The sequence below is a fragment of the Cornus florida genome, unplaced genomic scaffold (assembly GCF_030987335.1).
Source record: "Cornus florida cultivar Cherokee Brave unplaced genomic scaffold, ASM3098733v1 CherokeeBrave_3.0.0_Hap2_Chr03, whole genome shotgun sequence".
In the NCBI taxonomy this organism is placed as follows: domain Eukaryota; kingdom Viridiplantae; phylum Streptophyta; class Magnoliopsida; order Cornales; family Cornaceae; genus Cornus; species Cornus florida.
Window position 1 is genome coordinate 56,322,110 of NW_026775573.1, and position 144,179 is coordinate 56,466,288.

At 39.9% G+C, this 144,179-nt stretch overlaps 1 protein-coding gene across 3 annotated transcripts; it reads left to right on the plus strand.

The window, feature by feature from the left end:
• The first annotated feature begins 20,212 nt into the window (after positions 1-20,212).
• LOC132300582 (uncharacterized) lies at positions 20,213-115,009 on the plus strand. 3 transcript variants are annotated; one of them, XM_059797737.1, is made up of 31 exons: positions 20,213-20,397; positions 20,538-20,617; positions 21,479-21,639; positions 21,816-22,125; positions 22,388-22,548; positions 23,861-23,926; positions 31,343-31,460; positions 31,589-31,698; positions 31,873-31,968; positions 51,180-51,303; positions 54,341-54,408; positions 64,229-64,315; positions 64,511-64,663; positions 64,761-64,856; positions 65,015-65,074; positions 65,183-65,301; positions 65,411-65,498; positions 67,924-68,028; positions 68,107-68,211; positions 68,293-68,345; positions 68,466-68,529; positions 68,759-68,893; positions 69,486-69,598; positions 69,685-69,778; positions 73,494-73,713; positions 75,438-75,568; positions 82,545-82,691; positions 98,092-98,220; positions 108,353-108,451; positions 111,775-111,813; positions 114,344-115,009. In XM_059797737.1, exons 4-31 carry the CDS (start codon positions 21,885-21,887, stop codon positions 114,479-114,481), a joined length of 3,159 nt encoding a protein of 1,052 aa, XP_059653720.1. In that variant the 5' UTR covers positions 20,213-20,397; positions 20,538-20,617; positions 21,479-21,639; positions 21,816-21,884; the 3' UTR covers positions 114,482-115,009. The 3 variants fall into 3 exon arrangements, with proteins under 3 accessions (XP_059653720.1, XP_059653723.1, XP_059653722.1); XM_059797740.1 differs by having other exon boundaries at positions 68,110-68,211; XM_059797739.1 differs by having other exon boundaries at positions 21,479-21,530.
• Positions 115,010-144,179: the final 29,170 nt, after the last annotated feature.

The following is a 144,179-nucleotide window of genomic DNA, read 5'->3' on the forward strand; positions in this document are numbered from 1 at the left end:
TAGATTAAAACGCTAATTCCTACCCATTCATACATACGGAATGGATAAACTAAAACAGTTAAATCCTATATGGTTTCATGTCCTATCAACTAAAACAGTTGAACGACATATTAGATGGTTGTTTATATTTCTGTATTGGAATGGATAGGGATTTAATTAAAACATTTAAATCCTAATTATATGTTGTGTTTTAGTGATGAATAGTTGATCGGCATAACTGTCATGACCCGGAAATTTTCCTTCACTTCTTTATCCTGAAATTTTACGAATGAATTTTTTTCGTTTAATTTCCTTTTCTGAGTTCAGTTTCTCATCGCTTAGTGTCATCTCGAGTGTTCATGCATGGTTTCTGAGACACTTTTCCATAGATTGACAACTTCCTTTGAGGACCGAGTCATTTCCATATTTTTTCATTTTTCGACACTATGCACTATTTCGTCCTTTTCCCTATTCTGTCTTATCCCCGTTTGTCAGTTTTTGGCACAACCTCACTTTTCATGTTCAGAGTTAGTTTTTGACTTCACATATCTCGGTCCTGAGTGGTTTCCATGAAATACGTATCTTTACTTTTGCAAGAAAGTACTCTGGTTACTCCCGGTGTCCATATGGGTATGAATGCACAACTCTTTGGAATCTTTTTCTTTTCTTGGGGTGCTTTTCATAAATATCTTTTGAAGATATTTTATGTCAGAGATATCTAAGAAAATATCTTTTGGAAGATATTTTCATTCTGGGGCAGTTTTACAGTTAACCCTTTTTGTAGGGGCCATTGTGCAATTAACGAAGGTTATTACAAAATACCTTGTCTGGAGCCTGGATCCTCGGACAGGATTCATTTTCACATTTAGTCGAGTCATGTACTCATAGAATTCCGTTCTGGTCGTTTTTCTCCAGTTTCAGAGTTTCTGGACACGGTTGCCGCCAAACTTGTTCGGAGCATATCTCCCAGCTTGAGACTCAGTTTTTGACGCCATTTCTTTCGTTGTTCATATTTTCTCATTGTGAATCTATTTCATTCATGGAGTTTTGCCATTTGAGCGGATTTGCTCAAATTTTACTTTTCCAGACCCGACGAAGCCCTTTGGGGGCACTTTTTGTTTTTTTCTATAAATAGGAGGCCTTAAGAGAAAAAGTCAGATTTTTCTCTCTCTCGCCTCTCTTCTGGCCGGAAACCACGGCATCCATGGCTACCATCTTCTCTCTCCTCTTTTGGTTCACTTTTCTTCGATGAAAAGTCTTCGGCCTTAACGTTTAATGCTTGTCTTGACGCCGCGCATCTTATGCCCTTATTAGAATCCATTTCCGATAATTTTTTAAGTTCGGGTTTGGAGTCAAGTTGAAATTTAAATGGGGCTTCTTGCGGATTCTTGTTCTTGGTGTAGTCCCCGACAAAACCCTTCGGTATCGTCAGATTCGGAGCACTTTTTTTTCGGTGAGCCTTTGAGGTTTTCATCTCAAATTGAGGTAGGGGATGTTTTACGTTTAATTCTTGTTATGTAGTATGATATTGATGCTTATACGACTTGATTACATGCTTAAATATGAAATTTAGAGATTTTATTATTTAATTTTCTTGTATTGGATTTGATTTTCCCGGTTGCTCATAACTTGTTTTGAACATGTAGCATGGTATTATATTACTCCATAATATGGTCATTGACATATATTAAATTGAGAGTATTTGAATAAGTAATAAAGATTTTATTTAATATTTATCTTGAATGAAAGATTAATTCACATGACCTTAACTAGCTTGAAATCAATGTGTATTAGCATATTATGTTAGGCTTTAATATACTCTTCAACATAGGTGAATTTGAGAGTAATTGGAGACGTTTTAAAATCTAGTATTTATTAATTAATTTGCTCCGGGTGTACTATTCACCCCATTGGAATTCTGACTTGACATTCTTGATATGCATGCTATATATTTTCACATATATTAAATCTAGAATATTTGATTAGGTTTTGAAACATTTCATTTATTTATTTTCTAGTATTAAAGTTTAATACTCGTTATCTTCTCTTGCATGGAATTCACTTGTGTCGTGTTTTTAAAACAAGTCTCGACATGTTGTATAACATACATTAAATTGAAGTCACTTGGATGACTTTTAAAATCTAGAGATTTTAATTAAATGAGTTAATTAAAATCCATTCAGTGGTTCCATGAGCTAGATTAAGTTTCTAACCTTGTATTCATGATTTCCTTGACAAGTTTTTTCACGTGTATCAAATCAAGAATAATCGGATAAGTTTTGAAACTTATATTTAATTAATTCCTTTGTATGGAACTTAATTCACATGGTTGCATCTTGTATGAAATGAACTTGTAACTTGACGTGGAACTTGGCCTTGACATGATCCTTGACATGCCTTGTTGTAGAACATTTGAACTTACCTTGTAATCTTGATAACTTGATCCCTTGAGTAGATTAAGTTCCCTTTTTATGCTCCCATCGATATAATCATGACTCCTTGGATCTAGGTTTCATTAACGTATTTAATGAACATGTACTTGTCTTGAAATGGTTTAATTACACATGTGTTACTTAGAAGGTAATTGAATCATATATCTTATACTTGTGGTATATTTTCTTCAATGAATTCCGAGCACTATATATCATGGTTGTTGTCTATATAGTTGCATACTATGATTTCTTGACATTTCACATGCCATCATATTGAGTACTTAGGGCATGACTTGTATGTTCCAAAATCTTGGTTGTGCATGAAATGTGGCTAATGCATTTCTTGTATTTTGATACAATCTTGACTTGTACAACTTGTTAATTTTGGGACTTGGGATATCAATTAAGAATTGACATGGTTAGGACTTGGTTTTAGTACGGGGAAATGTCCTCCTACACTATAGTGCACACTAGGGGAAAGGTACCCATGGGTTAGTAGCCCTAAAGTGATCTCAAGAGTACGGTTTTAATCCGGGCGATATCCGAGTTTCCACATTGGTTGATTTCACTCCTTAAATTTCAAGTTGTCATTCCTTGAAGATTTAAACTTGTTATGTTATGTGAAATGCTCCAATCTTGTTTCATTGCATAGATATTATGCCTCATTCGTGATTTCTAGTATACTCTTTGTCATGTTAATTGCATTGATAATGTAATTCTTGCTAACTTATATTCGAGTATACTTATCGTCGTGTTATATGGAATGTTCCATCCTTGTATACTTGCATAGATATTATGTCTTGTTCTTGATCTCGTGTATAATTCCCGTCGTGTTAATTGGTTTAATTCCAATCATGTTAATTGCATCGATAACGTAATTCTCGTTAATTTATATCTGAGCATTATTCTTGTCGTGCTTTATGAAATATCCCTACCTTGCTGCATTGCATAGATTTTATGCATTATCCTTGACTTCGTGTATTCTTCTTTTTGTGTTAAATCGGTATGTCCCAATCATGTAAATTGAATAGACAATGTGATTCATGGTAAATTATAAACTTGTCGTGTTAATTGGATTATTCCAAATCTTGCTTAGTTGCATTGGAAATGTAATTCTTGTTGACTTGTATTCCCATACCCTGCGTGTTGTGTTCTTTGGATTATTCCAACCTTGACTCGTTTCATATATGTATATATATCATGATTCTTGTTGAAATTACTTTAGGGTAGCTTAGGATGCTCCCTAAGTCTCACTATGACATAGTCGTTAGGCGACATAAGCCATTTAACATGTTTCACTTTAAAGTGATATAAATTGTAAAATGCTAGGTCGACGCATGCTCATCTCCTACGAGTAGCTTTATCTTGCTCACCCCTACGTTACTGGGGCATATTTCAGGTACAGGGCTCAAGACTTTAAGATTTCATTGCCTTAGATGATTAGTAGCTTCTTATGACAAAACTTGTATTCTTTGATTCTATGTATGTAAAGTGTACATAAGTACACTCTTTTCAATGTATTTGATATGTATGACATGAGGCCAAGGGCCACAAACCTTTTTGTTCAAGTGTATGTATTTAAACTTCAAGTTTTGTTTTGAAATATAAATTTTTCCCACTTTGAGGTTTAACATGTGAAATTTTGTAAATGGAGTGTAATGAGACCATAAGCCATTGTAACATGTTTAATTATCCATGTTACACTTGCGTGCATATTCACATCATCACACACTTGCATATTATGTGAATTGAACATGCCATAGGGGATTCCATATAGACTTTCAGCCTTGAGTGCATAACATGAAATTTTTGCATTTTCTCGAGTCATTTCGGTCAACCGAAATGGAATTTCAGTTGACCGAAGCCTTTTGGTTTTTGATTGAACTTCAAAACATGCATTTCCAATAGCCATTTTCACTGTTCAGGGCCATTTCAGTCGGCCGATGGCTTATTTCGGTCGACCGATGGTTTATTTCGGTCTACCGATACAACCAAGCCTTGAAAACATGATTTCAGCACAAAATTTGTCCATTTCGGTTGTCCGATGGGTCATTTCGGTCGACCGAAATAGCCTGATCCCGAGAGTTGCTTCAGTTCAGTTTTAGCACTGTTGTTCCGACTTCAAACAGCCATAACTTCTTCGTTTCTAATCCAAATGGGGTGATTCTTGAGCCTAAATTCATGAGCTTGAAGTCAGATTTCTAATGACACCAACCATGCATTAAAAATCCAATCTCAATGAGAGTTATCCATGTTTTAGCAAGAAGGTGTCAGTTTTCGCTTAAATCGGAAGGGGCATTTCGTGGGATTCTTGTCCAATGTTCTTAGAACCTCTTGGAATGTTGTGTAATGATTGGTTTAGGTTGTGTGGAACATATTTGACTTGTTTAGAGTCAAATCTCCCTTCACATTTGCAAATTGACCATTTTGCCCTTGATTAACGGGTTTTGCTCGTTTTTCTTCATTTTGTTGTTTCTCCTTCGTTCGGACTCCGAATCATGCGATTCTTGAGTCCATCATGATTTTTTTTTCATTGTCTTTCCAGTGGTGTGCTCGGTGGCACCTGAATCCATACATTTTGAAATGACCTTTCTAACCTCAGGTTCATTCTTGTTCGTTTTTGAAACGTCGCTTCCGCATTTTTGTTTCCTTTGAGTTCCTTGACCTCATGGAGGGTCATCTTAGGGTCTTAGAGGTGTGTTGTGTCTTGTGAGACCAATGTCTTATTTCTTGCTTCCACGTCTGGATCCGTTATCGGGTCAATCTTTGGTTCATCGCTGACCCACCAGGTTGAATAAAAATCTGGGTCACGACAATAACATTGTTTTTGGATGGAATTTATATATATAATTATGGTACCGCGATCTGAGCTTGTGTCTCATAGTCGACGGTTAGGGACCGTATATGCGGTAGGATGCGTAGTTGGCTATATTGGTTGAGGTATACCCTGTTATGCTTAGGTAGTCATGCCCACTCAGGTGTATTTTGTATGTTGCCTTTTATTCAAGTTGAGACCGTCATCATAGTCCAATTAGAGTCCTGCAGTGTGGATATATATATATATATATATATATATATATATATATATATATATATATATATATATATTTACGGACTATATAGATATGGTTGAGACATCTAGGATGTATCTGCGTATCGGGTCTCTGTTTGGATTGTAGTTAGGATAGAGCTTGTTCATGGGCCCGACCCACTATTATTTTTCAGGTAACGAACGGTTCCAGGTCTCAAAGCTTGTTCGTGCTGAGCAGAGACGACTACTCATTCTTCTGACGACGTAGTAGTTTTCTTCATGATTTACCATTGGAGTTCTTCAGTTGTTGTTTTTAGTGTTGGAGTTTTATTAGGGGTCCACCAGATGGATTACCGAGTTGTATTGGAAATGGAGAAGTTGAATGTATCAGAATAGTTTCTTATTTATAAAATTTATTCTGATGTTTCAGTTTCTGGATTATCATTTTAGTTTCTTTTCAGCAATTTTATTTATTCTGGTTTATCTTAATTGTATTCTGTGTTCATTTATTGATAATCGGTTTGATATCCTCGGATAATCGGGCGTGGGCCTGGCCAACCCGCATCCGGAAATCCAGGGGTATCACATAAGTTGCTAAGGAAAATGCTACATATTGAGATTTGATCGAAAGCTCCCATTATACTGTGAATTGAAGCGAAAAGTGGAGATAAGTTGAGTTAGGGAATTGCTGACTACTCTGTAAAGTGAAAGCCGCCTTGCTTAAAAAAACTTGTTCAAAACAATTTTATCTTGATGCTTTTCGATCAATAAGGTTTAGACAATGATCTATTAAAATTCAACTGAAGATGGATTATATTCGATTTCACACGCACACATAAACTTGCTAGATTAATTTCCAAATTTTTCAACAAAATTTGCAATTTTGATTTCATGTTGTGATTACTTTCTAAGAGTTGAAATTATTTGAAAAGTTTGTGGAGTCGAATATTTGTTCTCTGAGATAATTTTAAAATTCTCTAAAAGGGTTTTGAATTGTGTGTTGACTGGATGATTTTAATGATTGGTGATTTTGTTTTTAGTCTTATTAAAAAAAAAAAAAAATTAAGAAAAAAATTGAGAAGTATGGAAAATTTAGAAAGATTTTGATTTTTAGATTTTTAGTTTGTTTTTGTTGCTAGGTTTAATCACCGATGTGTTAAAATTTTCTGAAAATTCATTGGAAAAGTTTTTAAAAAAAATATATTGTAGTTTCAAGACTGGAGGTCTTGAACCAGTTCAATGAGGGATTGAACCGGTTCCAGCATATCATTTGGCCTAAGTTTGAGTGACTGTCTATTTTGAACCGGTCCAAGATAGTGGAACTGGTTCAAGGTTTTGTGTATATTGCACACTGTCCTTCTTGAACCGGTACAAGAAAGCTGAACCGATTCAAGAGCACGGGTTTTGGGTTTAAAATTGCTTCAAGATTCATTTGTTCGCAACATTACTCTAACTCTCTTGCTCTCTTTCTCACTTTACATGTCACACACACACATATATATATGTATATATCCATATGCATCATATCAATTTCTTGTCATTCATCTATGATTTAATTGATCATTACAAAATCTATATGAGATTGAAGACAAGAATTGAAGATTGTGAGAATTGAAAATTGAAAATTGAAAATTGCAAAATGGGTTTCAATGAAGTTCATAAAGTTTGGGGCTAAACTTTCGAGGATTGGTTAATCATTTGAATTGATTGAAGAGATTGAAGCTTGATTATGCTTGGGGAAAATATATTTGCATTGTTTTGTTGATTTTGGGGAGGATTGAAGATCAAAACAAGCTTTTCAATAAACACTTTTGGGGTTGCACTCCAAGTGTTTGATAAAATTCCTGAAAGAGTTACAAGTTTCAAAGTGAAAAAGTTTCTAACGAGCGTGGCTCCTAAATTGACTAGGGAAGCTAAAGGGAAAATAATTGCTAATCCTAGACCACCAAAGAGGTCCAGAACTGGCATCTCTTTTCAAGAACCCCAAAGTGGTTCACAAGCACCAAGCATGGCTCAAATAAGATATCCTTCAGTTTTTAGCACTGGAAGGATTGAATTTACAGAGTCACATTTTTACAATGAAGAAGCTTGGAAGGTGTTTATCTCTGTTTACAAAGATAAGCCGATAAAGATAGAGAGAAATGTTAATCTTCAAAAATTCAAGACACTGCAGGACGAGCACTAGTGAACTACATCAAATCTCATAATTGGCTTTTCTTCACTAGGCTTGACAAAGGTGTTTATTGTCCGGATATGAGTAGCTATTTCTATGCTAATATCCATGAGGTTCATGACTCCTACTTCATTATATCGTTGTTTGGAGTTGATTATACAGCTGATGAGCAGGATATTACATCTATCCTTGGACTTCTTAAAAATCGTCAATTGTCGGGACATACTCTGCCTTTGACAGTTACAGGCCCTGATTTTTCTTGGATTATACCATAGATTTGTGTGCCAACTCCTCTATAAATTAAGATACGATCCCAGCTTGATTTCTGATAGTGAAGCTGCGTTTTTCAACTTATTTGCTATTGTAAATCAGGGCTACTTCGGGAAGAAATATGAATTATCCCTGGAGCGAGCACAAGTACTTTACTTTCTTGCCAAAAATAAGAATATTTTGCTTGACCACTCGATTGTGTAGTTTATAATAGCTTATTAGAAGAAAAATTCTCGCAAGTATTCTTCTCCATTTCCAACGATCATCATGGAAATTCTGAAAAAGAAGAATGTGCCAATTCCTCCAAGGGCATATCATAAGCCTATCATGACTGAATTGGATCCTCGTGCTTTGAATATGTCAAAGACTGCTAGGGAGAATGCTAGAAAGGTGAGGAGATCTGTTGACGAGGGGCCATCACAAGTTTCAGATATTTTTCCACTATTTACTCTAAAAGGGGCTTTCATGAAAACAGATGCTAACATCATGTATTCCTATCTACTTTAGCATTAGAATTCATTATTTGAGAAGATAATGGTTGAGATTCAAGATCTCAAACTATAAATGACTCAGCTGAGAGGACGGTCATCTGGGGTTCCGAATGAGGATGTCTACAGGCCTACACCTCCAGATCCGTCTCTACAAGCTGACGATGAAGAAGATGATGAAGATGGGGATGAGTGTATAGATGATGATGAGGATGATGGGAATGCAAAAGAGAGTGGTGAAGACTAAAGATGATGTTTCTTATCTCCGAGTGGTTGAGAAAACATGGTGCTGCTTTTAATGTTAATTTCTCATGCATCATGACATCATGTTCTGTTTATTTATTGAACAACTTGTCTATGGTTTTGGATATTCCTAGAATATGCTTTCAAAGACTTTAATATGCTTATTTCGATTATGCTTTAATTAGGTGGACTTATCTGTTCTATTTTTATCTCTATGCTTTGTCAACTTGTTACAAAAAGGGGGAGAACAAATGTGATGTTAAGGCGGAGATAAAATTTTTGTATAGTTACTTAAGGGGGAGTTTTTATAAATTTTTATTTATTAAACTTCACTAGTAGTTGTTACTTGATAGTGTGCGGGAAACAGGTCAAGCCTTGAATCCAAGAAGAACAGTATTCCTATTTTCGTATTTTTGCCTTTAAGCAAATAATGTAATTTCCTTTTCTACTTTGGGTAAATTGCAAAAATTGTTTTTAGGGTTTTGTCATGAAATTGCCAAAGGGGGAGTTATGAGATATGAATTATTTTTAGCAATTATCGTAGACATAATAAGTCTAAGTTGAGTTGTAATTTAAATTACTTACTCGACAAGTCATCAAGTTCGACGGGGACTACAGAACTGGGAAGAGTTCAAACTTACCATACTTGAAGAGTTTATGAAGAAAAGGGTAAGAACACTACTTTAGGAAGGAATATGAACAAGTTTGGACATTCTACACTTGCCATGTTAGTTTGAAATTCCTATAAAATGAAACAAGGCTGAAAGAATTCAAGTATTCAGGTCTGCCAACCTTGAACCAGTTCAACTTCCTTGAATCAGTTCAAGATGCTCAAGTTTGAGTCACTGCCAAACTTGAACCGGTTCAGCTTCCTTGAATCGGTTCAAGATGTCCTATTTGCAGTACAATTTCAGTTTCCTTATTCTGAATTATTTCCCAGTTGGTCTAGAATTGTACTAAATCCTTTGCACGAATTTTTCTTATTTTCAGATAGATTAGGTCATTCCATACTCTATATAAGCCATGTCATATACATTGGTTTATTCACGGCTTTTATATTATAATTCTGATATTATTCAAAGCCTTAGGAAGTTTATTTCTCTTAGAAAATCACATTTAATTTTTCTGTTATCTTCCTAGAATACACACATATTCACCTAGTGAGTTTAGAGTTGTGGTGTTCAAATCCTGATCGTGATCATACAGTTGTATTAACATCGATCAGACGAAGCAGATCTTCTTCTACATCATTCAGACGATTGAAGAACAGAAGTAAATGCAATCACACTTTGAAAGGGTTGGAGCATTCATGGAGTGCTGTCTGATCTACCTGCTACTCTTCTACAAATATCAAATATAAGCCTGAGGTCAAGTTGCTGTTGGACGGGGAGTCGTAAAGCCAGAGGATCGTCAGCGGTTGGTGTGGTGTAAAACGACGGGGTGTGAGCCAGAGTCAAAGTTCTGTATACTTTATTTCAAGTATAGTGGATTGGTTTACTTTGGACTGCACAGTCCACGAGGTTTTTCCCATAACAGTTCACGTATTTTATCAACTGGGTTTCCTCGCTAAAATTCTGGTGTCATCTCTAACTTTCTACTTTGCTTTATTTTATCTGCATGTGATTAACTGTTTAATTGCTAAAATAAGTAAAGTTAGTAACGACACAGATCTATTTTACAAAACCTAAAATTTTCCTTAATACTTTCCGCTGCGTCCGACTCACAATCTCTTGAATTAGCTCATGTGTAACATTTACTCTCTGAGAAGTACCACCTAGCTCCACTTCTTCTTCTTCTTCTTGAAGATCGGCATTCTTATCCACTGTGATACCCCTCGATTCTAGAGCCACGGGTGATCAAGTTCGAGCACAGATCCGAGGGATACCAGCCAATTAATATGTAAACAAGTAGGAATAAAAACTGATTTAAGAATAAAAGAATAATGCGCAGAAAGAAAACTAAAAATGAAAATTCTCAAACCTTAAATAATAAATTAATATAATTTAAATCTGTACAACTCGGGAATCCACCTAGTAGACCCCTAACCCCAAATCTTTAAATAAATTTACAGAATTAAAATCCAAAACCAAAATAGAAAGGAAGTCCTATTTAAGTAGAAGAGTGAGTGTCTATATCTGCATTAACACGATCAAGCTCTAAGCCTGGTACTGGCGAACACCTGAAAAATAGGAGTGAGTCAGACCCACATGCAAGTTCCAATCTACTACAATCCGTACATAAACCCGATACGCAGATACATCCTAGATAGCCCGGTAATATCTAAACATAATCCATATATATATATATACACACACACACACTATAGGATACTCACTAACCTATAGTCATCACACCTGAGTAGAAGGTAACACGCAAAATGCTGTAGCGTCATCATGCACACCCAGACCTACCACGGAACGTCATTAGGTCCAGTTATCCCTCCATGCGATATTTGCACCCTAATCATGATCAGGAGACTCAAGCTCGTACCACGGTACCATAAGTATAGATATAAATTCCTTCCTAATACAAAGAAGTAAAATAAACATCTGTTATGTCGTTCAACTGTCTTAGTTGACAGAACATGCATCCATGTAGGATTTAACTGTTTTAGTTAATCTATTCTTTATGTATGAATGGGTAGGGATTAACGTTTGATCTAATCCGTCCCTCCGTATGCCACCGTCCCATACCGGTGCATATCATGCAAATGATCCGTGAATGATGCAACATTTGAAGCAGTTCATCAAATCATATCCACGTAATCCAAATAGTTGATATACAGAATTTAAACAACTCATCAACTAGCAATCCAGAATCCATCCACGTAACTAACGAGACAAGGTTTAATAGTTCACCAAGTTAAAATCCAACATCTATCTATGTAATTAACAGAAAATATATACAGTTATTTCTTCAATTAATTCCAGGCTAACATCCAATTAAATTAACAGAACTTGAATATTAGTTCAGCAATTTAAGTCCAAACTATAACCTAAGTAATTGTAGAATAGTGCTTAATATCATAGCAACTACTATCCAAGTTTAAATTCATATATCGTATAACAGAATTTGTATTTCATCAATTAATATCCAAAGTATGCATAGATCAAACATGATATATAAATGATCCTAGCATGCTACCATAATAAAATTTATAAAGATATTTATACTCCGTTAAACTGCTGAAATTAAACTGGGCAATTAAACCCATTCCTTCCATTAACAGCCTGCACCGTTGAACTTTCCTACGGTTAAATCCATGAATATAAAGACATTAATTTATTAAGTGTGGCTCTAACTTAGCATAATATCATGTTTAAAGTCCATGCTATAATCCGTTAAACTTTTAAAATAAGATTTAGCAATCTAGTCCGTCTTATCCGTTAGCAGCGTACAAAGTTGCTTATTCTTACCCTTTTTATTCCAATTGCCTTATGGACCAAATTATACAATTAGAGGGATTAAAATCCATTGTAATTACTTTTAGAATTCTCATTCCAGTCCCTAAAACCATTTAAAATCTCAAATAGTGCCCAAACAGAGCCCAAATTGTGTCCAAACCACGTCCAAACATCACCCAACCAAGGGAGCCTGTTCTAAAATCAAAGAGCAGGCTCTTCGCCACTTAGATCCGGCTCCCTAACCCCTTGGAGCTGGCTCTTTGAAGGGGGAGATGGCTCCCACAAATCTGGAGCCTTCTCTCTCCCACTTTGAGCCTTCTCTACTCCTCTGTTTCACCTATGCTCGTGCGGTTGATGTCTATGCTTTCGACGAAGCTTCCTATCCCATCCCCAAACCTTTGTAGCATCTTTAGGACTCTATTTAAGTTTCTTATAGTCCTAGAACCCCTCATACTCCAGTGTAAATCAATCGACAGAAACTAAACTCACAACAGAACAGTTTATGCAACAATAAGTTTAAACTTTAAAAAACGCAGAACAGATTACAAAAATCATCTAGCATGTATAAAGTCCGTTTTTAAAAGTTTAATTAAGTTCCTGGAGTCTATATAAGATGCACAAAACACAAGTTTACAGAAGAGAGATAGACTGAAACTTGCCTTTAGGTTTTGGTTCGAAACCTTTCGACGCCGTTGCTAAATTTTCCAAGACTGTTCCCTCCTCTGATCACTGTTTTCTACCTCTGTTGCGTCTTGGTTCACCCCATGCACAACCCCCTTACTTAATCCCTCAAGACCCTCACTGTGTATCTCTCTTCACATTCTAGAGCCTCTGTTTTTTTTCCTTCTCAATATATTACGTGAATAGGGTTTTCTCAAAACCCTTGCAGACATATAAGAAAATATATATATATATATAACCGTCCCCAATCCTAAGTCTGCTTATAACCTTATATATATATAGTTTTCTGTAAAGCCCTAATCCTAGTTCCAGCCTAATGATATGTCGGCTACTACATGAAAATAAAACCCTAAACCTAAACTATAAATACAACACACATAAATTATATAAGCTACCAAAATTAAATTAAAACAATAATCAAATATTTAAATTAACCAAGAATTAAATTAAAACAATTACAATCAATTTAAACAAACACAATTACCAATCAAGCAAATAAAACCATTAACCACATAGCCAGATAATCATATTTAAATGCACACTAATCAAATAATCAATTAATCAATTAAAATGCACATAAAATACATAAATAAATTCCAGTTATATCCTTTTAAGAATTAGGGGTATTACATCCCCATATTCATCAAAAAGACGATTTAAATGGGCTTCGTCATGAATAAAATTATGTAATGTACAACAAGCAATAACGATGAGTGCTTGTACACTCAGTTTGTAAGGAGGCATCAACTTAAGGATCGACCAACACATTTTTAATATACCAAAACAACGTTCTATCACATTTCTCAATGACAAATGCCTATAGTTGAATAGTTCATGAGGACCCCTTATTCGTCTCCCCTATATTCCTGTAAATGATATCTTTCACCACGATAAGGTGCTAAGAAGTACCTCATATTGGTGTACCCAGAATCCACAAGATAATACTTACCTGCACAAATAAAAAATAATTAATTTTTTTCTAATTTAATATGATATCTTAAACATATGATATTTTAATTTAATACCTTCGGGTGGCAACGGAAAATTTATTGTAGGATTAAAAATAGTTTCCAATAATACTCTTGAGTCATTCGCGGAGCCTTCCCAACCTGCCACCACATATGTAAATTTCATGTCGAAAGAACAAATAACCATTACATTTTGTGTTGTGTCTGATTTGCTTCCACAATAAAAAATTTGTGAAGATACTGGGACATTTGCATGGATATGTGTACCATCAATTACACCAATGCAATTCTATAACACATTATTTTGTTATTAAATATAAATTCACAATACCAATTAATTAAGTAAAAATATTTTTTTTTAAAAAAAATTACTTGAAAGAATGGAAAGTATTTCTCAATATGTTAAATCTCTAAGGGTACCTCATTCATATTTGGTGGACATATTATACTCTTCCCTAATTTGCAAATATACTTTAAAACTCGGTGGAAATATTTATGCACAGCCCCCGTAGAATGTTGATATCTTTCTGCCACCAATCGAACACTCTCATTGTATGCTAGAGTATACGAGAACATTGCAACTTGTTCTTGTACGGTTAAGTACCTAGAATCTTCCAAGCCCAATTCCTTTAACCGTTCACATAAATTTCTAAATACATGTTTATCCATCCTAAAGAGTCGATAACACCTAATGGGGTGGCCATTACTAGTTCAAGTATATAGTTATGGCCTTGAAGCATAGAAGTCATACATGGTCTTGGTGGAAGCATATAATGTTCCATGTACTCTATGACCATGTAAATAAACAACAAACACACCTCCATTTCCTCCTCTTCATCTTCTTTATCATCATCAATTAAAGTAGGCAAACAAAATTGGTCCATAATGGTAAACCTGATGCAATAAAACATGAGATACATAAAATGATAATGCAATCAATAAAAGTTATGGGAAAAAATGACTTCATCGTTAAATGACATATATTTTATCTTAGATTAACACAATAAAAAGGACACAAATTAAAGTAAATAAATGATAAATATTAGCAAAACATTGTCAAAAGGTAAGCGTACTAGTTCTAAATCATAGATATAAGTTTACTAGCTTAAACAAATCCCAAATAGAAATTACAAACACCAAAAGAAAAAACATTGTCTCAAACAAACACAACAATTGCAACCCATCAACACATAATGTTGCAACCTATCAATCTACTCCAAGTTGCAGCCTATCAATCTAGTCCCAGTTGCAGCCTTTCAAGCCATTCCCGCTTCTTCTCATCACTAAGTTTAACAAATACTCTAGTCCAGAGTGGATCATCACGAAATTATTTTAAGGCCTTGAAAAATGTGTCGCCATTAATTGGTCCCATGTCTTCTAAGATTTGCAAGCATTCAGTAACTTTAGCGGAGTCTTGATCAACTTAAGACATACGACTTGAGCCTCCACCCCTGTCTAATGCCTCTGCCTTTTTCTTAAAATATTTGCCAAATCCACTTATAGCAGAGGAAATTGTTTTTCGAAAACTCTCTTTAGTTGATCTTGTACGAGCAAGGTCAGGAGACCGACTTCTATAACGAGAAGTATCCACCACTTCATTGATCTCATTAGGATTTTCATCTCCCTTATCACCACTAATACATGGGCTTCTATTTGAAGGGTGAGCACATGTATCACCAAAAAAGTTACTAAGCAGATCATAATGTTTGCACCATTTTTTCTGAAACCGCTTGGCATACCTGACTTGCTGCAATTATATATTATTGTTATTTATATGAAACAATAGATAATAATATAAATAAGGGAAAAAATCACATTACTCCCCTATACTAACGTTTTCGTCCAAAATGTCCCCACTAAAATTAAACACCCCCCTGAACTAACAAAACCCATCAAGTTGCCCCCAAATGACAAAACTACCCTTATAATTTAATTTTAAATTTAAAACTTATAATATTATTGTAAGACTACAAAAATACCCTTGAGTTGGTGGGTCAACTGTTCATCTCCATCTTCCTTTGATTTCAAGTACCAAAAACCCATATTTGTATACACCTGTTAATTTTCGAAAATCAATTTTAGATCACATCTTATATATACATGTATATTATATGTGTATATATAGTGAGAGAGAGTCAAGTTTTCTCTCTGTCGTGCTTGAACAAAATCAGTCAAAACGTGATTGTGCTTTAACTATGATCGATGCCCAAGAGAGGTTTGGGGACATTCGATTGCAGGTTATTGGGTTTGATTTTTGGGTGTCATTCAGTTTTCAATGCGGGTTATTGGGTTTGATTTTTTGGGTTTCTTTTAGTTTCAGTGCATTATTGCTCGTGCCACCTACGATCTCACCACCATTCATCTTCCATCTCACTGGTATAGTTGGTACAATTGACGATGATTACGTGGGGCTCACCTTGTTTCTTCCCTTTATGGACCAATACGATATCATCCTCTATCGACGAACCCATTTTGGAAATGCCGGCGATAAGAATTACCGAAATTTCAACCAGAATCGGTGAGTTGGGGTGTCCTTCGGCGGAGGATATTCAAGCAAAGACAGAGTCCGATTAATTTAGGGTGTTTTTAGCTACTTACAATAGAAGTAAACAGAAGGAAAATGTTGCCGGAGTTGCACAAAGAGGTCCAAATTGAAATTTTAACTTGACCGGGTTGGTGATTATGGCAACGCCACCGCAGAAGGAAGGGTTCACAACAATACTTTGGTTCTTACCTTGTTGGATGTGAAGTTGTCAAATTCGAGCTTCCGTTGCAACTTATCGGAGTTGGTGTCGATGAAGAGGACGATGGGGCCCCAATAAGTGCCGTAGAGGACAGAGGTAGGGTGGACGTGGAGGAGGATCATGCCGTCCCTGGGGCGGAGGTAGTTCTGCACCTCCCACTTGACGGTGAAGGCACTCTCATTGCTGAGGTCGACGACGATGGTGATGCGGCGGTGGGCTCTAACGGTGGAGAGAGGGAATTTAGGGCAAGATGGCTGGATGTGGGCCGCCGATAGCGGCTGAATCGGAGGGTCTTGTTCCGGCTAGGATTATTGTTTTGAATTTATAGAATTGTGTTAGTTTGTGTGAAATAGTGTAGAGAGAGAAAGAAGGGGCAGAGTATTAGCTTGGTCACCGTAGAATTTGTTTATGAAGGTTCCACCACAGTTTCTTTCCTTTACTTATTTGTCACAGTTGTTCCCTGCATTTTGCTTATTTATCACCGTTGTTCCCTACGTTTTGGTGTTGAGGAAGAAACGGAGGTGGCGTCGAAGTTCAGTATGATCAAAGTTTGGGACTTTGATCTGTAAAGGAAGATGCATCTGCGCAATTTTGAAATTTAACCAAAAAAATAGATATTAGATTTATAACTTTTAAATTTACAATTAACTTATACGGGCAGTTTTGTCATTTAGGGGCAACTTGATGGGTTTTGTTAGTTCAGGGGGGGGGGTGTTTAATTTTAGTGGGGGCATTTTGGACCAAAACGTTAGTACACGGGGGTTGTGTGATTTTTCGCCTATAAGTAATGTATTCCAACTAACCTTTCCATCTTCTCCCATTGGGCATCTGTAAGTGTGACCTGACCAGTTACAGGGTCCCATGATGAACCAGTGTTGAATAGAATTTTTTTGTATGCTTTATATCTGTCTCTCAACCCATTGAATTTATTCCTCAATTGTAGGTTCATATACTTTTCTTTGGTCAACCTTAACATCCCTTCTTCTAAATTTTTCCATCCTTCAGTAGAAAATGTGGTGCCTTTCCGATTTCCATTCTTTCTTTCTTCTTCCATCAAAGTTATTAAGATCTTTTCATTTTTTTCACTCTATAGAAATTGAGAACTTTGATCCTCGGCCACATTATCCCCATCCAATTATTGAGTACTTTGATCCATCACTACAACAATTAATACTATGTGAACAATTACTATATACCAAAGTTGCTAACACAACTTAATTGAGTACTTTGATCCATCACTGCAACAATTAACACACTTCTACAACTTATTAGATCATAATAAAATAAATGAGCAAATAACTTAGCATTGAACATATAATACTTTAAAATAATATAAGGAACAAAATCTCTATATTATAGTAACTAAACAACAATAATCTTATAAGGATGCTCGTAATTAAGATCATGATAATTAAGTTCATATATTATTAGTTGATATTGATGGAAATTTAGTGGACCCTTAATTATGCGCAACCATGGCTTGCGACATTTACAAGCACTTGCGAGCATTTGAGGTTCAACATCTGTTTTTTTTAAAAGAAAAAATATTTATTTCTCTATGCAATGCTCATATCTTTAGCATTACTTAAAAATACAGCTCCTGAATTACTCATTTTTTACCGGGTATCTTCATTGATGTTCTATGTTTTTAATGGAGAAATGTTATTACTAAAAGTATCTACTTGGCCAAAATGGCACATGAATTACAATTGAACAGACTTTCAGTGCATCACGTATCAAACACAATCTAAATGATGTGGTTTATAGATTGGTATTGGCTATCAACTCAATTTAACTACATTGTTGAAAATGGCGTTGTAGAATTTATTTGGTTTTCTAACAATGAACTATCCTATAAACTTTAGCCATTCAAAAACAAGGGCAACAAATGAATGGTCCAAAAAATGGTTATTATGCTTTTATACCCTAGTTGACATAGGTGGACAGACCAAATATCTGATATCATTGTTTGCCAATTCTAATGACACGTGTTATATAATCTTTGTTTGGCGATTTCCTTTTTCGCGCCAAGTCCAAAGTAGTACTTATCTATTTTTTCTTATACTGACATCTCATCTATTTCTTCAAGGGGATCGTGGTTAATAGATATTCCTCTCAATGATTTAACTCGGCATAGCAAATCCCCAATCTCTTTTTTTTTTTTAAAAAAAATAAAAATAAAAAAGAGATTGATAAAATGGGTAAAAAAATAAAATAAAAATAGATTGATGAACTAACATGCATACAAACTATGGATTTGTTTCAAATTGCCCAAGGATCAATAGTGCTTCTCACTTCTACACCTAGATAATATCATTCATATAAAAAGGGGTGGAAAGACATCTGAACTCCATGAATTTATTCCCTCAATTGTCAAAATGCTTGTAGATCTAATAAATATAAAAGGAAATACAAATATTTCACTCATAAAATGATTCAGGAAGTGAAATTGTAGATTCTAGGACAAAATCTTCATATACGAGGATAGAGAGAATCTGAGAAGAAAGAGAATTTGAGAAGAGGGAGAATCTGAGAATAGAGGGCGAACTTACAGGTGGTGTTGTTGGTCGGCCGTTGAGTCTCTGTTGCCGATCAACACTCGCAGATAAGGGATGACGATCGCCCTGGTAGAAGTTTCTTGAAGCAGATATGAGGGCGAGAGGCTAAGGTTGTGATGTTGCGATGATGATATAAACAAGGACGGGTTTTAGGTTTTAAAAAGTTAGCGCTACAGTATTGTACAGGAAGTATCTCACTTTCTCTTCTCTTCACAAATTTAGGAATTACTTCCTCAAAATGAAAAAGTGAAAGTAATTTAATAAACGTGATTTTACTTTTATTTTTACTTTTTCAGAATTGACAGTAGAAAATAGGAATATTAATTCTTGTTACTAAACATGCCTTTAGTTTTTCAATTCTTGTTTTCTATTTTCAACACTTTTAGCGCATTAGTTCTAGCCATACCTACCCGAAGTCCTTTGTTCTAACCACAAAAAGAATCCTTGAGGGCGATTATTTCAGCCTCTCTCATAATCACCTGAATACTAATTGTCCAACAATAGTTTGGAAATTTTTTTGACTCATTTTCATTGGAATTTTTTGAAATTCTTGGCATGCATTGCACTCCAATCTTCCATCTGAAAAATTTAGCGGGCTTAATGTAGTGGTTTGAAGTTGGAAATTTCGCTTAATTAGAAATGCAAAAATAAATTAATTATCTTCTCAAAAATTGTTTTTTTTTGGGTAGATTTTGAGGAAAAAAGTATTTTTGAACTATATGGAAAATTCATGTGCCAATGGACTATTTTGTGGTATTTAAATAATGATGAATGATTGTACTCATAATTAATTTTTTTATTTTTTTATAAGTTGAGTGAATGAATTATTCAATTTAAGAAGCATAATTTGGTATTTTGGAATAAAATATTAGAGGACATTTTGAACCTGCAGTTCTCAATGCAGATTTAATTATTTCATTTAATTCAATTAAAATAAAAATAAACTTTTGAAATAGACCAATTTTGTTATTTAGGAATCCTAAGTTTATTTTAAGGTAATTTCCTCAATTTAATATTACTCAGGTAAATTATTAAATACTTGCAATCATCAAAACTATCAAGTTTCACTCTACTTGAAATATTAGAGCTAGTAAGGTGGTTATTAAAAACTGTTTTTTATTTTTTTTATTTTATGTTTTTTCAAAATTTTCTTTTTTCTAGCTACCCAAACTTTTAAAAAATTGTCTAAAAAAATTTCATTTCGTTTTATTTGCTATTTCCATCTAAATGGTGAAAGAAGAGAAAAAAAAATTTCGTGCGCTTATGTGACGTATTGCGTGCGCGATTGGTGCAGAATATGACAGCGGTGGAAGGGTGGCTCTAGGATCAAATATGGTTTAAGATGCAGTAACAGGGTTAGGGTTTGGGTCTGGGTTTGAACGTCACTGGCTTCTCTGGTCTGCTCTCTCTCTTTCTCTGCTTGCTGGTACGCAACCTCTCTCTTTCTGTCTATGTACGTTTGTAGACGCATCTCTCTCTCTTAAAAAAAGATAATTAGATCATAGGACTTGCTGTTGTATTGGTGATCACTTGTCTTTAACTCACAAATCTATATATATTCTCTAGTCATTCAAGTTCGCATCTCAAATACTGAGCAGCGATTGATAACATTTGCATAGGCGATTCAAGCTGGGACAGGGACAAAGGTACTATTAGGATATGATTTTAGAAATATTGTTCACTTTGAGACTGTAATTTTTGATTCTGTTATCAACAATTGTAATTTTTTTCTAATTTTTTCTAGAACATTTTATTTTTCTAGATTCTATCTATCAATATTCAATCCGCAACTTGATTTCTGTTCTGGGAGAGTTTATTGCATTCTATTGTTTAATCTGGTAATCGGTTCTAAATAATATTTTAGGTACTTTGTTTTCTTTTTCTTTTCTATTGATTTAAATTCTGTCATTTAGCAATCTCGAGGTTATATATTTGTATGCATATACACACACACACACACACACACACATATATATATTTATGTGTGTGGTATATTCAAACACACTCAGATGCATAATTTAATACATACTCGTATATATTTCTTGTAATTATTAATTTCTGTTAACCATATTTAAAAATCAGTTTTAGATTCTGATTTTGTGTTGTTCTATATTCAGAACTGATTCTATAACTTTCTACCAAGTAGTTATACCTACTTTGTGTGTGGTATATTCAAACACACTCAGATGCATAATTTAATACATACTCGTATATATTTCTTGTAATTATAAATTTCTGTTAACCATATTTAAAAATCAGTTTTAGATTCTGATTTTGTGTTGTTCTATATTCAGAACTGATTGTATAACTTTCTACCAAGTAGTTATACCTACTTTGATTCTGATTCTGTTATTGTTTCTATATGTATGTTTGGTTGATGGTGATAAATCGGAGTTAATGTTGTTTTTGCTGATTAATACATCTATTGTTAACTGCGTTAAATTGCATGACTTTCAGGCAATACCCATTGATTATTTCGTATGTCATTCTTTTTTCTTTTTGGTCAGGGTTGATGCTGTACCATATGTAACAAGGAACTTGCCGATGAACAGCTTCATGGTTCTCTTCTTGAGTTCTTGTGTATATGTATATGTACTTATTTTGACCACCTGTTTAGTCATATGGAACAATTTGACACTGAGAGATACTATCCTGTACTGTAAACAATGTAAAATTTCTAATTGTATATTAATTTTATTGTTTCAACTTTGATTGCAATCTTTGTTTTTATTTTATTTTATTTATTTTTATGATATTAAACTGATCTTTTTTGTTTTTTTCCCATATGTATGTATATTGTTTTTCCTCAAAATGTATGATTGCATGTTATGGAAAATTTTGTAGATTAGAATTGGATAAACGCTGGTTCTTGATTAGCTGAAAATTCGAGAATCTAGATTGCTTTTGCCAACAATGGAGAGCTTAGCGCAGCTAGAAGCTTTGTGCGAGAGGCTCTACAATTCACAAGACTCAGCTGAACGAGCTCATGCAGAGAACACTCTGAAATGCTTTTCTGCTAACACTGATTACATTTCACAATGCCAGTACATTCTGGACAATGCTTTGACTCCTTATGCATTGATGCTGGCTAGTTCAAGTTTGTTGAAGCAAGTGACTGAACATAGTCTCTCTTTACAGCTGCGCCTTGATATCCGTAATTTTCTTGTTCTGCTTTATTATTTATTTATTTATTTTTGGCCACATGGTTGGGGATATATAATTTGTTCCACCATTGTATTGGCAATCATCATCAAGTTGCTCAAAGAGAATGCCAATTATTACTTATTATTTATGGGACTCACATAATAAATTGTGCTATTTTCTGGTCTTCTCTTCTTCTGGTCGAATTTGTAATTCTGTTTCTATCTGGTTTCTTTAACACTTACTAAATTCATTTTTGTGGACTTCCCTTGAAGGAAACTATCTTATAAACTATCTGGCGAAAAGAGGACCAGAATTGCAGCCCTTTGTAACTGGGTCACTCATTCAACTCTTATGTCGAGTTACCAAGTTTGGGTGGTTTGATGATGATAAGTTCAAAGATGTGGTCAAAGAGTCAATGAACTTTTTGAGCCAGGTAGCATGACTGTTTTATATAGCCTAATTGTAATATATATAGATGGTGAAATTCCATATGTGTGCATATTTATTTTTACATTGATTTATTTATTGCTTGGATTGCTAATAAATGTTTTTTGAGGAGTAAATAAAGGGGTTATTCAGGGGAATGGCAAGAAGTGGGCGGGGGTAGGTGATTTGGCTAGGAGTAATAATCTCCAAGTCATGAAGGTGAGAGTTCTTTTACTAGAGTCATTTTATGGAGAGTGAAGTCAAGTTGTAGTAAAATGATAGTGCTTACAAGGATTGCAAAGAATATTAAAGAAAGGATTGCAAAGAGAAGGATCATGAGAATTCAGAAATTAGGTTGTTAGCAATCATGGATGATATTCATGAAGTGGACCATAGAAATCTTGTCAAGGACCTGGTTTTGAGATTCCACTGGGTCCGAGGCCGGGACTCATTGATGTATTGGTGAGAATTGGAATTACATCAAACTCCTTCGAGTTCTTGGGGACTCGACCGAGTCTCTTTTTGACTTGGTAGGATCAAGACATTTGATGGTATGCAAGGTGGAGAAAATTTCATTACCGTGGTTTCCATCATTACACCCTGTGTCTGTTAGACTGCGGTCATGTTCATCCGCCGTCCGGTACGCAGTAAACCATGGTCAAGGATGGTTGTGGCATCTAAATGTAGAATAAATTTAAATTTATTTTTTATATATTTCAACATTAGGTCTTCATAAAGTATCTTATCATCAGCAACTAATGCTGGAGAGAATCTATCTTCTTGGTTGGCAATTCGGATTTGCTGATCTTTTAAAGAAATTAGTGGTCTTTGCCCTATAAAGAAAATAGAAATTTGTGTTACGTGTCAGTCCTCTAGTTGAATCTTTGAACATGCCAGAGCTTTTATCTAGGGAGTAATTATAAAGATTTTAAAAGGTTTCAGAATAATGGTTTGATGGTCTCTTCTTTTAGAATTCAACTCCCAAGATTTGTAAACTGAATGTGGACTGATGGAGATTGAAATTCTGTAATTCTGTTGTATTCTTGTTGTTTATGCACAATATTCCTTTTAGTAAAATTCTGAAAAGGCATCTTGGCCATATAGATGTGATTTTTTATCTTCCATTGTCTACATCCAATTAAGACATTTTTCATTATTCAGGGTGCTTTTGATCTCCCTCTCACCCCCCCCCCCCCCCCCCCCCCCCCCCCCCCCCCCGGCCCCTTCCTCCTTCATCATTATATTTTGTACTGGTTCTTCTTAAATGCAATGGATGTAACCTTTCAACATGTCTTTGATTTGAGTTTTTGTTTTATTAGGCAACATCAGATCACTATGCTATTGGTTTAAAGATTTTAAATCAGCTTGTTTGTGAGATGAATCAGGTTAGTATCTTTTAACACATGTCCAAGTTCGTTATATTATAGAACATGAATTATCATTTAGTGAGGAAAGTGTATAGCCTAAATGTCTATTATTTTTTATGTATATCTCAAGCAATTCTTCCTGTTGAAAATTCATTGCCTCTTGAAAACATTTTTCAATTTATTGGCACGCTGTGTTACAAATTCCATGATGCTATGTTGTATCATTAATGCAATGCATCCAGTTCTGCAGCCATTTTTTTTTTTTTTTTGATAAGTAAGATTTCATAAAAGGTGCTCAAGAGGGGAGCGTTCCCAAAAGAATACACAAAACACCAAGGCGACGGCTAAAGCTTTAAACTATCCACAAAATCTACAAGATCCCCCAAAGATGTACAATTACGCCTGTTAGCCCAAAAAAATAGTGTGTGCAGTGCACTTACTATATTTGAGAGACCAAATAGGAGTCTCCTCACCCTCAAAGGATCTCCTATTTCTCTCACACCCCAAACCCCACCAAAAACAAAGGGGAGTGACCCTCCAAACGGCCTTGGCTCGGCTCTCCACAAGACACCCTTTCCAAGCCTCAATCATATCCAAGTGGTCTTGCGAATACCTAAGACATGCCAAACGCAACCAAAAGCATAGGTCAAATATCCCTTGCCATTGGGCAATGAAAAAGAAGGCGATTCACTGTTTCCTCTGTCTTCTTCTTGCACATACAACACCAGTTGACCACAATTTGTGTCTCTTCCTAAGGTTGTCAAGGGTGAGGATGCTACCGAGGGCAGCACACCAAGCAAACAAAGCCACCTTCAAAGGAGCTTTTGACCTCCAAATTGCCTTCCAAGGGAAAGAAGGACCTGAGGTCACCGTCAAGCTTTGGTAGAACGCCCTAATCTCAAAAACCCCTCTCGGCACACCCACCCACACTATCTCATCCATCCTCACACCCTCCACCATTTGACTATAGAGCAAGACTAAAAAATCAGCAACCTCCATCAGCTCCCTATCATGGAACTCTTTGTGAAACTGCACATCCCAAGTCAACCTCCCGTTATCGAGATGATAATAGTCGGCAACCAGGGCATGAGGATACGAGGAGATCCTGAAGAGCTGCGGTAATCTATGGGCTAGCACAAAATCCCCACACCAATGGTCCTCCCAAAACATGACGTGACTACTGCTCCGAACCTTGAATCGGGTACGTTTAGAAAATTTGTCCCACACCTTCCGGATAAGCTTCCAAGCGCCCAATGGAAATCTCACTTCTCTGGAAAGCCACCCACCATCACTCTTCCCACACCGGCAAACAATAACCCTCCTCCAAAGACGGGATCTCTCTCTCCCAAATCTCCAAAGCCATTTGCCCAACAGAGCTTTGTTGAACAAATCTAATCTCCGTTTCTCTGGAAAGCCAGCCACCATCGCCCTCCCCACATCGGCAAACAATAACCCTCCTCCAAAGACGGGATCTCTCCCCCAAATCTCCAAAGCCATTTGCCCAACAGAGCTTTGTTGAACAAATCTAATCTCCGAATGCCCAAACCCCCCTCTGGAAAAGGGTAGCACACCTTCTCCCAATTCACCAAGTGGTACTTGAACTCATCTCCAATACCACCCCATAAAAAGTTCCTCTGAATCTCATCCGACCTTCGAATAACAGTCTTTGTCGTAGGGAAAAGAGACATGAAGTAGGTTGGGAGGTTTGATAGACTACTTTTTAAAAGGGTAATCTTTCCTCCTTTTGAGAGATACTGTTTCTTCCATCCTGCGAGACGCCTCCCAAATCGTTCAATCACGGGATCCCAAATCTGAAGTCCTCCTCTACACGACTCTCCCATAGGGAGCCCCAAATACGCAATCGGGAGGGTGCCGACATCACACCCAAGGATGTTAGCAAAACCATGGATTCCTTCAATTGCCCCAGTTGGAACCAATTCATTTTTTCCTAAATTGATCTTCAGCCCTAAAACGACTTGGAAGCAAGCCAACACACATCTCAAGAACCTTAACTGATCCACCCTTGTATCACAAAAGACAATTGTGCAAAAAGCAAATGGGAGATAACCAACTGATTGGGACTGTTTCCTAGTGAGAAGCCTCGAATGAATCCCAACTCCTCCGCCCTCCTCATCAATCTGCTAAAAGCCCCCATGACAATAATAAACAAAAATGGAGACAGCGGGTCACCCTAGCGCAGACCACGAGAACTCGTGAAGAAACCAGCTGGGGAGCCATTCGCTAAGACTGAGAACCGCGTAGTCAAAATGCAATGGTAAATCCACATCCTCCATCTTGGACCAAACCCCATCCTCTCCGGCATATACATCAAGAAGTTCCAACAGCCGTGATCATAAGCCTTTTCGATGTCCAGTTTACAAATAATCCCTGGAACACCACACCACTTCTAACCCTGGCCTCAAGGCACTCACTAGCAACCAACACCCTGTCCAGGATTTGATGTCCTCCAACAAAAGCATTCTGAGATTCCGAGATCACCTCATTCAACACTCTACTCAGGCGGATGACTAAGACTTTAGCGATAATCTTGTGAACCTCACCAACCAAACTGATTGGTCTAAAGTCCTCAGCCTCAACAGCCCTGCTCTTCTTTGGAATGAGGGTAATAAAAGAAGCATTTAAACATTTCTCAAAGTGCCCATCAGAATGAAAAGAACACAAGGCACCCATCACCTCCGGCTTCCCAACCTCCCAATTTTGCTGGAAGAAAGCCAATGAAAAACCATCCGGGCCGGGAGCTTTATCCCTATCACAACTCCTCAAAGCCTCTAAAACCTCCTCCTCCCCGAACGGTCACTCAAGCCTCACCAAACTCAGCATTGCATTCCTCCCTCCAGTTTGCCTCCAACTCACTCAGGCCTCCCTCTCCCTTCTTCTTGTCCAACTTTGAAATTTCAAGAAGAGCTTTGTTCTTGTGCCATTCCAGATTGCCAAAACTTCTTTGTTCCATATTTTGATGTCACCTTTCAACAATCTCAACTTTGTTGCTAATATGAAACTCGGACTACCCCTGACCACATAATGAGCCCACCGACCGCAATCCCTGTCTTTGAAGTCCTCCACCTGAAGCCATATGATCTCAAATCTGAACAGGGCTCTCCCTCTCCTAACCCCTCCACAATCAAGGAGAATAGGGATATGATCTGAAGCTGCACGAGCCAATGCCACCTGAGACACATCCAGAAACTTTCTCAAACTCACCTGAAATGAGGAACCTATCCAACCAAGACAAAGTAGGGGTCTCCCGACCACTAGACCATGTGAATCTGCCACCCTCCATCGGAAGGTCAAAAAGCTGGTGAGAATCAATGAAATCTGAGAACTCAGTAATTGCTGGGATCCATCTCCCTTCTGTAGATCTCTCACTTGGCGCCCTCACAACATTAAAGTCCCCTCCCACACACCACGGGCCCGACCATCTACTCCTAGCAATCAACAGCTCCTCCCACAACCCCCTCCTCTGCACATCCTCCACTGGCCCATAAACCCCTGAGAACACCCAATGACTCCTCCAGAGAGAAAAGAAGGGAGATAGAAGACCTCCCTTTCAACATGTCAACTGTTGAAACTCATCTCTTTTCCCACATAACAACAATGTCCCCTGAGGTGCCCTCTGCATCAACCACCTCCCAATCCACAAATCTCTCTCCCCCCCACCCCAAGAAAAAAAAAGACTTTTCAACACATTATCTGAATAGTATGCCAGCTTGGATTCTTGTAAGCACACAACTTGCACCTCCCACTTACGAATTAGAGCCTTCACCACCTTCCTCTTGTCCGGGTCATTCAACTCCCGGACATTCCAAGGCGCAATTTTTAGCTTCATAGACACACAATCTCTTTCTCTCCTCCCACCCTTCTTCTTCTCGCTCCCTCCTCTCCACTCCTCCCGAAAATCATCAGGCTCCCTGGCTTCAATAGGAAAGTCACTTTTATCCGCAAAACAGCACCGACCTCCATCACAGCAGATTCTTCGTCTCGGTTGCTGAAACCATCGCAGTGAAGTTGCAATTCTGCTTGCAGAGCATCCGCAGAGCCTTTTTCAATGCGCATCTTGATCCCACTGCCAAATCATAAGAGCAAGCTCCCATCATCCCTTCCACAAGGGAGAATTTTCAACTGACCACACTTAATTGAAGCAGAGTCACCACCGCACCAAGAAAGAGCCCCTGTATGTTCAGAGGAAATTGACAACATCTCACAATCATTCTCCGAAGGCTATCGGAGGCCACTTCTGGCACTGGCGACAGTCTGCGACTTTCTGGCATCAAACACCTACCAATCTCCCCACCACTACTCAGAAGAAGATGGAGGAGGAGTAGAAGGAGAAGATGTTTGAGAAGATGTGACAGAGCACATACCAGGATACACATGAGAGACAGAGGTCTGCACCCATTTCTGTTTCTGCAACTGAGACCACCGTCTGCCCTTAACCCATGAAGGTTGAAAGATTGACTACCTCTTTGAATTAGCGCCAGCCTTAACACGTTCTCCTGTCCTCTCTTCTCTGTGATGCTGAGGCTGATTCGCAGTGAAACAGGGAGGGTCTTGAGCGACATCTTCAGGGAAGTGGTCAGCCCCAGCTAGAGTCCCAAAGGAATTACTGAGGATAGGTCCACCTGAGACTGTTCCCACCTGATTTGAATGCTGGTTATTGGGCCTCCTATCCAGACATGGAATAAAGTCAGTGGCCCTTGAACCCAAAAGCTTGCTTGACTGGCCCCCCAAAAAATCACCGCTCCCTGTGGGCTGGTAACAAGCTCCCCTCTGTTTTGAGTGCTGGTTGCTGGGCTTCCTGTCCAAGCAAGGATTAAAAACAACGCCCCTTGGGCCCAGACTCTTACAGGACTGCCTCAAATTCAGGTCACTGGTCCCTTTGGCCTTGTTTAGAGCTGGGTCATATGTATGAATCTTTGGCCCAGTTCCCTTCAAAATTTTCCCTCTGCCATACGGCCTGGCCCAAGCCTGCTGATTAAAGAGATCACGTGCCTTCCGTGTGCGGTGATGGGCATGTGGAACAGATTTAAAATTCAAATTGCCTAACCATTTAACAGCTGTATCTGCATGTGACCCTTAAATCCCAGCATAATCTGGATAATGCTGTGAGGGCCAACCACCTATCCTTACTTGCCTCGCCACGAGAATCACGCGATACAGACTGTGAACAGCACTGCATCGTCTTCTACCTTCGTAGTGGGCTTTGTTCTGCAAAATACGATCCTCTTTCCATTTATGGAACTCTTCAACACCTTTCACGCCTTTTGCCATCATCTTCCACTAGTCTTCCTTCTTTAACAGAAGCAAGCCATGATCCATCCCCACCTTCCAAGCTCTCCATCGTCGAAACAAGCTTTGGCTACTTCTCATTCCAAATAGCAACTTTGTAGCAAACTATTGAAGGTTACATTGCCATGGATTTGCCGATGGCCTGATTTGTCTGGAATGTGCATTGATTGGGGGAAAAAGTCTTAATGATCTTTTGTTCTTTCATTCTATGAATGATGTTTAAAAAATCATCACATCCTTGCGATCATTTGTCCGTTAAATTTTGCGTTCCAATCTAATGGTTATTTGTTCTCTTTGATTTGAGCCTCATCAATATATATTATTGATCCCAGGGCAACCTGATTTACTAGTTTTCTTAGAGCTTTAATTTCTCTTGAACAATAGTATGAAAACAAGATTTGTATGCTTATGGACATGGCTAAATTAAAGAAATGCTAAGAAAAGAGGCCAAAGGATGTTATTGAAAATCAAGAGAGTATGCATTTGGAGTTGGAATTGAACATAGATTATAAAAATCTTGTCCGGTTGATAAACTATCAGAAAATTACAGATTTATAAAGTTTAGTTGATACACCTCAAGAACCTTCACTGCTGTCTACGAAGAGGCTAAAATCGAATCAACAAAAGATTTTGTGATACAAAGAGGACAAAAAGGTTGACTAGTATAAGGGAAAATTACACTGACCTCTAATAATTCCAACCTCTACCACAAAACGAAGTGGAAGTGGAACTATTAATGTGATTGTTAATTTGTTAATAAACATCATGACATACAAACAAGTTATCTTAGACTTGTTGGTCATAGTCAAACTAATGGACATGTAATTATTGCTCGAGTCCAGATTGTCAATAAAATTTTCTCTCCAACTCAGTCGACTAAGCTCAAGCTGATCCCACTACTTATTGCATTGATAAAACTAAAATTAACCTAAACCGAATACAGGGCAAGAACACTTGGAAAAACAAACTTTCTATGAAGACAACTTCCAGTTCTAACAGGCAGACCAAAATTTCTCAATATTAACACTTTTATGCAGAAAAACAAATAGAGATGTAGCGCTATGACATCTCCAGCAACAATTGTTAATAACTTAATATGTAGCCTAAACTTTGCAGGCTGGTAATGGAGAACCACATAGATAGTCATTACCCATAAATGCACTTGCCCGGAACTTATCGCCGATATCAAACTGCACAAATGGTTCTGACTGACATTTACCTTTTTGAGCCCAGAAATAGCCTTAGGCACCTTACCAAACACCAAATTCCAGACAAATCCAAGTACTTCGATGTGTTGACAAATCTCACACTCTCCATATTAAAACGTAACCCATTATTAGAAGCCCAGAATCCTACTGGATAATTGGAAAGCCAACCGGACTACCTGATATTTCGTTATTGAAAAGATCAATATATTTTTAGAAGTATGTCTCCAAAAGACTCCAATAGCTTCCAATCAATTTGATTTTTTAATCCACACTTGCTAAGTTGAGAGAGTCTATGGATTGCACATTATGTTCAATGTATTTTAGTTCTTACCTTTGACATGGAAATTTTGTAGTTATGCTTTCCTTGAGAAAATGTTATGTACTTGGCTGAATTAGACTTGAACCATTCAGATACTGTCTTTTCTATTTTCCAGAACTTGGTCCTAAAAGACCAACAAATTTTTTTTTTTTGGGGACCTTGTTTAATCAAGTTTTAGTTCAATTTGAGTTTTATGCTGTGTTTGTTTTCAGGTTAAGATTTTGCTATTGGTTTTATTTATTTTCTAATAGATTTTAGGAGTTAAGGATATTTTGGTAACGTCAACAATCATGAACGGTCCATGGGACTTAGATCTGTGTTATTTGGTCTTTATGCGTGATCAATAGTTCTTGAATGGTTATCCTAGTGGGAGTAGGAGAAGTCTAGTAGCCTATATATATCTGTGTGATCTTTTTCTTTATTTTATTTTATTTTTTGATATGTAAAGTTTCATTAAAAGAAGCTCAAAAAGGAAGCTCCCCCACATATATATCTGTGTAATCTTTTTACTGTTGCAAGTAATATTGTGTACTCCTCTCTATCACAGTTTTTTTGAATTTTATGTTTCTAATTACCTTTCCCATATGTTTCTCGAATCAGCCAAATCCAGGGTTGCCTTCAACACATCATCGAAGGGTAGCCTGCTCCTTTAGGGATCAATCACTTTTCCAAATTTTCCAGATATCACTCGCATCATTGCGTCAACTTAAAACTGATGGTAATGTGCTAATCTTTCTTCTTGTTTCATTATTATGGCTCGTTTGGTCTATTTGAAATTCTTTTATTTGCTGTTCTGCTGGTGATTGCAATATAATTTTAATGGTTTTACCTATTTGCAACATACAGTTGTGAACCGCTTGCAAGAATTGGCACTGTCTCTTTCACTTAAATGTTTATCTTTTGATTTTGTTGGGACATCAATTGATGAAAGTTCGGAAGAGTTTGGAACTGTTCAGGTATAAATTTACTTTTTCTTTTTGAACACACCACACATTCTTACTTGCATAGGTACATACTTCTATTTATATATATATCTAAGATAATAAATAATTTAGCGATGTGAAGGTTTTCCCCATTGGTACCTGGTGCTTCACTGTGTTAAATAATCTAGTTTTGTGGTGATTGTACAGATACCATCTTCCTGGAGGCCAGTTTTAGAGGATCCTTCAACGCTACAGATATTTTTTGATTACTATGCAATCACAAAGCCCCCGCTTTCAAAGGAGGTTAGTAATGTTATGTTTATGTTTATATATGTACATATTTCACTTTTTGCGGTTGGGAATGTGCAAGACCTTTAGTTATTGATACTATTTCTGTTTGGCTGAAATACTGTACAATGAGCCTTAAAATCTGTATATCTGTTTATTTTGGAGTAATTCCACACGTTTCAGGTTGAGGTTTTCTGGGTGGATTATGCTTTTGTGGTGTTCTAGATTGCATGTAAATTATACGTTGTTTAGCCATTTTTATGTAATTCAAGAACCTTCCAAGGATAGTATTAAAAAATTGGTGGGAGAACAAAAAGAGAGACCTTCAAGCCCCATCACAGAGAATTCCTCTCCTTCTCTGAGTTCGTCTCTTTCCTTGAAACCTGAAACCTAGCAAATCTGAGAGCAGCATTGTGTTGGCCAGCTTCATGTAGCTATGCTTTTTAGTTTTCTAAGAAAGAAAAGCTCCATTTCATATTGGAATCCTTCAAGAAAATCTGATTGCGATGCCCTAATCCCTTAGTTTATCTATGATTTAACTTGACGGCATTGTTCACGCCATTCACTAAATAAGTTCCTTTTTTCCCCTAAATTCCTTTCTGATGCTGTTTAATTCGCATACCACCCCTCTTTATTCCCTCCCCCTTCCTCTCTCATTTCTACGTTATATCCTATTAACTATAGCCTTGTGCACATTTTTACCATTCATCTGATATCGGAAGACATAATATTATGAGCTTGAAACCTTGTTTGTACCTTTACATATCAATTGCAGTTAGTAGATTTTCTTCCTGATATATAATTTGACCCTTCAACTAAATGTGTGTGTGAGTTTACTTGAAAGGATAAAGAAAACAGAACCTTCCCCATGTATAACTTGACCCTTCAACTAACCTTCTAAAATCAGACCATATGTGCAGTTAGCTCAGTGTGGCATGTGATTTTCTTCCAATTTTCTCCATCTATTTGAACTGCCAAACATCCTCAGAATGCCATGAAATTTTAGATGATTATTCTATGATGCATGACTAATCTAATGGTTTAAACATTGTATAAACAGAAACTGCGGTCGGGTCGTATTTTTGTCCTTAAGTTGCTGCTTCGGCCATTTTTCAGATCTGGTTCTCTGACTATTTTCAGCCAATTTTCGTCATTGAATTGGCCAATCAAATGGTCTCAGAATGATCTGAAATTTTAAATGTTTATCTTGATCTATCATAATAAGGATGTAGAGGACACACTTAAAAAGATGGGTAATAATAAGGCCGTTGGACCAGATAACATAACTATAGAGGCTTGGAGAATTTTAGGAAAGATAGGCATTGAATGGTTAACAAAGTTGTTTAACAAAATTCTTAGAGAAGAAACGATGCCAAGTGAGTGGAGGAAAAGCACAATAGTACCAATTTATAAAAATAAAGAGGATATAAAAAATTGCGGAAATTATAGAGGAATTAAATTAATGAGTCCTACAATGAAATTGTGGGAAAGAATAATAGAGCAAATATTAGGAAAGAAACATCAATATATGGTAATCAAATTGGATTTATGCCAGGTAGATCCACAATGGAAACCAAAACTTAATAAGACAATTTTTAGGAGAATATAGGAGTAAACAAAAAGACTTGCATATGGTTTTCATAGATTTAGATAAGACATGATGAGTGCCAAGGGACATAATTTGGTGGGCTTTACAAGGAAAACAAGTACCTATAAAGCTTATAAATCTTATTATGAGACATTGACTAGAGTTGACGTTACTACATGCGGGAAATTAGTGACTTTCCTAAAGGTGGGATTACACTAAGGATTGGTGTTGAGTCCATACCTATTTACTATAATACTAGACGAAATAACGAAAGATATTTTAGAAAACATCCCATGGTGTATGTTATTTGCAGATGACATAGTTCTAGTAGATACTTCTAAGGAAGCCTTAGCAACAAAATTAAAAATATGGAGAAAGGCATTAGAATCAAGGGGCCTAAGAATTAGTAAAACTAAAATGGAATATATGACATTTAAATTTGATAAAGTACAGAAGACCAAAGAGTTATTCAAAAGAATTATTTCCGTTACTTACGATCAATACTACAAAGAAGATGGGGAGAAAGATGGTGATGTGGTAAGTAGGATTGGAGCCGGGTCGACAAAAAGGAGGCAAGCTAGTGGTATCCTTTGTGACAAATGAATACCAAATAATTGAAAGGAAAATTCTATCAGACAATTATTAGGACGGCAATATTATATGGAGCTGTGTGTTGGGCATTGAAAAAGACACAAATACAACGCATTCATGTAGCGGAAGTGAGGTTGCTACGTTGGATGATAGAATTACTAGAAGAGGTAAGATAAATAATGAACATGTGAGGGAAACATTAGGTATGGCACCTATAAATGATAAAGCTAGGGAAAATAGACTTAGGTGGTATGGTCAATGTAGACCCGATGATGCACCTATTAAAAGAGGAAGAGTTGTTTCATTTAGAAGGTAAGCGACGAAGATGCCTACCAAAGTTTACACGGGATGAAGTAATTAAAAACGACTTAAAAAACTTAAATTTAAGAGAAGACATGGTGTATAATAGGAAAGAATGGAAAGAGAATTAATGTAGCCGACCCTATCCACATGGAATAAAGGCAAGGATGATGATGATGATGATGATTATCTTGATCTTGACATATCAGTTGTATCTAGGGGGAGGAGAGGGGTGGGTGGTGTCCCCTTGAGTTGAGGATCCCAGGTGGGGTGGGTGTTTAGAAATTCACCAGGAAGGTGTGGGATGAGTTTTCTAAACATATTCGATTCAAGCCGCATGGGGGCACTTTCATCCGATTTTGGGAGGACCGTTGGTGTGGGGATCGTAAGCTGGCGTGCACTTTTCCCAGGCTATTTAGGATTGCTTCAGATAGATATGCTTTGTTGCTGATTGCTATCACCTTGATGGCGGGAGGTTGACCTGGGATGTGTGCTTTGTGAGGCATCTTGAGGACTGGGAGCTTGGTGACGTTTTTGAGCTGTTTTCTGTGGTGTATTGTCAGGAGTTTGCTGTGGGGAAGGTTGATTCTTTGGTATGGATCCTTCTCCCCAGGGGAGGTTTGATGTTTGTTCCATCTTTCGGAAGCTTTCAGAATCAGGGAATCTTTTCCTTGGAAGGCTGTGTGGTGCACCAAGGCCCCTCTAAAGGTTGCATTCTTTGTTGGACAGTGGTGCTTCTGTGATAATTTGAGGAGGAGGACACATTTTGGAGGGTGGCGACCCTTCGCATTTGGTGGTGTTTATGGAAGGAGTGGAATTGAAGATCCTTTGATGGAGAGGAGTCTTCTATTGGGGCTTTAAAATCTCTTATTGTTAGCTCTCTTTTTTGTTGGGTTATGGGGAGATGTTGTACATCCATAGAGGATTTTTTTGGGTTCTGTGGGTCCCTTTTGGCTTTTCGACTTTGTGTAGCTTCCGGGATGCGTTCCCTTTTTGAACGCTTTCTAAGACATCTTTATTTATCAAAAAAAAAAAAAAATGGTCTTGGAGTTACTGGTTTGGTCATGTTCATATCTGGGTTTCGTTACTGACTTACTGGTTTGTTCATGTTCATATCTGGGTTTCCTTTTCCTGCAAACTTACAACATTTGGAACCACTTCTGAAATCGAAACAAAACCGAAATTTGCCTTCTATTCTATTTTCCAAGACGAGTCTAATGATATAAAATTTGCATCAAGACAAAACAAATTGCTCATATTTTGGTCTGGAAACCACCGTTTCTCCGATGTATACGGGCTGAGTTTTTATCCGATTAGTACATTTCATATGTAACCAACCCACCAGTGAATTAATTACCAATCACTATATACTAGTTTAGATCTCTATAGATATGTTCTTGTGTTAATTGATATCTAATATAAAGTTATGTGTGTATGCATATTGTTATGTAATACACTCACACAGTCTATTTGATTTAAACTTATAAACATATTTAGATATCCAATGGCCACATACAAATATTAGCATCTAGTCTTTTGGTATGTTAATATAAATCATTCATCTCGGGACTCTCATAGACATCGCCATGTTAATAGATGGTCAAGAAAAGACAAACAAAAGTGGACCTCTACTAATGACCCAGGTATGTTCTCTGTTCTTCACCCCCGGAGCTCTCGTACTACTCCTTCTCCCTCTTATACTCCTTGTGTGGTGGTGAGAAGTGATGTTGAGATGGCAACAGAGGAGCTGTTTGTTATCAGTTGTGCCTTCGGCACCTGAAGTTGAGCATGGTCTGGTTACGGAAAGGAAGGTTGCCTCCGGGTTTGTTTCTTCTGGGCATGTTGACCAAGCTGATTGTGTAGTTCAGGACTCACCAGAGGGGGTTATAGTTTGTGTGGGGAGAGATCTCCATTTTTAGCTGTCTAATGAGTCAGCTATGGCTCTGCTCAAAGAACTCTGCCTATATGTAGCCTTGAAAGGCCTTAATTGCTTGCCACCTGTAGGGGCCGAGGAGAATGAGTTAGTCAAATTCGTGAGTAATGGAATGGGAGACTATACTACAGATTCTGATTTGATGACAGAGCCGCTTGAGTTAGGAAGAGATAGTGAAGAGGAGGTGACTACTGATCTGGTTTCCATCCAATAGGTTAACTCCAATGAGTTTGTCCCTTGGCTGGAGAATGACTATTCTGACGTGATAGTGGAGGAACCATTGGTTGTCGTGCGACCTGGTAGTTCTGGAACAGATGCAGATTTGGGAAAGGATTGGGTGGTCGAAAATATAGTAGCTACTAGTGAGTTGTTGGGTGTTTCATCAGAGGGGAACAGTGACCAGACACCATCCATTCTTCAAGCAATAGTGGAAGGAAGAGAGGTTGCAGTGATTGATGAGGTTGTGAACACGAGGCCTTTATCGTCTTGGAAAGTGGCACAGGAGATCAAGAATCTAATCTCTTACGTCAATTATGAAGGGAAGAAAGGGGCAGTGAGGGAGAGGGGAAGGACTAGAAGTAAGAGTGCAAGGAAGGGAGGAGGGGAGATTATCTTATCTGGTTCTTAATGAAGCTACGAATTATTACTTGGAATGTTCATGGTCTCAACGATCCAAATAAAAGGAGGGTGGTAAAGGTAGCTTTAAGGAAGTGGGGGGCCCAGGTTGTTTGTTTGCAAGAAACCAAGTTGGCATCCATTTCTGATGGGGTGGTTAGGAGTTTGTGGGGAGGAAGGTTTGTGGAATGGGAGGCCTTGAATGCTACATGTACTTCGGGCGGAATTTTAGTTATGTGGGATTGTAGATGGTTGTCTAGGATGGACGTGTGGGTGGGGAGATTCTCTGTGTCCTGCGAGTTCAAGTTGGAAGAGGACAATTTTAGATGGGTCTTTACTAGGGTCTATGGACCGGTTGTTGAGAATGATCGACCTTTTTTCTGGGAGGAGCTTTGCCATGTTCAAGGACTGTGGTCTCTTCCTTGGTGTTTGGGTGGGGATTTCAATTCTGTTAGATTCCCATCAGAAAGGTCGACAGGTGGAAGGAGGTCTTCTGAAATGGATCAGTTTTCTGACTTCATTGACGAGCATCTTCTCATTGATTTACCAATGGAAGGCGCAACCTATACATGGTCAAATGGCAGGGACCCAGTCACTTTTTCAATGCTGGATCGATTTTTGATTTCTGGGGAGTGGGAAGAGAAATTCCCGGATGTCGTTCAAGCGGTTTTAGCAAAGGTCACATCTGATCATGTTCCTTTGGTTTTGGATTGCAGGGGTTTGTGTTCTCAAAGTTCCCCGTTACGATTTGAGAATGTGTGGCTTAGAGCGGAGGACTTCCAAGGGAAAGTTCAGTTTTGGTGGGAGGGAGCTTTTGTTACAGGTTTGCCTAGCTTCACATTAGCTAAGAAGTTAAGGGATCTCAAATTTGATCTTAAGAAGTGGAATAAGGATGTTTTCGGGAATCTTGAATGGAGGAAGAATAGAGTCCTTGTTGATTTTTCTGAGATTGATCGTCTTGAAGAGGCGGGTGGGGATGTGGAGTTATTACGTTCTAGAAGAGCCTCCTGCAGTACTTGCTAAGATTGCTAGTATGGAGGAGATGTCGTGGCGACAAAAATCTCAAGCTCTTTGGCTAAAGGAGGGAGATCGTAACACAAATTTTTTTCACAGACTCGCTAATGCTCAGAGAAGGAGTAATCACATAGGACGAATTTGGGTGGAAGGTGTGGAGTTGTGGAGGGAGGAAGAGGTGCGAAATGGGATCGCTTATCAGAAGCTTTATACCGAGCCGCTAGCTTGGAGACCTAAACTTGATGTCTCCATTTTGAGACTATTTCTGAGTTGGATAGAGAGGGGCTTGAGATTCCTTTTACTGAAGATGAAGTTCTAAAGGCTTTATCAAGTTGTAACGGGGACAAAGCTCCGGGGCCTGATGGGTTTACTATACGGTTTCTGATGGAAAGCTGGGTGGTTGTGAGAAACAAGGTGATGGGTACATTTAAGGAGTTTCATTTTACTGTCGCCTTTGAAAAGTTGCTAAATGCCTCATTCATTGCCCTTGTTCCTAAGAAAAGGAAAATGAGGTGCTTCTGACATTAAAGACTTTAGACCAATTAGCCTAGTGGGTTGTATCTACAAGCTCATGGCTAAGGTTCTTGCTCTTAGGATGAGGGAAGTGATGGATGGGATTATTTTGGATTCTCAGAATGCTTTTGTAGGAGGATGACAAATTCTTGATTCAGTTCTTATTGCAGGCGAATGTGTGGATTCTAGATTGCGAAGTGGTGTTCCCGGAGTCTTATGCAAACTTCACATTGAGAAAGCGTATGATCATGTGAATTGGAATTTCCTTCTATTTTTTTTTTTTTGATAAGTAAAAATAATATTAAAAAAGGTGTTCAAAAGGAGAATGCGTCCCAATTACAAAAGTGGAACCGGAGCTAAGGCCCCAAAGAATCCAGAAAAGTAATTAAATCATATGAAGAAGAACAAAAGCTCCTCTTCACATAATTGAAGAGAGAACGAAGAATGTAAAGTTTGACCGTTTCCGTAGGCGACTCTTTCCCTTCAAACATTCTGCTGTTTCTCTCTTTCCAAATGCACCACCATACGCAATGTGGTACAATTCTCCAGAACTCGCGAATGTCTCTTCTCACTCGACAACTTTTCTAAATATGAATCAATTCCTTAGTAGATCGTGGCATAACCCAACACATGCCAAACAACCCAACAATAAGATTCCAACAGTCAATCGCCACAGTGCAATGCAAAAGGAGGTGGTTAACGGACTCTTCGCCATCCTTGCATAGACAACAGCGATTAACTATACAATTGCCCCTTTTTCTCAAATTATCAATTGTCAGAATCTTTTCCCACACAGCAGTCCAAACAAAGAAAGCCACCCTAGTTAGAGCCATAGACCGCCAAATAGTTTTCCACGGGAAGTCTCGATTAACAAAATTTGACAAACATAAGAACAAAGATCTAACTTCGAAACGACCATGAGAAGAGGGAACCAAACTTAAAACATCATTACCTCGGCCAACGCCCTCCTGTCGATACAGAAGATCCAAAAAAACACATACCTCGTCCATCTCCCAATCCTGAAAAGAGCGCCGAAAATGCACATCCCATATAATCCCGCTGCTATTAAGCCGATAGCAATCGACTATGTAGGCGTGTTTATTAATGGCAATACTATATAGTCTTGGAAAAGTACGAGAAAGTGACTGATTCCCACACCAGAGATCTTCCCAAAACCGAATGCAACGTTCGTCATGGAGTTTGAATCTAATATGAGCCGAAAAAACATCCCACCCTTTTCGAATAGCCTTCCACATCCCTACTCCTCCCGCTAGGGTAACCGGACGCGTAGACCAACCTCCAGCCTCTTCGCCAAACCGACAAGAGACTAGCCTGCGCCATGGTCGATGTCTTTCCCTCCCAAATCTCCATAACCACTTACCTAAGAGAGCTTGATTGAAAGGAACTAAACGTCTTATACCAAGTCCACCCAATTTCACAGGCTTACAAACATCCTCCCATTTGACAAGGTGGTACTTGAACTCATCGCCCTTACCACCCCAAAGGAAATCCCTTTGAATTTTTTCAATCCTGTCTGCAATGGAACAAGGGATTTGGAACATAGAGAGAAAATAAGTGGGAAGGCTCGACAAGGTGCTCTTTATAAGAGTAACTTTACCCCCTTTTGACAAGTATTGCTTCTTCCAACCTGCTAATCCCTTCGCGCACCTGTCAATCACAGAATCCCAACTCCCCACTAAGCTAGAAGAGACCTTTAGGGGCAAACGCAAATAAGGAATAGGGAATGAGCTCACTCTGCATCCAAGGACTGCAGCTAAAGAGGAAATATCCGGAACATTCCCTACTAGGACAAGCACACTCTTTGTCACATTGACCTTTAGCCCGGAAACTGCCTGAAAACAAGTCAGAACACACCTCAAGTGTCGAAGCTGAGACACATCAGCATCACAGAAAACCAGGGTGTCATCTGCAAAGAGTAAATGGGAAATCTCCATTTGATGGTCTAAATCTCTACCCACTCTGAAACCCTTAATAAAACCAAGGTCCTCTGCCCTATGCATCAGTCTACTTAACCCCTCCATAACAACAAGAAAAAGGAAAGATGACAAAGGATCACCTTGTCTTATACCTCTAGAGCAACCAAAGAAACCGGCAGGAGAGCCATTCACAAGAACTGAAAACTTGACAGATGCAAGACAGGTCTCAATCCATTTCCTCCATTTACTTCCAAACCCCATTCTTTGTAACAAATAGAGTAGGAAACTCCAATTCACATGATCATATGCTTTCTCAATGTCAAGTTTGCATAGAACTCCAGGAATACCACTCCGCAATCTGGAATCCACACATTCGCCAGCAATAAGAACTGAATCAAGAATTTGTCGTCCGCCAACGAAAGCGTTCTGGGAATCCGAAATAATTCCATCCATAACTTCCTTCATCCTTAAAGCGAGCACCTTAGCAATGAGTTTGTAAATGCAGCCCACCAAACTAATAGGACGAAAATCCTTTATATTTGAAGCACCTCCCTTTTTTGGAATAAGGGCAATGAATGAAGCATTAAGCGATTTCTCAAAGACGCCAAAAGAATGAAACTCCTGAAAAGTACCCATTACCTCATTTCTTACAACCGCCCAACTTTCCATCAGAAATCGCATAGTGAAGCCATCAGGTCCCGGAGCTTTGTCCCCATTACAGCTTGAGAGAGCTTTAAGAACTTCTTCAGTGAAAGGATTCTCAATCCTACCTCTATCAAGCTCAGAAATAGCCTCAAAATGGAGATCATCAAGTTTGGGCCTCCAATCTAAAGGCTCTGTGTAAAGCTTCTGATAAAAGGGAGCAATACCGTTACGCACCTCTTCCTCTCTCCACAACTCCTCACCATCCACCCGAATTCTTCCAATATGATTACTCCTCCTATGAGCGTTAGCTAATCGATGGAAGAATTTTGTGTTCCGATCACCTTCCTTTAACCAAAGAGCCCGGGATTTTTGTCGCCACGAGATCTCCTCCATACTAGCAATCTCGGCAAATACCGCCTGACAAGAGATTCTCCTGGAACGTAGAGATTCCATATCCCTTCCGGCCTCCTCAAGACGATCAATCTCTGAAAATTCAGCAAGTACTCTATTCTTCCTCCATTTCAAATTCCTGAAGACATCCTTGTTCCACTGCTTAAGAGCTAATTTGAGAGCCCTTAACTTCTTTGCAATTGTGAAACTGGGCGAGCCTGAAGAAGTGACTCCTTCCCACCAAGAACTGACTTTGCCTTGGAAATCATCTGCACGCAACCACATATTCTCGAATCTAAACGGGGATCTTTAAGAGCATAAACCCCCGCAATCCAAAACCAAAGGCACATGGTCGGAAGTGACCCTTTCTAACACCGCTTGAACAACATCCAGGAACTTCTCTTCCCAATCCCCAGAAATTAAAAATCTGTCCAGCCTTGATAGAGTTACTGGATCCCTACCATTAGACCAAGTATAAGCTGCTCCTTCCATTGGTAAATCAACAAGAAGATGCTCATCAATAAAATCAGAAAATTGATCCATTTCCAGAGATGTTCTTCCCCTTGTAGACCTCTCTGACGGGGATCTAACAGCATTGAAATCCCCTCCCAGGCACCAAGGGAAAGACCATAGTCCTTGGACATGGCGAAGCTCCTCCCAAAAGATAGGTCGAACATCATCAACAACCGGTCCATAGACTCCGGTAAAAACCCACTTGAAGTTGTCCTCTTCCATCTTAAACATGCAAGATAAAGAGAATCTTCCCATCCATACATCCGTTCGAGTTAACCATATACTATTCCACATAACTAATATCCCACCCAAAGATCCTATAGCATTCCACAAACCTTCCTCCCCACAAACTCTTAACCTCCCTGTCAGTAATGGATGCCAACTTGGTTTCTTGTAAGCAAACCAGCTGGGCACCCCACTTCCTTAAAGCTACCTTCACCACCCTTCCCTTGTTCGGATCATTAAGACCACGAACATTCCATGAAATGATTCGTAGCTTCATTGAAAACCAGATAAATTATCTCCCCTCCACCCTTCTTGAGACTCCTGCTCCTGGTTTTTCCCCTTTCCTTCACCACTCCTCCTTTGCCTTCGTAGTTGACTTCAGAAATGAGATTCTTTATCTCCTGTACTCCTTTCAAAGATGATAAAGGCTTCGTGTTAATAACTTCGTTAGTCACTGCAACTTCTCTCCCTTCCACAATTGTATGAAGGATAGATAATGTCTGGACATCATTACCCTGTGAAGAGACTCCCAGAAGCTTACTAGTGACTCCAATGTTGTTAACTACCCAATCTTTCCCAATATCAACACCCTGTTCGTCGGGTCGCACCATAGCTAGTGGTGTCTCCTGTAAGATTTCAGAATTCTTCTCCACCCAAGGTGTAAGCTCATTGGAGCATACCTGTTGAATAGAACCCAGATCATCAAGCACTTCCTCTTCCAGCTCCTTATCATTATCGTAAAAAGAATCAGAATCTGAAACAAAGTCAGTCCTATCATTCTCTGTGTGAGGCAAGCAATTAAGACCTTTCAGAGCGACACTTAGTCGAAGCTCTTTAAATAAAGCTACAGCCTCTTCATTGGACAGCTGGAAGTGGAGGTCTCTGCCCACACATACTGTAATCCCTTCAGATAGTTTCTGAACAGCACAATCAGCAATTTTCATCTGCCTAGGAGCGACAGTCTCACTCTCCTTCATACCTTCCGTATTCAACCCAGAATCAGTTCCATCATTCGTGACAATCAGCTCACTACTCTTCTCTAATTCCGGCCTAACACCGGCACTCCTCAGCACACAAGAAGGGGTAGAAGAAGAGGATGGGACATTAAAATTCTGAGGATGTGAAACTGATGGCGTACCTGGATCACTGGTAGAGGTCCACTTCTGCTTCTCTTTTCGAGACCATCTAACTCCTTGACGTTTTCTGTTGGGGTCCCGGGACGAAGACCTAACAGTTCTTCCTTTCGGCTGGGAAGTTTTAGAGAAAGATGACGATGAGAAATCTGCACAACATTGAAAATGGCGAGAACCCAATTCGACAGGACCACCACCAGTCGCTACACCAGAAAATTTCAACCATTTTCTCTTTTCCGGAGAGTTCCAGAAAATTGCAGATTTATCTTCAGGCCTCTGAAAGTGACTCCTTTAGAGGTAAGTGAGCTGGGCTTGGGGTTGATAAAAGAAACTAAAACTTTATTTCTGGGCCCCCTTAAGACCTTTCTCTCCATATTTCTCCCGTTTGGTCCAGTGGACTTTGGGCTGGGCTTGTTATTAAAATAAAGAGGCCTTCGATGACCAGCCTTCTGCAGCTCCTGTGGGCCGTGTTGAACAAGCAACCCAGATGACGATATAGGCCCGTAGCCCAATTCAGTTCCACGCCTAAGCCCATTAGAATTCACAGCAGTAAAGACTCCATTAAGAACACAATCTTTGCCACGTGGTTGGTAACCGTTAGCGCGGATATTACGAGGGAACATATGGCGATGACTAAGGACTTGATTGGCCCCTCGACGCGCTTCAGGCGCGTGCATAGGCAGACATCTCTCTCCTTCGACTCCATGGTAGATCTGTGCTTTCTGGCGATTTCCTCCATTTGCAACAGCCGGGATATGTGACTCCTCAACGCCATAGTAAGATTTCGGAAGGATACGAGGTGTTATTTCCTCGATTAAGTTGACCCTGTAAGCCACTCGTTGGTCCTCAACAAAAACGTACTCCGGCAACACTTTCCCGACAGATACATAGAGAAGAATTCGCTGTCCACAAACCGAAACATCCGCCTCAACTCCTCGGAATCCACCACGTAAATTCCCAATTGCTTCAAAAAGCTTGTTGCACCAGAGATGGACGGGTAAACCGAACAGGATCACCCGACGTATGACTCGATCTTTTACAGCAGAACAGCCGGCGGCGAAGTACCAAATATCGATGGATAATAAAGCATCACCCAATCTTTTCCTTCCTTCATCCAACACCCTTAAGGCCTCAGCCTCTGAAGGAAACCTGAACAAAAGTAGATCATCAGGTAAAGGAGATACTTTCACCCCACATGAGACCTTCCAAGTTTTCGACGCCCATGCCTCAATCCCTTCAAGACACCCCACGTCTCTGTTAAAGCGACCAACAAGGCATGATCGCAATACAGATTCGCGCTCCTGAATGCTTTGATGATCAACCCGATAAACCAGATCATTGCCTATAGAGCAGCTTTTGATTTCCCCGTGAAGATTAAGACATGGTAGGGTCGCAACGCTAAGATAGGAACGATGCATGTCACGATTCCTTGCCAGAGAACGGAGAAACAGTGACAGGCAAAAAACGGTGGATGCCGGAGTGGAAGACTCTGACGTCAAAAAGAGAAGAGAGAGAAGAAAGAAAAGTCAAACATTGGTCGATACATCCACTTAGAATTTTCCTTCTATTTTTGCTACAGAGAATGGGGTTTGGAAGTAAATGGAGGAATGGATTGAGACATGTCCTTAGTCTGTCAAGTTCTCTGTTCTTGTGAACGGGTCTCTTGCTGGTTTCTTTGGGTGCACTTCGGGTTTAAGACAAGGAGATCCTTGTCATCTTTCCTTATTCTTATTGGTATGATGGGCTTAAGCAGACTTATGCGGAGGGAAGAGGATCTTGGTCTTATTAAGGGCTTTATGGTGGGAAGAGATCTAGTCCATCAGATGGAAATCTCTCATTTACTTTTTCCGGATGACACCCTGGTTTTCTGTGATGCTACTGTGTCTTAACTTAGATATTTGAGGTGCATCTTGGCCTGTTTTCAGGTGGTTTTTGGTTTGAAGGTTAACGTGGCTAAAAGCGTGCTTGTCCTGGTAGGGGATGTTTAGGATATCTCCTTTTCGGCTGCAGTCCTTGGGTGTAGGGTGAGTTCTTTTCCCATTTTGTATTTGGGTTTGCCCTTAGGTGTTTCCTCTAGGACAGTGGGGAGTTGGGACCCTGTGATTGATAGGTATGCGAAGAGATTGGTAGGATGGAAGAAGCAATACTTGTCTTTGTGGTGGTGGGGGGGGGGGGGGGGGGGGGGGGGGCGGGGGAGTTACTCTTATAAAAAGCACTTTATTGAGCCTTCCCACATATTTTTTATCTATGTTCTAAATTCCATGCTCTGCTAGGATTGAAAAAATTCAAAGGGATTTCCTTTGGGGTGGAAGGGGCGATGAGTTTAAGTATCACCTTGTCAGATGGGAACAAGTTTGCAAGCCCATGAAGTTGGGTGGTCTTGGTATCAGAAGATTGGTTCCCTTTAATCAAGCTCTCTTGGGTAAATTGCTGTAGAGGTATGGGAGGGAAAGACATCGCCCTTGGCGAAGGCTAGTTTCATGCCGGTATGGGGAAGAGAGTGGTGGTTGGTCTACCCGTCCGATTTCTCTCGTGGGAGGAGTTGGGGCGTGGAAATCCATTCGGAAGGAATGGGATGCTTTCTCTTCTCACATCAGATTCAAAGTTCGTGATGGCAGATGTGTTCGTTTCTGGGAGGATCTTTGGTGTGGTGACCAGCCTTTATCTTGTACATTTCCCAGATTATACAGTATTGCAGTTGATAGACATGCCTACGTAGCTGATTGTTATTGGCTTGATAGTAGTGGGATTACGTGGGACGTGCACTTTCGGCGTTCTTTTCAGGATTGGGAGTTGGACGAGGTATGTGTTTTTCTGGATTTGCTGTATTGACAGGAGGCAGTTGGCAGAGGTAGTGATGATTTGACGTGGATTCCCTCTTCCCATGGTCACTTCGAAGTTCGTTCCTTATTCTTATATCTATCTAATTTTGATATCATTGATTTTCCGTGGAAGACCATTTGGCGTTCTATGGCTCCAACTAGGGTGGCATTCTTTGTATGGACCGCTGTATGGGGTAAGATCCTGGCGATTGAAATTTAAGGAAAAGGGGTAACTGTTTTGTTACTTGGTGTTGCCTATGCAAACAAGACGGTGAGTCAGTTGATCATATTCTCATGCATTGCCCCATGGCGAGCGACTGTTGGAATCTTATTTTTGGTTTGTTTGGTATGTGTTAGGTAATGCCTCATTCTTCTAAGGATTTGATTCATGCTTGCAGAGGATGTCGTGTGAGAAGTGGGTGTACGCGATTATTGGAGAATTGTCCCACATTGTGTTTGGTGGTGCATATGGAAGGAGAGGAATAGTAGAATGTTCGAAGGGAAAGAGTTGTCCAAGGCAACGCTGAAACTTCATATCATTAGCTCTCTTTTTAGTTACGTGAAGAGGAAGTCCTATTTCTCTTCCGATGATTTAATCATTTTTTTGGATTCTTTGGGGCCTTAGACCCCGGTTCCACTTTTGTATAAGGGACGCGTTCTCCTCTTGAACGCCTTTTTATTTAATTATTACTTATAAAAAAAAAAAAAAATCATTCATGAGGAATATATGGGGCCTAACCATAGGCTTTGTTATAGAGTTCGCACAAGGCATTGATCTAGACCTAGAAGGGGGAGTGAATAGGTCTTGTTTGCTTGATTAACTATAACATTTTTTATTTTTTATAAATAGAGAGTATATTTTAGAGCATTCAAATGAGGAACACATCCCGAAAGCTGTACAAAGAAAGGTCCTAGGGACCCAAGGAACCCAAAAAATCATGATTTCGTCTAAAGATGTACAATTTCTCCCCATCACCCAACTAAAATACAACTAATAATAGTAAATTTCAGCACCCCAATGGAAGATTCCTCCCCCTCAAAAATCCATGATTAACTATCACTACAACAACGCTTGTAAAAAAACACTATAACTAGCACAACAACAAGAAGTCTTTTTCCCAACGACTTGGGGCTACGTGAATCCTATGTTTCCATTCCGCTTTGTCTAAGGCGATAGCTTAATTAACTATTAACGAAAATTTCAATTTCAATGAATAAAACTGAAATTCAAAAGCTAATCAACTAGAAAGCAAGTAAATAAACCCATTCATTATGATTGAAATCATGTGAAAGCACAAATGTAAAGCAATCAGTTACTCACATGAACACACAAATTTTTATGTGGAAAACCAAGGGTAAAAACCATGGATCTAGTCCAAGCAAATGGAGTCCACTATGAGAAAGAAGTATATATTTAGTTACTGAGATTCCCAAACTCTGGAAATCCCTTAGCTTCCTCTTAAGTTAGACAATTTTTCTTTTAAGAAGTAAGATTTCATTAAAGGCACCCAAAAGGGGAGCGCTCCCCAAGAAAACAGAAGTCGTTCATGACGACACTGTAACTTTAGGCTATCCACAAAATCCAAAAGGCGATCCATCGAATTACAATTCCGCCCATTGACCCAAAAGAATAAATAAGATAGGATATTGTATTTAAGAGACCAAATAGGAGATTCCTCTCCCTCAAAGGATCTCCTATTCCCCTCGCTCCACAAACCCCACCAAATATATAGGGGAGTAGCCTTCAAGGCTCCACTATACACCCTTTCCAAGTCTCTAACATGTCTACCGTGGATTTTGGAAAACCCAAAGCAGCCAAAAACATAGACCAAACATCCCTTGCCACCAAGCAATGAAGGAATAGATGGTTCATAGATTCACCCGACTTTATACCCATGCTGCACCAATTAACCACAATCTGACGTCTCCTTCTAAGGTTGTCAAGAGTAAGGATACCTCCTAGGGCAGCAGTCCACGAGAAGAAGACCACCTTCAAGGGAGCTTTCGTCCTCCAAACAGCTTTCCAAGGGAAGGAGGGGCTAGGAAGCTCCAATAAACTGTTGTAGAAACCTCAAACGCTCCTGTAGAGGAGTCCACCCACACCATCTCATCCATGCCCATCTTGACCACCACCTGGCAATAAATCATAGCCTCGATAAGTTCCCAATCATGGAATTGTCTAGGGAATTGCACATCCCAAGTCACCCTCCCGTTTTCGAGATGATAATAGTCAGCAATCACAGCATGTCTATTCACATCAATCCTGAAGAGACGAGGAAACCTACGAGCTAAAGCCAAGTCACCTCACGGTCCTCCCAAAATCTAAGATTCCTTCCACTCTGTACCTTGAACCGAATGCTTTGGAGAACTCATCCCACCCCCTTCGGATGAGTTTCCAAGAGTCCATATCTGCTGGGGATCTCACCTCCTTAGACTGCCACCCTCCATCTCTCTCCCCGTATTGATAGGAAATGACACGCCTCCAAAGCTTGGACCTCTCATTCCCAAATCTCCAAAGCCACTTACCCACAAAGCCTTGTTGAACACGTCCAGCCTTCGGATTCCCAAACCCCTCTTGATTTAAGCAAAACTCTCCACTCAAGTCTTGTCACTGTCAGCCAACAAATCAGCGCCTCACAAAATTCGCTTTTCCTTCAACATTTCGATCTCCATAACTAGTCGTCCAAGCTTGTGTTTGTTGTGTAGGTTGCACTTCGGTGTTCTTTACTCCATTAGCGTAGAAAATTAGATTATCAACACTCACACCATTCACTCACCATGTAGATGCAATGACGACATATGAAAGAAGCAAAATTTAGCAATAGGAGCTTGATTGGATGCCCTCGATATGCTCAAAATATCTATGCCCTGGATTTGAATAAGCTTGAATGCTTTTATGAGGCTAAGGCTTTTATGTAGATTTTAGAGACTCATGAACTGTAAAGATTATTTAAAGAGAGATTGTATTTTATTTGGAAACTAAAATTTGGAAGTCTCAATCGATTGATACAAGTGTCATGGATCGACACATGGCCAATGGCATTTGATTGATGCATCAATCAGTTGAAATGCCTTGTCCTTGTGAAAGCAAGATTTCTTATGAACACTTTTGTGCATTTCAAAAGGATTTTAATGAATCAAAACATGAAATCTGAGAAACCCTAATTGAATGATTGCTAAGAGGATGAAGTCTAATGGTTGAATGCATAGTTGAGAGTTGTAATTACCTCTTGCCCTTGAATATAGTTTTAATTTCTGTTTCTGCCCTTGGACTGAGGTAACACAAACCTTGGACTGAGGTAACACAACTAAACTAACATTTGAAAATGCTAACCAAAAGCTAAAATAAAAAAATAGATTCTGAAATTTTGAAAGGAATTCGCCAACATAAGTCCTGATGACCTAAGAATTTAAATTTAAAGAGATATATACACACAGGGATTTATGCATGCATATTTAAGATCTATGAGGCTGCTCAAATGAAAATTAGTTTTTCAGTAATAAAACCATATATGAAAGTGGGCTAAAGAATTCACTTGCCTGGTGTTGCTTGGGCGTCAATAGTTTTGATTCAATCTGATTGAGGTCTGATTTCTTCTCCCTCCCTCTCACGTTTTTCTGAAACTGATATCTAATTATTCCTCGTTGGAATTATGTACGAATACTGGGTTGAGAGAACACAATACATTTGTATAAAAGGTAGAATGGAGTTTATCTTTGATCGCGTTCTTTTGGAAACCTTGAAAACGATGGGATTGGTGGTTTTATTTATTTAGTTTTGTGGGGTGTTTTTTGTGAGGGTTTTGTGGGGTATTTTTCGCTTCTCTTTTTTTTTTTTTTTGGGGGGGGGGGGGCTTTGGAAATATCAATGTTTTGCCCTCTTTGTTTTTCATTCGTTTAATGCTTTTGTCCTTGAGTTGTATTAGCTTTTCTCCTTTTAAATATGCTTCTTAAAATGATTTTCCTAAATGGATTGCACACACATCTATCACTGATATTTTCACCGTTTGGCATCTGAGTTTTGAAGCATCTCTCTTCGAGGCTTGGACTTGTGGCATATTAATAATTTTGGATCAGTTAAATGCTTCACTTTTTAGCCAAGGTTAAAAACCACGATGCTTTAGGTGTGCATTGCCAAAGCAATTGATAACTTTGTAAGCAGCTGGTACAAGTGTTCCAAGCAGCACTTGCTTTGGCAATCGTATGGCATTTTGGTAATAATGCAGCCTAAACCGGTAAACCCGAATATTTAAATGGGCTGAAAATTTTCATTCCTATAGGTGAAATACATAAACGTTTTCCTTTAGATGTCTTGGGTATCAGGCTAGTTATCAATATTCTGTTAAGCTCAGATGTATCGTGCGATAAATCTAATGCTTAATGAATGAGTTTGTGGTGTTTAAAACAAAATAAATTAGAATATTGATTAGGTGTTGGTTTTGTGGTTTGTAGGCATACCAACCGCCCTTTTCCAATGACAGGGAATTCAAGAAGTTTAACTAGAAGGAAACAGAGTTCTCTGCTGGCTAATTTTAATAGTAGGGTTAAATATATTTTGGTGGCATCTTCCTTACATTGCATATCACCTGGTGAATCTGGTGTTTTTATTTATTAATTATTATTATTATTATTATTATTATTTTGTGCTCTCTTCATATTGCTTTTGTGCTTAATTATTTATATTGAAATCTCCATGCTTTTTAATTGGGTTGTGTTTATGTTTATTGTTTTCCTTATGCAGTTACATCTTGGTTTTTCCTTATGTAAACATGTTTGTAATTATTGATATTTTGTTGCCTGATATTAGCTATTGTTTTCATGTGCTTATTTGAAGTATTCTATATTTTCTTCAATTATTTTCATTGTAAAATTTGTAGCAGGCTAGTTCATATTTTTAATTTTTGGATGCATCGTTATTTATCATTTATGAGTGGGCTGTTTTCAACCCTTATTTTTTTTATTTTTATTTATGACATTCTTAATTATATGTATATATTTTATGTCTAGACATTGGAGTGCTTGGTGCGGCTAGCATCTGTAAGACGTTCTTTGTTCACAAATGATCCTGCACGTTCTAAGTTCTTGGCCCATCTAATGACAGGAACAAAAGAAATTTTACAAAGTGGGCAAGGTATGTGGTTTTGTTGCATTTCTAGATGCTCTGTGCAATATTGATGTGCATCAAATTTTTTTAATCTTTTTTTTTTTTGCTTTTATTTTGGAAATTAATTTTATGTTATGGGAATATGTTCCCGAAGGTACGGTACTATTGAGGGGCCAATAAAAGGTCCATATATCATTTTTCTGAAGCAATTCTAGGTATCTTGATGGTAAGCTAATTGGTTTGATGGTAACTGTTTGAGGATATAAATCATTAAGTTACACTCTCTCTAACATCTTATTAAGCTTTTGGAGTAGATGGTGATTGCCATGATATAAGAGCTTTGGTTAGGAGGTCCTGGGTTCACCTCTCCATCTTTGCATTTGTTTCCCACTTTGGTTTGCACTTGCTAAGATCTTGGTTTGGTTTGTTTGTGTAGCTACATGTAAGACGGCTTGCACGTGAGAGTGTGTGTTGGAGCTCGATATGTTGGGCCCCTTTTTTTTTTTTTTTTTTTTTTTTAAACAGCTTAAGCATTTTGGGCAATTGGTAGTCCTAACAGTAGCATTACAAGTTCTAATGCTGCGTTTGGTGTGCAGGAATGGAATGGAATGCAAGTGGGAATGGAATGAGAATGGGAATGGAATAGAATGACCATTCTCATTGTGTTGTTTTGTTGTAAATATGAAATGTGTAGGAATGGAATGATAATAACCATTCTAGTGTTTGGTTGGACCAATTTAAAATTTAGAATGAAATAAATTTCAAATTGAGTTCTCCAAAATATCCCTCTTAGGAACAAATAAATTAAATCAACAAAATGACATTCTTTTATAATTTTTTTAAAAATAAATGGTGGCAGCGGCAGCGGTGGATGGTGGTGGAGGTGGAAAGTGGTAGTGCTGTAGGTGGTGGTGTTGGAAGGCGGTGGGCAATGGTGAAAGTCGGTGGCGGTGGTGGTGAAAGGCGGAGGTGGTTGTGGTGAAAGGTAATTGTTGTTTTTGGACTTGGAACACGAGGGTTTTTTTGGAAAGTTGATTTTTTTAAAAAAAATTACTTGGGAATGGAATGGCTATTTCATAGGTTTAGTTGTGGAATGGATTTTCATTCTCAGGAATGACCATTCCCACTTTAAATTGCCTACCAAACAAAGGAATGGTTGGAATGGGCATTCCATTCCATTCCATTCCTGCACACTAAACGCAACATAATTTCTTATGAAGCATGGGCCGCATGGCCATAGATATGACATGATCTATGCACATCGATTTGGCAATTTTTTTGATATGGATACAGCGAGGACACATCAATGTATGTCAGTATGTGTGTATATATTTTTATGTAGATTTGCATAGAAATTATTATATATATGTATGTATTCATGTGTGTAAATTTAAAATAATAATTATTTGTCATGTGAAATATATTATGACTAACATTCTCAAATAAAAATTATGATAAATAAGCTAAGAGTAGTGTTGCATGAATACAAACTTTGGACTAAATTAGATATGATGTGTTCATTACATCAATAATTGTTTGTTTCTTTAGGAAAGCCCAAGTATTTGGAACCTTGTTATTTTTCCTAACAATTATACTGTTGTATTATATTTGGAAAAGTTAAATTTGATGTACGATATGCGTCAAGTATGTGTCCTGGAATATTTTTTTTTGTAATATGTATATGTTTTCGAAATAAGAATTTTATTTTTTAATTATGGGTATCTTTAGGAAGTATCGGAGATTTTATCACGAGCATCTGAGGAATATAGAAAATTTGATAAGAACACAATACAGAGAAGAGCGCTTATTGTAGGAGTATATGTGCTTCATATATGACCTACATATGGAAGTATCTGTGGTAGATTTCAACTAGGAGTTTCTGTAACTGCTTCGTTTCCGTTAATTAATTAATTAATTTTCTTATTCTTAATTCTTTCCCCAGACATTTTCAACTGAAGATAGTTATTCTTTTGAGATGAACCGCAATTTGGGCCATCAAATCTGTTCCCCGAACCTTAGATGTATGTCGAAAAATTGTAAATCCATGGATAAGCTTGTAGAGTTTTTGGATTTGTTGAGGGTATAGAGTTCCTGTTTGGCCTTGTGTAGTTTGAAGGGACGCGTTCCCCTTTTGAATGCTTTTTATGCAATTATATATATATATATATATATATATATATATATATATATATAAAACTCTGTTGTGCTTATTCTTAATTATCTAATGTGACCCTAATAATCATATGTAGCACTGAAGTTTTGATAGTCATGCATAAGTAAATTGAGTAGTTATTGAAGATTAAATTCTGTAATATTCTGCTTTTACATTTACATTTACTGTTTGGCGCTACGGCTCCCTTGTGACCTGGAGGTCACTGGTTCGAAACAAGGAAACAACCTCTCCTCATGGGGAGGTAAGGCTGTGTACATCTAACCCTCCCTAGACCCTGCAATGGTGGGAGCCTTGTGAACTGGGTTTTCCCTTTTATCCATGTGATAGGTGTCGCCAACTTTAAATTGCTGATTGCTCTAATTTCTTCTGCTGGCAAGAATAGACATCTGGTTACTGAATCATTGACTGAAGTTTAACCTGCACAGTTTGCCTAACTGTAGGTTATGTAGTAAATTTTAAGATAAAGTATGAAATTTAGATGTGTGACACTGTGAGTAGGTTCCAGTGCACTGCAGCTATTGTCTGTGATCACATGGGTGAGAATGCATGGGTATCTACATTCTTGTCATACTCCCCTACCGGCATACTTTTTAGCAAATTAGTTAACAGTACATTATGTAATGTTAGAGAAGTTTGTGAGTTTTGTGTTCTCTTTTTTGTTTGAAAATTTTAATTTTTTTTTTATGCCTGGGAGTTTGCTGTTTGATGCGCCACTGATGATATTTGTTTGTGTGATGCTTGTCATTCTTTTTTTATAATCTGTTACTGTCACAAAATTTCCACGATTTTACTTTCTTTGTTCTTCAGTGTTTCCTTTCTTTCTACCTTTTCTTTAACCCCTCCCCTCTTTATTTTGTCATTTACAATCTTGTGCTTTGAACTGGGAGTCAGGTCTTGCTGATCATGATAATTACCATGAGTATTGCCGTCTTCTTGGACGCTTCAGAGTGAATTATCAGGTGATTCTTTTAAGTTTTGACCTCATATGTCTTCTCTGCCCTGCTATGGTTACAAATTGTGAGACTGTATTTGGACATATGATTTTGTGTTAATAATCAACAAGTACATACTATTATATGAACATTTATATTGGATATCAACATAATATCAAATCTAATGAATTTTTGGAATTTTCATATATACTTTGCTAGTTTGTGGTCTTCATTGCTAGAACTTCAACCTGAAAATTGGAATATCACTCCCTTCGATTTATATGGCTGGCCAAGTATCCTCTTACAAATGAGGATGTCTGAGAGTTTTTATTTTTTTGGATAAGTAAATATGTATTAGAAAGCATTCAAAAGGGGAACGCTTCCCGAAAACTACACAGCGGCCGGAGCCAAAAGGAGCCCAAAAAATCAACTATCTCCTCTACACATTTACAATTTCTCCCCATAACCCAACAAAAAAGAGAGCTAACAATGAGAAACTTTAATGCGCCAAAAGAAGATTCCTCTCCATCAATGGATCTCTTATTCCGTTCCTTCCAAATGCACCATTACACACAAAGGGGTGCCAACCCCTTCAAAAATCACGGGCGTGGGCCTCCACAAGGCATTCTCTTCAAGCATCATTTAAACCTCTCGCAGACCTAGGCATAGCCCTCTGAACTCCAAACAAGCCAAAAATTAGACTCTTAACAGTCGAAAGCCGCTGGACAGTGCAAAATGAAGGTGATCAACTGACTCCCCATCCCTTTTGCACATGTAAAGGCCCAAAAGAATTTCGTAAGTAGGGCTCACTCTTTCTGTCTCCCTCTCCCAAACCTCCAAATCAATGCCCAAAAGAAAAAGATTGTACATATAGCCTTCTTGTCTAGCCTGAGTGATGTGAGCCCAGCTAAGAAGTCACTTGGCTCATACAAAAACTCCTATAGATTGAACTGAAGAAGCTTATTGTAGATGTGTGGGGAGTTGGGATCCAGTTGTGGACAGATTCGAGAGGAGGTTGGCGGGTTGGAAAAAGCAGTACTTGTCTAAGGGGGGTCGGGTTACCCTGATTAAGAGCAATCTTTCTAGCCTTCCTACATACTTCATATCTCTGTTTCAAATTCCTTCTTCAGTGGCTAAGAGAATTGAAAGATTGCAGTGTAATTTTCTTTTTTTTGGGGGGGGGGGGGGGGGGTGGGTGGGTGTTAAGTTTCACCTGGTTCGGTGGGATCAAGTGTGTCGTCCAATTCGGTTTGGAGGCTTAGGGTTAAGGAGGTGGTTGCATTTTAATAAGGCTCTCCTTGGTAAATGGCTCTGGAGGTTTGGAATCAAGAGGCATTGGTTATGGAGGAAAGTTATTGCTAGCAAGTTTGGGGAAGGTCGTGGGGGGTGGTGCTCTCGGGCGATGCGTGGTCCAAGGGGGGTGGGAGTTTGGAACTTCATTTGAAGGGGTTGGGATGATTTCTGCAAGCATGTTCGTTTTCGCATTAAAGATGGAAGGAGGATCAGTTTTTGGAAGGATCTATGGTGTGGGGAGCTCCCTCTTGCTCTCGCTTTCCCACGGCTCTATAGGATTGCTTCTCACCGACAGGCCATGGTTGTTGACTGTTATCATCTTGATAACGGGAGACTGACTTGGGATGTTCAGTTCAGGAGGCATTTTCAGGATTGGGAGATCGAGGATGTTTCTCATTTTCTGGAGCTTTTGTATAGTCAGGTGATTTCTTTTGGGGAACCAGATGGGTGGCTATGGATTCCTAACTCGCAAGGCCGGTTTAAGGTTAGGTCCTTTTTTAGATGTCTTTCGGATGGTCAAGGTGAACTCTTCCCCTGGAAGTCTATTTGGCGTTCTAAGGCTCCCCGCAAGGTCGCCTTTTTTGCTTGGACCTCTGTCTTGGGTAAGATTTTAACCCAGGATAATTTGAGGAGGAGGAAAAAGGTGGTGGTCAATCATTATTATATGTGCCTGTGTAATGAGGAATCAGTTGATCACCTCCTTTTACATTGAAGTATGGCCAGAGACTGCTGGGATTTGATGCTTCGTTTATTTGGGGTCCATTGGGCCATGCTAGAGGGTTGATTGAAGCTTGGAGAGGCGTCTCTATTGGGGTTGGTGTTAAGGATGCTTGGAGGGCTACGCCGCTTTGTATCTGGTGGTGTATTTGGGTCGAGAGAAATATGAGATATTTTGACGGGAAAAAGAAGCCTATTTCTATGCTTAAGTTCTCTGTTATTTCTACTCTTTTTTGTTGGGTTTTAGGGAGAGATTATAGATCTATGGAGGATATCATTGTTTTCTTGGCCTCTCTGAAGGTCTAAGGCGCTTTTTGGCCCCTATCTGTTTTCTTTGGGCTTCGCTCCCCTTTTGAGCGCTTGTAATAAATTCTTACTTATCAAAAAAAAAAAAAAGAAGCTTATTGCATAAACTTCATTCAGGATTGTGTTGCTTGAATGAAGTGGGTTTGTAGAAGCTTGGGTTGGTTGAAAAATTTCAACACTAGTGCATTTTAGGTTGGGTTTCTGTTGAGGTCTTAGGTGGCCTGACATGACCTGAATCTGACCTCACACATATTTAAAATAATATATACGTATATATATTGCAAAATATAGGATTTTAATTTTTTAATTTTATTTATTATAATTTTTGTAAGAGGCTGGTTAGATTGGTTATTTGGTGGTAGGTATAGAACTAAAATGATCGTATCATTTATTTTATTTTTCCAAAATCACCAACTCTAATATCACATGATCCTTTCTATGCATGCTCAAAAGCCAAGCAGTAGTCTCTCCCTCCTCTGTCTGACGCAGTGGATCATTGAAAGCAATTAAAATAATTAACAATAGCAACGTATTCTTGAAACACTCGAATGCATGAAAAAAGGTTGAGAGAAATTCTCGATTTTCTGATATTGATAAAATTAATAACCTTTCAACATTGATAAAAGTAATAAATGATCCTAAACTGTTAGGATAGCATGTATTTATAGGCCTAAGCAAATCATAAACTATTAAGGAAAATTAAAACAATGGAAACTTTCTAAAACAGACAATGAAAACTTTCTAAAATTGACCCTAAACTATTTAGGAAAGTGAAACAATGAAAACTTCCTAAAACACACTATTAGCTTTTAGATTATTATAACAATATGAAAAAAGAAACTAGCAAACACTCTGGAACACACTGTTCACGCACTGTTCACGTGTACTACATCATGCTCCCCTTCTTTAATAGAACTCACCCTTGACTTCAACACTGATAGAGGTGCCGGCGCATAAAAGTGGTAGAAATCCCCATCCCTGGTGGCAAGTCAACAACATAGGCGTTATCATTGATGCGCTTCAAAATCGCACATAGCCCAATTTTCTTCATTTGCAATTTATTATTATATTTTTTGATAAGTAAGATTTCATAAAAGACGCGCAAGAGGGGAGCGTTCCCAGAAGAATACACAATACACCAAAGGCGACCACTATAGCTTCTATCCATAAAATCCAAAAGATGTCCCAAAGATATACAATTGGGCCCATGAACCCAAAAAAATTAAAGAAAGCAACATCTTATATTTGAGAGACCAAATAGGGGTCTCCTCACTCTCGTAGGATCTCCTATGTCCACTGGGGTTAGGCACTTTGGGCTTCCTTAGAGCAACTCCAATGGGCTTCTATTTTCAAAATATAGCATGTGGATTTAAAATGGGCTCTCCAATCCAATGGCATGCCAAATGGGCTGCCAAAATATAAGATTGCCAAATGTGGTGCCAAATATAACACAACATATAGCTATTGCCAAATCTGCTATTGCTCTCTTCCTTCTCTCTTCTCTCTCGCATGGGCTGCCAATTTGTTGTTGGGCTGCCAATTTGGTGTTGTGCTTGTGTGTATATATATATATATATATATATATCAGTTGTGCTTGTATATATTTATATATGTCAGTGTTGTGTGTATATATATGTATGTCTATTGTGTGTATATATATGTCTGTTGTGTTTGTATATATATATATATGTCAGTGTTTTTATTTATTTATTTTTAATAAGACAAATAAGCTAAATAAAATACAAACACTCAAAAAAAAAAAAAAAAAAAAAAAAAATGGTTGTTGAAAATTGTGGTTGGGAATGGTAGTTGAAACATAATGGTTGTTGTGTCAAAAAATAGCATTTTGGATGAAATGCATCATTAGAGCAGAATTGCTAAAATATAACATTTTGACACTGTAGCTCCTCTCAAAATATAGATTTGGCATGCAAAATGGCATTTTGCATTGGAGATGGTCTTACCGGTCTAGAAATAACATTAGAACCACACGAGCCCAAAGACGTGCGATGTTGGCCCAAATGATTCTTATTATTCACATTAGGCTTGAACGAAATTGGGCCATTCAACTGGACCCTGTTATTCTATGAAGCATTAGGCCCAAATCTGTTCACTAGATTATTTCTACAATAAGACCCAGCCCATGAACTCTGTACTGAAGAATCATGTGCCATCCGTGTGCTGGAGTGGGCATGCGTCGAAGGAAACGGATTCAAAATCTGCCTCCCGTTGATGACTGGACCCCATGCAGAAGATAAGGTGTCTTCTGCACACCACGTGTCCCGCGAAATCCTGTATCAGCTGGATCAGCAGCACTCACGCCCTGCGCGTGAGATCCACTTTCCCATCTTCTTCTTTTACTTCGGCGGACGTCCCTCCGCAACTTCCAACCATCCCTCCAACTGTGGTACTTCTCGATTCCTTCCCTTCCTTTCGCCACCATATTCCACCAATCCTCCTCCTTCAACAGAAAGGACCCATCCCCTCCTTCCAGACTCTCAGTTGTTGGCACAAGCTCAGGAAGAGCCTCTTCCCACACCGCCACCTTTAATAGAAGCGATCATCATAAACAAAAATTGTCGGCGGACACTCACTTCCACCACGCACTGATGCACCGTGATACGTACAAGTTCGGCTGTCCTTGTTTCATCTGCTTCCAACAAACAAAGCCGCTGCACAGATCCCAACAGTGACAAACAGAGCGTGACACCAGAGATGAAGGGGAAGACCATACAGCACAACCCTTTTCATCCCCTTCTCCTGCAACACACCCGAGCATCCCACCCTAAAACACCACTTGTCCACATGCAGCGTGGCCCTACCCGTCTCGCCGTCCCTCCCTTAGCACCTGTTTGGCTTCAGCGCCTGAAGGAAGTCGAAACAGGAAGAGGGAATCCGGCAAAGGTGTCACTCCAACTCCACAAGAGACACGCCAAGCACGCGTGGCCCATTCTGCGATTTGCCCTGTCACCCACTTCTTTGTCAAATTTACCCACCAAACACGAACTGAGCTCCTCCCTTCTTCGCTCAGTAGAAACATCATCCAAGTAAATTGAGGAACCTCTGTGGGGTTTAGCTGCCTTGACTGAACCCCCCTGATACAAACGAGGCAGATTTGCGATCTCTAGAATAGATTTCATAAGAAGATTCAGCTAGTAAAGAACAGAAAAGGACAGCAGTAAAACTCAGATTAGGTCACCGGAGCAGAAGACTCCGGTGTCCGTAGAAGAGGGAGAGAGAGAGAGTATAATTTCATTGTATACAGTTTCCTATTTAACTGCAATTTATTATAAGTTCCTACTAGAAACCTATCTTTCCGAAGGTGCACCATAACCAAATCCCCGACCTTAAACACCTTCTCACGCCGGTGCTTATCTATAGCAGCCCTGTACTTAGCATTGTTCCAACTTTTGCTTCTCATTGGCATGAACATCAATAATATGGTCTGCCATATTATTCGCAGCAGCACTCATCCCTGGCAGCTTTGGTAACGGAACAAGGTCAAGAGTATGAGATGGTACACGTCGATAAACAATCTGAAATGGGGACTTACCTTGAGACCGATTCACAATGTTATTATATGCAAACTCTGCTTGGGCCAAGTAAAAATCCCACTGCTTTGAATGATCCCCCACAAAACAACGAAGCTTGGTACCATAAATGTGCTGGGTGCATTTGACCACCTGAATGGCATCACTAGCGTCTTGTACAACCCATCCTTTGTTTTGAAGGCCGTCTTCCATTCATCTCCCGGCCAAATCCGAATCTGATGGTAGCCACTCTTTAAATCCAATTTTGTGAACATAGAAGAACTTGCCAAACTATCAAGCATATCATCTAATTGAGGAATTGGAAACCGATACTTGGCAGTAATTTTATCAATCGCCCGACTGTCCATGCACATCCGCCAACTCCCATCTTTCTTTGGTGTCAATAAGGCAAGCACCACACACAGATTCATGCTTTCCTGAATAAATCCTTTTGTAAGCAAATCATGAACTTGCTACTATAGCATGTTGTCTTGGAATCATTCTGTATGGGAAATGTTAGGTAAGCGAGAGCCCAGGACAAGATCGATAGGGTGTTGAATATTCCGTAGGGGTGGAAGTTCATTCAGTAAATCTGGAGTTAGAATTGAATTAAATTCAGCAACTAAAGGCTACAACTTAGTTGGAACATTGGTTGGTGTGATATCTTCCCCTTTTACAACTAGAGCTTAAACAATATCGACCTCCTTAGCCTCGTCCTCTAAATTCGAAACCACTATGAATGCCCGACCGTCTACGTTGGGAACCTTAGGTTGCCTATCTCTATTCATAGATACCATGGTCACCTTAACCCCATCTTTTACAAAAGTGAAAGTATTCAGTCGACCAGCATGGGTAGAATTAACATCATACTTCAAGGCCAACCCAAAAGCATATGGAATGCAATCATGTCAGTACATCGAGTATGCAAGATATTATGCCGTTGGGACTCAAGCTCCTGTTGTTGGGGGTATACAGAATACGACGCACGACCAAAGAAATTTCCTCATCTGCCTCTATAAGCACCTGTTTCGGCCTCTCATCGTCACCGGTTTGTTCTTCATTAGTTGCAAGGGCAACAACACGACGTTTCAGACAGTTATTGGAACGATGCCGAGGCTCTAGGCACTGAAAACACTTTCCTGAAAGCAGTGGAGCATAAGAGTTCATAGTTGGTGCCCTCCGATTATTGCTGCTCACAGTTTTGAGTCTTCCAAGGCTGATTACTAGTGCCACCCACTTCTTGAGTCGCTACTGAGTGTTGATTGATGGTCAGAGATGGTGGTGGGTTGTTGGAATCAGTCTGCTGTGTAGAAGTAGGACGCCCAAAATTTTGATTACGAGCATTCGGTTGATCCAACTGGGCTTCCACTCGAGTGGCCAACTCAACTGCAGCATCAAGGGTGAAAGACGCTTGCAACATCACTTTGTCCTAAATAGCCAACCGCAAACAATTATTGAGTCGCGCAACTTCTTGTGCTTTAGTCTAACAAATCGTTGCGAGATGATAATTGATAGAATTCTTCAGCATAAACACAAACCGAACGATTTCACTGGGTTTTTGGCTCTCCTTTACGGACAGGAGGTGGAGGGGTCTGGGGCAGATTCCTTGATTTGGGTGCCTTCTTCTCAGGGGATGTTTCAGGTCCGGTCATTTTTTGTGTGCCTTTCTAGTTTTCATGGTACCTCATTCCCATGGAAGACGGTGTGGAGGTCTAAGACGCCTCTTAGGGTGGCCTTTTTTGTGTGGACTGCAGCTTGGAGTAAGATTTTGACTTTGGACAATTTGAGGAAGCGAAGGCATATCATTTTTAATAGGTGTTGTCTTTGCAAGATTAAGGGGGAGTCGGTGGATCATCTTTTGTCGCACTGTCCTGTGGCTCATGATTGTTGGAGTTTGATGTTTGGCCTGTTTGGTATTCATTGGGTCATGCCTCGGTCATCTTGGGAGTTGTTAGATATGTGGAGGGGCCAATGGGTGGGGGCTCAGGCCAGAGTTTTTTGGAGGGTGACCCCTTTTTGTATTTGGTGGAGTCTTTGGAGAGAGTGTAATGGAAGATCTTTTGAGGGAAAGGAATCCTCCATTGGGGTGTTAAAATTTTCTATCATTTGTAATTTGTTTTGTTGGGGTCAGGGGAGAGACTACTCCTCTCTTGAGGATATTGTTGATTTTATGAGCTCTTTCAGTTCATAGGCTCCGTTTTGTCTTTGTATAGTTTGGGACGCGTTCCACTTTTGAACGCTTTTAATACAATTTACTTATCAAAAAAAAAAAAAAAATCTGATCATAATTAGCCGGTAAAAATCGCTTCTCCATTAGTTGTTTCATCCGAGATGATCTATTCGGATCCTTCATCTGTCGGGTTCGAGAACATTGTAACTGATTCCACCATGCAGAAGCACCACTCTTAAGACGATACGTGACCAGTTTAACTTTCTTTTCCTCCGCGATACCTATATAATCAAAAAAATTGTCAACTTTCGAAAGCCAGTCCAGAAACCCTTTGATATCAAGTTGACCGTTAAAAGACGGAAGGTCAATTTCATCTGGAAATCTCGCTGATTTGTTTTGACCCCGTGATCTCCATGTGCTAAAACGATACCTTCAATCTCTTCATCGCTTGAATCAGACCAGACCTCTTGCTGAAGCTGGCACTTAGTATTAGAACCTTGAAGATGACCACGTTGATTTCCAGCCCTTTGTTGTGGCTGATTCACATTATCAGGTTGGTCCTGATCATACCTATTATGAACCTGCACACGATTCATGGCTTCAATTTGACGTTCAACTGCTCTCTGAATCTTCTGTTTGAGTTCCCGACTCGATGGAATTCTCCCATAGTCGCCGCACGTTCTCCCTGTTCTCTGTTCATGGAGAATGGCTCTGATAACAATTTGATGCAGCGGATCAATGAAAGCAATTAAAATAATTAAGAATAGCAACGTATTCTTTAAAACTCGAATCCACGAGAAGTGGTTGAGAGAAACTTCCTAAAATTTATAGGCCTAAGCAAATCCTAAACTATTAAGGAAAATTAAAACAATGGAAACTTTCTAAAACAGACAATGAAAACTTTCTAAAACTGGCCCTAAACTATTTAGGAAAGTAAAACAATGAAAACATCCTAAAACAGACTCTTATCTATTAGATTATTAAAACAGTATGAAAAAGGAATCTAGCAAACACTCTCGAAAACACTGTTCATATACTGTTCACATTTGTTACATCACTATCCCTCTTAACTCTATCCTTTTCATCTCTCTGCATACAGAAGCTAAATTGGAGCTCTAGTCAGTAATCCTTTTCTTTTTCTTGGTTGCATCAGTTTTGACTAGTTAGCAAGCGAGTGTTCCTTTTGCTCTCTTACTCTCTTGCTTGTATATACCTCTTATCTCTTTATATGTACATATCACTATCTTAGAATCCTCTTTTTAAGATTAATTTTATATTTTCTCTTTTGTTCTTTTTTTTTTTAATTTTATCATCTCTAAGATCACCGAAGCAATGGATTATCAATCACAAGGATACTTGTACCGCCATTAAATATCAAGTTTCATTTTGACCTCACTAGTAGCAATTTGATGTTGGTAAATTCCACTTAATTTGAGCAACCTGACCGTATCCCAAACTCCACTTATTCGGGCAACCTGAGCTTATCCCAATCTTTTTAATGTTGTTCTTAACTTTTAATTTGTGGTCATATCCTATTTTTATTTAAATATTTGATGCAGCAACATGATTGTACCATGTCATATCTGTGTTATTACAGCATGGATTAGCTTTAACGCTGTTATTTCTAATTCTTCAGATTTGTTTTTCCTTTGACATGTGAATGGCAAGTCTCTTTCTTAATTGCAAAATGGATGACATAAGCACATATATTTTTTGTAACTTCTGCTTTAAGTGGTACAAATTTATTAATTTTAGTCCATGGCTATTATTTACCTTGACAATGATGAAGATAGTCAATCGTGATAATTGAATATGTGAATTTATGTTGCAGTTGTCAGAACTTGTGAACGTGGAAGGCTACAGTGATTGGATACGTTTAGTAGCAGAGTTCACGTTAAAGTCTTTGCAGTCCTGGCAGGTTGAATGCTGTTTAGAACTTCCAAGTTTTCAAAAAAGCATGTGTAACATTCTGCATAAATTGAATTTGGAGCAAATAGTTTGATTTATAGTGCCTTTTACTAACATATGTATGCATGGATATATTATATGTATATATATTACTCAATATTACCTTTTGGCTCCAATTCTAAATATGTTCGTGCTTTCTTTCCAGTGGGCCAGCAGCAGTGTTTACTACCTTTTAGGGCTGTGGTCAAGATTGGTGACTTCTGTACCGTATTTGAAGGGTGATGCTCCCAGCTTGCTTGATGAATTTGTGCCGAAGATCACTGAAGGTTTTATCACGTCAAGATTTGATTCTGTACAGGTATAATGTCATACATGGGTTCCTTTACGACTTTTATGTTGCTCTGTCTCTCTAAAGTTGAAGCTTGTATCTTTCTTGCTTTTATTTATATTTGTAGGCTGGATTCCCAGATGACCTTTCTGAGAATCCACTGGACAATGTTGAGCTTCTTCAGGATCAGCTAGATTGCTTTCCCTACCTTTGCCGATTTCAGGTTTTATGCTACACATATGGCTTGCATTGTATTACCTTGCTAGCCTAACAAATTGTTTACAATTTATAACTTTAAATTTTTTTTGTTTGCTAGTCATATATGTATTTTATTAGATCTTACTAGCTTTATAACTTTAACTTTCTTGTCTTGAGTTTCAGTATGAAAGCAGTAGCTTGTATATTATAAACATTGTGGAGCCTATTCTGCAAACATACACAGTATGTTGAAACTATATAAAGATGGTTCTTTTATTTGGTTATAATGTTCTTTAGCTTCTCGAGATGTAATTATTTTATGGAAGTCATATTATTTAATTTCTTAAATAGGAACGAGCCCGACTCCAGACCAGTGATAACAGTGAACTGTCTGTGCTTGAAGCCAAACTTTCTTGGATCGTTCATGTAATTGCTGCTATTCTTAAAATAAAACAATGTACTGGGTGTAGGTAAATGGACTTCTTCACTAAATGAAATACCTTTTCTACCATGTAATATATACTGCCAAACTTGCTTTCAACTTACAATCAGCTGGTCATTTTCTTCTCTCTCATTCAGTGCGGATTCACAAGAAGTACTTGATGCAGAACTTTCAGCTCGTGTTTTGCGGTTAATAAATGTCACCGACAGTGGACTTCATAGTCAGGTATACCGGCAAAGATGTCTGCAATTATGTTAGTTTTGGACTTTTTGAGTAGCAAACCAGATGCCTGCTAGCTGATTTTGTCATTCACAGTACAGTGTGTCTCATGTTCGAAAATACCTGCAAATTGAGAACCTTGCTGCTGCTGCTTATTTGACTCCTGTCAATAAATCTTGGTGCTGTAGGATATTAGGCCTAGATCTAGTTAGCACAAGCAGTATATAAAAGGCTTGGGTTATTTCAGGCTTAAACACTCATTCACAGTTCTAGTTTTTATGTACTAAAAGGAGCACATGTTAATATTACAAGAAAGGAAACTGAATAAAATCATTGCATAGACATATACGTAAATAAAGTCAAATCCCATGATTTGTGGCTATCATATCTCGGCTAATATGGTAAGTCAGATCCCATGATTTGTGGCTATCATATATCTGCTAACATATAATAACATTTTAAAATTGGGTTAATTATAGTTTGAAGCACTAATATGAATCAGTTAAATATAGAGAGCACAAATAAATAAATTATGCAACCACACAAGAACATGAGATTTTATGCAAATAAATTATGCAAACACCCGCTGCCAAGATGCCTGCAAAGTATGTTCATTCTCTTGTTGACGAGCCTACAAGTTATACTGAAGCATCCAAATCACCTCATTGGCGAGCTGCAATGCTTGATGAATTTAATGCCCTTCTTCGCCAACAAACTTGGTCTCTTGTTCCAGCTTCTCAAGCCCAAAATGTAGTCGGATGCAAATGGGTTTATATGGTCAAACAACATGCTGATGGTTCTATAGAACGACACAAGGCCAGACTTGTTGCAAAAGGTTACCATCAACAATTTGGGCTGGATTTTGATGAGACGTTTAGCCCGGTTGTTAAACCTCCTACTATTCGACTTGTCCTCTCTCTGGCCATAAGCCTATTCGTCAACTTGACGTTAAAAATGCCTAAAAATGCCTTCCTACAAGGTGTTCTTCATAGTTTATATGAAGCAACCACCAGGTTTTATAGACATGGATTTTTCTAATCATGTTTGTCGTCTTCACAAATCCATTTATGGGTTGAGGCAAGCACCAAGAACATGGTTTGATGGCTTTAGTGCTGCACTATATGAGCTCGGATTTGTTCATTACAGAACTTCGTGGGGATTGAAGTTTACCGTGATTCTCGTGGCATCCAAATGAGTCAAACAAAATATGCTTTCAGCCTTCTAGAGAAATCTAATTTCCTTCTAGCTAAACCATGCTTATCACCCGTTGTTGCTAGTTCCAAATTATCCTTTTTTGATGCTGGTGACCTTGTTAATGCCACATCCTATCGTAGTCTAGTTGGTGCACTGTAATACCTCACCATCACACGCCCAGATCTTACATATGTTGTGAATCAGGTCTGCCAATTCATGCATCAGCCACATGAGTCTCACTTAGTTGCCATCAAAAGGATTATTTGATACACATCAAGAACACTCCTCATTTTGGCATACATCTTTTTGAATCTCGTGATGAACATCTGTGGGGATTTTCTGACGCTGATTGGGATGGTTCTCCGGATGATCGACGTTCTATGACTGGCTTGTGCATTTACTTTGGTCCTAACCTCATCACTTGGGCCACTAAGAAGCAAACCACTGGTTCTAGATCAAGTGCTGAATCAGAATATAGGGCATTAGAGCGCACAGCAGCTGATACCTTCTTCGAGAGTTAAAAATCCCGTTACACCATCCTTCAATCCTTCACTGTGACAATATCAGTGCTACATACTTGGCCTCCAACCCAGTTCTTCATGCCCGAACAAAACATATTGAGACTGACCATCACTTCTTAAGGGAACATGTTTTACGTGGTTCTCTAAAAATCATGTTTGTTCCAAGTGCTGACCAAACTACACATTTCTTCACCAAAGCTCTATCGGTACCCCGGTTTCAACTTCTAAGAGACAAGCTGCTGGTTCGTCCTTGCTCCACCATCATCTTGAAGGGGGTGTTGAGAGATTAGCTAATGATATATTGGATCAATCAGAAAATTATCAAAGGGTAATCCAATCTTTGTAACAAACCCATAACAAACTGATAAGTTTTTTGAGAGAATCAGATCAGTTGTTGAGAGAATCTCTCCATCTCTTTCTTATTGTTGTAGCAACAAACTTGTTGACAGAATCTCTTCATCTCCCTTATTGTTGTTACTATGAATATACAATAGGACACCATCATTTCAATATGGTGAAATTTTCCCAAATTATTATCTTCTTTTCTCATCTAATCTCAGTTTTAACTTCGTTAAAAGCTGCAGTATCTCTAATTAAGCTTCTATTGTTGATTGAAATCCATTTATTACTTCATACTTATGCTTCATAGTTTTGATATTTCTGATGTGTTACAAAGTGCTTAAAGCTATACATATCATTCACGTGGCTTCTGGCAGAGATATGGTGAATTAAGCAAGCAAAGACTTGATCGGGCAATTCTCACTTTCTTTCAGCATTTTAGGAAGTCTTATGTAGGTGATCAGGCCATGCATTCTTCGAAGGTAATGAAATGTCAATTTGTTTTTGTTATAAAGTTCAGGTTTATTCTTTTACCTTGAAGCTTCCTCTTTCTATTGCAGCAGTTATATGCCCGATTGTCCGAGCTTCTTGGACTTCATGATCATCTTTTGATATTGAATGTGATTGTTGGCAAAATCGCTACAAACCTCAAGTCTTATACGGAGGTGATAATCTCTGTGCTTGGTTCTTATTATTTATCTTGTTCTAGGAGTCATGTTATATCTGAACTTTTTTTGTACATGCAGAGTGAGGAAGTTATTGATCACACCCTAAGTCTGTTCTTGGAGCTGGCATCTGGGTTAGTTCAGTTACATCTGATATTTGTGTAGATAAATGAATTATACATATTGTTTGTTTTATAGATTTATATTATCCTTAAGCAATGGTTATTTGTTGGACAATTGCATATTTCTTGCAGATATATGACTGGAAAGCTACTGCTGAAGTTGGATACAGTCAAATTCATAGTTGCACATCATACTGTAATCTCATTTCTGATATGTTTTGTTTCCATTTCTTTGTTTACCTTTTAATTTGAATGTCAAATTTATATTTTTAAGCGCTGATAGAGCACAGCCTGTGCTGTAGTGTTCAGATTGGCAATAAAGGACTGCTGATATATAAATTACTATGTCTGCATGCATTTAACATGTAGAACCCTTCTTATACACTTTTCTTGACTTATAATCATTATTGGATTCCTGATTTCAGAGGGAGCACTTCCCCTTCTTGGAAGAGTACAGATGCTCTCGCAGCAGAACGACATTCTATTACACTATTGGGTGGTTAATTTTTATGGAGGACAGCTCTGTGAAATTTAGATCTTCTATGGATGCACTTTTACAGGTACTCCCTCTCTCTCTCTCTCTCTCTCTCTCTCGCACATGGGTGTTCTTGTATGCCCGAAGACTCAATTTTTGTCCTATAACTGAATTATTCTTTTGTTTATTTATGTAGGATTCTTAGTTCTTTCAAATATATTATTTGATAGTGTTTCTCAATAAATAACTTAAATCATGTTAGAGAGTAAGAGCATGCAACCTTGGGCATGTGTGGCCATACATAAGGGAATGTTTGATGTGACAGGAACTTTTGATGTGACAGAAACTTTTTCTAACATTGTAAAATTTTTGGGACAAGAGAGATTGAAGAACACCCTTACTTATAACATGGTACAATCCTTAAAAGGAATATATATATATGTGTGTGTGTGTGTGTAAAGAACTCAAGACATGATGTTCTATTATCTTAAGTGAAAATTTACACTATTCGGTCTTCCAATTACTAGGTTGTGTATAGTGTGATTGTTGCTATTATTTATCTTTATGGAATTGGTATCTTTAGAGATCTGCACTGTGTGCTCTTTATTGTGTTTTAAGAGTTGATTTGTACTATCTTTATCAATGAAATCCTTAAAGCGGTTTTTATGGTGCTTTAGGTTTTCATCATTTTGGAATCAACACCTGATGCAATGTTTCGAACTGATACTGTAAAATATGCCTTAATTGGGTTGATGAGGGATCTTAGAGGGATTGCAATGGCCACAAATAGGTTGGTGTTTTTTAATTATCGAGTGCGTTACTTTTTAATAGAAGCTTTACTAATATTTGTAATATCATTTTTCTGATATCTTTCAGTCGAAGAACTTATGGACTTCTATTTGATTGGATATATCCAGCACACATGCCAATTCTTTTGAAAGGCATCTCGCATTGGGCTGATACCCCAGCGGTAAGACTACATAGTTTACTCCTCTAGCTATGTTCATGTTTCTCATCCTGTTCTTTATATTTGTCTACTTACAAAACCTTTTTTGAACTCATAAAAATCATATGAACAAATCCTTTCTCCCATCTTTTAAACTGAAGGACACTTGACCATGTATCATAGACCATGCCTTTTTCCTAGCCTCAGCCATTTTGTTTTGGTAATTTTCTTACATCCCTAGTCCCTTTAGCTGGAATCATTTCTTTCCTTAATGTTGCAAAAATTGTTCTTTGGGGTGGAATTCTTGCAAGTTTCTATTTTATTCCATATTTGATTACTAGTTCTTTTATTCTCATAGGCCAATGACTTTATGCACCTCAAAACGATTTTATTTCATCACCTTCAACCTTTACCATGTCTGGTCCAGTAGCATTTTAGAGGCGTAACAAGGCCAAGCAAATCCACCAGTTATGCTAGTCCTCTCTTTGTATTAATTTCTTTTGCTGCAACTGAATTACTGTAGACTGTTATCAGGATCCTAGTATAATTCATATGCTGGTTATTCCTCTTAAGTGACTTGCATAATTACTGCAAGATTGTTATAATAGTACTTGAGTGGGCACTTAAGTTATTTGCTGATTACTGCATGTCTATCATGTTGATAAATGTTGGCTATAAGCCCACTGCTTCTAGATTTGAAATTAAAATTAGGGTCTTACATCAATGCATAGAAGGGCTAGCCCAGTGCACGAGGCTCCCTCCATTGTGGGATCCGGAGATGGTCAGATGTACACAGCCTTACCTTGACATGGAGAGGCTCTTTTCAGTTTCAAACCTATGACCTCTAGGTCATAATTGAGCAACCTTACCGTTGCGCCAAGGCCCTCATGTGTGCCTGTGCATGTGCTTGAGAAATCCAACCCTTGCCACTGTTATTCATGTTTTCCCGTCATTCCTTCTTGCAACCTCGTCACATAACACATCTTAACAACCATTGAGACAGTGTAATTGCGACCACTTGCTGCCGTGATTCTTACCCCTCACCCCCGGCCCCGCCGCTGCCAGCAAAGATTCCATGAGATAATGCGAAACTTAATGGGCACACCATAGAATTCCCCTCCCCTCTCGTCCTCCCTCTTCCCATCATAGTTCACGTACTAAATGAGATTCCACACTTCTCTCTTCCTCTTTCTAACCACCTTCCAACTCTCATCATTGGAATGGAGGCATCTCCAAAGCCCCATCATAATTCCCTTCGTAGTTCACCCCTAAAAGATTACCCACTTCCCCAATGTTCTTCCTCACCTACCCCTCCCCATTCTCCCCTTCCTATACCATGAGAAATTCACCCCTCCATCTCAGGAGCCAACTCAGACAAAGGAACCACCAGACCCTCATCTATGGAGTCACACCCCTCCCAAGGCACAATATCCATAGTACAATCAAAGGGGTCTCTTGGCAGCCAATCGTCCACTTCTATAACAGAATTTGATGACCTGCTGCAAGCTGATGGGGTACAATACATCTTCTCTGAATCATCTGTGTCTTCTTGCGTCCCATGATCCATGTTATGATGCTGCCCCTTCAAAGCTTTGTGAAGACGCAGTTCACTTATCAACACCGCAGTCAACTTATCGCTAGGCCGGAATTGAATATCAGGTCCATGCACACTATAACCTCTTCAACCTTAGGCATAGTAGTGCACTGCAGAACCCCAACAACCCAGGGTTGTCAACCTTTTGCACACCCTCCTGTGAACAGTTCTCCGGCACCTCCTTTGTCACTGGCACTGGCCAACCTTCATCCCCGATCGATCAATGTCATTTTCCTCCCCTAAAACTCCCCTCAGAATCGCACAAGAAGAAGAATAAAGGGGATTAACAAAGTTCGTTATCTGTATATTCGAGGGGTAATCGGACTTCTCGAAGGCACTGGAACACCCATCGTGGGCCACCCACTTCTGCATCTTAGTTCTAGATCATCTCCTTCTATTGGGCTAAATATGGGATGATTGGGTATTTCCCAATCTGTTGGTTTCAACTTTATTTTGCTTCTTCTCCCTGTAGAACGAGCTATTTGGGTATTTCTTAAGCCACAGCTTCCTGGACTATAATCCAACCCACGCGTATTTCGGCCAGAATAAGAACTATTTGAGAAGCAATTGTGATGGGCTCCTCATGATTTGGGCCAACTTGAGGAGCCCCAAACCTGTTCTGAATCAGTGAACCTTGTGGACCATTTCCTCGATGCCCCATATCCTTAGACTTTAAGCGTTGTCCCACTGGATTACTTCTCGGCCCAGCACAGGATAAGCCCGTTCTGGATTTAGAGTTAGTTGTCACCCTCCCCCCACGTGAGTGACTATTTTGAAATTTAAAGTGGGTGCTAGCTTTGTCCCAGTTGTAACTACCATTCCCCCTGCTAGCACCACGTGAGGAGCACTTTGTCTTCTTCCATCCCCTGCCTGAACCTCAACCCGCAGCTTTTGCACTGGTTTCAGCCTATCTGTCTCCTTTCTCCCTCTTCCTCCCCTTCTCTGCATTCATAACCACTTGTCCTTGATTAGGGTATTTTCATCTCTGCTGTGAAGAGTTGCTGTCGGAGGGACAAGCCCTGACATTCTTTCTTCCGATAAGAAGACCCTGTAACACAAACTCTCGTCATTTTTTTTTTTTTGATAAGTATCGATTCTGGAATCACACCCCCTTCCTTCATTGTAGTAACAATTTTGTTTGCATCAATTCTGTCGTCTGCGTTAACCCTTGCAAAACCTCTGCAAGCATCTCCAATGGCCACCAACAAATCAGTACACCACAGATGAAGCGGTAAGGTGTACAACCGCATCCTCATCTCCTTCTTCTTCTTGAAAATCCTGGAGCACCCAACTCTGAAGGACCACATCCAATCGCAATTCGGCATCGCCCCATGTTCTTTTTCCATTCAACAGAACCCTAACAGCTTCAACATGAGAAGGGGGACAGAAAAGCAAGACATTATCTGGCAGAGGGGAAACCGAGACACCCAACGGTATCTTCCACACCCTAGAAACCCACTCTTCAATCTTCGCAAAATATCCAACATCCTGATGATGTTGTTGTTACTATATCTGGTAGTTAACTTGGGTCTTGAGTATACATCCAACTTCAGAATTCCTGGTTGGGATGTGGTTGTGTATGTCATCCAAAAATACACACACACACACACACACACACACACACATATATATATATTGTAATTTTGGATGCTTCAAACCCCTTCTTTGAGGATATAGTTTGATTCAACAATTCTTTTGTTGAATTATTGTTCATTGTGGCTAAATTGTTTTCCCCACCTCCTTTTGGTTGCAAAAGCACATCTTTTCTTCTCTCATTCTCTTCAAACTTTACCACAAAAGTGCTTCAATTTAAATCTATTTTGAAAAAAATGGGAGTAGACTGGATGGAACTAATTTCAACTGCCCAAATGAAACTCAATTTACTACTTCCTCACAGTTCATATCTAGTCTCTCTCTCTCTTTTTTTTAGTAACTTGGCCGAACTTCTTTGATTATTGTGGTACTGTACAGAATCAACAATTCAGGAAAAAATGAATTTTCTTCTTCTTCTGTTTCATCTTTTTGTTTCAGTCTATCATAGTAATTGAACACGTCTTTGTTTTTCGTGTAATTCTATCTACTATCTTTCTTTCTCTAATTTGTTCTCTCTTTAAAGGGACTTCACTGTATTACAAAATTGTGCAGGTTACAACCCCGTTATTAAAATTCATGGCTGAGTTTGTGCAAAACAAAGCACAACGGTTGACTTTTGACTCATCTTCTCCTAATGGCATTCTTCTTTTCCGAGAAGTTAGCAAATTACTCGTTGCTTATGGGTCAAGGATTTTATCTTTCCCAAATGCTTCGGATATTTATGCCTTCAAATACAAGGGTATATGGATTTCTTTAACTATCCTATCAAGAGGTAAGAATCTCATCAGCCTTTTACTTGGAATAGTCAGTGGAAGGTGTTTTACTCTGTTTGTGAAACTCAGTTTAATGAATTTTAATTAGGTGTATTAGTTATTTGGTTCAGTTGACAACAACTTTACTAGTAAATTAGTAATGTGGCCATTTTATTTGGTAGTGATGTCTATTTTTCCGTCATTCTGTCATAGCATGGTTGTTCTTGTGATTTTCCAATTTAATCAGTTTGGTGAAACTGAATTGCATATTTTCTAATTAGATGAGCTGTCTTGGAAAATCTATTGCATTTCAGAATGACTAGGTGATTTATTTTAGAGGTTCTGATACTTTGCTTGAAGAATGATTTATATATATTTTTCTTACTGTAATACTTGCTAAAAATGTTTGCAGAAAAGCGATGAACTATTTTTAGGATTGTTTTCAATAGTTGACGAATTATAGCTGTATCTTTTGATGCTTTGGTTGCATTTGAGCTTTGTGATTATATAGTTACTGGAATTTATTTGATCACTTAAAAGTCCTAAGCATATAACCTATGGTGCTGCCTGTTTTCCTCAACATAGTTATTTGCTAAGAGTTATTGACACTTTAAGAATGACTCAAGTTGGACAAGTGTTGGATACTGACACTTCTTGAACGCGCGTCTACACATATTGGATGTGTCCATAGTTCAAATACAAAATTTTAATTTTTGGACACGTGGTTAACATTTTTTGGACTTGTGTAACATGTGACCAATGAAATGTTCACTGGATAAAAGTTTCTTTTAGGATGGAAGAAGGTATAATTTTAAGAAAAATAGATTTAACAGCTTATTTACAATTTATGTAATGTGACCATATTTTAAATAAAAGATATAAGAGAGTTTTATTGAAAGTGTAGGCATATAATCTATGGTGCTGCCTGTTTTCCTCAACATAGTTATTTGCTAAGAGTTTATGAACACTTTAAGAAAGACTCAAGTTGGACATGTGTTGGATACTGACACTTCTTGAACACGTGTCCCACACATGTTGGATGTGTCCATAGTTCAAAAACAAATTTTTTATTTTTGGACATGTGGTTAACACTTTTGGACTTGTGTAACATGTGACCAATGAAATGTTCACTGGATAAAAGTTTCTTTTAGGATGTAAGAAATTACAATTTTAAGAAAAATAGATTTAACAGCTTATTTACAATTTATGTAATGTGACCATATTTTAAATAAAAGATATAAGAGAGTTTTTTTGAAAGGGTTGGCATGAGTATGAGAGAACTTATCAAGTTGTGTGTGTCATATATGTATATGTACCTCATACAACAGAGAGGATGGAGTTTTACTCTTATAGAGGGTGGAAACACCCTTATCAAAAGTCCAGTACCATGCTGCTCTACATATCAGCTTTAGAGACATTGGGTGTCTCAAATCATTTTCTTTCCTCACTCTTTGTTGGTTTGTTTGGTAGAAATATATTAGTCAAAAGTAATTGCATATGTCAGTAAAGGAAGCCGGCACATGCATTTTAAATCTTAGATACCCATCATATCCTTGTTGTATATTTCTTTATGCAATAGGGTCATTATATAAGTGAATTACAAATTTTATATTGACATCATTGAATATTAAATCTACTTAAGTGAATAACGTTTATATTATATGATATAATTTATATATATATATATATACTCGGAAATACATGTCATTGCCTGATTTTAGTGGGATTTACTATCAAATGGCAGCTCTTGCTGGAAACTATGTAAACTTTGGTGTGTTTGAGCTGTATGGTGATAGAGCGCTTGCTGATGCACTTGACATTACTCTAAAGATGACACTATCAATTCCGCTGGCTGATATATTGGCTTACCGAAAGGTGTGCGGGACTTTCTGCTGCACACATTTTAACATAATTGTTTATTTTAGTTACCTTCTGAATTTGTTTTGCAGAAACTTTTGCAGCTTATAAATTTTTTCTCCTTTATTCTTTTCCTTTTAATTATTTATTTATTATTTCTTTGGTCAGGAATATATGTCAATAACTGGTTCCATACTTGTAATTTAAATGCAATGTCCTTGATTGTTCTAGTATCAGTTATGCACCGGTCTTATTTTCTTTTCATATTTAAGTAATATACATTGAGTTATGATACTTTACATCACACACACACACACACAAATATATATATATTTCTATGATGTTGTGGCCCGAATTTGGTGCTGGGTCATTTTGACGACCCGTTAGGATGAGCTTTGTGTGGGCCCAAGCCCACCAAAAAATTGACCTGTTTTTTGCTCATTGGTCGTGGACCCTAATTAGGGTTTGGAGTGAGTTGTGAGAGGGGGATTGAAATTTGTACAGAATAGAGAGGGGCTAAAACTTGTAATCTCTGAATTTACACATGGTGAAGACTTTCGCCAGATCTCCACCATGGACGTAGGCTTTGCCCAACCACGTATAAATCTTTGTGTGGTGTGTTTATTTTTTCTGTCGTGTTATTGTAATTGGTGCTTGGTTCGCTGCGTTTGTGAATAAACTAGTATCAGAGCTTTCGGTTTGAAGTAGGGATGGCGTCCAAATTTCTGGAAATCGAGAAGTTTAATAGCAGAAACGATTTCAACCTGTGGCGGGTTAGGCTCTGTTGGTTCAACAAGGGTTATCTAAGGTGCTAAAGGGGAAGGATGCACTGCCAGAAAAGATGTAGGACAAAGATGAGATTATGGAGAAAACAATACAATTTTGTTGTGCTTAACGAGGTTCTGCGAGAAGTTGCTGCAGAGACTACATCGGATGGCTGTGGAATAAGTCAGAGTCCCGGTATATGACGAAATCTCTTGTGAATTGCTTGTATCTAAAGAAGCGGTTCACTCTCCAGATGAGCGAAGGTTCCTCTCTGAAAGACCATTTGGACGAGGTAAACTGTATCATCATGGACTTGAATAATATTGATGTCAAGATAGAGGATGAAGATCATGCTATTATTCAGTTGTGTTCTCTACCACCCTCGTATGAGAACTTTGTCGATACGATGATGTATGGCAGAACTGCTTTGTTCATGGAAGATGTGAAGGCAACTCTGAATTCCAAAGAGTTGCAGAAAATGGCGTTTGAGGGCAATATAGAAGTTCAGCAGAAGGGCTGGTGGTTAGAGGAAGAACGAATCAGAAGGAAGGGTCTGGTAGCAGAAATCGTTTTAAGTCTTAAGAATAGAATAAAGGTGTTGAGATGCTACATCTGTCGCAAGGAAGGGCACTTCAGGAAAGACTGTCCGCAGCGTAAGAAGGGAAAGGGTAAATCCTCTGAAGTTGATAGTTTGTGATGTAGAACAACTTGCTCATGAGTATATGAGCATATAGGATCACTGTAAATCAGGGAGGCTGAAAAGGTAAGGACACTAGAAGGAAAAAAAAAAGAAGGAAAAGTCAATAATAGAAAAAGGAAAAGTTGAAACTAAATAGGAAGATTGGTGGTGGAGTTCACAATAGGCAACAACATGATTTGTGTAGTTGCCAACAATAGAAAGCTTGATTGAAGAATTATTCTCCATTGCAAGATTTAAGAAGGATTCTGCTTCATCAAATCTTTGAGCAGATATGTGATTGATTTTCCCTTTAGTATTATTTCACGGAAGCTTTAAATTTTTATTTTTTATTTTTATATTTGACTTGCCTATATAAAGGCAAGAGATGTAAGTTTGCAAGCAGACATTTTATCAATATAATTTCACGTTTTCTCTCTTGTGAGCGCGTTCTTGTGAATTCAAGGGTTCTAACTCTGTTCCTTATCTTTTCCGCTACGCTAGTTTGACTATTGCTGAGGGTAATGATTCAGATGGTGGTAACATTCTCCCGATTTCAGTCGGCAGCTCTTGAGATGAATGGATTCTTGATTCGGGTTGCTCGTTTCATGCTTGTCCAAACAAGGACTGGTTTACGTCTTATCAATCTATTGATGGAGGCGAAGTTCTGAAGGGGGAATGATGCGGCGTGCAAAGTTTTAGGTATTGGTACAGTTCGAATCAAGATATATGACGACATAGTGAGGACATTGACTAATGTCAGGCATGTACCAGAATTGAGAAAGAATTTGATTTCCCTGGGTACGCTGGATTCCATCGGGTTCACTTACAAAGCTGGAGGTGGAGTCATTCGGGTTTAAAGGGTGCTCTTGTGGTGATGATGGGACTGAAGAAGCATGGTTTATATGCTTTGCAGGGTAGCACATTCATAGGTTCAATTGCTGTATCGTCCTTGGATCTGTATTCAAATACTACCAGATTGTGGCATATAAGTGAGGGGGATGGATGTTCTGAGTAGGCAGGGTTTGCTTGGTGGTCAGAAAACTGGGAAGCTGAATTTCTGTGAGCATTGTGTCTTTAAGAAGTAGTGTAGAGTGAAATTCAGTACAGGAATTCACAGGACCAAGGGTACGGTGGATTATATTCATTTTGATCTTTGGGGTCCCTCTCAGGTTACTTCACATGGTGGTGGTGGATATAAGATGACGCTGATTGATGACTTTTCTCGGAAAGTTTGGATTTTCATTCTGAAGCATAAAAATAAGTCCTTTGTTACATTCAAGGAGTGGAAGACCTTGAATGAGAAGCAGACTGGAAAACAGGTCAAACGCTTGAGGCTAGACAATGGCTTGGAATTTTGTGATGGAGAATTTAATGAATTCTACAAGACTCACGGGATCGTGAGGCACCACACAACAAAGAAGACTTCACAATAGAATGGAGTTGCCTAACGGATGAACATAACGCTATTGGAGAGGGCACGGTGTAAGTTGTCCAATGCAGGGTTAGACAAAAGGTTCTGAGCTGAAGTTATTTCTACAATTATTTACTTGGTGAACACCCCATCGACTGCTATTGACTGTCTCTTGCTAGTATTATTGAGAATATTTGGGTGTCCAACGTATGCTCATGTGAATGAGGGGAAGCTTGAATTAGGGCTAAGAAACACATTTTTCTTGGTTATTAGCTCGGGGTCAAAGGATACAGATTATGGTGCCCAGAGGCTTAGGCTTCGTGAAAGAAGATACTTGTTAGTAGGGACGTGACCTTTCATGAGTTTGCTATGCTTACCCTGCAGAAGGAGGTAGTTGATTTAGGGAGAGCTCAGGGTGTCGGTGAGCAGGTAGAGTATGCAGAGGTTTAGTTAGATGATAGTCCTGATTTGTCGACTAATAAGTAGGTACAATTTCGAGCTGAGGGAGATGTACAGTTGCAGTAGTATAGTGTGACTAGAGACAAAACTAGGAGGGATATTAGGCCACCTGAGAAGTATGGGTTTTCACATGCTGATTCGGTTGCTTATGCACTTAGTGTGGCAGAGGATATTGATGAGCAGATACCATGTACTTTTCATGAGGCCATCATACGTGGAGAGTCAGCACAGTGGTCTGTTGCCATGAGTGAGGAGATTGACTCTCTTCATAAGAACCAGATTTGGGAGCTAGTTAAGAAACCTAAGTGCTAGAAGATTGTGGGCTGTAAATGGATCTTCAAGAAGAAAGAAGGAACTCTAGGGGTGGAATGCTTCGGTATGCAAGCGTCAAAGCCAGTGAGTACTCCATTGGCTGCCTACTTTAGACTTTCATCATGATTGTCACCACATACTGAGGAGGAGGTGGAGCACGTCTCGTGTTCCTTATGCTAGTGTAGTTGGTAGCCTCATGTATGAAATGGTGTGTACTAGGCCAGACATTTCACATGCAGTTAGTGTAGTGAGCAGATACATCTGGGAAGGTCCATCGACAGGCTGTGAAGTGGATATTACGGCACTTGCGAGGCACTGCAAATGTTTGCTTAGTTTATGGCGGAGGCAACAGCACGTATGGTAGTGTTGCTGGATATGTTGATTCGGATTATACTAGAGATCTTGATAGGAGGAGATCCTTGACAGGGTATGTCTTCACTCTTTGTGGGAGTGTGATCGGTTGGAAGGCGACTTTGCAGTTTGTAGTTGCATTGTCTACTACTGAAGCTGAGTACATGGCAGCTACAGAGGCAGTGAAGGAAGTTATATGGTTGAAAGGCTTGGTTGGTGATTTGGGCTTGCAACAAGATGATTTGACTGTGTTTTGCGACAACCAGAGTGCCATACATCTGATTAAAAATTAGATGTTTCATGAGAGGACCAAGCACATTGATGTCAGATTTCACTTCATCAGAAATGTGGTTGTACATGGTGCTATTGTAGTGAGGAAGATTGGGACAACAAAGAATCTGACAGATATGATGACTAAGGTCATTCCTACTCTCAAGTTTAGACAATGTCTATACTTGATTGGTACTTGCAGTTGCTGAGGCCCTTGGGGGCATGTGGAGGAGGCGAAATGAGTAGATGGAGATTGTGGAGCTTGGCGTAATTTGAGCCAAGGTGGAGATTTGTGATGATGTGGCCCGAATTTGGTGTCGGGTTGCGCTGCGACCCGCTTTCGACCTGACGACTTGTTGGATGAGCTTTGTGTGGGCCCATACCCACCAAAAATTTTTGACCCGGTTTTTTTGATAATAGGTCGTGGACCCTAAGTACTCTCTTTTAGCCCGATATATAAGGGCGTTTAGGGTTTGGATTGAGTCGTGAGAGACACATTGAAATTCCTACATAATAGAGAGTGTGGGGCTAAAACCTATGTTACTCGGACTCGGGTACGGGTGTCGGACATGGGTGTGTGTCTAGGGGTCAGATTGGTCAATCTATCAATTTTCTGGATACGTGGACTCGGATTAAAAGTGTCCAAATATTGGACACGGGTACTTGGACACTTTGGAAAGAGAGAAAAATCTGTAAGATAATTTTTTTTTATGTTTGAGACATTAATTATAAAACTAAAAAATATATATCAATTGTACTTTTTATAGGAATTTTATAATTATTACTGCATTTGTTTACCTCATTTGATTGGTGGCATGTCATTGCTATGCATTCCCCTGTTACTACCGGACGTGCAACTGTTTGATGGAACCTGTAATCAGAAATTCTGAGCTCTAGGGCTTCTTTTGTAGACCCAAGGGCGGGTTTGGGCTTGGGCTTGGCTAATATGCCTTTGTATGTGCATCTTGGCCTTTGGGCCTGTACAAGTCAAAGCACAATTAAAAAGAAGACCAATTCAATATGGGCTAATATGTCTCTGTATGTGCGTCTTAGTCATGGAATGATGCTTGGGCTTTGGGCCTCTACAAGTCAAAGCACAATTAAAAAGGAAGCCGATTCAATATACACGGTATTTGTTACAGTACTAGCAAAGTTCTAGCTGTAACCACACCACATCTGTAGCTAATGGTTTACAGCTCTGTCCCGATCGTCTCATATCTTTTCAGATCCAAATAAACAGGCGTTATCATTATGACCGTTAAAAGGCTGGGTTTTAAGTTATTAACAACTGCGTGAAACCACGCTCGGGAAGGCACAAAAAATTGCGCAAAGCCAGTGTGTGCGGGCTCACAAACAGCAAGTTGTCTTCAACCTTCAAACCACCGATCCGAACCAGTTTGCCATTGTTGAAACAAGAAGCTTCGTACGGCTGCAGATTTAACAAAAAAACATGAAAAAAATTCCTAATCCTTCACAAGCATCAAACTACACATCATTTTATGTATTTTCATCATTAGCCATGCCCGATTGAAGAATGGAGGGTCGGATGCATATCCCGTGTCCATGTCGTGTCGTGTCGTGTCGTGTCGTGTCGACACGGACGCTCTGTCCTTTGCTGGCGAGTCTAGGTAACATAGGTTAAAAACTTGTAATCTCTGATTTTACACATAATGAAGACTTTCGCCAGATCTCCACCGTGGACATAGGTTTTGCCGAACCTTGTTTAAATCTTTGTGTGGTGTGTTTATTTTTCTGTCGTGTTATCATAATTGTTGCTTGGTTTGCTGCGTTTGTCCTAACAATTTCCCTATGCACGCACACCAATTTATATACAATGAGATCTGTTGTATTTCAAGACAGCTTGCTCTTGGTATATAAGTCTGATTACTCTGAACTGTATCTTCTCTGAGATTCTGTATTATGATAGCTCTCATGAATAAGGTTAGTGGGAGGGACTCAAACAAATAATGAATCTACAAATATCACCATCCATCTTAAATTAAGTTGCTCCAATGTTTACCCATAATTGCGTCCTCCTAAAGTAAAATTTCAGAAGGAACAAGAGAGCATAAAATACTTTTTGATTTTGAAAGAGAACTTTGAATCATTTGATGGAGGCTGAAAAAATAGGACTAAACATAAACAAATTCCTTTAGGATTTTGAATCCACGACATCTTGTCATTTCCCCAACACAAAAATTAGAAGTTGAGCTCTGGCCATTGGTATACCCATGATTATAATCCTTTAGGTTTATCATTAGATCAATTGCAAGGTATAACCTATGATTGTCGGGAAAATAATTTTTTTCCATCTGTGTTGACTGCAATCAAGAAATATTTGATGGACGAGTTTTCCTTGTTAATTTCATGACATACGGAGATGGGGATGGATCTACTCAGATGGGAGGTGGCACCCCAAAATTTTAAAATTCCATTTTATTTACAATATTCATTCAAAAGCCTCATTTAAGATTATGCCCTCAATCCCCAATCACCAGTTTTAAAGTTCTTTTTGGAGCACATTTGTGCACTGCATGTATTTGATATGATTTTATTTAGGTTCGATTGAGAAAAAAATAAGGATGGTTTGGTGATTTTCTTTTAGCTTTGTTGAATCAAATTCTGCAGATTAAGCATTTCAGAGCACTATATGCTAGAGTTCTACTCCCTTTTATTTTCTTTAATGTTTTGTTCTCTGATTTAATATCATGACAGCAATTGTACATGATTCATTGTTTCTTTTGCAGCTGACACGGGCCTACTTTGCATTTTTGGAGGTTCTGTTCAACAGCCATATTTTTTTCATATTGAATCTGGATACCAACACTTTTATGCATATTGTCGGGTCTCTTGAATCTGGTCTTAAAGGTCTGGATACAAATATCTCGTCACAGGTATGCTTCATTCTGACAGTAGACGTTTTTGTTGCATAATGTTTTTTGTTCCTGTTTGTTGGCATTCTAAACTGTTGAGTTTGATTGGCAGTGGACTGCACACCCACTCTTTCTTTTGCTATAATAGTCATATTCAAATAAAAATTTGGTAAATTACTCTGACCTCCCTTAAGGTTTGAGAAAATCACCATCAAATGAAACTTTTTTAAAAAAATTGGTCAACCTCCATTGAGAGTTGCATGAAATTACTCTGACCACCCCTGCCATTAGTTGGTGGTTAATTGACTTTTAGTCCTGTTAAAAAAATAATCTCAAATTCCAAAACTGCCCTTTTGTGCCGTAAAATGAAAAAAAATAGCCTTATTAACCGAATCAAGTGACCATTTAAATCATATTTTTTAAGACAAAAATACCCTTATCACTTTAGTGCTTTGATTGCTTACAAATAGTTAATAGTTATTGTAATTAACTTTTTTTATTTATAATTCTAAATGCATCTACTGGAAATAAAATATGTATACATATTTTTATCAAACTACATATTTATTACATAATAAATTTTATTATATCAATATATAATTTTTTTTCCCTGAACGGGGTTTCAAAAGTACAAGGAAAATTAATACACAACTGCAGGGGCAGATCCAGGAATTTTAATTTTAGGGGGGTGGGGGGTGGGGCAAAATAGTAATTTAAAATTAACTTCTAAAAATAAAATAAAATACTTGTAAGTTGTAACAAATTTTTTTTCAATACATTTTTTATGTTTGTTTTCAACATCGTATCTATTTTTTTTCCCCTTCTTGCATGACTATAAATGATATGAGAAGAAAAATAGAGAAAAAAAAAAATCAGCCAATAATTGAGGTTATCAAATGTCAAACAATCTTTTCTTCTCTCTTGAATACATAATAAATAATTTATATAAGTGTGTGCATGGAACGATGAATAGAGTATTAATATGTTGTAGCAATAACTACAATAACAATCTAGGAAGCATGGACACGCCTAAAAGGGCAAAGAATCCGTGTCAGACACCGACACATGCCGGATACGTGTTGGACATGCCAAAATATGTGTACAAATATTTTATAATTTTTCGAATATCCAAACACACTGTGGACGTGCTTTCGACATGCCATGGATATGTGTCCGACACGCTTGTCCCACTCTAGGGAATTTTTTTTTTTTTTTGATAAGTAAGATTTTATTAAAAACGCTCAAAAAGGGGAGTGAAAGCCAAAGAAACAAAAGGAACACAAGGGCCAGAGGGCGCCTTAGACCTTTAGAGAGGCTAAAAAAATAATAATTTCCTCCATAGATCTATAATCTCTCCTGAAACCCAACAAAAAAGAGTAGAAATAATAGAGAACTAAAGCATAGAAACAGGCTTCTTTTTCCCGTCAAAATATCCCTATTTCTCTCAAGCCAAATACACCACCAGATACAAAGCGGCGTAGCCCTCCAAGCATCCCTAATGCCAGCCCCAACAGAGACGCCTCTCCAAGCCTCAATCAACCCTCTAGAGGAGAAAGGCATTGCCCAATGAACCCCAAATAAACGAAGCATCAAATCCCAACAATCTCTGGCCATGCTGCAATGTAAAAGGAGGTGATCAACAGACTCTTCATGACACAAACACATGTAACAGTGATTGACCACTACCTGATTCCTCCTCCTCAGATTATCCTGGGTTAAAATCTTACCCAGAACAAAGGTCCAAGCAAAAAAGGCGACCTTGCGGGGAGCCTTGGACTGCCAAATAGACTTCCAAGGGAAGGGATCTCCATGACCAAACGAAAGGCATTTGAAAAAGGACCTAACCTCAAAACGGCCATGCGTGGTAGGAACCCAGAACCACCGATCCGGTCCCCCAAAAGAAAACACCTGGCTATACAACAACTCCAGAAAACGAGAAACATCCTCGATCACCCAATCCTGAAAATGCCTCCTGAAACGAACATCCCAAGACAGTCTCCCGTTATCATGATGATAACAGTCAACAACCATGGCCTGTCGATGAGAAGCAATCCTGTAGAGCCGTGGGAACGCAAGAGCAAGAGGGAGATCCCCACACCAGAGATCCAACCAAAAACTAATCCTCCTTCCATCTTCAAAACGAAAACGAACATGCTTGCAGAATTCATCCCATCTCCTCCGAATAAAATGCCAAACTTCCACCCCCCTTGGACCACGCATCTCCAGGGAGCACCACCCACAACGACTTTCCCCAAATTTGCAAGCAATAACTTTCCTCCATAACCAATGTCTCTCGATCCCAAACCTCCAGAGCCATTTACCAAGAAGAACCTTATTAAGAGGTAACAACCTCCGAAACCCTAAGCCTTCAAACCGAATTGGACGGCACACTTGATCCCATCGAACCAAGTGAAATTTGAATTCTTCACCTTTCCCCCCCCCCCCCCAAAGGAAGTTGCACTGCAATCTTTCAATTCTCTCAGCCACTGAAGAAGGAATCTAAAACAGAGACAAGAAGTATGTAGGCAGGCTAGAAAGGGTGCTCTTAATCAGGGTAACCCGCCCCCCCTTGGACAGGTATTGCTTTTTCCAACCCGCCAACCTCCTCTCAACTCTGTCCACAACCGGATCCTAGCTCCCCACACATCTCGACGGAGCACCCAAAGGCAACAATGTTGAGTTGCAAGTGTAAATATTCGGAGTTGTTTAATTACATAATTACTTAAAAACTTGTTTCATAAAACAATTTTATATTCAAGCAATTAGATATTTATTCTTATATTTTAGTTCAAAGGTTCGAACCCTTGCATGATCATCGTTGACTCTCTTTGTTGTCCCACCGTCCAAGCTTCGCTACCTGTGAATGGTTTCTCTGCCTCTCTCCTCTTTCACCTCTTTTCCCTTATATTCTTCGTCGTCCTCTTTTCTTTCTTCTTATTGTTCGTCACAAACCCTAAATACTTATTTTTTTCCTTTCACAATAAATTTCTTTTTGTCTCTTTTTCCTTTTTCCTCTATTCCCCATGAACATTTTTCTCCTCTATAGATTCTTACCTTTATTTTTAACTAAGGCCTAATTCTTTTTCTAACAAAACCCTAATCCTCTTTGTCTCTCTCTCTCTCTTTTTTTTTTTTTTTTATAAAAAAAAACCCTCTTTCTATCATTATTTCTTTCTTCCAGCAAAACACACACACACACACACATATATATTTTCATTATAAGATTGTAAAAAATAATACTACTCTTAATTTCTTAAAATACAACATTATATATATAGGACATATATTTCTTATTTGCTGTGTCCCCGCCTTGTCCGTGTCCTAAATTTTTAGGATTTGCCGTGTCGTGTCGTATCCGTTTCCGTGCTTCTTAAATAGTAACTAACACTTTTTTTTAAATAGATTTGAATTTTAAAAGAAAGGAAAAAACGTTCATTAATTTTTAAAATTAAGTAATTTCCATTGTAAATCACCTTTAATGACCATAAATAGGTAACCAATAATCATAAATAGAATTTATTGTTTCCCAAATTTTTTTTTTTTTTTGGGGGGGGGGATATATGATGAGGACCTCACCCAAAGTTCGCCGCCCTTCAAATACAGGCTTTAGTGTCGGAAACTTTTTATAGAGTAGTCATCAAATCTCCCTCCGCCTTTGTACAATTGGATTTACATTTTTTTTGGAAACTCAATATACATTTTATTTATTAAATACGAAGTTGGAAATTAAATATATAATTAATGTAACATATACAAGATATACAAATATATAACTCTCGCCTACATAACCTGGTCACCCTTGGCCCGCCTTCTGAGCCACCGCCAGTCCCTAATTTCATGTTGCTTTGTTTCCATGCTTCCATAGCAGAATTGCTGCAATTGGCGGAGGCGGAATTGACTGTTGCACTGTCACCCTAGATAGCGACGACGAACTGATTACCACCTTCCTCTCTGCCCTAATCTCTCTCTTGCCCCTCAACTCTTGTTCTTCTCTTTCATTCTATCCAATACTCTCTCTCACTCAATCTATAGCGTTCAATTGTTGAAGCAATTACCACCTTCGGCCACTGTCAACATGTAGTGTTGAACCACCTTCAACACTGTACAACCAGTGTAACTCTCTCGTGGACTCTCTCTCTCACGGCACTAAAGAGGGGGAAGAATGTGTTGGATTGGCCATGGGAGTAGGGATGGCAACGGGGGTGGTTTTGGACGGGTGTACCCTCCCCCGGCCCCGCAACCGTTTAGAAACCTCTGCCCCGTCCCCGCCAAAAACCGCATAAACGGGGGTCCTTTCCACCCCATCCACGCCACTGTTTAACTTTTTTACCCCCGCCCCGCCCCGTTTAGTTCCAGAATTTATCTTCCTTTTTTAATTTTTTTTCCTTAAATACAATTATATATCTATTGAAAAAATTCATATAAAATGGGCAATCAATAATTTAACATAAAATTTAAGGGTATAAGCATTCTTAGTTCGTAGGGCTTTGCCGCTCTCTAGAATGAGTGAGAAAGTAAGTGAATGTGACCTAGGGTTTCTAGAGCTAAATATATATACCTAAACAGGGCGGGGCGGGGTGACCTACCTCCCTTCCCCCCCCCCCTCCTCGGCGTGCGCGCGGGGCAAATTGCCATCCCTATATGGGAGTGTTGGAGCAAAGGGGGATTTGGCGTGGTGATGGTAGAAATTTGAGAAGAGTGGAAGAGGTGGTGGTGGTGTCAGGATGGCCGGCAGTGAATTGAAAAAAGAATGCGTGACAATGTATAAATGTTACTTTAGGGATAATTTTTAATTTACCTGATGTGCATTTTGACTTTTCTACTTCACTATTGTTATAATAGTGGAGGGAAGACGGTAAAAAACCACACGAAAGGCACGATGTGTTTTTGCTTAGGCTTTCAATGAAGAGGAAATTGTATTGCAAGTCCTGAATTCCAAGATGAATCTTCATGAAATACAGAGGGAGAATATGGGTGCGATATCCTTCTTGGAGGTTGCTAGGCTCCCTCGTATCCATCAGGGGGGTCCGGTCAAGGTTGCTAGGCTGGGGGCGTGCTTGCTGGACGTGCGTGGAATATTTCTTGTGGGGTTGGAGTGTCACCGCTCCTGCTCTTTCGACTTCCCTCACAAGCAAAGGCTAGAAGTGTTCTAGGGGAAGGGCCTCGAGTTTGGGGTGCTGCTTCGCTTCGGTTGGGTGCTTGGTGCTTCAGGGTAGGTTGTTCGGAGGTGCTGATAGAGAAAGGGTTGAAGAGGGTCATAGTGTATGGCCTCACTCTGTATCTTTGGTTTCACACCCTGTTTGTGATGATTGGGGATCTATGGGACGGGTTTGTTTAGGTGGATGCGGATGAGACGCGGGATGCGGAGATTGTTTGTATTGTGCTTAGTGATGGATCTGAGTGCCCACTGGTGGTCTTCGCTCACGATGAATGGCTATGTTATAAGGTGGCTGTGTGGGAGGAGCACAATCCCAAATCGATGCCAACGATGGAGAGCTTGGAAGGTGGTGATGATTCTCATCTTCTGAAAGATAAGGACAGGTGGTTCATGAAGTCGATGGGCTTGCAAAGCATTGAGGAGTTCCATAGATGGAGGGATGGTCGGAAGTTGTAGGGGATTGGGGGTCGTCCAGTTCGAAGAAGAGTGAGCGGCCAACACGTGTAGGTAGCGCGTGGCTCCAGTGGCCATGATGTGGGGACACGTGGCTGGCATGCAACGGCTAGGAAGGATTACGCCCAGGTGGATAATATATCAGTCCTATTGGGCTAGGCCACAGGGCTTGCATGCAGATACTATTTCTTATAAGCCCATTGAGGATGGGGATTACCAATTTGGGCCCGAAGTTCACCGAACCATGTTCAGTAAGGCGCGCCAGTTTGGGCCTAATGTTCACCGGACCAGTTCAGAAATGCCAGAAGGAGCCATAATAACAGTTTGGGCAGGAAACATTTGGGTTGAATCTTAATGTTAGGCCCACCACTGCAGGTATGGGAAAGGGGCCCAATGCTCCTCACCCCCATTTGGTTAGGAGGCCCACCTCCTTCCCTTCTGGGCAGTCTGTTGGGGCCTCAAGGGATTTCTCCTCTGGGGCCTTTTCTTAGGAATTCATTTAGGCCACTGCAGCATGGTAATTAACAAATAATGAGGACGGCCGACACTTGAAGGGCTCAGTTAAAGGAGCTGGAGCACCTCTTGCTTCGTCTCAGAGCAAAAAGGGCGACGTTGCAGGCCCTCACGATGATCTGATTCATAAACTGAGACAATCCCACAGTAGTCGGTCCCTTCTAATAGGACGACGATGGTCCCGTAAGCCAAAACAGAAGTGGGTTACACCCACAAGTGTGGCGATCAAACCGGGTATGTGCTCTAATCTTACCTCTAAGCTGTCTTCTCCCTTTACTAATTCTTCTGCTTCTACTCCTCCTTGTGGGTGTTGAGGAGGGATGTTGGTGGTTTAGGCAAGGATTGTCACTTGTTGTCACTGGTTGCTGAATCAGATGACATACAAGAGGATGAGGGTGTCATATCCGAATCTTCAGAGTTCACAGGGACTTTGTCAGGCTTTGAGGCATTTAGTGAGGTGGACAAGGAAGGGGCACTGAAGCTTATCCCAAGTGGTAAGGATGATGGGAATTTGGTCTTGTGCATTGGCCGAGGGACCCAATTGTTGATTGATGGTGGAACTGTTGATGCTTTGAGATCTGATTTGAAGCTTCACTGGGGTGGGAGTTTATCAGGTTTTGTTGAGCCGACGGTGATGGAGCATGGGAATGTAGATCAGGGCAGAGGGTGGTCCACAGAAGGAGTTTGGGATTCTGACTTGGGGACTCTTGTCTTCTTTTAATGGGAATTGGGCTGTGGTGGGTTGTGATACCTCTGCGTTGGATCTTCCACCTCCAGTGTGGGAGAATGGGGGCACAATTGGGATTGACACTCCTTTGGAAGCCATCGCAGAGGTGTAGAGGGCTTCACATTTGGAAGGAAATGATGGGGAGTGGTTTATGGAATGCATTGGAGGAACTAGTCGGCGTTTGGACTTTATCTTATTGGAGGAGGAGAATGTTCATGCATTGTTTCAAGCTTTGGACGATGATTGGGCCTTGGCGAATAACTTGAAAAGTCCATATTGGAAGGGGGAGAGGGAGCTTAAGAGCCTGATTTCCTCTGTTAACTATGAAGGAAGGAGTGGTATGTTTATTGGAGTCAAAATTGGCTAGCCCTTCTGACTGTGTTTTGAAAAGCTTGTGGGGTGGTAGATTTGTTGACTGGGAGGTGATTGATGTTGAGGGGACTGTTGGGGGCATTGTGGTTCTCTGGGATAAGAGGTGGGTCTCGAAGGCTGATTCGTGGAAAAGGGTGATTTTCTTTATCTTTGCTGTTCTTTCTGGAAGATGATGGCACTTGGTGGTTTTTTTCTGGAGTGTATGGGTTGGGAGGAGATGTTGAGAGGAGAGGCTTGTGGGAGGAGTTGGGGATTGTTCGGTCTAGATGGTCGGTTCTTTGGTGTGTTGGGGGAGACTTTAATGTTGTTCGACTGCCAGGTGAGAGATCCACGGGGAACGAACAAAGTACGGCTTGATAATTTCCGAACTATCCTTCTCTTTAATAAAATGAATGTTGTCCACCTCTATATGTTTAGTCCTCTCGTCAAGAACAGAATCTGAAACAAGCATGATGGTTGACTTATTATCACAAAACAAGTCCGAGGATTATTTTTCACCTAGCCCTAGCTCCTCCAAGAAAGATCGAAGCCATAGAATCTCACAAGTACTATGAGCCATGGGACGATACTCAGCCTCTGCTGAAGATCTCGAAACTACAGGTTGCTTAGATTTAGCAACCTCAATTCCCAAGAAATATTTGAGTTGCCCAAGGTCTTTCACATCAAAAGCTTTAGCCAATTGAAGCTTTACTTGAGCTATCCAAGAGATGTCATTCCTAGTAATGATGATATTATCAACATCGACAAGAAGAATGATACATCGACCAGTAAAGGAACGGTGGATAAAATATATATGGTTAGAATGGCATCTAACAAACTCCATGGATAGAATTGCATTGCTGAAGCGGCTGAACCTAGCTCAAGGAGATTGTTTTAATCCATACAAAGACTTCCACAATCGACAGACCTTTCCAGCATACTCCATCTCAGCCCGAAACCGGGTGGAGGATCCATGTAAATAGTCTCAAGAAGATCACCGTTAAGGAAAGCATTCTTCACATCAAACTGATGAAGAGGCCAATTGTGAGAGGCAGCCAGGGAGACAAGCAAATGGAGACAAGTAAACGAACTTAGGTCCATTTAGCTACTGGAGCGAATCATTAAAGTCTTTACCAGGAGTAAACCCTTTGGCCACCAAACGGGTCTTATACTGGTCAATAGAGCCATCAACCAGATATTTGACACTAAATAACCATTTGCAACCAACAATCTTTTCACCAGGAGGGAGAGATATAAGCTCCCATGTTTCATTATTCTGCAAAACATCGATTTTAAGCTTCATAGCAGACATCTTCATGATCAGTACTATAAGTGAATCCAAATCGAGCAGGGGGTTTGCGGTCTTGAGTGGGATACTGAGATTCAGGAACATGGTCAGGGAAATGTAAAGGGGAGAGATGAGATATACCCGAACCTGAATTTGAGAAGGATGAAGGTAATGGAGGCAGAGCACGAGGGCGGTGAGAATAGACATGCAAAGGGAGTGAGGAAATCGCAAGAGAAGACTCTTCTTGAAAAATAGGAAGAGGATGAGCAAGAGGAGAAGCCTCTTGATCGAGAGTAGAAGTTTCCTGCAAGATAGTGTTAGAACCATAAAAGGGGTATGCTCATGAAAGGTGACATCAAGAGAGTGATACATGTGTTTGTGTACTGGATCATAACACCGGTAACGTTTTGACATGGAAGAGTATCCTGAAAAGATAAATTTAATGGCCTTGTCATCAAGTTTTGTACGAGAAGGGCTACGATTCTGAATAAATCATGTACATCCAAACACCCGAGGCATGATGGAAAAAAAAGTAATATCAAGCTGAAGCACTTGTAAGGGGACCTTACCATTTAAGACTCTACTAGGGGTATGATTAATGAGCAAAGTTGTTGTAAGAACCGCCATGTGCCAATATGACTTTGGCACATTCATACTCACCTAACAAACATATATATGACCAGAAGTATATTAGTTGGCGGTTTTTGCGCTCTGCCACACCATTCTGTTCAGGGGTATATGGATAACTAAGCTGATGAAGAATACACTGTTGGTTAAGTTGAGACTGAACTCATTGGAAACATATTCATGACCATTGTTAGACCTAATATTCCTAACAACAGTTTTATATTGAGTTTTGATCATTTGGAGGAATTGAGTGAACAAGGGAAAAACTTCAGATTTATTTTTAAGTAAATATACCCATGTGCAGCGGGAATAACCATCAATGAATGTGATATAATAACAACTATGCCCCGAAAAAGCAATAACAGGAGAAGGACCCCACACATCAAAATGTATGAGATCAAACATATTAGGTGCATGATGCATGTGAGAAATATATGTTTAGAAAGCTCACAAATCTCACATTGAAACTTATTATCCTTTCAAGCCCTTATTAATAAAGGGAAAAACAGACATAAATATTGAAAGTTTACATGCCAAGGCGAGCATGCCATAAACTTAAAGTTTGAAAAGAAAAATCACCTAGAAATTGGAAGAATAGAGGCTTGAAGGTTTGAAGCAAGTGGAGGAGGTGTCGGTGGAGGATCCCTAAAGTAGTAGAGGCCATCGTGCTCATATCCCTTGCCAAAAATTCTCTTCGAACACGCCATGTAAAGCACAGTAATGAGGAAAGAAAATCACTGCACAGTTTAGTGATTTGGCATGTTTGCTAACAGATAGAAGATAAATGCAAAGTTGGGAACATGAAGAACATATGGCAAAATAATGTCAGGGGATAGATGAACATCTCTCTCTCTGTTCTTTTTTTTTTATTTTTTTTATTTTTTATTTTTTTGTGATAAATAAGCAATTCATTAAAAGCATTAAAAAAGGGGAACGCGTCCCTACAAGACCACAAAAACTTGGGTACCCTAAGGTCCCAGGGAAGCCAAAAACTTAACAGTCTCCTTAGTAGAGGAACAAAGTCTACCCGAACCCCAAAAAAAAAGAGAGCTAATAACAGAAGATTTCAGAACAATGACCGAAGATTCCTCTCCTTCAAAGGATCTTCTATTCCGCTCCCTCTACAGACACCACCAAAGACACAGTGGCGCCATCCTCCAAAACCCTCGAGCCTGTGCTCCCACCCGACCTTCTAAGTATAGAAAGCCACTTTCAATGGAGCCTTCGTTCGCCACACTACCTTCTTAGGGAATACCACCTTAACTGGGTCCAAAAGGCATCTGAAAAAAGATCTCACACTAAACATTCCATTAGAAGAAGGAATCCAAACAAGAGAATCCCTACCTCCTCCATGGATCACCTGGCTATACAACAACTCTAAAAAACCAAAAACATCATCGATCTCCCAGTCCTGAAAAGATCGCTAAAAAAGCACGTCCCAAACCGGTCTTCCGCTATCAAGGCGATAGCAGTCAGCCACCGAGGCATGCCTATTTGCCGCAATCCTAAAAAGTCTAGGGAAAGAACATGTTAAAGTGCGATCTTTACACCACACATCCTCCCAAAACCGAATCTCCATACCATCATGAACTCTGAATCTAATATTCTTAGAAAACTCATTCCATCCCTTCTGAATGGCTTTCCAAACACCGACACCTTCAGGAATAGACACCACTGCAGAGCACCGCCCCCCCTCTCCTCCCTAAAGCGACACAAGATAACCCTCCTCCACAATCTATCCCGCTCAATACCAAACCTCCACAACCACTTACCTAACAGTGCCCTGTTAAAAGGTAGCAGTCGCCTAATCCCAATTCCTCTGAACTTAACAGGCTTACACACTTGCTCCGAACGAACCAGATGATACTTAAACTCATCTCCCAAACCTCCCCATAAGAATTTCCTCTGAAGTCTTTCAATACAAGTAGTAACCGAGGACGGAATCTGGAAAAGGGATAAAAAGTATGTAGGAATGCTCGACATAGTGCTTTTCAACAAGGTAACCCTCCCACGTTTTGATAAATATTGCATCTTCCACCCCGCAAGCCTCCTCTCCTCCCTCTCTACCATCGAATCCCAAGCCCCTACAATCCTCAAAGAAACACCTAGAGGCAAACCCAAATAAGAGATCGGAAAAGAACTAACTCAACAACCAAGAATAGAAGCTAATTCCTCAATCTCTGGAACCTACCCCACTGGGAGACAGCTCAACCTCGCAAAAAGCAAGAGTATCATCCGCAAATGAAAGGTGGGAAATCTCCAACTGATGCATATCATCCCTTCCAACCCTAAAACCCCTGATGAAGCCCACCTCCATAGCCCTTCCCATCAATCTACTAAGCCCCTCCATCACAATGATGAACAGAAGTGGGGACAATGGATCTCCCTGACGCAAACCTCGTGAGCTACCAAAGAAACTAGTCGGAACCCCATTCACCAACACCGAGAATCTCGCTAAAGAAATGTAGAACTCAATCCATTTCCTCCATTTATCCCCAAAACCCATCCTTGCCATCAGATATAGCAAGAAACTCCAACTAACATGATCATAAACTTTCTCCACATCCAACTTACACAAAAGCCTTGGAACCCCACTCCTCAATCTATCATCCACACACTCCCTAGCAATAAAGGCAGAATCCAAAATCTGACGCCCTTCTATGAAAGCATTATGAGATTCCGAAATAACCTCATCCAATACCACCCTTAATCTCAAAGAAAGAACTTTGGCTATTAGTTTATAAATGCTTCCCTACAAACTAATAGGTCTAAAGTCCTTCACATCTACGGGTCCACCCTTCTTCGGAATGAGGGCTATAAATGATGTATTAAGGGATTTCTCAAATCGCCCTCGAGTATGAAAAGCATGAAAAGTACCCATCACCTCGCCCCCGATCACGGCCAACTCTCCAAAAGAAACCTCATAGTGAAACCATTCGGACCTGGAGCTTTATCCCCATTACAATTTCTCACGCCTTCAGCACTTCCTCCTTAGAAAACGGAATCTCCAAACCCTCCCTGTTTGCCTCAAAGATTCTATCAAAATTAAGTCCATCCAACCGGCGTCTCGTAGAAACAGGCTCCAAAATAGAATCGGGCAATCCCCTTGCAAACACGTCCTCCCTACTCAAGACCACCCCATCCACGGTAAGTCTCCATATGTGATTGCCCTTCCTATTAGCATTAGCCAACCTATGGAAGAACATAGTGTTCCTGTCCCCCTCCTTAAGCCATAATGTTTTGGACTTCTGTCTCCACGAAATCTCCTCTGACACAGCAATCTCAGCCTGGCACGCCGCTCTCTTACTTCTCTGCTTATCATTAATGCCACCCATGCCTTCCCGACGATCAATCTCTGCAATCTCCGCCGAAGCCCTACTCTTCCGCCACTCGAGATTCTTGAAAACCTCCTTATTCCACCTTTTCATCTCCTTCAACACCCCAAGCTTTCTAGCAAGAATATAGCTCAGAATCCGAGACACTATACTACCTTCCCACCAAGACCTCACACACCCCTGGAAATCATTCGCCCTAAGCTACATGTTTTCGAAACGAAAAGGAGTGATTCTAGACCTTAACCCACCGCAGTCCAACACCAAGGGAATATGATCTGATCTCGGTCTAGCCAAGGCTACCTGAGTCGCATCCGGAAAGTTCTCCTCCCAATCTCCTGAAATGAGAAATCTATCCAGACGTGAAAGGGTAGGAGACTCTCTGCCATTAACTCATGTGAAAGAAGCACCCTTCAAAGGCAAATCGTGAAGATGATGACCATCAATGAATTCTGAAAATTGTACCATAGCCTGAGTCCATCTTCTTCCTATCGATTTCTCCAAAGGGGATCTAACCACGTTAAAATCACCGCCCACACACCATAGAAGACACTTCTGTGCCTTAACAGCTCCCAACTCCTCCCAGAGAAGATGGCTCTCCCCATCATCCACTGACCATAAACACCCGAGAACACCCAACGGAACCCATCCTCTTCTATAGTAAAACTGCAAGAAATGGAGAATCTCCCTCGCCACACATCCACTTTTGACACCCATCTTTTATCCTATATCACCAAATACCCCCATATGGCCCAACAGCATTCAACGCCTCCCATTCAATAAACCTCCCACCCCACAAACTCCTAACCACCCTATCCGAAATGGACGCCATCTTCGTCTCTTGTAAACATACCACATGAACACCCCACTTCCTCACTGCCAATTTGACCACCTTTCTTTTGTCCGAATCATTATGCCCTCGAACATTCCAGGAAATAATGTTGCACTTCATTAAAAAACCAATATATGACCCCTCCCCTCTCCTTCTCCCTCTTCCCCTCTCACTGCTGCTCTCCCTCCTCGTCCCATTCTTCCCCTCATAATTAATATTAGAAATCAGGCATCGGATCTCCCTTCCCACTCTCCATGGGGATAACCTCTTCTTCTTTCTAACTGTTCTGTTCAAACTCCCAACATCCTCCACATTCTTTCCCCCTACAATTGAATGCATCACTAAACAAGCCTTCTCAACATCCTCCACATTCTTTCCCCCCACAATTGAATGCATCACTAAACGAGCCTTCTCCTCATTTGGCTGAAAAGAAAGTCCCAACATATTACTCAAAGTATCAATGTTATCCTTCACCCATTCCACCCCTCTGTCATCACAACCTAATGCAAAGAAATCCTTCCCCTCGTCCGGCCGTAATACACGTAATGGTTGCATCTCCAGACTAGTAGTATCCTCCTATGGAACCATCTCCATAGCATTCCTATCATTGCCCCCTCCCCCCAATCTGTCACGACCTTCATCAGCCGAAACCTCAATCCCGTTGAAAGCCGAAGGTGAACCAAAATCTCTTTCAGAGTCTTCCCCTACCGTTTCTAAGCCAAAATCCAGCAAACGGTTCAATCCCTTCAACCCTTTATACATCTTCAATTCCTTCACCACTACTGACGCAATCTCCTAACTTAACTGAAACTCTGAGTCTCGTGTGAATTTGAAGACTGGACGTGTGGGAGATCCAAGCTTTGGAGGCGTGTCGTTTCCTGTCATTACGGGGAGGGAGAGGGTGGGTGGGGTCTAGGGAGGTGAGATCCCCAGCAGGTATGGGTTCTTGGAAGCCGATCCGAAGGGACTGGGATGAGTTTTCCAAACGCATTTGGTTCAAGATTCGGGGTGGAAGGAATGTCAGATTTTGGGAGGATAGATGGTGTGGGGATTGGCTTTGGCTTGTAGGTTTCCTCGTCTTTTCAGAATTGCTGTGAATCGTCATTTGTGGTCGCTGATTGTTATTGTCTCGATAATGGGAGGGTGACCTAGGATGTGCAGTTCCGTAGATAATGGGAACTTTTGGAGGTTACAGACTTTCTTGATTTGTTGAATCGCCAAGTGATGGTTGGGGTGGGCATGGATGAGATGGTGTTGGTGGACTAGAGAGGAGTGTTTGAGGTTAGGTCTTTCTACGAAAGTATGGAGGAGATTCCTAGCCCTTCTTTCCCTTGGAAAGCTATTTGGAGGACAAAAGCTCCCTTGAAGGTGGCTTTCTTCTCGTGGAGTGCTGCCCTAGGTAGCATCCTTACTCTGGATAACCTGAGAAGGAGACGCCGTATTACGGTGAATTGGTGCTACATGTGCAAGATGTCGGGCGAATCTGTGAATCACCTTCTTCTCAATTGCTCGGTGGCTAGGGATGTTTGGTCTATGTTTTTGGCTGCTTTTGGTCTTTTTTGGGTCTTTCCAGAAACCACAATTGATACGTTAGAGACTTGGAATGGGTGCATACTGGAGAGCGTTGTCAGAGACGCTTGGAGGGCCATTGAATATGAGAGCTTTTGAGGGACAAGAAACTCCCATTTGGTCTCTCAAATACAATATTTTATCTTCTTTGTTCTTCATGGGCGGGATTCTGTTTCCTTGGACCTCCTATTGGATTTTGTGGATAGCTTAAAGTTATAGTTTCGTCGTGCTCGACATCTGTTGTTTTTGGGAGTGCTCCCCTTTTGGGCGTTTTTATGAAATCTTACTTATTAAAAATAAATAAATAAATAACAAAACCACAAGGAGTTTGGGGACATTTGTTTCCTAGTTCTGATAGGGGGTGCCAGAGTGATTTTTACCGAAGTTTCATCTAATGGTGATTATTCAAAACCTCGAGGGGAGGTGAGGGTAATTCACCAAACCTTTTAGTATCTTGCATGGGTGGATTCTCTATTTTTATTATTTCTTATCTAAATTCTAGCACATATTAATTGAAAATTTTGTTACTGTACTAGCAGGAGTTTAAACTATTTTCATCTTTCATGTTCAGTGTGCTTCTGCAGTTGATAGTTTGGCTTCTTTCTATTTCAACAATATTACTATGGGGGAGGCACCAACATCACAGGCTGCGATTAAACTTGCTCAACATATTACAGAGTGCCCCAGTTTGTTTCCAGAAGTAAGTTATGGATTCTCATTCTTATAATATATATTTTGGTTATCATTAGTTCTCTTTATTCAATTGAAGGCCACCTGTGTTTCTTTTGTTGATTAATGAGTGTAATTACTATTTTGATTCTTATCAAAAGAATATCAAAATAACTATTACTGTGGGTTTGACATGTTATAAAATACTTTTCACTCTTCTGTAATAAGTTTTGTTGAGAAATGTGTTGCCAAGATGGATTTTACAACCTAGAAGGGTAGGTCCAATTTAAATGTCTGTTCAAAATTTCCGTTGTGTATATTCAGTTTCTTTTGGCCAGTCACAATAAATCTACTAATTTAATAATGGACAATAAATCCATCACTCAAACAATCAAACCAGCTAGTCCAATTTAAATGTCTCTTTAAAATTTCCGTAGTATAGATTCAGTTTCTTTTGGCCAGTCACAATAAATCTACTAATTTAATAGTAGACAATAAATCCATCACTCACACAATCAAACCAGCTAGGCACAAGTGTTTATGCTAAAACCATCAATGAAGAAACATCATGGGAACTTGCATAGAGCTAAATTGTCACACCCCCAAGTTGAGATCAAGAGTAGCTTGACCTTTGACAGTTTGACTTGATACAATAAACATTCAAACCAGCTTAATAATATTTGGTATTTACATGCTTAAATTCTTAAATTCCTCAAACATATCTTTAAATTATATCAATCATAAATCCCATGTTAATATAAAATAAACCAACTGATATCTATAAACTAAATAAAATCCAAGTGCGAAATATTCCACTACATAAAGTTACTCTGAAATAAAATAAAAGAACTACATAAGAACTATAAAGCCTATATTTAACTAATAAACTGCCTTGACAATGCCACTAATCCACCAATATCTCAACTACCTGAAATTTGGGGAAATAGGGGGTGAGCTTCAAAAGCTCAGGAAGCAATTTCTTAACTAATAGACAATAACCACCATAGCCTAATAATTAATACAATTATAGTAAAGTATTATTGTTAAACATTATTATTATGACAAAAATGAAACAGAAAAAGATTACATGCGATTATTATTGTTAACCCCTTGAGTTATTTTATTTTATTTTTTTATTTATTGTATTTTGCACCTTAAACTATCACGATTTGGGTAAGACCCCCTGCTATCACTGTGTTGTTGAAACTGAAATGGAAAAAGATCACATGCAACTCATGTCAACTTGAAAAAAATTTAAATGACAATAATGACCTAATGATTGTTAGACCCTACTTGATAGAAATCAGGTACAAAAACCTGGATGGAGCCGTTGTAAACCCTAATCCCCAAGTCAATTTCCCCCACCCAATTCTTCAATCTGCATTGTGAAGGAAATGAGACTCCACAAAGCTGTTGCAGGTTGGCTGGTTTCCAGTTCCTCTGGACAGAACGGCAAGAGGATGATGGGGTTGCTTCTTGGGTCTTCTGTCTCTTCAGATCATGATGGGTCAGGGGAATTTGCTGCTGATCATGATGAGTGGCGGTTGACTGTGTCACTGTGTTGTTGGAGTGCCCTCTAGACATTCTGCTGTGGGAAGAAGGGGAGGCTAACACATTGGGTTTGATGGTCCGCGTTGGCTGTTGTTTTTCCTGGAGAGTAGAGGGGGGAGACGCTTGTGTAAGTCAATAATGATCAAGGGGAGGAGTGGGTAAGGGAGAATTTTGATGCTACAAGCGATCTATTGGGAATGACATTTGGCGGGAATGATGAGCAAGGTTTGATGATTCTTCATTCCATGGAAGAGGGATGAAACGGGGGTGAGAAGAAGAAAGTTCCCCTCGTAGAAAGGGGAGAGGGAAGTCCGGAATCTCATTTCCTATGTTAACTACGAAGGGAAGGAAGGGGTGGTGAGGGGGAGAATGGGGGAGAGGGAGTGGAAAGGGGGTGGGGAATGATCCGGATAAGAGGAAGGTGGTGAAGTTGGCAATTGAGAAGTGGGTTGCTCATGTGGTTTGTTTGTTGGACACGAAATTGGACTTCACCTCAGATAGGGTGGTTAGGAGTATCCTAGTGATGTGGGATAGAAGGTGGGTGTCCAGGGTGGATGTTTGGAGAGGGAGGTTCTTGTTGTCTTGTGCTTTTGTTATTGAGGCTGATGGGTTCCAGTGGGCTTTTTCCTGTGCATATGGTCTGGTGAAGGATGGGGAGATACATATTGGTATGGGAGGTGCTTAGTTTTGTTCGAGGGCATTGGTCTCTTCTGTGGTGTGTGGGCGGGAATTTCAACATGGTTAGATCCTCGTTGGAGAGATCTACATGAGGGAGGTGGACTGTAGCCATGGAGCAGTTCTTATTGATGATCATCAGTTGCACTTATCAATCTACAATACTAATAAAAAAAAAATTGATGATCATCAGTTGCTTGATTTGGCTTTGGAGGGTGCAACTTGTACCTAGTCTAGTGGCAGGGAGTTTCCTACCCTTTCTTGGCTAGATTCCTCCTCTCTAGAGATTGGGAGAAGAAGTTCCTAGATGTGGTTCAGGAGGCATTGGCTAGACCTAGCTTTGATCATATTCCTTTGTGTTGTACAGTATTGTATGAGTTGTCACACGTGTACAGTTAGTATTGTGTAAATTGTCACCTACCCCTCATTACGATATATATAATTACTATGTATAGGGTTTTCTTATTCTCCACTCATCTACTCCTGTAGCTTCTCCTATATAAACCCCATTGTATTTTTGTATTACTAACTCAATAGCATATAAGTTTTCATATATTCTGTCTCTCTCCCCCTCTCTCTCTTTCTCTCTCTTTCAACATGGTATCAGAGCGAAAATCGATCCCTCTTTAAATTTTTTTTAGTCTTATTCAGACTCCGATCTTGATTCCATCTCGGCTTTCTCTTAATCTCTTCTCGGCGATCTCTCCTCAGTGATCTCAGTTATCGTCTCAGCAATCTCTCTCGGATCCCTCCTCGGCTCTCTCCTCGATAATTTCTCTCAAGTTCATCTCGGCTAGATCTTGGTTCTCTTATCTCGGTTCCCTCTCGCTACTATATCTCATTTGTTCGGCAGCTCTTGTGATGGATACTAAGGAATCCCAACTTTTTGGGTCAATCACAAGCACTAAACTGGTAAAGCGTGAGCGTGCAAATCAACCCTCCTCCACCGCTATTATCGTTACTTCAGGTAATACGTGTCTTTATGCTTCATTTTCTACATCTTGGATCATTGATTCAGGGGCATCCGATCACATGATAGGTAACTCATTTCTTCTTTATGATATTTCTTATGTTTTCTCACCATCGGTTGTTACTATAGCAAATGGTGCCAAATCACCTGTTCATGGAATTGGTACGTTCCACGCTTTGGGTGTCACTTTTTCATCAGTTTTGTATATCCCTCAATTTTCATTCAATTTATTGTCAGTGCGCAAAATCATATCAGATTTAAATTGCTCAGTTGCTTTTTCTCCTTCCCGTTGTGTCTTTCAGGATCTCAAGACGAAGAAGACGATTGGTGAGGGTTTGAGAAGGATTGTCTTTACTAATTCTAGCCAACTACTGTTCTGACAGCTCTACATTCCACCTCTTCTTCAGCTTACCAGTGGCATTGCTGACTTAGACATCCCTCTTCAAATAGCCTTCGAGCCTTGGTCCCTTCTTTAGTTTATTTTTCTAAGTTTAATTGTACTACTTGCGAACTTAGTAAACATCGTCGGGCTACTTTTAAGTCTCATTTTGATAAAAGTTTAAAACCGTTTGAGTTAGTATATTCGGATGTTTGGGGACCAACTCGTATTACTGGTTTATTTAGTGCTTGTTATTTTGTGTCATTTATTGATGATTATTCACGTTTAACTTGGGTTTATATTCTTAAAGATAGATCTCAAGTATTCTCTGTTATTCAATCCTTTTATACTGAAATTCAAAATCAGTTTGATGCAAAATTACTTGTTCTTAGAACTGACAATGCCCTTGAATATAAACTTTATGTTTTTCAAAAGTTTCTTGAGTCGAGGGGCATTATCCATTAAACATCTTGTGTTGATACCCCTCAACAAAATGGAGTTGTTGAACGAAAGAATGGCCCACTCCTAGCTATCGCTCGTGCCTTGACAATTCAAATGCATGTTCCAAAACATTTTTGGGCAAATGCAGTTCTGGTTGCTGCTTATCTTTTAAACCGCATCCCTTCTAGGGTCCTTCAAGGAAAATCACCCTTCCAAATGATGTTTTTTGACAAAAATCCTTTTTCTATTCCTCCAAAGGTGTTTGGGGGTGTTTGTTTTGTTCAAAATCTAAGCTCAGGATGAGACAAACTTGATCTTCATGCTCACAAATGTATTTTCTTAGGTTATTCTCTCACTCAAAAGGGATATAAATGTTACAGTCCAACTCTTCGTAAATTTTCTTTGAGGATGTTTCTTATTATTCTCAGGAAGGCAGTCACCTGGAGGACTCTGTTCTTTAAGAGTCTGTTCTTCCAACTCCAGTTTTTGATTCTGACATCCCACCAGCTCTTCGCATCTATGCTCGTTGTCGGAAAAGAGTAGTTAATCATGTTCCAACAACTGAAGTAGTAAACCCAGCCTTGCCATTTCCACCAGTCTCGCTTCAACGTCTGGAGGTTCTTCCATCTCTCCGGACTCTAATCTTGATTAACCTATTGCTGTTCGGAAAGGTAAATGGTCTTGTACCAATCATCCTATCTCTAATTTTGTATCGTATAATAAATTGTCCTCCTCCTTTCAAGCTTTTTCTTTGTCATTATCCTTTATTGCTCTTCCTAAGTCCTATAGGGAGACAGTTTCTCATCCAGGGTGGAGGAAAGCTATGGAAGAAGAAATAAACGCTTTAAAATTGAATTATACTTGGGACCTTGTTCCTAAGCCTGCTGATACTCAGGTTGTTGGTTGTCGTTAGGTTTTTACTGTTAAACAGAAGCCTGATAGTGCTGTTGACCGTATTAAAGCTCGACTTGTTGCTAAAGGCTACACTTAGACTTATGGCCTTGATTATACTGAGACATTTTCTCTTGTGGCCAAACTGAATTCTATTCGTGTGATAATCTCTCTTGTAGCTAATCTAGACTGGCCACTTCCTCAACTTGATGTTAAAAATGCCTTTCTGTACGGTGACCTTAATGAGACAGTCTATATGACTCAAGCACCTGGGTTTGAATATAAGGGGGAGTGTGTGTGTTATCTCAAGAAGTCTATCTATGGCTTCAAACAATCCCCCCGTGCATGGTTTGATAAGTTCAGTAAAGCAGTTGTAGCTTTTGGTATGACCAGAAGCCAAGCTGACCACTCTTTTTTTTTTTTTTTTTTTAAGAAAACAAAATGTGGTATTGTGATTCTTGTGGTGTATGTAGATGATATTGTTATCACTGGCAGTGACAAAGATGGGATACAAGTTCTATACTATCACTTGTGTTCTAGCTTCCTTACTAAGGATTTGGGCAAACTTCAGTATTTTCTAGGAATTGAGGTGGCTCGGTCGAATCAAGGCATTAGTCTTTCTCAGCGGAAGTATACTCTTGATCTATTACAGGATACTGGATATCTTGGTTCGAAATCTGTAGCTACACCTATTGAGACTAATGTAAAACTTAAGGTGGATGATGGTGACCCACTCGATGATCCAGAGATTTATCGGAGACTTGTAGGTAAACTTATTTACCTCACAATCACTCATCCAGACATCTCCAATGCAGTCAGTGTTGTGAGCCAGTTCATGACCAGTCCTCGGGTACCTCACATGGAGGCAATTGTACGTATCTTGAAGTATCTCAAGGGTGCTCCGAGACGTGGTCTGCTTTATTGATCTTCTGGACGTCTTCGGATTGAGGGATATACAGATGCAGATTGGGCCGGTTCTCCTTCTGATCGACGGTCCACCACAAGTTGCTACACCTTTATAGGAGGAAATCTAGTAACTTGGAGGAGTAAGAAACAGTTAGTTGTGGCTCGTTCCAGTGCTGAAGTATAGTATCGTGCCATGACACACTGCCTGTGAACTTACTTGGTTGAAAACTCTTTTACAGAAACTTGGGATTTCAGTCCAGTACCCAATTCCTCTCCATTGTGACAATCAAGCAGCTATTCATAGTACTAGCAATCCAGTCTACCATGAGAGGACTAAACACATTGAAGTAGATTGCCATTTCATTCGATCTAAAGTTGACTCTAATGAGATTGTTACACCTTTTGTTCCTTCTGGTAAACAGCTGGTAGACATCTTCACATCTTCACTAAGGCGCTTCCCAAGAACTCTATTGATTCCATATGTAGCAAGTTGGGAGTTATTAACATTTACTCTCCAGCTTGAGGGGGAGTGTTGTATAGTATTGTATGAATTGTCACACGTGTACAATTAGTATTGTATGAGTTGTCACCTACCCCTCATTACCATATATAGAATTACCATGTATAGGGTTTTCTTATTCTCCACTCACCTACTCCCGTAGCTTTTCCTATATAAACACCATTGTATTATTGTATTACTAACTCAATAACATATAAGTTCTCATATATTCTGTTTCTCTCTCTCTCTCTTTCAACACTTTGGTTCTAGGGATGAGGAAGAGGAGTTCCCCCTTTAGGTTTGAGAACATGTGGCTTCGGGCGGGAGATTTTATGGTGAGGGTGTAGTCTTGGTGGGAGACTTAGATGGTATGTGGTACTTTGAGCTTCATTATAGCAAGGAAGTTTCGTTCTTTGAAGACAAACATCAAAAGGTGGAACAAAGAGGGTTTTGGGAACCTCGAATCGAGGAAGAGTAGGGCTATTTCGTAGATTGCAGAGATTGATCGGCTGGAAGGGTAGGGTAGTCTTGATGTTGAGCAGAGACGTAGGAGGGAGGAGTGCAAGGCGGAGATTGCTACTTCGAAGGAGATTTCATGGTGACAGAAGTCCCGCAATTTGGTTCAGGGAGGGTCATAGAGAGACGTGATTTTTTTTATAAGCTTGCCGATGCTCATAGGAGGGGTAATCATATTGGAAAGATTTGAGTTAATGGAGAGGTTCTTTATAGGGAGGAGGAGGTGTGTTAGGGGGTTGCCTCTTACTATCAGAGGCTGTACATGGAAAGCTATAGTTGGAGACCTCGTCTTGGGGGGTTGAACTTCGATTCGATTTCAGAGGAGTATGATCGGTTTGAGCTTCATTATAGCAAGGAAGTTTTGTTCTTTGAAGACAAACATCAAAAGGTGGAACAAAGAGGGTTTTGGGAACCTTGAATCGAGGAAGAGTAGGGCTCTTTCGTAGATTGCAGAGATTGATCGGCTGGAAGGGTAGGGTAGTCTTGATGTTGAGCAGAGACGTAGGAGGGAGGAGTGCAAGGCGGAGATTGCTACTTCAAAGGAGATTTCATGGTGGCAAAAGTCCCGCAATTTGGCTCAGGGAGGGTCATAGAGACACGTGATTTTTTTTATAAGCTTGCCGATGCTCATAGGAGGGGTAATCATATTGGAAGGATTTGAGTTAATGGAGAGGTTCTTTATAGGGAGGAGGAGGTGTGTAAGGGGGTTGCCTCTTACTATCAGAGGCTGTACATGGAAAGCTATAGTTGGAGACCCCGTCTTGGGGGGTTGAACTTCGATTCGATTTCAGAGGAGTATGATCGGTCAGAAAGGCCATTCTGGCGAAGAGGAAGTGTTGTTAGCGCTGAAGAGTTATAATGGGGATAAGTCTTTGGGGCCGGATGGTTTTACCATGAGATTCTTTCTAGAGAGTTGGGAGGTGGTCAGGGGAGTAGAGATTGGTTTTTCATGCATTCCAATCTCAGGGATGCTTTGAGAAATGTTTGAAAGCTACTTTCATTGCCCTTATCCCTAAAAAGTGGGGCGCTTCTTATGTTGGTGGGTTGTATTTACAAACTTATTGCTAAGGTTCTTGCTTTAAGGTTGAGCGACAATGGAGTTCTTTGGGAATCCTAAATGGCTTTCGTTGGTGGTCACCAGATTCTTGATTCAGCTCTTATATCCAGTGAGCAGTGATGTCCAAGTGGTGCTTTGTAAGCTTGATATTAAGAAGGCTTACGATAGTTGGTGTTTTTGCTTTTTCTGTTGGAGAGGATGGGGTTTGGGGAGAAATGGAGGAGCTGGATTTTGTTTTTCATTTCTTCTCGGTTCTCATGAATGGGTCCCCGATTGGTTTCTTTTGTAGTTCGAGGGGTTTAAGGCAGGGTCCTCTTTCTCATTTTTTGTTTATCATTGTTATGGAGGCTCTCGATAGGCTGTTGAGGAGGGCAATGGTGTTGGGTTTATTAGTGGGTTCAGGGTGGGTAGGGATGCAACCCGTGAGTAGAAAATTTCCCATTTGTTGTTTGCCGATGAAACGTTGTTGTTCTAGGATGCAGATGTATCCCAACTGGGATATCTTGTTTTGATTTGCTTTTAGACAGTCTTTGGCTTGGTAGTAAATGTTGGTAAGAGTGCTTTGATTCTTATGACTCATCAAAAAAAAAAAAAAAAGAGTGCTTTGATTCTTATGGGAGTGGTGCCATATATTTCTTCTCTGGCTAATACCCTTGGCTGTGGGGTCAGTTCCTTTCCTATTTCTTATCTAGGTTTGCCCTTGGGTCTCTGTCGAGAAGTGTTGGCATCTGGACCCTGTGGTGGAGAGGTTTGAGGGAAGGTTTGCTTGTTGGAAGAAGCAGTATCTGTCTAAGAGCGGGAGGGTCACTCAGATGAAGAGCACATACTTCCAACATACTCCCTATCTCTTTTTCAGATTCCATCTGTGGTGGCTGGGAGGATTGAGGACTTAAGCGGAATTTTTTATTGGGTAGTTTAGGGGAGGAATTCAAGTATCATCTTGTGATGGGAGTGTGTAGGCTGATTCAGTTGGGTGGGTTGGGGATTAGGCGGTTGGTGCCTTTTAATAAGGCTGTTTTGGGGAAGTGGTTGTGGAGATTTGGGGCTGAGCATCACAGGCTATGGAGGAGAGTCATTTCGAGCCGTTTTAGGGAAGGGAGAGGTGGTTGGTGATCCCTAGCGGTTAGGGCCCCAGGTGGTGTTGGTGTTTGGAAATTCATATGGAAGGGGTGGGATGAATTTTCTAAACATTTCAGATTCAGGGACATGGTGGTAGGGGTATTTGTTTTTGGGAGGATCCTTGGTGTGTGGGGACCATATGTTCGCTTGCTCCTTTCCCAAGTTATTAGGATTGCTCGTGATAGACATGCCTTGGTTGCGGAGGCTTGATAACGGGACGATGACTTGGGATATGCACTTCTTGTTTTCAAGACTCGGAGTTGGACGGCGTTCTTGGTTTCTTGGCACTATTGTATCGTAGGAGATTGTTGGTGTTAGTCCAAATGCCCTCGTTTGGTTGCCCTCTTCTCCAGGGAGGTTCGATGTTTGATCTTTTTATAGGCACATTTCGGATGTCTTTGGTTGCCCTTGTTTAAACGCTTTGAATACAATCTTATAAAAAATAAAAAAAATGTAAGCTAAGCCTATAATTAAGATCTGCAATGATGCTACAAGCTGATATCAAGCCTGTCTAACATATATATAGTTGATATATATATATATATATCCTTTTTTGGCCTAGTTTGTCTCAACACAATGTGCTAACTACATGAATTTTCACCACTACATGTGCGATACATTGTTGAGCTCATCTCTTGAAGTCCTGATAGACATTGGAGCAGGATGCAGCACAACCTTTCCTTTCTTAGCAGCAAGGTGGTAGTGCTCGAAGTCTTGTTAACTTCTTATGAGGATGGCCTGATGATGGCGTTATGTGTGTCTAAGAGGTGTTTGGGTGTGCCTAGGATGGTGGATATTGGTGGTCGTGCTGATTGAATTAAAAGGGGTTAAGATGTTGGGAATGGTTGTTGTGATTTTTTGTTAAAGTAACAAGTGATGCATCAGATAAACTGCAGGGTTTGTGGTTGAAATTTGTATTTGTATTTTATTAGTGGTTTCCCTGATTGCTTCACTAGGTATGTGTACATGAGAATAGTGAGTCAAGTAAGGTATTTGCATATTTTTCAATTTCAAGATGCACATGGCCAATCTATTGTGGAATAAGCTCATATTTAAGTATCCTTTAATATATAGTACTTCTATTGGTAATCATTTTTCACCTTTTATTTATTTTTTGTCTTCATGGTTTGATGTATTCTTTTTCCTTTTGTTTTTTCAGATACTTAAGACCCTTTTTGAGATTGTTTTATTTGAGGACTGTGGCAATCAATGGAGTCTTAGCAGACCAATGCTGAGCTTGATACTCATCAGTGAACAGGTTATAATTTACGCCTAATTTACTTATTTTTCTCTTACTTTTGATTTACTCTAGTTGTCAAAAACAATTTTCTCCATACTTGACTGTATTGGTAACAGGTGGGTGTTAATTCGGCCATGCCACAACTTAGCCTTTGTGATATATGTTGTTGAAGATAGACTTGCACGAGATAACCTTTGTGTGGTTTGTTTCCCCCAAGGGGTTGTTTCTCCATTTTTGCCACATTTTTTCAGGACACATAACACACTTTGATACTAGTCAAATATAAAGCCTTTGTCGTTAAGAATACACCTGGACAACAGTTGGTATAGGAAAGCGAGTGAGACTCATGGCCTCACATGTTCTGTCAATTACTGCAGTTTTTTCCCCCTTCTTTTAGTTTCTTCAACTGGTGCCCCCAAGTTTGAATTGTGGACAATGTTGTCCAATATGCAAACCCAGAGTATGACTGGAATCATAACCACCCATACAACATAATTGAATCCACCAATCTTTTACTTCAATCTTTGCATTGAGTTCACAGTCTAACTTGATCTCATATAACCATTAGCATGTTTCTCATATGATTCATACATGCTGAAGCTTATACACATGATATATGATGCAGGCAGAATTTGAAATTAATTTCAAATTCTGCCTGCGTCAATATATTACTTATAATTCACAACTAATGTTACCCACTTATAACGCGTTCTATAAACACCTAGAGTACTAACCTGTGACCTACTGGTGCTACTAAGGAGAGTACTATATTCAAAAATCAATAACTATACATAATCCAGAGTATGTAACCTATATTTTAATTTCTAGCATAGGTTAGGAGTTTCCAAAAGTTATTTATTTTTTATAAATGGGATATTTATCAGAAGCACAAAATGTTAGAGAATAGAAGAAAAGATGGCATAGCTTCTAGAAAAAAAAGAAAAAAATGGAGTATAAAAACATCTATTTCCAATACACATGAAAAAACCTTGATTAATATAAGAAATAACATCTTTAGTTCTAGGGCCGGCAACATCGACGACCCAATCAGTCCAGGGTTTGATCAATGGCTTCTGGAGTTGACACTAAAATTTTGAGATCGTCTCATCACTGTCTGGTTGGTCAAAGAGTCAAAATCTCTTGATTAAGTCAAAGTCTACAAGTGTGGTTCCATCTATAGACATGTGGCAAAATCTCACCGTTCAAGCTTTTCATGCAAAGTTTGATAAATTCAAAATTCAAATCAAATTTGTTTCCAAAAATGAAGAGACAAATATCTCCTATTTTTGTAGACAAATATCTCCTTTTTTTGGAAACTTAGCACAACTATAGGGGAGTTACCAAATTAAATACCCCAACCTTTGGCCTATAAATATGCAAGGCCACTCTACACAAACATAGACAGAGAGTCCAAAAGACTGTTAAAGCTCTGTTGAATCTCCTTCTTATCCTAATACTCGAAGTTCTGAAAATGAAGAACAAGAAGCACGTCACATAAGTGATGTAATCTTTGAAGACCTTAAACAATCGAAGTTTCTGAGGACGAATAACAAGAAGCATACCACACAATGTATTTCTTTTGTTTTTATATATGGTTCTCTCACAAAATTGTCAAAGAGGAAGATTGTTCGATCAATAGGACTAAGGTGGGCAAATTAACAAAAGTGATATCTGTAACTTTTGTTTTAATATTTAGCTTAGGTTAAAAGTTTTCAAAAGTTAAGACCTTTTTATCACCTCCCAAGGTTGAAGAAGGGAATTAATCCAACACTCGAGAATATTTTAGTAATCTTCATCTTCAAGGGTAAAAAAATAATTCAACACAGTGATGCACTGACCAAAAATTAGGGTTCACACATGCATAATTAAGGTTCTAAACTTTCATGATTTCAATCATATTTGATTCCCCAAATCTTTGAAACCATGCACTAAATGAGTTTTGGAACTGCAGTAGACTTTGATCAATCGAGGGCTTTTGGAGTATCGAGCTTCTAGGAAAAATAGTTTCCAAGTTGGTTTTAAACACTACATACCATATTCCTTTTATAATTTTATGTTGCATTATATATATATGATACTATGGCTGAGTACAATATGTAGATAATACCTATAAAGAGCATTATTTGTGAGTTTTAGAGTGCATCTTTATTTCTCGTTTGCATTTATCATTCTAGCTTTGGTTAGTGTGAATTCATGTGTGACAGCCACTGCTTCGTACTGAATTGAAGAGTTTAACATATCCATTCAATCCTTCATTAGAAATTGTTGCCTGGATGACTAGTGGTCGAGACAGAAATCACTAGAGAAACAGATTTGTGAGGAGTGGATGTTGTTGATGAGTTGATTGACGACCGTCGACCTAGAGACTTTCTGTGGAAAGTTTGGTGTCATTTGTGTCAGGAAGTAACTAGAGGATTCTTGGGATAGAGTCAGTTAGCATAGGTTATACTCTTTCTCAATACAACCATTCAATCCTTCATCAGAAAGAAATTGAAGCCTCAACGACTGGTGGTTGGATGTTGTTGACTAGAGGACTGATGACCTAGAGACTTTCGAGGGAATGTTTGGCATCTTATGTTTCAGGAGATAATCAGGGGATTCTTGGGGTAGAATCTGTTAACCTAGGTTGTATTCTCTCACAGTGTATTTTGCTTGGTTTGCGTGCACTAAATCCTGTGGTTTTTCCCCTAGGGGTTTCCATGTAAGTCTCTAGTGTCCATTACTTTACATTTTAATGTTTTTTATTGCTATGGATTGATGGATTTTTTTTATCAGCTATGAATTGAATTTAAATTTTTGTTTATGTGAGTCTTAAATTCAAAATTTTAATTTCAGTAATTAGTTCTACAAGACCTATTCAGTCCTCACCCTCTAGTTCTAGATCACAGACCCTGTTGGAATCTCCATTAATGTCTTAGAGTTCTGGTCTTTAGGATGTTGCTCTGTGATCTATCCTTCGTCCCAATCTAGAATATAAGGCTGTGTTTGATTGTATCAATGGTCATAGTTGAAGATTTCATGAGTAGCACCCTTGATCTAGTTTCATGGATGGCATTAACCACCTCTGTAACTAATGATGAAATATTTACGAATCCTCATCGATATTATGTATTGCAAAGTATGTAACTCTTACATTCTTCTCTTTTAGTAAATAATTTATAAGCCAATTTGCCAAAAAGAAAAAAAAATTATAACTCATTTTGAAAAAGTTAGTTGCAGTTGAATCTTGAATGAATCACATATAACTCAAATTTTATTTATTTTTCCTATTTTTCTTCTGTGCTATTTTATATTGGGCTGATATTTGGTAATTTACTGGGATAACCACCATCCATCTGCAGATATTTGCTGATTTGAAAGCTCATATCTTGTCTTCTCAGGTATGTTCTTAATCTGTTTTACTATTATTTTAAACACTCATCTGTGACAAAATGTTTAAAAAAAAAAAAAAACAAATTTGGCTTGATTTATTGTTGTTAAAATGTTTACTTTGGTTCATTGACACTCAGTATCAGACAAGAGGGTGCTATAATTAATCGAATATTTGAAGGAACAGTGTTATTGTTACCCCATTCTGTCTAGGTTTTCCTTATTTGTTTGGGCCCCTCTATGCAATAGGCTGGTGTAAAAAAACCAAAACAAAAGAGAAAAGAAAAAAAATAGATATATATATCCCTTTTTGGTTTTGAAGGTTTTGGAACTTTTTGAGAGCTATATTATTACATTTTACTACAATAACAAAAAATAATAACTCAAATGTACAAGGACATACTTATCAATAAATAAATGTACAAGGAAATTCATTTTTAATTAGTGGGCTGCACCATATGCTCCAGAAGGTTAAGTTGTCCGAGGCAGAGCAATGTGCGTAACTTTGGATATGAGATGACCATGTGATTTAAGTGTTTAGAATCTGGCACAAAGGCACTGGAGGTCCTTTGGAGCCTAGGCGCATGGCGAGGTGCGCGCCTGAGTGAAGTGAAGCACATAATTGAAAGTTTAAACTACTATAAAAACATTCATATCTCATTAAGCCATATCAATATTCTAAAAATTCATATCAAATATAAAAATTAAATCCATCAACTATACAAGCATCCAACAACCATAAAACAGAGCACAAATTTGTTTTCTTGAAAGTCAAAGCAAATTTTGTTTTTTTGAATGGCAAAGCAGAGCACAAAAAGAAATAAATTTGTTAACAAAAAACAACAAAAATTGTTAACAAGTAAAGAAAAGAAAAAATAGATGCAAAAAAAAAAAACGACAGAGAGGAGAACTAGATGAAGAGAGAGATGTAAACAAAGAGATGAAGAGAGAGATGTAAACAAAGAGATGAAGAGAGAGATGTAAACAAAGAGAAGTAGAGGAGAAGAGAGAGAAGAAGAAGAAAGAACTGATGTGGCTTCGTCATTCATCCCTGCAACTAGGGCTTTGTCGTTCGTCTCATAGTCTCACTCTATCTCTGTTCAGTTAACACTTCGACTCTTGGGCTTTCTTATTTGTTTATTTTTTTGAACAAAAGTTCATTCTCTCATATGCTTGAGCTTTCTTATTTGTTTATTAAGTTGCCAAAAGTATCCTTTTTGGCTTAAGAAATAGAATAATCATATTTTTAAAAAGAAAAATCAGTGAGGCGCGCCTGACAAATAGGACGAGGTGCAACTGAGGCGCGCGCCTAATAAACATCAATGAGCCTGGGATGACAACAGGCGCTAAACCTGAGCCTCGAGCCTAGGAGCGCCTTTAACAACACTGCTTGCCCCTAAGGAACCTTTCTTCGATAGTGGATTGTTTGTGCATGGACTTCTCCACAAATTTGGATATCATTTGCGCTTCATGTACTTTCCCATTTCTCTTCATGTACCCATGTATGGGTATGGAATATGTGTTTGATACACCTAAGCAATTCAACTGATTCTCCAAATGTTGTAATATAGGAGGAGTAAGAATAAGAAACTCAATTTGATAGTAGAATAAGTTTCCTTCTTGTTTGGTAATTGACAACCTCTTTTTCTCACGACATCCCATTTTAATTAAATTCTAATTCAGTATGCCTTAAAAGAACCATCACATCATACATTATATATAGATATATAATATAATATATTCAAATGCATATAATGTATTACCCATACACAATTTTTGGACACATTTCCTCCTTTCCTAAGATTTGAAATTTACAGAGCTCCAGCATATAGGCACACACCTGCACACGATACTCGTACGAAGTCTTAACATAAAAGTTGATACTGGGTATTGATAACTGCTAGTTACAAAAATCAGATATTTGTAGTTAAGAACTTCCAAGACAAACCCCCACCTCCTTCCCTTCCTTTCTATACTAGGTATAGTTGATAAAATCTAAAATCCGGAAACAAACACTGTTATGCCCGAAAACGTAGAAAGAGAACAGAAGCACCAATTTTCTTCCTTTCTTCACGAGTAGTGGGCAACTAAGAGAACTAGGCGGGCAACATATTTCACAACTGCCATGGTTTAACATATTTGCTTCCTCGACTCCTGTCTTTTTTTTCCCCTCACAAGTGCATCAGTGACAAACTTGTTTAGCGTGTCAACCTTTTTAACTTGTCAATAATGAATAAAAAAACTGTTGTTTCTTTCTATAAAAAAGCTTGTCATGCTATTAGTTTGTGTAGAGTTGTAATTTAAGCAAAATCTAGGGTCCACCATTGCATGTTTTATACTGTTATTTCCAAAGAGGACTCATCTGATATCCCCTCTTAAATTCAGCTCCCTTGCTTGACGTTTTTTATTTAATTTTATAAATGTACAATCGATGAGTTTAAAAACTAAATATCTGAATCTTTTGCATGTGTTTTTTTTTTTCTCCCTCCTGTATCCACCAGTCATTCTTTTAGTGATTCTGCACCTTTCTCTGTTTTGCAGCCAGTGGATCAGCATCAGCGCCTTTCCTTGTGTTTTGACAAACTTATGGCTGATGTTACTCGAAGCTTGGATTCAAAGAACCGGGACAAGTTCACCCAGAATCTGACAATATTCAGGCATGATTTTCGTGTCAAATAGCTCTCTTTGATGCATCTGCTACTTGTAATGTGAATGACATCACATCTGCACAAAATTTAAGGAATCCCTTGATCAATACTGCCGTTTGTGCTCTACACAAGGATCCTTTGAGTGTTGAAGATCATCTTTATGCTGCAGTTTTGATTTTATTTTCAGAGTGAAGAAAGAACATTGGATGAATTCCTTTTGGTGGCATTGTATATTCTTCCTTCTTTGGGAATAGAGCCGATGGTAGAAACATAGATTGCCATGTTATGCTGATAGGATTTCTAGTGTTTGCTGAAGATAATGCCAGGTTTGACATTTTGGTTGGGGCAGATGCGTATTTTAGAATATTCTTTTCAAAAACAGATGTAAATCATTCATCAGAAAGTTCTGTTTCAGAGAGGAATATTTTGACACCGATTGTGTATATGAATCTTTCATATTCTTTCTTGTTGATAATAGAAGAGGAAAGCATACTGAATTGTCTAGTTGTCTGCCTTAAAGGTTCATCTTGTTATAGTTAACGTTTTTGCGTTTTGTGCTCGTCTCCCATGGCATTCAAGTTGTGTTATGGGTGGTGGGACACCTAAGTGGTACTTTTCTTTTTTCCTTGGTGTGAAGAACGGGAATGATATGGGGAATGATATGTGTGTATTTTTTCTTTTTTTTCCCCCTTTTTACAGTCAGGATCAACAGTTAAAAGTTCAGGCCCAAAATAATAATAATAATAATACTAATAATAATAAATGAGGGAAGTTTCAAATTAATAAAGTCTATTCCATTGGTAACGCTTTTGGAGTACCCTCCTAAAGTCTGGTTCAAGTCTCAACGAATCTTAGCGAGGGAAAGATCCATGCGATTCGGAATGGTACCATTTTCGTGAAGTATAACTAGGATGAAGTCGCTATGTGTGGTACTTGTGGTGTTGGTAGAGGCTCTGTTGATGGTAGTTCTTTGTAGGATGAGGAAACGATTCCACGTTAGCTGAGAATGGTGAGATCAGTATCTAATTGGGGATCCAAGCAATACAAGGGATTCTCTTAAGTTAGAGATTAAGAGGGAAGGCAGTAATTGATACCCAAGTAACTTGAGCTCGATAGTAATAGTTGGTTGCTATCTCTTGATTCTGCCTTAAATGTTGATTAATGCTCCTATGTATAATGCCCTTTCCTTTGGTCAATGCCTACTAGTCACAGGGGCAAGCTCTCTCTTGCCTGCGGGTTTAAGGACCTCTCCCCCTGACAGATGGGACATTGGCAAGTGGCTTGAGGTGCTTTGCCCCCTGGTCCGAAGGGGCAATGTCGCTCCTTCTTTAACTTAGGTCCTATCAAATGTTTTTTTTGCATTTAATACACTTTCTGCTTTACTTAGAGTTCGACCCCGGGTATCAAACATCCTCTCCCCCTTGCATTGGCCCAGAACTGAGGTGATTCCTTGGATCCCAGCCACCTGTACACATTTCCTCAGAGTCCTAACTGCAGAGATTGGGAAGAGAGCCTTATCGGGGTTCCGCTTTCTCGGTCCCTCGAGGCTCCATCCCGGCCCCACACCCTGATGGTGAGCTCGGGGTGAAGGCTTAAAATGTCCGAGGTTCTGTTTGCAGGAAGGAACCTTGAAGGGTATAAAAAAAGGGACCCATCCGACCAGAAAGGGGTACCTCCACAGAAAAGTGAAGGGTGGTGACCCCTTCTTCGTTCAGCAAATCGAGTTATAGGACTAGTAGTTCGAGATCACTTGGTCCTTTCAGAAGGATGCCAGACAAATACTGGCCAGGTGTATTCCCTTTTCAGAAATGGTGCCACGCGAGTAGGTGTTGTGGCACCTTTATCAACATTTTGCCCCCTTGCTCGAGGTCGCAAGGAGGGAGCTTGAGCAAGTTATCATGTTTCCTCGAGGGTTTCATTTGTTTTTTGGTACTGAAAGGTCACGTTGCTTCAGTCCCCTTAGTCGACGTGTCAATCATCTATTGGTGTATTAATGAGCGTGACGCTTTGAGTCTAGTGTCGCGTCTTTTTGTTTGTCAGAGCTGCGACGCTTGGGATGGAGGGCCCTTTACTATTTAAGCTGGACTTAACACATTTCCTTAAAATTCTTCCATTTGCTCTGATCATACTTTTGCTTACACATTCCTACTCAACTCGAGCTACATTCTTATACTTTTGCTTACACATTCCTACTCAACTCGAGCTACATTCTTACTCCACTCGAGCTTCCTAAAATATGTCTTAAGCAGCGTCCACTGATGTTCCCAGCATTCCTCCTTTGGCCGAGTGGCGAGTTGCTCCTTATTTTGGCCCAAGTGGATACCTTCTAGCTTAGTAGTGATAGGTTAAGTGATGTTGACGAGGTTCATGAAGGATCCTTTCTTTTTGAGGGAGAACCTTATGCATGCGAGGGGGTACCAATCCTTCCTAACTCGGTGCTGAGGTTCAGAGTAGAGCGAGGTGCCTTTCCTTACTCTAACTTTATTTTCATAAGTCAAACTGGTCATGGCAAGGGGTGGGACTCGTGGACAGATGTTATCCTGGCTGATGCAGAGTTTTCTTAGTCTTTGTAAGCTTCGAGAATTACAGACGCCATTCATAACACTTGTTAGCTGACTATAAATTGAGATGGTCTTGGCCTTAAAATTCTCCTGTCTTGATGGAATAGAGACACCCATACCTTTGTTACTTTTTGGGGAGAGTTCACACCCACCCTCGGCGATGTGGTGCAGCTTATGTGCTTGAATATGTTTGGTAAGTAAGATCCGAGCTCTTGGTCCATTCCTGAGGTCGAGGTCGAGAGGGCTACGGAGTGTTATTACTACGGCCGGGAAAATTGCTACTCGGTTCCAAGATGATGGTGTCCGTGAGGATTTTCCTGAGACAGAGAATAAATGTACCGTTGTGTTGATCCTCTGTCATTATTTTCGGGATATTCTTCGTCGGGACATGGAAGGGAGCAGTCATTCAATGGTCCTAAGTGTAGGGACCAACCTCGCCTTGCTGGTTTTCATCTTGTCATGGCTTTTTTGCTTCATCTTATCAGGCCTTCCTGATGATGGCCTTGCCTTGACTTTGTTCCTTTAGCTATTAGGCTATCTTGCAGCAAAAGTTTTCCTTTGGCTGCACTGTTTTTGGGCACTATTTACCACGAGTTTGATCTAGCCCACGCTCGCATGGAGCGATTTGTGGGTCATATAAGTGTGGTGTCTCTTATCAATACTATTTTTCTACAGATGTTCATGTATGAGCACTTTCCAGGTTATGCTTCTCGCCCTACTGCTTTGCTGTGCAACAGTGGTTTGAAGAGGTCCTTTCAGTGGCACAAACACAACCCAAAGAAGAAATTTGCAGAATTTATTAAAAAGGAGAGATGCTTCATGGCTCGCCCTTATACCTGGGGTCCTCGCAATGATCACTGCCCGTCAAGAGATGGTATGGTCATTGCGGGCAAGGCCCTCAATCGTAACCCTGCCTCAACCATCTTCGTGATGTCCTATCGGGGCTACCTTCCTGCTATTCTTCTTCTAAACTCGGGCGTGGGTAAGGTTTATAATCCTCACAGGGTGGGTCGGCAGTTTGGGTGGGATCAAGGGCTTTCTAAAGACTATGGTTATGGAGCTCGTCAGGATCATATCACTTATGCACTAGGGTTCTCTCGTTTTATTGAGTCGAGGGGTGTAGAGCTCGTGGGAGATCGACGTATTCTCCATGTGCCTCCTCCATAAAGGGTGGGGCGTTGGTCAGTGGGGACAATGGCGTATTGGAAAGAAATTGTCAACTCTTTTAAGCAATACATATGTAGTGATATTGCCCCTGTCCCTGGTTGTCCTTTGCTAAAAGGCGATGCCTCATTTCGTTCGTTCAAGAAATGCACCGCGTCTTCTTAAGGCAAGACATGTGGCACGCCAAACTTACGTCCTTCGACGCTACCAATGCTGCTACACCTGTAATATCTCTTCGGGCTACCAAGCCCCGTCGTGACAAATGTAAAGCTAACCAAGATGTTAGCACATTCGTGCCTGCTTCTACGACCACTTCCTCGAAGCAAGCTAAGGTAAGTGGTTCTAACTCTGAACTCCCTTTAGGTTTGTGATTATTTTATCTTTGTTAATTCATTTCCTGTCCTCAGGGTTCCTCGCATGATAATGCTGCTGCTAAAATTTTCAACATTCTTGTAGGCGTTTCTTGCCTGTTAGTTCGTGTTGGTGCGGCCTCTAGCACTAGGTCCCAATCCATACCTCTCGAGGATATCCTTGCTGGAGATGTGCTTGCTGGTGATATCGTTCGTGCCTCTGAAACTCGCAGTGGCCTGGATGTTCCCTCAGATGCTCTTCACACCCTTGTAAACGTCCTTAGCGATCCTGTGCAGGTCGTGAGGGAGGTATTATCATTAAATCTCGTCTACCACCCCCCTCCCCCCCAACTCGCTCGTGGTGTGGGATAGGAAAGATCTGATACCTTTGGCACGAGGCTTGGGTAAGTTTGATGAAAGTACTGGTATTGTGAATATCACCGTGGATCCTGCTATTATTGGCGCTTCCGAATATAAGAGTAGCTCTAGTTGTTCACTCTCTAACAAAGGTATGGACCATCCTTGCTTTTAGAGTCCTTCCTCCTCCTCTGCCCTATTTATCTTAACTTTTTTGGCTCTATAGGTGTCGAGGTGGCTGGCGAGCAGGCGGTCGAGGGGGAAGCTGCGGCTAACTCGGAAGGTCAGCATTCAGGTCGCGGGGGGGAAGTCAGTGGTATAGATTCCTCAGTTGAAGTGCTCTAGGAACTCACTCGGGAACTTCTTGGTGAGCTTAAGTAACTGGTTGAAAGGGCCATTGAGTCCCTTCCTCCGCCTGAAGAAAGTAACTCGGAGGGGATATAAAGTTCAAACTCTGCCGAATCCTCGAAGGACAATACCTTGGGACGGAGTGGCTCGGGGGATGATGATGATCAGCCTGAGGACGAGGGTCTGGCAATTGGGGATCAACTTGCCTCGGAAAACATTGTTATAGAGGATGATGTTCACTTACCTGCCTTTAACTCTCTAAGGGTAGAAGAAGAAGTTACTCCTACAAGGTCAGGGTAAGAGGCTGTCACTTCCTCGGCCGTCTCATGGGGAAAGACGATCCTTTCTTTAGATGAAGTGAAGGTGTTAGACGAGGTAAAGGCTAAATATCCTCAGACTTTTGGGGATCTTGATGGGACTGTGCCTTTGTTTTTAGACTTCGTTTACAAGGCCCTGTTTGAACTGGTGGTGACTCTTCGTGAGACCAAGGGGCGACGTCTAAATGGGAAGGAACTCGAGTTTCTGGACCGATTCCTCGTGAACTTAAAGAGGGCACAGGTCAAAGTGGGCTGGGCTGATGATATACTTGGGCGAGTCAGAGCGTTCGAGGAATGGGAAAGAATAGTGAATGAAATCAACGATTTGCACGATCGTGTGGAGGACAAGAAGCAGGTGCTGCAAGCCAAGAAGGTCCATTTGATCGAGCTACAAGAACAAGTAAACTTGAGAGGCCAGCATATTACCTCGCTGGAAAGTGAGATCGAGCGTAGGCTATCCTCGCTCGGTCCTGCGACTTTGAACTTATGTGATTTACCCTGAATTTGTAATGAGAACATATATAGATTTTTTGCTCGAGGGGTGATGGCGTTTGTGCATGTGCCATCCCCTCGTTTAATTATCAATGAATAGCGTTTGTTTCTTTTTAGTGCAAACTTTACTGTCGTATGCTTCTTCTTTTTCTTTTCTTTTTTTAGTTTAAATTTCATTATTGTGAGCATCCTAATATTGCATAGTGTCAGTTTGCAATAAGTAATCTCAGCTAGAAGGAGATGATAAGATATAGAATAAACCAGAGCAAGTAAAATTGTCGCTTTCAAGAGTCAAAGATTTGTGGGGAAATATGGAGTCCCTCTGGCCCTCTTCGATTCATGCTTTTATTTCTTTAAAAAAGAAAAAGAAAAAAGTAGAGGTTTAGGAACCTCTTATAGATATAGGGCCTCGAGAGAGGCTTTTCGATCCATCAGGCTAAGTGTAATAAATTTTCAACCACTTGGCGTTGAACAAACCCAAGGTTTTGTTGTTGCCTCTCCTCCCGATCTCGTAATATCCACTGCTGCTCGTAGCTTTGACTTCGAAGGGTCCTTCCCACTTCGGGGTGAATTTTGGTGCTAACAGATTTCACATAATATGCATCATCGCTTTTAATACCAAATCACCTTCTTGAAATGCTTAAGGACAAATGGTAGCGTTGTAGGCTTGAGAAACCCTTCTTTGGTAAACCACCAGTTTGCTTCTTGCGCGCTCCCTTTGTTCCTGCAGCCCCTTGAGCTCCCCAATCCTGGGGTCAAAGTAAGGCTGGCTTCTTTCAGCTAGGCTCCCAGAAGGTATTGCTATTTCGACCGAGAGCATTACCTCTGTGTCGTACACTAAAGAGAAAGGTGTGGCGCTTGTGGCTCCCCTCACAGTAGTTCGGTAAGCCCAGTGCGCGAGAGGCAATTGCACTGCCCATTTATCATGTTGCTCCTTCAAAGTCTTGCTCAGGATCTTAAGTAGGGTCTTGTTGGTGGCCTCTGTTTATCCGTTACCCTTGGGATAGTAAGGTGTTGACTTATGATGGATCACTCGGTACCTTTGAAGAAGCGAACGGGCTCTGCTGTTGATGAAAGGGGTTCCATTATTTGACAAGATGACCCGAGGCACACCGAAACAGCATATGGTGTTTTCTTTGATGAAGTTGGCTACTAGCTGCCCCATTGCTGTTGATAGGGCCACTGCCTCGACCCATTTGGTGCATACCTCCGTCGCTACCAATATCCATTTCTTTTTTTTTTTTTGAAGATTTTATCATTAACAAGGTGATTCAATATTTAAAGACATCTCAAATTAATTATTCAAAATTCACGAGAGAAGAAAAAACTTCAAATGCTAAGCTTATTTTTTTAATTTTTTTTTCAAACTTACTTTTTAAATATATTAACTAACTTCAAATAAGTTGCAACATGCGTGTTGAACTTTTATTTTATTTTTATTTTTATTTTTCTTTTTTTCCTTCACATGCACACTAAATGTGTGAATGCATATCAAATGTGTGAATGCATATCATTCAATCTCCATTTATCAATTCATGTGTATGTACACTTAATAAGAAGCAAGTCACACAAAACCAAGATTAGAGTAGTGAAAGAGAAGAGAATTAAAAATTTTCAATTTCCTTATTCCTGTAATAGTAAAATATTGGAGGAAACTAAATTGGAATTATCACACTTACATTAATTTTTAAAATTCTATCGAATACAAATTACGAAATCCACCATCTCCTCCCTTGATTTAGAGTTAGTATTAGTTAATCAAATATTCATATTTGAAATCACCCCCACTTAGTATTGTTAAAAAATTATGTTACAGTTTATAATATTCACCATAAAAATGAAGAAATATGAAGAACGTGCAATCCATCAAGGAAATGTAAAAAAGTGATTCATATCAAATCAAAAAACTGATAAAGAGATTAACATAATTGTAATTTATTGATTCAAAAGATAAAATTTCTTTTTTTAAAGGAAAAAGAAAATTATAATAGATAAGTTATTTACTATAAATAAGTCATCAAACAAAAAAGAAAAAAAAGAAAAAATATGTCCTCACAATTTATAAGGGATAACTTCACTTACCTCCCTTGAGGTTAAGTCTAATTACACATAATACTCCTAACTCTTCAAATATTACAGTGACCTCCCTTAAATGTGATCTTCCGCCCTTAGAAATCTATGTAAATGTACTAATATACCCTCCATTATATATTAATAATTATGACAAGTTATCAAATGACACTTATACCCTAATAGCTCTCTTTCTTGGTTTGAGCCCTAAATTTGCAAGCGTTAATAGAGCTTTCAGTTCTGTAACCTTTTCATTGTTGCTTGGGGCTTGCCGATTAAAACTGGGATTCGCCAATAAATCCCTCCACCGCTGTCCATCCTTTCTTTCTTTCTCTTTCCACCGCGGCAACTAATTTTTGGTTTTCTAAAGCAAACGCCTAATATATGTGTGTGTATATATATATATCTGTACGGTTCAATCCTAAGCACCCAAATAAACCTAGTTCGTGTCGTTCCGGTGACAACTCAAGCTTACCCTCTCAAACGGCTCCTTTGCTTCTATTCATCACCACTGTACCCTCTTCGGCTCCCCTGTTAATGCTTGCGATCAAGTCCCTCTACAACATTCCTCTTCCTCCACCAAGACAATCAACACCACATCGTCGCCGCCGCCGCTAGAGACTATGTCGTTGCTGGCCTTAACAGACCCTCGTCGCCGGCCCTGCAAAATCAGTAGCGCCACCATCATCGCCGCCAGCCCTGCAAAATTAGTAGCGCCACCATCATCGCCGCCGGCCCTGCAAAATCAGTAGCGCAACTGTACCCTCTTCTATTCATCACCACTGTACCCTCTTCGGCTCCCCTGTTAATGCCTGCGATCAAGTTCCTCTACAACACTCCTCTTCCTCCACCACGACAATTAACACCACATCGTCACCGCCGCTGGAGACTATGTCGTTGCCGGCCTTAACAGACCCTCACCGCTAGCCTTGCAAAATCGGTAGCGCCACCATCATCCCTATAGTCGACCACCGCCATCATTGCAATTGGTGACAAAACACTGCCACCATCGCTAGCTTTCCCCAAATATATATGTACCCAATATATAGTGACAGTATATATATATATATATGTAATATATATAGAGAGAGAGTGCCTGTGTATATATATATATATACCGGTGAAGTCAACGACGACGACTGATAAGGAAGAGGTAAATCGGTGTGGCAGAGGTTGACCCCGGCGATGGTAGTGACGACGATCTGAAGTGCCGTGAGGTAAGGATGTCCATGGTGGATTACTGAAGATGCAAGAAACTCCTACTATTCTTTCTCTCTCTAGAATTCTTACACCTCAACCCGAAAAAGATCCCTCTCCTCTTCACTCCAACTCTTATTTATAGATCCTTACAAGATATTTACAAGATATTTGCAAGATATTTTCTGATTGCTGGATCTGGGCCTATTCCTCTGTAAGCCCTAGTCTCCCTTGATGGGCTTACTCCCGCTCGGCCCATATGGCAGTGTCTTTCTATGGGCTGACCCAGCTGTTCGGACTGAAGGTTGTGTTTTGCGAGTCGGACCTGGCCCATGTCATCCGGGGCCTCCTCAACTGCCCCCATAATTGCCCCTTATTTAATAAGGGGTAATTATTGATGGCGTCTCATCATGACGCTGACGGCTCGAGATAACCACGTGGGGGAGCGAACGGTCAGATCCAAAATCAATGTTCCGGGGCTCGAGGGATTTCTTGCCTTCCCGACGCTTCGGCCCTCGGGCCCCCTCGCCTTTATAATGCTCTAGAATTCCACTTCACTTCTCTTTACCGTCTCCATCATCAGCCAAGTCTCTCTCTTTCTAGAACAGTGCTAAGCCTTTTCCGGTGAAATCCTTCGAGAGTCATTCTTCCAGCGATCTTGCAGTCCTCCGAGGTTAGTTTCGTTCTTTTTACTTTCGGCAGGCTTCCATTTTCCCTCTTTAGATTCTTCTAGCATCTCCACCATGGTTGTAGATCTGGATGTTCTTCGTATGAGACTTAGACTTCCTGACAACATCGAAGTTAGGGTTTGCCCCCAAGACGTTAACATTACTACCGGCGCCGGCCTCCTGCCCGGCGAAGTCTTATTCACGAACCTTCAATTGAATGTTGTTAGGTTCCCTCTGCACCCTTTCTTTAGTTATGTTTTCAATAGATTGGGGATATCCCCTCTGCAGGTCAACCCCAACTTCTTTAGGATCATATCTGTTATGCTCTTATTGATGCGTGACAGAAATCTGGATCTCGACCTCATAGACCTCCTTCTGTGCTATAAGGTCAGTAAGATCCGTACTAACGAGCCCTTCTACCACCTCTACCCGTTCGAGAAGATGTCCATATGCACTGACACAATAAAATCTGAAAAGGGTTGGAGGGATAGCATAGTGGGCATTAGTGGGGCTTGGTCTTCGCCGGCTGCAGAGGATTACCCAATCCTGAGCGCCTTTGGTGTCTGCTCTGTCTCCTCCTATAAAAAATTCAAATCCCATAAACATGACTGCCCCTGTGAAACATGCGTTCCTCGTTTTTGCACTTACTTATGCCGCTCCTTGGGAATACCTTGTGATGACTTGAGCTATAGTGTTTGCAGGGATAGGAGTAACTACTTGAAGAGATACGTTCTGAACGATATTCCTTCCTGCTCAGATCTCCTCACTTCAGACAACCTCTTTGCGCTCTCATCACTCGGCTACAACATGAGCAGACTGCAGATTCCCTCTTTTGGCAGGAGGAAAAATACTCCCCCAGCCACTCCTGCTGCTGGGGCGACCTCCTCTCCAGCGTCGGCTTCTTCTTCAGCCACCATATCTGACACTGTCCCGAGCGCAGTGGCTACTAACCCTGTTGCCAGCGCCCCTGCTGCCAACCAGAACGCGCCCTCCCCAGCTACCATAGCTCCTGCTGCTGCGGGGGGTGGTCGGGACAAAGAGCGAGGCAAAAGGCCTCATCCTGACAGTGAAATCGATCCGGAGGAGGAGCCTCTCATTAGAAGGACCCGGGTCTCTGGGCCGGGTACTCTCCTGCACCGAGCGATCAGAGCTCCTTCTCCCTCTGGGCCTCCCGCAGCTGGTGGCTCTGCTTCTGCTTCGGGCCCCCCTTCTATCCCCAGCTTACCGCCATGGGCCCCTCGGTACACCCGAACGGATGGGACGTTCGTGAAACCGAACGAGACCATGCTGAAGGATGGCCAGACCGCTATGGCCTACTACAGGAGCATGTGGACTCCGAAGGACCTTGAGGCGGCAAAGGGTCTTTCCCAGAAGGACGTGTTCAGTCGCTTTCCCCAATCTGCTATGGAGGTGACTTTTATTTTCTAACTCATGAATTCTCTCATATTACTTGGTCCTGCCTTCGCCCGTTCTGACTATTGGTTTAACCGTTTTTAATGTGCACCTATGCAGACATTGTTCGGGATGATGGCCATGCAGAAGCAGGTGGAGATGGGGAACGCCAGGGCCCGAAAGTATTCTGACAGCCTGGAGGTGGCTAATAAAGAAAACGACCTCCTTGCCATGAAGAATACCGAGGTGCTGGTTCGGCTTGACAAAGCCGAGCAAGAGAGAGATGTCCTGAAGAAGGAGAATGATTCCCTTCAGGATGAGAAGGACGCCCTCCAGCTTGAGAAGAGTGTCTGGCAGACTGAGCGGGAATCAATCAGAGAAGAGAAGGCAGAACTCCAGCGCCTTCTAGCTGATGAACAGTCTGCTCGGATGGCTTTTGAAAAAAGAGCTCTCGACGAGCGTACCGCTCTGATCGACGCGATCAGCAGAGTGGGTGGTGGGATGCTGGCCCTTCACGCTCGGTTCTCCAGGGTCGGTGCTCTTCGGTATGCTCAAGGATTCCGGGAAGGTTTCGCCGACCGGGTTCCGGATGAGGGACAGACCAGCTCCACTCCGGATGAGGTAGACAAGGATCTGGGGATCGAGCCTCTGGGGGTCTATGTCGATCCAGAACCCACCGAAGCTGAACGTATATTTGATGAGTGCCAGGACATCGCATCCTCAAGGATCATCACCGCTCCTCCTACTGCTCTGCCACTGACTGCTCCCCAATCGTCAACCGTGGCTCCTTCTATAGCCACTGCTGACGCTGAACCCCAGCCGAACGATTCAGTCATTCACCTGGATTCCCCACCTCACGAGGGTGAGGCGGCTGATGGGGCCGAGGAGGCGAGTCGGCAAGACCAGGATGCTGCTGGTACTGAGGCGTCTAGCTAGGGCTCCTTCGAATTCTTCTAGTTCATATCTTCTTGTAATGATGGACATCTCTCTTTTGTAAACTCAATGTTCAATATTAATGAAATGACAGAACTCTTTTTCCCTATGTGTTGTGCTTTATTCAACTTATCTTCAGTACATACATATCTTTTCTCTCTTTTTCTTTTTATATTAGCTTCGCCGTGTGTTTGTACGGCAAGTGCCTGGCGCTCGGCTAGAATGCCACTTGCCACTTGGCTTTAAATTTTTAGCAAGTGTCTGGCGTTCGGCTTATAGTGCCAGCTGCCACTTATCTTGCTTAAGTGCCTGGCGTTCGGCTAGAATGCCACTTGCCACTTGGCTTTAAATTTTTAGCAAGTGTCTGGCGTTCGGCTTATAGTGCCAGCTGCCACTTATCTTGCTTAAGTGCCTGGCGCTCGGCTAGAATGCCACTTGCCACTTGGCTTTAAATTTTTAGCAAGTGTCTGGCGTTCGGCTTATAGTGCCAGCTGCCACTTATCTTGCTTAAGTGCCTGGCGCTCGGCTAGAATGCCACTTGCCACTTGGCTTTAAATTTTTAGCAAGTGCCTGGCGTTCGGCTTATAGTGCCAGCTGCCACTTATCTTGCTTAAGTGCCTGGCGCTCGGCTAGAATGCCACTTGCCACTTGGCTTTAAATTTTTAGCAAGTGTCTGGCGTTCGGCTTATAGTGCCAGCTGCCACTTATCTTGCTTAAGTGCCTGGCGCTCGGCTAGAATGCCACTTGCCACTTGGCTTTAAATTTTTAGCAAGTGTCTGGCGTTCGGCTTATAGTGCCAGCTGCCACTTATCTTGCTTAAGTGCCTGGCGCTCGGCTAGAATGCCACTTGCCACTTGGCTTTAAATTTTTAGCAAGTGTCTGGCGTTCGGCTTATAGTGCCAGCTGCCACTTATCTTGCTTAAGTGCCTGGCGCTCGGCTAGAATGCCACTTGCCACTTGGCTTTAAATTTTTAGCAAGTGTCTGGCGTTCGGCTTATAGTGCCAGCTGCCACTTATCTTGCTTAAGTGCCTGGCGCTCGGTTAGAATGCCACTTGCCACTTGGCTTTAAATTTTTAGCAAGTGTCTGGCGTTCGGCTTATAGTGCCAGCTGCCACTTATCTTGCTTAAGTGCTTGGCGCTCGGCTAGAATGCCACTTGCCACTTGGCTTTAAATTTTTATAGTAGACCATTGGAAAAGAAAATTCTTTTTTTGTAAATTCCAGTAACTTGCTCATTCATACGTATTTGATTGACAACAAATAACATCCAATTAAAGCCAGAACTTAGCTTCTATTGGTAGTACCTCTTCAGAGACGTGGCGTTCCAAGGCTTGCTGACCAACTTTCCCGCCATGGTTTCCAACGTATATGCCCCTTTGCCAATGACTTCTGCAATTCTGTATGGGCCTTCCCAGGGTGGCATCATTTTTTTGACCATCCCCACCTTTCTTTTCAGAACCAGATCACCCGGGGCAAAATCCCTGTGTTTTACTCTCTTATTGTGACTATTCGCCAGCACTTGCTGATACGATGCTAGCCTTATAGCCGCTGCGTCCCTCCTTTCGTCTATCATGTCGAGGTTCAATCTTAACATCTTGTCGTTCTGATCTCGACTCCATGCTAAGCTTCTGATAGTGGGGACTAAATACTCAACCGGTATAACTGCTTCGGTACCATACGCCATTGCGAACGGGCTCTCCCCAGTCGGCCGCCTTGGGGTGGTTCTGTAAGCCCATAGAACGTTCGGGAGTTCATCCAACCACTTCCCCTTATGATCTTCCAGCTTCTTCTTAATGCAGGCGAAAATGGTTCTGTTTGTGATTTCTGTTTGTCCGTTAGCCTGAGGATGACTTACTGCAGCCAACTTCTGGTTGATTCCATACTCCTCCAGCAGCTTTCTTACTTGCCTGCTGTCGAGGTTTGTGCCATTGTCCATGACTATTGTTCTGGGAACACCGAAGCGGCAGATAATGTTGTTCCAGATAAATCATCTCACCTGAGTCTGAGTCACGCTAGGATACGGTTCTGCCTCCACCAATTTAGTGAAATAATCCGTGGCCAGTAACACATACTTGTTCTGAGCTCTTGTAGTTGGCAGAGGACCGACCACATCCATCCCCCATTGCGCGAAAGGCCACGGCGAGGCCATTACGTGCAATTCCTCAGGTGGTTGGTGAATCATTGGTCCATATCGTTGGCACTTATCGCACCTTCGAGAGAACTCCTCCGCATCTCTTGTCATGTTTGGCCAGAAATACCCTTGTGTCATTGCTTTATGCGCTAACGATCTTCCCCCAGAATGATTGCCACACACACCCTCATGAATAGCTCGCAATACCTGCTGCGACTCCGCGGGGGTGACACATTTCAAGTACGGGCCAGAATAGGACCTTCTGTACAGCTGGTTCCGCACGATGGCGTACTTGGCAGCATTCTTTTTGAGTTTCCTAGCTTCATCCATTTGCATAGGCAAAACGCCATCTCGAATATAGGTAATGATTGGGTCAATCCAACTCGGTTCATACGGTATGACGTTGACTTGCCAAGGGTCCGAGTCCATCGGTTCTTCGAAAATGGACGGCTGGGTCACTATTCCCACTGGAATCACCCTCGCCAATGTTTCACCGCAACTCGAAGCACTGCATGCTAAACGGTCTGCATCTGCATTCTGTTCCCTCGGCAACTGTATGAATTCAATCTTTGCAAAGTCCTTGGCTCTACGCAGAACGGCAGAACGATATGCCCCCATCATGTCATCCTTGGTTGCGTACTCACCATTTACCTGCCGAACAATCAGCTGCGAGTCACTATACACTGTCAAACTTTTGATCTGTAGCTCTCTGGCCAACTTTAATCCATTTAGCAACGCCTCGTATTCCGCTTCATTATTGGTGGCTCGGAACTCAAGTCTGAGTGCTTGGCTCAAGGAAGTACCCTCTGGGGTTTGCAGTTTGATCCCAATCCCAGCCCCCATCTGGTTAGAGGAGCCATCCACAAAAAGTTTCCAAGAGCCGCTTCTAAGGTCCTCTTCCGTATCTTCGGCATCACATTCTAGTAGGAAATCGGCCACCGCTTGCCCTTTAATAGCTGTTCTCGGCTCGTACGTTATGTCAAATGAACTCAACTCTATGGCCCATTTTGTCATTCTGCCCGAGAGATCTGGCTTGTGCATGAGCGTTCTGATTGGGAAAGTTGTTAGAACAGCTATGGGGTGGGATTCAAAATAATGCCTTAACTTTCTTTTTGCATTTACAAGTGCAAGTACCACCCGTTCGGCCTTTGAGTATCTTTTTTCTGCCTCCATCAGTGTTTTGCTTACATAAAATACCGGGTATTGCACCCCTTCCTTGCAACGAATCAGAACGGCACTCGTCGCGACACCAGATACTCCAAGATATAGAAATAACTTTTCTTCCGGTTCTGGGGCTGACAGGACTGGTGGATTCTGCATATATTGCTTCAAATGAGTCAATGCCTGTCGTTGCTCATCCCCCCAGACCTGCCTTCCATGGCTCCGAATCGTGTCAAAGAATGGTTTGCAGTGGTCTGACAACTTTGAAATAAATCGACTTAATGCAGCTATTCGTCCTGTTAGGGCTTGCACCTCTCTGATCGTCTTTGGCTCGGCATTCTTAATCAAAGCCTCTGCTTGAGCGGGGCTAACTTCGATGCCCCTGCGGTTGACCACGTGTCCCAGAAACTGCCCGGAACTCACACCGAACGAGCACTTGGTCGGATTGAGCCTCATCCCATATCGCTTTAGTACATCAAATACCTCTTGCAGATGCTTCAGATGATCATCCTTTTTCCTACTCTTTACCACCATATCATCAATATAGGCTTCGACAGTCTTACCCATTTGATTCTTAAAAACTTTGCTAACAAGTCGTTGATAAGTTGCTCCCGCATTCTTTAATCCAAAAGGCATAACTTTGTAGCAGTATGTTCCTCGCTCGGTGACAAAAGAAGTTTTTTCTTCATCTGCGGGGTCCATAGGAATCTGATTATAACCTGAATATGCGTCCAGAAAGGTTAAACGCTCATACCCAGTGGTGGCATCCACCATTTGATCAATCTTAGGCAACGGGAAGCTGTCCTTCGGACAGGCTTTGTTCAAATTGGTGAAATCAATGCATACTCGCCATTTCCCATTTTTCTTCTGCACCACAACGACGTTGGACAACCACTCAGGGTAGTGCACCTCTCTGATAAATCCCGCATCAAGCAGCCTATCGACTTCTTCCGCTATGATCTGATTACGTTCTAGAGCAAATCTTCGCTGCTTCTGTTTCACTGGTTTGAAATTAGGATTGACATTCAGGGAATGACAGGATACGGAAGGACTAATTCCAGGCATGTCGAGGTGACTCCATGCAAATACGTCGACATTGTGGGACAAGAAATCCACTAGCTCTTGCTGCTCTTCTCTGGTCAGTCTTATACCCACTCTGGTAGTTCGTTCTGGCCTGGACTGATCGATCTGCACATCCAGAAGGGGCTCCTCGGTCAAGTCTGCTGACTCCTCCACCCTATTCTGCTCGAGTGGAGGTTCCTGTAATTGCTATCTGGGGCTTGTCGACCGGACGGGCGCCTTTCCTTTCCCAGCATGCTTTAGTGTGACGGAATAACACTCTTTGGCTGCGACCTGATCCCCCCGAATGTCTATTACTTTATCTCCATCGGGCCCGAGGCACCTCATGACCTGATGCAGAGTTGAGGGTACACCTCGGACTCTGTGAATCCACCCTCTTCCCATCAGGAGATTATACGAGGGGTGAATTTCTACAACCACAAAAGTTTCCATAAGAGCTCGTTCTGCAGCTTGAACCTCTACTTCCACCATCCCGACGGGTTCCACCCTCTTCCCATCGAACCCTAATAAGGGATTTCCGGTGGGCTTGAGCCTCTCTGGTTTAATGTCGAGCCTGTCAAATGTGTCCCTCGGCATAACATTCGCACTGCTCCCAGGATCGATCAGAACTCTGCGCACCAAGCAGTCTGCCACTGTCAAACTGACTACCAACGGGTCGTCATGAGGCAGTTGAACACGCTGCAGGTCTGTCCAGTCGAACTTTATCTGCATTGATGGGCTCTGCTGGTGTAGAGTGGTCACATTGCCGACCCTTTTCTTCATCTGCGCCTGCCGCAGGCGCACCCGTAGCAGCTCATCTGACTCTTCACTAGGCTCGGGTCGACCATGGATAGCATTGATTATACGAACTGGCTGCGAATTGTGGGAGCTTTGTTTATGACTCCTTTTTATTTGTTCCACTGGTCGATTCTGCTCCATCGCCGAGCCTTGAACATAACTCGCAAACTCCCCTCTAGCTATCAACATCTCCACTTGCCTCCTCAAGTTCCTGCATTCGTTAGTTTGATGTCCGAAATCAGAATGAAAAGCACAATGTTTAGTTTGATCCCTCTGTTCGAGGGGTTGTCTAATTGGCAGTGGTGGATGAAACTTGTCTTTGTTCTCCTGATACAGCCTCGCCAGAGTGACCTTCAGCGGAGTAATCAACTCTTCCTCCCTGGACCTTTTTTCGGCCTTCCAGGTGGTCTGACGCTGCGGCTGAGCCTACTTCTGCCTGATCTTTGCCTTGGACTTTTCCTCGGTTGACACAAGCGACGTTGTCCGAGCATTAGCTGCCTCCTCTTCTTCTAGGCGCACAAAACCATCGGCTCTCTCATTGAGTTCATCCATAGTAGCCGGTGTGTTCACTACCAGACTGGTGTGAAAGGGAGTTCCGCGTGTCATGGCTAACTTGAAGGCTTGAACTGCCGTAGAAGGGTGGCATTCGATCACCATACTTTTAGTGAGATTAAACCTGGTAAGAAAGGCCTGGAGACGTTCATCCTTGTGCTGCCGCATCGTGAATAGGCTCGAGATGTCCTTCAGCGGGCGTTTGTTCCCATAATACTGGCTTATGAACCGATCGCACAGGTCTCTGAAACTGCCAATGGAGCTCCTAGGCAAGTTTTTAAACCAGCTGAGCGCCGGTCCGGCCAGGCTTGTAGGGAAACATTTGCACATTAAAGAGTCGTTTTCTGTATTCAGGGCCATTTTCAACTGGATATGATACACATGATCGATCGGATCGGTCGTTCCGTCAAACAGAATAAAGACTGGCATAGCAAACTTCCTTGGATGCGGCGCATTCAAGATCGCGTCGGTGAATGGTGAATCCACCGTCCGAGCTGCGGATCGGAGAGCTTCATTCTCTCTCTGGAGTCCAGCGGTAGCTCTGTGAGTTACGGTTCTGCCCTCCGAACCGTGATGAGTGACAGTAACCATGGAGGGCCGGTAAGACGGGTCGAACGACCGTTCCTCTATGAACTCTCTTTGCCAAGGCGACGCTACTCGACGGCGATCAACCTCCATCACTTCCTCTCGGTCAAACCTTTCCCGCTGCGGATCAACGTGAGTCGATCCTTCGTGATCTTCAACTCGACGAACATTTGGCGGTAAATTGTCCATCATCCTTTCATCACGGTGGTGAGCTGACTGATTGTTCTCGTCCTGATCGCCTTGATGCGCGATATTAGATGGAACACCTCCTTCTCCGACCGGAAGTGGATGCGAAACCGCAGGTATCTGCCGATGCTGCAGTCCAGCTTTCAATTCTGCATTTTCTTTTCTGAGAGCTTCAATCAAGTTCATCAACTCTTCAAGCTTTGTTTGCTGGACAGCCTCCATCGGATTGGAGCTTTCACCTATCATTATTCCCGAACGGAGTAAAGGCATTAATCTCAAGTTCGCGAGTAGATCTGAGCTTCGTGAGTAGGAATTTTTAGATCTGGCTTCTAATTCTCCGAATTATGCTCACTGTTTACGAGATCTGAATTGTCTGAACTCTAAATCCGTCAGATCCTGCCACAATCGAACAACTCGTGGTTGCGTAGATCCGAAGTCACTCCTGCCAAAGCTTCAAGAATTGTAATTCCTCCAGAGTAGGTCACAATCGCTCAGATCTGGATTCAAATCCCCAAGATCGAGTCTCGATCAACCGAATTGGTTTGAATCCATTCGATACTCCTCATTGATCAACCAAACTTTCATGCGATTCCCACAGACGGCGCCAATTGAAGATGCAAGAAACTCCTACTATTCTTTCTCTCTCTAGAATTCTTACACCTCAACCCGAAAAAGATCCCTCTCCTCTTCACTCCAACTCCTATTTATAGATCCTTACAAGATATTTACAAGATATTTGCAAGATATTTTCTGATTGCTGGATCTGGGCCTATTCCTCTGTAAGCCCTAGTCTCCCTTGATGGGCTTACTCCCGCTCGGCCCATATGGCAGTGTCTTTCTATGGGCTGACCCAGCTGTTCGGACTGAAGGTTGTGTTTTGCGAGTCGGACCTGGCCCATGTCATCCGGGGCCTCCTCAATTACGGTGCCCGCACATGAGCTCCATCCACGGTGGCTGTGCGGCCGACAAGCTTGCCGGCGATAGAAGTTGAGCTGACTATTTATCTCATCGATTTGGTGGCTATGCTGATTTTCATGCGATGGCAAGCTTACTGGCAACGAAATTGGGTCTCAATATATATAGGAGGGTTTGTGGTTGAGTGTCTAAATCTAGGGTAAATTGAGGTGGGTGGTGGTGAAGGGCATACAAAATTGGGGTATATAAGTAATTTTAAGTAAAAAATAAAAATAAAAATGTCTTTGTAATTTGTTTAGGGCAAATGTGGTATTTCATACCTAAAAATGGTTGATGTCATCAAAAATGGCCATTGACTAGGGTTGATTTTCACCGGAAGGCGTTAAGTGTTACGACGGAGCAAACTTTGAGGGAGGTTATGACGGAGCAAACCTTGAGGGAGGACGGTCTAATTTTTTAAACGTAAAAGGTATAGTCTATAATTACCCCTACCTGAGGGGAGGTAAGTGTAATTATCCCATTTATAATATATCAGCTAAGAGACTAGACTTGCCAAACCAAAAACCAACAAAAGTTCCAAAAGAGCCAACAACCTAACCACGATGGAGCTGGCTCAACACAAAATAGCATCAATTAGGGAATAAACCTTAATTATAAGTCCAAACACACCTAAAAGAGATCTAAAATCAAATAAGTTGGAACATGCATGTTCAACCCTTTTTTTTTTTCCTCACATGCACAATAATTATATGAATGCTGATCATTCGATCTCCATTCATCAATTTATGTGTATGCATTTAAATTTTGTATATAATAAAAAGCGAGTCACATAAAAGAAAGATTAGAGTACTAAAAAGAAGAGAATAAAAATTTTCATTTCTTTAAAATATAGGAGGAAACTAAATTGGAACTATTATACTTATATTACTTTTTAAAATCCAATCAACCGCAGATTACAAAATCCATTAAATCGTCCCTCGATTTAGAGTTAGTATTGGTTGATCAAATATTCATATTTAATTTTTTTTGTTATTTAAACACTTCTTCCATTTCTCCGAATATCAATTATCACCAGTGTTGTTAAAATATCACTTTGTGTTATCCTTAGAAAATGTAGAAGACTTGTTTGATTGTGGTTAACTACATTCCTTTATCTAACATAGGCATCCCACTTAACAAATTGAAAAAGACACTTCATAAGTATTTACTCCTAAATAACTCATCTACACATCACAAGTGATAAGGAGAATTTAAACAAGAAATAAGATGACGTGGTTCAACAGGGATAAGGATAACCTTGGCACAATTTGAAGTTCAAAAGGGTAGATCATATCCCCAACAAATCTGGCAATAACCGAATCTCCTCTAATGTCGCAAACAAACTGAGGGAGAGCGGCTATAAGAATAAGATCCTACCAGTCAATCAGGAATGATAAAAAACGATTATTAAATCTCTACCTTTTTTTTAGACCTCCGGTGACTGACTTGATCGTTGGAGATCTCTTGACAGACACCATACCGGTGCCGTTAAGATTCATCAATCTTCTACTATCTTCTTTGCAGGAAAACGGTGTCGTATCGGGCCGCGAGGATTTCTTCCCCAATAGTTGGCACCGTTTGTGGGAAACAACGATTCCCTTAAATCAATAAATTTCTCGGTTGGGTATATGCATTTGTGGTTCGGTATGGTAACTGGAGAAGAAACATTGTTGCAGGGATCCAGTCAAAGAGAATGGTCGGGTGAACACCCAGACGTCCCAAATGACCAGGAACGGCTTGCAGCGTTGGAACTATAGGTCCAAACTCTGAATCAGGATATGGGCCAGTTGATCCAGCAAAATGCAGTGATCCTGCAACATCTTATCCCAGCGGGACCACCACCTCAACAAAAATTATCTAACCCATATCCTCCCAATCTGAATGATGTGGGAGAAAACAAGGATGACCGAGAAAACGATCCTCCTCACGAGTTCGAGGCAGAACAAAATGAAGTTGGGAGTCGACACAGAGAACCTCCTCCTCCGCCTCCGCGAAATCCCCAGCCTCAAACAGGCATAACCTTCTGTGTTGAGGAAAGACAGAGAAAGTTACCTATTTCGACATGCAGATCGAGGATCTCAAGGTGAAAATGGAAGATGTAATGCATGCTATGAAAGGGAAAGGTCCTGCAGTCATAGATGACCTGGTACAGAGGACTAACTTGCTGTTTAGCTCTGCTGTTATGAAATGACCCCTGCCTAGCAAGTTCAGGATGCCCTCGTTTAAAAGCTTCAATGGGACCAAAGATCCCATCGATCGCCTAGAGACCTTTCAAGCTCTTATGCATTTACATGCCGTGCCAGATGAAATCATGTGCTGACTTTTTCCCATTACACTTGAGAGGTCGGCAAGAGTTTGGTTCAACAAGCTGAAGTTAGGAACCATCGACAACTTCGAAGAACTGAGTAAGCAGTTTGTGAGCCACTTCATTACAGGTCAGAGGCATAGGAGGCCAGCCACCTACCTGCTTACTATGAAGTAACAGAAGGGAGAGTCGATTCGGGAGGACATCACCTGATTCAATATAGAGATGTTGCAGGTATAATAGGTAGACGACAAGGTGGCTTTGACCGCTTTCATAAGAGAATTTCAAACCTCCAGATTCTTGTTCTCTTTATCAAAAGAACCTCCCACCAGCATGGCCGAGTTGTTGATCGGAGTGCAAAAATACATGAATGCTAAAGACGCCATAAATGCACGGAAGGGAAAGGAATGAGAGGACAAGAAGAGGTCAGCCCCTAGTGCCAGGGATGAAAAGGATACCAAATATAAGAGATCATTCTTCAGCCAAAGCGATAGGAAAAATTGTGATAAAGACTCAGATAAGTATGCCGACTACACTCCATTGAATATATCAATTGACTATATTTTTTTACAAATCCAAGACGATGCGTCTTTGAAATAGCCATAGAGAATGAAGTCTGATCCAGCGAAAAGATCTCGAGATAAGTATTGCAGGTTCCATCGGGATTATGGGCATACTACGAATGATTATTTTGACCTTAAGAATCGGATTCAAATGGGTCACTTACAAAAGTTCAATGAATGGACAAACCCTAATAAGCGCATTCTGGGGCAGCAATCAATTGGGGAAATCAGTATCATCTCTGGATAAAGTAGACCTGGGAGAATCCAACTTAGCTCAGAAGGCAAGCGTGAGAAAAATTGTCTCACAGCTGGAATTAACCTTATTAAGTCATTCAAAATAAAGTTTGGGGGCATCTCAGTTAATCATTTTAAATGGAGGATAGTTCCCTCACATGTTATTTTGTTTTCCAATAAAGTCACCATCATCAATGAAATGGATGACCCTCATTTTTTACGCAATAAAATATTATGTTTTCAGTTACCTACCTATGTGGTAATTAATGCTTTACAGAAAACTAACAAAAAACCAGGCTCCTTTACTAAAGGGACGAGCTGAGTGAAGCCCATAAAAAATAATTCCCTTACTAAAGGGACGAGCTGAGTGAAGTTCGCAAAACCTAATTCCTTTATTAAAGGTACGAGCTGAGTGAAACTCGTAAAAAATAATTCCTTTACTAAAGGGACGAGCTGAGTAAAGCTCGTAAAAACTAATTCCCTTATTAAAGGGACAAGCTGAGTGAAGCTCGTAAAATTTATTCCCTTGCCAAAGGGATTGGCTGACGAAAACCAATAAAGTCTAGAAATAGTATATTGGATTGTCAAAAGAAAAATCCAGTTTTACATCACTAAAAGTCATTGACCATGGGTTTGAACCCATGTCTTTCCAAAACTGAACCTTGATTTGGTATCTGCATTAATTCCACCATTAGGAATAGTGCACGAGAAAAAAAAAAAAAAAAAAAATTACCCTCGGGAATAGTACCCAAGGGAACAGTGCCTGAGGGTATAAAAAAAATAAAAATAAAAATAAAAATAACCCGCAGGAATAGTATCCAACAGTGCCCGTGGGTACCAAAAAAAAAAATCTTACCTGCGGGAATTGTACCCAAAGGAACATTACCAAAGGGAAAAGTGCCAAGGGTAAAAAAAAAATAAAAAAATAAAAAAATCTTACCTGCGGGAATAGTACCCAAGGGAAAATTACCCAAGGGAAGCGTGCCCAAGGGTTAAAAATAAATAAATAATAAATAAATAAATTTACTTGCGGGAATAGTACCCAAGGGAACAGTGCCCGAGGATACTAAAAAAAAAATTGTACCTGTGGGAACAGTACCCGAAGGTAAAAATAAAAAAATAAAAAATTTTACATTCCCAAACCCTGACGAGCAAGCTTGGGAATGGGGGGCAACTGATAAGGAGAATTTAAACAAGAAATAAGATGACGTGGTTCAACAAGGTAAAAATAACCTTGGCACAATTTGAAGTTCAAAGGGGTAGATCATATCCCCAACAAAATCTAGCAACAAACGAATCTCCACTGATCTCGCAAACGAATTGAGGGAGAGCGGATATAAGAATAAGATCCTACCAGTCAATCAGGTATGACAAAAAATAATTATTAAATCCCTGCCTTTCTTTTAGACTTTCGGTGACTGACTTGATCGTCTAAGAATTCTTGGCAGGCACCACACCGGTGTCGTCAAGATTCATCGATCTTTTACTCTCTTCTTTGTGGGAAAATGGTATCGTATCGGGCCGTGTGAATTTCTTTCCCAACAACAAGCATATTTTCAAGTTTCCAGGTATCGATGGTCTAGTTCGCACAAAAGAGAATCAACAAACATGGGTGGACTTTATTTCGAGTTTTTCATAGTTCACCCCAACAAGAAGATTAGGTCCAATAACTCAGCCAAATCAGTTCAATTTTATTTTATTTTTATTTTTATTTTATTTTTTATTATCTCGCAAACTTACAATTTCACAATATTATAAAATGAATTCGTTAAATTTAAATTGACTATAATATATAAGGCGCACTCCACTATTATACTATTACCCTCCACATTTTTTTTTTTTTTAAAGGAAAATGATAGAAAAGATTCTAACTCAATAATATTTCACCCATTATTTTATAATACCATAACTACTATTTTTTATTTATTTTAACTTTAACATTTTTTTTCCTTAATAGCCAAGAGGTATGCGTAGCTATAGGGGATTGTTGATAAATGACAATTAAATAAGGGGATTGTTGATAAATGACAATTAAATAAGTGAAAATGGGTAAGCAACATCATAGTTAAAGAATAACTTAGATTTTCTTATCTTCAGTTCAAGCACCATCCATTGCCTTCTTAATGAACAGTTTTTTATTTTGTTTTTATATTTTTTGTTCTTTTCACAAAATAAAACGTTCTTGTGATTTTATTGCCAAATTGTCCATTTGTTAACCCTAATTTTCATTCATAAATCATAGCCTTCTCTGTGGAAGTCTCACCATGGTCACACTCTACAATCCACTCCAAACTAAACAACTCCAATGTTCCACGTTCAAACCCCAATATGAACTATTCTTCCTCCACCATTAACACTGTAAGAACTTTAACATTTGTGGGTTTTCTTTGTTTTTCAAAAAAACCAAGTATGTGTTGAAATGGCTATTTCTTACCCTCATTTTATTGGATCGGACAAATCAACATGGTATACAAGATCCCTGATCTAGCATCTAACAGGCCTCTGTTCAATATATATATATATATATATATATATATATATATATATATTGCGATATTGAGGGCTGCAATGGAAAGTTCCCTCTTGCAATGGATTTTTAAGAGGGAGGAAAATATTGATGACAGAGGGACCTTTTAAAAAAATTAAATTGATGCAGAGACGAGAGAGATACAGTATCAAGATGATTGTTGCGTGGTGGTGTGGGGAGGCACCGGCGATGGTGGAGATTGCCGAACATACAGAAATTTTGGGGGCAAGCCATGGAAAGAAACAAACAGATGCTAAACCAATAATTTGGAAAAAAAAAAAAAAAAAAAAAAAAAAAACCAACAATTTTAGGCAACCAAGAGCATAATCGACTTCCATTAAAACGGGTGAGAGCCCAACATCAAACTCCATGACCACCGGCGAGAAGCTTTAAGCATCAACGACGCAATCACAATGACCCCGCTGAAATTTATTGAAGAACCAGCTCGTCGGCGAAGTCGGCTGCCGAAGGTTGCAATTGGTCGGCGATATCGTCGGCAACAGAGAAGGAAAACGTAACAGAGAGAGAGAGAGAGTTCAGTAGGGAGACCGTGTTTGGCGCTAAAATAAGTACTGTAAGGATGTGTTTGGCAGTTGTTTTAAGTGGTTATTTGTGATAAGGTGACGTGTTGTCAATGTCAGATTGCATTTGTCACGCCAACAACATCAGGTGCTAAAACAATAAAACGGCAATACCAATGGAACAGTGACCCAGTATTCTTATTTCCCTGAGAAAGGTTATGATTTAGGAATTTATTTTTCAGAAGAGACTTGTGTGTGTGAATACCAATTAAAAAAAAAAAAAAATGATCAGCATTCCACTAAAGATTAGTACAGTAATCTAACATTTTGGATGACCTCCGGTGACCGTGATATTTGATTTTGCCCATAAAGTGCAAATTTTTGATAATATAGGTGGCAATTATTAGTTCAGGGGTTGTGAAATTGATTGAAAGTTTAGGGGTTTATTTGCCCTTTTCCCTCGTCTTTATTTATTATAAATAAGTCATGTACACATATCATTTGATTCATTTCAAGTTTGCACGCACACTGCAAAAACAGTTTATAAAAACGCATTGGACAACGGGCTTTATTTTGGGTTTTTCTTATAGTTCACTCCAATAACAAGCGTAGGCCCAATAACTCAGCCCAATTAGTCCAATATATTTATTTTTATTTTTATTTTTTATTACCTGACAAAATTACAATTTCATTAATGAAAATCAAACATTCACAAACTATATTTTAAAAAAAATATTATGAAAAACACCATTCAATCACCTAAAAGAATTACCAAACAAAACAAAATATTGTAAATATCAAAATTAGTCCAGGACAAAGAGGAGATAGTATTTGATTAAACATGTTGACACTTGTAATAATTTTTAATTTTTATTTTTTTAAAGGACACGGAAAATGAATTCATTGAATTTAAATTGAACATGAAATTGAATATAATATATAAGGAGCACTCCACCTTTATACTATTGCACTCCACATTTCTTATTTTTTTAAAAGAAAATGATAAAAAGGACCTTGAGCTCATTAATGTTTCACCCATTATTTTATAACACTTATTTTATTTTATTTTTCTTTCGAACACAAGATATCATTTATTAAACAGAAACAACATGCATCATAAATAAAATAAATTATGACAATGTCTAAAGGAGTTTAATAAACGGGCAGCATAATATAGACTTGAACAAACTCCTCATTTTTATTTTTATTTTTATTTTTATTATTTATTTTATTATTTATTTTTTTCTCTTAACAGGCAAGTGGTGTATGCACAGCTATTGCCTACTGGGGACTCTTGTTAAATCATAACTATTAAAGAAGTGAGAATGCATAAACAATATCTTAGTTAATGAATAATTCAGATTTTCTCATCTTTCATGGTGGTAGTTCAAGTACCATCATCTTGTTTATTGCCCTCTTATTATTTAATGCAATGAACCGTTTTTATATTTTATTTTATTTTTTTAGGATTAATTCTACCTACACCCCCTGACTTTTGCCAATATTCCACTTACACCCCCTCTACGTTCCATAATTGCACCGGCCACCCCTCTCAGTGACTGCCGTCACTTTTACTAACTGAGATGTGTGATTTTACGATATTGCCCATAGTTATAAAAATTTGTATTTTAAATGAAAAAGACTAAAACACCCTAATCTCTCTTAATATACCACATTACATATATGTATATATATGTCTATTTCTCTCTCTGCAATCTGTGTACACAGAGGATCGCTCCCAAATCATCAAGACTCTAATTTCTTGAATTACCAAATCGCATCCCAAATAATCTTCCTCTGCATCGATGAGCTCTTCCTCGACCGCTACAGTCACAAAAACTTCGCTGTCGCCCAACGATCGTGTCATGGTTCTTGGCCTCACCACTGTCACTCAAGCTCTCAACTTGAGCCTCCACAGACGAATCCGTATGACCCAGAAAATTGAGACCCATCAAGTCGTGAACTATGACCTGATTGATGCTTATGACGACGGCGACCAGTTCCTGCCATTGCTCTGTTTCGAGGGAGGTTTACAGAGAGATAGAAGGTGGGTTTAGGAATTGGGACCCATTAACAAAAATTAGTTCTTCTATTTAGGGTGAACTTTGACGAAACCTCGGAGTTGCAACGTCGAGTTCTAATGGTTCAAGAAGGATAAGTTTGGCTTACAGGATTTCATCGAAGTCGAAACGGCGATGCTGACGGCATTTTGATCGACGCCGACGGCAATGCTATCGCTTCGGCTTGCCTTTGTAGTACCCATTGCCGGCAAAACAGAGACGACGTCAGATTGGTGGTGGTGGCAATAGTGCTGCCGCCGCTCCATTGCCGCCTTTGATTACTCCTCGACGGCATCGCAATCGATGTCTCTCGACGGCGGGATGTCGGATCACTTCTCGACGAAGTCGCAATCGATGTCTCTCGGCGGCGAGATGTCAGATTACAACATCGATGGCATCACAATGATGTCTCTTGCCGGCAGGATATCGGATTATAGCCTCTACGGTGTTGCAATTGGTGTCTCTTGGTGGCAGGACGTTGGATTATAGGCTTACAGCCTCGACGGCGAACATCTGCGTCTCGTGCTCCGTCGGGAGGGCCGGCGTCCGCATCCGCATCTCGTGCTCCGTCATAGGGTCTGTGCCTGTGTGGGAGGTGGAAGACGTATATATATATATATATATATCTGTTTAAGTGAAATGAGGCTAGTTTTGTAATTATGTATTGGATAAAGATGTCATTTTAGATATTAGAAGGGTAAAATTGACCTTCTAACAAATTTATCATGCTAACATCAGCACACGGTGTTAATTGCTTAACGGCAGGAGATAATTTGCTACGTAAATCAAAACTTCAGTGGGTGTAGGTGAAATTTTGAAACGCAAAAGAGGCGTGTGTGGAATATTAACAAAGGTCAGGAGGTGTAGGTGAAATTAACCAATTTTTTTTAATTCTATTCACAAAATAAAATGTTCGGCTTCTACGAACTAAGTGAAATTCAATATTCAAAGACATCCCAAATTAATTTCCAATCTCAAAGCTTAAACATGAAAAGAAAAAGTATAATACTTACCTACTACCCCATAAGTAGGAATTATTTACTTCGGTCCAACAAAATTTTAAAATATGTATGCAAATTAAATAATATTAAAAATATATTAGGAAGTGAATCAACCCGTTTTTAACGGGTTAACCAAACTAAATTAAAACACATTTGAGAATGCTTTTGAAATCGTCTCTTTCCTTAATCCCGAAACCTTAATCAAACTCCATGGACACCCCCAAAGTTTCAACGTGTTTCCTAAATTTTAACCGATTGGAACATCTAATTGTTGCTTCGTATTTTGGATTGAAATGCTGAAAGAGATCAAGCCAAGGCTTTGTTTTGCAAGAATAGAGGCAATCGACTTGAACATCTGGTTATGTGTGTGTCTATGTGTGTACAAATACAAAGGTTGTCTTTTAGATACACTAGAGAGTGATACTCTCCCTAAATATATAAAAATCTTATATATGTATAGATGCCATATTTGATATGATTTCTCTATGTATATATATATCTTATATACAGAGACAAACATTCCAGAATCCCCTTCTATATATATATATATATATATATATATTGACCCAAAAGCTTCATCCAAGAGCAATCTAATGATTTTGATCATTACAAACCATTAATGGGGGTCTCGGACTAATGGTTACAACGAGTATGCAGATTAAAGAGATAATATCCATGAAGAGCAAATTCATTCAAACATGCATAAAGAAACAAGATGCTAGCATCAATAAAGAAGAAATCAAGATTACCTCAAAGCTTGAAACAATCATGGACAAGGCTTGAAGAAAGGGGTACCGTAGATAGCTTAATGAGTGTTTACGATTCAATGTCAAAGTAATTTATGAATCAATTTGAAACTCATATCTATAGGTTGATGCATTCACTCTTAAGAAGCATCTCTAAGGGCATTTAAGACCTTTCACTTAAGAAAATCCATCTTACAGTTAATGTAACAAGTTAGATAGAATGATCTAATTAACTGATTAGCTGCATGGACAGAAAGCAACATTTGTATAATGCATTATGTAACCGGTTAGACAGAAAGGTCTAACCAATCAGATGCATTGAAATAAGTTCTCTAGAAAACATGATGTAACCATTTAGATCAACCCATGTAACCGATCAGATCGCATGAAGTAACCGGTTATTTCACATCATGTAACCGTTCAATTGAACTAAACTAGAGAAATGCTTTTGAACATTTATCTTCATATAACAGGTTAGAAAAGATCATCAGGTAATC

What these genes read in the sequence shown, in the direction of transcription:
- LOC132300582 (XM_059797737.1), top strand. Translation starts at nt 21,885, where the DNA reads ATGGAGAGCTTAGCGCAGCTAGAAGCTTTGTGCGAGAGGCTCTACAAT. An exon ending in AGCCCCCGCTTTCAAAGGAG is followed by an intron (nt 31,969 to 51,179) that starts GTTAGTAATGTT and finishes TTTTATGTCTAG; the next exon opens with ACATTGGAGTGCTTGGTGCG. An exon ending in ATATATTGGCTTACCGAAAG is followed by an intron (nt 75,569 to 82,544) that starts GTGTGCGGGACT and finishes TTTCTTTTGCAG; the next exon opens with CTGACACGGGCCTACTTTGC.